The sequence below is a fragment of the Synchiropus splendidus genome, chromosome 4, assembly GCF_027744825.2.
Source record: "Synchiropus splendidus isolate RoL2022-P1 chromosome 4, RoL_Sspl_1.0, whole genome shotgun sequence".
Lineage (NCBI taxonomy): Eukaryota > Metazoa > Chordata > Actinopteri > Syngnathiformes > Callionymidae > Synchiropus > Synchiropus splendidus.
The window spans coordinates 13,268,081-13,403,292 of record NC_071337.1 but is presented as its reverse complement, the minus strand read 5'-3'; the positions used below and the strand labels follow the sequence as shown (position 1 = coordinate 13,403,292).

Sequence of the window (135,212 nt, the reverse complement as noted above, 5' to 3'; positions counted from 1 at the left end):
GGTTCTCTGATCCTCCGTGTAGTGAAGCGAGCAACATTCGAACCTGTCCAGACCTGCGCCAGTCTCTGCCATCTGATAGGCCGGGAGCAACGGTGACATCTCCGGTGTGTGACTGTGCTCACTGGAGTTCAGTTTTAGCATTCAGGTTGCTGATTTGCCCTCTCACGCTCAGACATGTTCGTGCCCTCAGGCTCAGATGAGTTTTTCAAGAAGGTTCTGATGCATATCACGACGGAGCAGAGCAACCGCTGCCTCTGCTGATAAGCCCGGACTGTTGTTCAAGTGCGGCGCTTAGATTTTCATTGAGGGTTTGAACAGGCGCTAAATAAAACCTCTCTGCTGAACCTGTTTGTCGAGAAGCGCTGGTTGATTTTATTCCCTTACATTTCAGATCAGCTTCCTGGAGTTTCCCACTGCGCCTCCTCTTTAAGTGGTTATTAGACGGCGGGGCTAATAAAGGCTGCCCCTGATCTACTCCTCCTTCTGCGCTTCTCCTCAGCAGCAAACGGCTTCTCACTCGGTGATTCAGACAATCTTCAATTGTTTGTTGACGAGTGCTTTTGTGCCTCCGCTGTATCTCTCCTCACGTCTCTCCTCCTTTCCAAGGGTAGTGTGTGAGTCACATGATGACCTCACCGTGACCCACAGCTGTGTGGTCTTTGGCGATTTGATGACCTAGCGTGGTTGGGGATAGCACAATGGTTCAAGTCTGTGCCAGTGCACAAAAGTGTGGGTGGGAGGTGTGTCTACCTGCCACGGCTGTTTTGTGTGTGACCGTTAAAGTCATCCAACTGTATGTTTTTAACTGGCTCGATGAGTTATAAGTTGCAGAAAGGTCAGATGAAGTGCTCAATTATCGATTACGCATCGAGCTGACGTCGTGCTTTATTGTTTTACACTTGGGTGAAAATGTGTGGGCAGCAGCCAGAGACTTCTCTCTCTCCCCAGAAACTTCCTCCAGCTAACCTGTGGGGGAATGTCAAGTCGTTCAACCGAGAGATATATAGTCTCGCCATCATGGCCTGGGTTTCCCTCCTCACAGTTGGAGCTTACTGGGGGGGAATGGAGGTTCGGTGCCCAAGCCACTTCTATGGCTTATCTGTCTGTGGTCTGTGTGGTTCAACTCCCATCCACGGATGGACTGGGGTGGAACTGCCTTACAGCATTGACCTTCAAAGTTTAAATCTTGTTTCATTGAAAACCGTAGCTTTTACATTTTAAAGGAAGCAAGGTAACGAAAAATTCCCAAATACAGCAGCAATGCGACCGTTCGAATGTTAAAATATCAGCTTTCAGGACAAACGCTCTGTCAAGTCAACATTCAACAAAAAAATGAAATGCAGCATGTGTTATTTCCAACAGTTATTAATCAGAATCAGAAAACTGTATCAATCCCAAGGGAAATTGTGTCAACATAATGAAAGGCATGACCAGGGAAAAGAAAGAAAAACACAGGAGTGTGAGAAAAAAAGCTATTTAAACTAAAGTTCTGTTAGAGTCAGCTATGCACCTCGGCGCACTAATATTAAAGCAAGAATGCATTTATTACAATTACTTTTTTGTTAATGGCAGGTTTGTGAAGATAAATATTTCTGCCTTAGCAATTGTGACATTCAAGTTCTGCGTAGGCAGCCGTGTGGTAGCTCCTTTAGGGGGTTTTACACTAGGGACTCGTTCGGTTCCCCTCATAAGTCCGGGATATGAACACAAAAAACCCGGGTTTTCTTTGTCTTGATCCCACAACTACAGAACCGCCTTCATGAGGAGAACTGCCAGGAGGAAACATGCTGATTTTTCTTACATTAATGAAGATTACCAGACTATTCAATCATCATTTAGACGTCGGGATCTGTATTTCACTGATAAAAAATGCTCAACTCTCAGTAATCTCTGCCACTTCCTTCAACTTACTGTGAGTGTTGCCTTGATAAAGGAAGACTCTCATTAGTATATGTTGTGTATGTTTCCGCTATTTTCGTACAAAATAAACATGGTTAAATATTTTGGTCTTCCAAGAATTACAAATTGCGATCAACATGCTTCCGCTCTAGAGTAGCGTTGGGTGTGGACGTTTGTCGAGTGACGCTACCTGGTGCCTGTCAGAGCTCTCGCGTTGACCACAAGTGACAGACTTTTGGAAGGTCTGTTTAGTGTTCAAGAGTTGGAAATCTCATTGTAGCTGTGCCCATAGAAGAGGTCAGACAAAGGGTACACAAGTGACAATGGTGGTGTCCGAACCTTACTGGATATGGGTTTGATGCATTGCTCACGTAGTAGGCAGACAGGTGTGTTCTGGGAATGATTGTCAAAATGGGTTAAGATGGAGGAGGCTGACTTGCTGTGGCCACTCTTGATTTCGGATGAAGAAAGAAGTATTTCTGTTAAAAGTAACTTGTTTTGTGTTAATTCTGTCGCATTGCTATATTTAAACAAGCCAAGCTGCAAATATGAAGCTTGATGTAGTTACTACTTTACACAAGCAGATCACGGACATCTGTAAGTTCAGTCTGAGCAACATTTGTGACCGTGTTTCAATCAATGTTTGGAGTCATGGAGATTGAAATCCTGGAGACATGGTCAAACGTGGTAGCAGGAGTGTAGAAAAAGAATGTGGGGAATGGCAGTAGAAAAGGCTGCAGCTGTGCTGTCAGTCCCGTTGTAAACAACGACGATGATCCTGTGCCATCACACATGGTGCTTAAGAGATGAGTGAGAGTGTCTCCAGTTGATCAGATACACATCTGTTTAAGTTGCGTATTTCACTGTGGCTGCTACCATGGTAATGACATAATATACAAATTAGGTGACTGAATCTATTTCCATCCCTACAATTGGATCACACTGAAGATTCTTGTATTTTACAGTATGTCTTCATCTCTAACAGTATTCCAGCGACAGCCTTTTAAATTTGTTTTTTTTTTATTTTTAAATCAAAAATTTCACTGAAAATGCTTTGGGTTTCAATGTTGTGAAATTGAAGGTCTTTAAACGTTTTTTTCTAACGTCCTGTTTTCACCGCTCCTCTCTTGGCAGTATGGGGCAGAGTTTCGCCGTTTCTCTGTGGACCGGGTGAAGCCCGGAAAGTTTGAAGAGTTTTACAAACTCATCCTGCATATCCACCGCATCGCCAACATGGAGGTGATGATCGGCTACGCGGACGTCCACGGGGACCTCCTGCCCATCAACAATGACGACAACTTCTGTAAGGCAGTGTCGACTGCTCACCCGCTGCTTAGGATTTTCATTCAGCGACAAGGTCAGTTGAAAGATGGGATTGTTTTATTTCTGACTTCATGATATTCAATGCGTCAAGGTTTAGTCCCTCTTTTATGCCTTTATCTGCAATTGCTAGTTCATGGAGTTTCACTTATAGGAGGCATCATGGCCGATACAGCGCATTGTTCCAGTGCATATTATTGCTCTGTTGCATGATTGTTAGTAGTTCTTTACAGTAGTTTAAAACCTCTCTGTTGCTAACCTGAAACCCAGTCACATGACCTACTCAGCAGTGGAGCTTTTATAATTCAGGACTTGAACAACAGAGACATCAGTGGGAGTCTTGCTGCACGACTGAAGCAGGAGCCTGTAAATCACTGCTGAGTCACTAGGGTCGAAATGATGCTACCTGACATCACTAGTATAAATCAAGGTTCTTCTGTTGGTCAACGGCGTCCTGAAATATCTCTTTTATTTTACTGTCTAACTTCACATCAATTCAGCCATTGATTTATTTTCACAGCTGTTTGGACAGGATTGTTGCCCTCATGATGGTTTAGCGCATTCATTAGAGGGTGTCATGTTTCTCTGTTTGTTGAAGGAGCTTCAGTGTTTTACTGGTGAGCTACTAAAGAAAACAACCTTTATGTGCACTCCACTCAATAGAATATTCATTTAAGTAACTTATTGCTAATGAATATACTTATAGATTCCCTACCTTGGTCTTTTGCTGTCGCGATATAAGCATGTTTGTGACTGCTGGAGTCATATCCTGCCACATTCACTCTTCTAACCTCAATTTTCTCTGCTGACAGAATATTTCCTTCTCCAATTATGTGTCTCTTCCTGCTTCAGGATTGTTTGGTTTAGTCTTGGTGCTGTGTGTATGTGTGTCAGGATGCGCGTATTTTATGATTTTCCACTTGGTTTTTGGCTGAATCTCTCTGGGTCTGTCTGCCCTGGTGAGCCCTGCGTCTCCTCGCAGGCAGATGCACGCACACTCACAGGCGTACACTCGGGCCAGTGCCTTGGCAGCCCCATAGAAATCAGGTCATTGAGCAGAGCCTGTATCCCGGCATACCAGACATTACTGAGAGACAAAAGATCTGCATGAATAGAGGGACTCCTCACTGAGCTCCGTCAGTTGTGTGTTGCTGTGCGGCTGCATGCGAGTGTGTTTGTCCAAGGAGAAGGCTGCGAACGCCTGAATGGGAACCAGGCCCGGACTCCCTCTTGCTCATTGATCCAAAGTTTGGAGTGGGTCTTGACTGCCAGCCAGCCAGCCAGCCACCGAGCATACTAATGAAAGCATGGCCATTCACATCTTTTCATAGCCCCAACCCTGCATGAAATGTCCCCAGCACGGTTGCGTAATGAACATGTACACTCCAGGGTATTGTTTTAATTGTCGGCCGGGGGTCCGGCCACAAAAGATACACACGGTGTGCTAAATTATCTTGTCATAGATTTCCAGCTGGACCCCTGTTTATTATGTTTATGGTGTCCCTTCGGGGTCTGCTGTTTACTCTGTAACCAGGTTGTGACTGCGCTAGAATGAACCCAACCCTGAATTGGAAATTGATTTGCTTTTAACCAGTCTGTTTTTTCTTGTTTATTCATTTGGACTTGCCATACTTTCCCAAACAGAATTTCCCATTGGTGTACTGGTGTTGATGTGACCAATAGTTTGTAATTATTACGTTGATGCTAACAGTGTTTGCTGATGAGATTCTGGCCAGCCCTTCCACCATCATCAGAAGTGCCTTGAAAATCTGGCAACACAATCCTCCACTTCAGTTGTGACGGCACCGACTCCAAGGCTGGCTGACTGACTGGCTGGTGACTAAACCGTAGCGGTTCAGCACAAGTCGAAGTGATTTTGACTTTCTGACCCATGTCTCACATGTTCCTCTACATTTGATCATAAGCATTTAGCAAGTATTTAGCGCCGATTCCGATCATCATCATGGCGACGCTTCAATGAAGTGTGATCCAAAGTCTGCAGTTGGAACTGTCCTTTTAAAGTGTTGGGAGAGCGAGAATAGAATTGCTGTTTGTAAGGAGTGTGCAGCCAAACTATCTAGAGCCTTGTGTTTAAATTATATAATAAAATTGTGTTATGTTTTTTTTATGTTATTATTATTATTATTATTATTTGAAAAGTCAAGTCTGAAATGTAAAAAATTTAATAAAAAATATGCAACGATCAAAACAATGACTTTCTTTGCCAAACATGTTTGTAAATGTGTTTGTAAATTTATGCAATATATAGTCTAACGTAAGCACATTGAACATTCGGTTGTCTGTATTATTCGGCTTCGATGTCAAATTTCCAATTTGGTGCATCGATACTCCCGAGTCAGGGTTTCAATGATCAGTTACACTGACATAAAAATATGTTCTTCTGCACATCCGACATTGGTTTCTTGCCTGGAGCTCACCAACTCTTTCCCCTGTTTCTGGCTTTAATTATATCCATTCCAGAGTTTCATCCCATGTTTTAACACAAATTACAAATAAAGGTTTTGAAACAGACAGCCAGACTTGGATTTACATCTCTTCCCTTTTTGCTGCTTTTTCTGATCTCGGGCCAAGTTGTTTTGTGCTGGCCTGGTTTTCAGTAGCACCGAGTTGAAATGAAGAATTTGACTGTTTCATTAGTGAACTTTTCACATTATGTAATCCTCTTGGTTAAATCAGCCAACGGCCATTTATGTAGCAGCAAGAAGATTAGCAGCACTTGCGTTTCAGACCGTGATTCTTAGGACTTGGGCATGATGCTATTATCCCGATTTTTAATCCTGATACATGGCAGCTACTTTGATTAAAAGTTTGCCTCAAATATTGAAGTTTTGTTTTGGATTAGCTGCTCTGTTGAGCACCTTGATTCTGGGGTGAAGTATTTCATTTATTTTTGCCCACTCCTAACGGTTCTCGTGTTACCTGAGACTAACACAACACCTGAGAGAGTGATACTTGTTGAGAGATGACCGCGATGACTTCCAGGGGCCTTGTGTAGTTTTGTTGTGGTGTAAACACGTACTGACACGGTGATGTGAAAGAATGTGCGATAGATGAGCCCTCATCTGTCTGCCAGTCGTGAACATCACTGCCTTCTATTGTTAGCGCCAGACAAAGAGGTGTGTGTAAAACTGTGTGACCACCTCAAGTGTCATGTCTGTATCAGCCGGTGCCAGAGCAGGTCGTCGGTAACTGAGCTCTTGCTGTCGTTGCGTCTCTGCCGTCAGACCACCCAGATGACAGAAATGTTTGACACAGATTTCGACACTGAGTCAGTCGGGGGTCGCGGGGGGTGGTGGTGAAGTGTATGTGTGACTTGTGCAGCTAGAATAAAATCGCTACAGTGAGCAGCATTGTATTGATCACTCTGGAGGAAACATGAACTCAATTCAAGGTAACTTCTTCAGTATGTTTAATTCTGGTTAGTGAGCGTCTCCAAATTGAGGGAGAGTGATTCTGTGTCTGTGTGACTTATGGCCTGTCAGTAGTGTCCCTCTGCCTCTTGCCCTATAAAGCTGGGAAGTAGTTGCCCAGCTGAAGCTAAGGTGTAAATAGTAACTGAATAATTCTCTGTCTCTTCCCATTTTATGTGTTTTCACCTCATATTTTAACGACTTCCCCATAAAGGATATTGGTGGGAACTGATGTATCAAAGGTGTCGATAAATACCAGATAATCCCATGCGGTTATTTGCTGGATTAATCGCACATCATCCAAGATAAAACAAGAGTCATGTGTCCATCTCTGCTGTAACTCCATGTAATGACAGACTGTCAGCTTTGTTCCTTCTTTTCCGTTACCTGACTCTCACCTTCGGGGCAAACATTACCTTTGTAAAAGTGAAATTGGCTCGGCACGTGCTGCCGTTACCAGACGCCCAACTGAAGGGTGATGCTTGTCTGATCATGTCGGCCCGTCTTGCGTTTGACAGCTTTTAACTTCATGCACTACATTAGTTTTTTGTTTTTTTGGGGATATTCAATTCCTCTTAAAACATTGAGATTTGTTACATTTTAATGAGTATTTGCTACTGTATCTGTAACTATTTATGCCGGTAAAAGAGCTTGAGTTGGGCAAGGTGAGCAGCGCCAGGGCTCGGGCCCTCAGGGCCTTGTTTACTGACTGAACACGTGTGTGTGTGTGTGTGTGTACACCGGTTATATACGTCGCTCCAGTCCAGTCTGGCTTGGTTCATAACAGTAGAAAACAGTGAACAAAATGCTGTGCTACTTGACTAGCTACTTTCTCTCAATGAACTTTATAATGCTCTAAACCATGTGGATTGCTGACATGTCCACAGGTGTATCAAGGACCAGGTCATTTACCCTTCCGCTTGCCCTGGCCTTCATTTGTCCTACCACTGGTTTCGGTAGTTAATTATTTGTAGTCAGCTTCAATGTGGAGGGGAAACCAAGTTGTGTAAGATAAAGAGTGCTACCAGAAAAGCCCAGATGCTGTTTGTGCAACCCGTTTTTAAAGATTGAATATCATTGAATGCAGACTTTGAACTCATTATTGAGCTTTTTTTCTATATATTTTTGCACAGGATACATGAATTATTATTTATTCCTTGGAATTTACATTAGACCCCCTGCCCCCGTGTCAAGAAACAAGACAAATCGACAACAAAGAAACACTTTTTTCCCAACCTACACATCAGTGCAGCTCAGATTGTAAGCCTAAAAATAGCCTGGGAGTGTTTTGAAGAAAGAACAATGGGCTTTTAGGAGTTAAAATATCACATTTTAGAGTGCATATAGACCCATATGGCTATACATTTTTCAAACTAAATTTGTTTGGGGTTTTTACTGGTTGCATTAAATGCCCACATCCTTTTTTTTATTTTTGCACAAAGCATCCAAACTATCTTCGAATGATGTAAACCAAGGGGTAATTTGTGAAACAAGAACTCCATCTGTCCTTTAGTAAGAGGAGGTCCACAGTTTGGTATGTATGGAGATTCTCTGTTGCCGTAGTTAACTACTGCGAGAAAAGTGTTTTTTCACGACGGGCAGCAATGAGTGTGTTTGGTTTGTGGAGGAGTGGGTTGTCATGAACACAGTGGTGTTTTGTACAGGGACACTTGAACGAACGCACAATTGCGAGGGGGATGGGCGAGCCGGTGATGGGAAGAAGTAGGATGAATCAAAAGATTTGTTTTGAAAGGAGACTCTGTGAGAACTAACCCTAAATGTGGCAGGGGGCTTGTTGTCTGGTTGTGGGGAGTGGCGAGGTCATAGCGCATCCCTGTGATACTTTGGCGGCTCTTCTGAAGACAGATGAAATTGAATTCACTTATCACAGTAATGTTCAGTAACAGGAATAAAATGGATCATTGTTTCATTTCTGCTGTTGTTTATTTAAAACTGTATTTGTTTTAGAAGTTATGGTTCAGTTTATGAGTGCAGAAGCAGTTGTTTTTATTTTTCAAGGGAGCATATGTTGAAAAAGTTTCGGACCGGTACTGAATTGGTATTGGTGGGAGTATTAACTCTTAAAATTGAAGAGGGACATCACCAAGTACCGAGTATGTGCTGCAGCATTTAAACTTTATATCACAGACTGTATAAAAGTTGGTTCCCCATAACTGCCATGTTTGTGTGTGGCAGTGGAGGGGCACCACCCAGTAATGTGGGCTTCTATAGACACCAGAAGCAATAGGTGATCGGTTTTTGTGATCAGTAAGAAAATCGTAAGGAAATATTGATACTCTCAAATATCGTCATAATTAATTGTGTGATATTGTACCGGCTACATCAGCATTAAATACATAGATACTTGAATAGGGTGCTGCATTTTTGACATGATTATTACTAACATTTTCTTTTTGTACACTGGATTTATTTTGGCGATTAAGGGGAGCAAAATTTAACTGAAAGTTTGTTGTCATATTGTACTGTGTTATCTGATTTTATTTTCGGCTGAAGGCGGCTAAAGTGCTAAAATGACTCTAATTACAATATATTGTTGAAACAGTATTGCTATGCATCTTATCATCACTCCTGTATCGGGACAGTTATCGTATTACAAGATACCTGAAAATACACAGCTCTACCAATCACATACTTTTTATGGCTATGGGCTGTTTGTGATCGGTACATAATCGATCAAAGCATCATCGCGAAAAAAAGCTATATTGACTTTTAATTTGTGAGATGGTGCTGCTAAAAATGTACTGTGTCATTCATTCTGAACATTTAGCGCTGAAGTATCAATATCGAGGTGTTCCTCGCCTCTCACCCCGTGTAGCTGGGATAGGCTCCTGCCTGACACTCCTCTCTGACACGACTACATATCTGCAGTTTAGTCAAAACAAATTCCTACCATCCAGTAATGACAGTAGGAATGTGGTGGTCATAGTAAGGCAGGGTTCATGCGAGGCTATGTACTGGCACTGATAGCCAATACACAACAACGTAATCCAAGTCAAACACTCAGCTGCTCTGCAAGCTCAGTAACAACAGGGGATGGTAGGGACACTGCTGTGGTCTGCCTTCAGACTAAACCTTCAGCAAAGACAAGAGGCTGAAAGTTTGGATAATACGAAGCAGAAGACGGGCCAAGGCACCATCTGGATTAATATCTCACACGCTGAGTACTGACGTTGGCAATACTCTTGCGCCCCACACCTGTGAAAACCAGACAGCCAGATGTCAACATTAGCGGATCTAGATGCAAGATCTGTCACTGAAGCACAAACACAAAGGGAGAAAAATGTTACAACTGCTCATGCTGAGCTCAGTTGCTGGGGCTTTACCAATATATGTCTTGGATTTGTGCAAGATTCAGACCTTCTTCCTGAGGTTTCTGTCCATGATTTTCAGAACGTGAGCATGACTGTGTGTGTTTGCACTCGGTGCACTCTAAATTAACATGTTCCCTGTCACATGTGTCAACATGCCAGTGCTCAGTCATGGTAGCTGCAGGTTAAAGCTTTGACCCCACCCGAATTCAGTACTCACACACACACACACACACACACACACACACAGTGGAACGACAGACCACAGACCAAAATAATCTGATTTATATGCAGCCCCCTGGATTAAAATAAATCCTCTGATTGGTGTTGATGAATCTGAATGTTCTCATCACAGCTGCCGCCGCCTTTGCCGGGCAGTTTCCGGCTTCTGATCATGAATTTGCGCATTAAATGCTGCGGTAGAGTTCAAGGCATTTCTTCCTCATACCAGCCAGTCTTTTTCAATCATGCAAAACCACTGAATAATTGCACGTCCTTGTTTTATTGTGACTGTTCTTTCAGAAACTGACACAGCACATTCAACAAAGAGGGAAAACTGAAGCCTGATGAGGCCTGTTGAGATCATCTGTATGTATTTCACACTGCAAATGAAGCCACTTTGTTGGGCTTCTCGCTACAACCTGTAACAGAGAAGTATTAGTTGGCTCGAAGTTGTCCATTGAGAACCGGTTTCACTTGGAACATTACCATTAAATGACTTTGTTACTGCGTTCTCATCGGAGTTCTGTAACACTTGACTAAAAATAGAGTTCAGATGTGTACAAGTGTTTTGAAAGTCATAAAATCCTCCACAATAAAACTCGAAGTTTCCGCTTAAAACTATATTTCACATCCAAGACAGCAAGTTCAGCGTTTCTTGCTCACTCACTGTTTTGACTTGATGAATATGTTCTTTTCTTCATAGTACGCATGTATGTCTCTTAGTTACGGACACAGAGCGAGAAAACCACTGCAGACATTGGGGAGTCTTCTTGACAGCAACTAGACAGACCGGCAGTGAGGAAAAAGAAAAGTTAAGTAGCAAGAAGCGGTCAGGTTTAGTTCACCTTCATCCTGTGGCTTCCTTGGCCGTGGTCGTTGTGTATTTAGAGCCAAAGAAAATGAGTTTGGTTTCCCAAGTAAATATGAAAGAACATGTAAGTCTTAAGTACAGTGTATCTTAGAAGACAAAAGCATTCTTTTGAAGGCTTTTTATGGTGCTTTGGAGACAACTTGATGACACATCTGGGTCACATTCAGGGCTAGTGGTATGGGAGTGTTCGCTGCCTTTTAAAAAAATGTCTCATCCTACCCAAGTAATTGTTGAGGCATAGTCACTGTCGGAAATTTCCCACTTGCTGTGTGAGCCTGCAACCATGTGCCAAATAAATCCCACCTCTACAGGGAAAAGTGCCTTCTCTGTAAAACCCTTTTTAGGTCTTGTGTGTGGGCCTGGCAATAAACCCGGTGTGTGGCATTTACTATGGATGTCTTCGGACAATGGTATCCCTAGTTGAAGCGTGATAAAGATGCATGTTGCCTGCCAGGAGAGAGACAGAACAACAGCAGGCATGTCTGATGTGAAATGGCTTTGCTTTGTGTCCCAACTGCTGCTGAACAGCAAGGATGATGCTCTAAATCTTGTCAACTGTTATAGGAAGCACCGTACCAGTACTCAAGGGCAAACACACATCTTTCAACCAGTCTTTCTGCCACTGTACTTTCTAAGTGGGGCCAATTGAGTAGGACAGGTTTCGAAATGGAAGTCTAGTATGTACTTGATAGTTTCCTTAACTAAATGAGGTGGTCTCTTGGCTGGTGTGTGCACTACTCAGTGAAAATTCACAGGCATTTTTTTTCCCCATTGCTTAGGGGTGCAAACTCAAAATCTTAAATCAGACAGTCGAAACAAAATGTACTGGCACTCCATCAACAGGAAATATTAATCTGTTTTGCAATATTGTCTTTCACGTCTTGGAAGCCAAATGTAGTATAAATACCTGGTTTGTTCTCCATCAGTAAACACTTCACATCTTCATAACATGAGAGACCCTCTGCTAGAAGCACAACCTTAACCTGTCAAATTCCCTTCCGTCCACATCAGTTTTTTTCTGTTTTTTGAAGTATCTTGATACTTGATTACTTAATGCCAGAGTAAAAGTCAGAGTTTGCATTCTTCTTTGTTGAAGTGCCAACTCTTGGTTAGTGCTTAAGACCTGCAGCACTGTTGGCCTAACTGGACATGAACTTACTTGCACTCAGTTGTAAATTGATGGTTGTGTAAACAAGCTTTGTAGTCCTTCCTGAAAGATGTCTATGACATGAAGACGAATATGCACTACAATAAGTGGCAGAATTAAACTTTGATATTTCTTTAAGTTGACATACGTCTCTGCTGGTCTATGTGCGCACAAGAGAAACTCCTCTATGGTCCTTCTACTGTTAATGAATCAGTAGTAATGAGTAGTAAGCTATTACCCAATGTAGAGGGGCCATTACAACTACACTTCAAACATCTTTACTCACAAGTCATGTGCTCACTCCTTTGTTTGTGACCACATTTGTGTTACTCTCACTTTTAACAGACTAAGTATTCATGTACAGTTGCAGGTCAGAACCAGAACCTATACCTCTTGACCTGTGACTTTTAGCTCCGCACGTAATTTTACACCTACTGTCAACATGATGGTGTTTGCTAACATGGTTGTGTATCTAAATACAATGGCAGAAAATACACGATGTTGAAAAAAAAGCTGAAATCACGATTTTATTGTTCACTGCGGTATACAGTATATTGCGATATTAACACACTCTAACAAGAATTCCCTCCAGATAGCCATAGAGCAGTGAAAAATGGAAAGAATTAGGTTGATTCTCACAGCAGGATCTCAAACAATATACGTGTGAATCAGTTACCACGGAGATAAGTAGTGGTAGTAGTAATTTCTGACACACTATGTGACCCAAACAACTGCTGCCTGGGAGTGAGTTGTTTATCGAGTTGAAAAGTAACAGCATCTGTGATGTTTCTGTGCAGATATGTGTTATACTTTTTGTCACTGCACTTGTCACTTTCTTTGTCAACTTTTATGCATCGTCCCGTTTGTGCACTGAGCGTGTTGGACCTCTTGTCTGCTACTTAACTGTATCCTCAAAGCAGTCTGTGACTCACTAGAGCAGTTAAAAGCTCTAAATTAGCAAACAAAACATTGGGTGCACTTGTCGGCTCTCTTTGACCCGCACATGTCCCGTAAATCAAAGGATTCGCTCGCATTCACCCTCCTCCCATGTTCGTTAACTCTGTGAAAGGAGCTCCTTTGCTTTAATTAAACTTGCATGGTCTGTTGTGTTTTGGTGAACTTGTATTACTGTTTGTGTTTCCTAAGTCCCTGCTTTCATTTTAGTTTACGACCAGGCTTTGAACTCTGTCCCCCCGCTGCTCCCCTACAATGAAATTTCCAGACACTGTGGGACAGAATGGGTTGTCTGCAACCACAACATTCTTCCTACTGATCGGTTTATTTGTTAAATAAAAAATTGCTTTGGCTACTATAGTCTGGCACATCATTTTGAAACTTCTCGCCTGCGCATTCATTCTTTGTGCTGTCCCCTGAATGTTTGGTTTATCGAGATGTAAAATTAGGTCAACGTAGCAGAGTGCTGGAAGTCTTGTGCGACATGAGGACTATAGCTGGTCCTTCTGGGACAAACAAACAACTTCCTACGCTACCACAGCCACTCCTTCACAGCGTGCAGCTTCAAAGTAAAAAACAGGGTTTCGTTTGTTGCTTTAAAGATGAGGTGTTTCAATTTTTTTGTTGCGCTTATATGGACATTCCAGCACTAAAGCAATCTGTAATGTTTAGGTAAAATCCAAAGCTGAAATACTGAGACTGTGCTGAGCCCCATCAATGCACGTGAAGCACTTAGAGTCCCATTGTAGATGTATCAAAAACAGATTTTCTTTGCAGGATTAAATGAGAAACCTAATTTGTGGTTTAAATCTCCATCTGTATGTGTTTTTTTTCCTCTTTGGAACATGTATCAAATACTTTTGTAAGGCTTCTTTGTTGTAAAGCAAAATTTAAAGCAGGTGTTCTTAAGTTTCTCCGTATATAAGAGTGTAGCCCAAAGCTCAATAATCGATGGCTCTAAGCTCGACAAATGACTGAGAGCTTCACAAGTGCTTTCTTCTTCCCCGACTTAAATCTAGTTTAGAAAGCATAAGGAAGGAATGGATGGAGCTGTAGGGTTCGTGGCGAGCCGTGCATGTGGATGCTGGGTGGATGTTAGTGGCTTTCTGAGGGAGGAGTTGCTGGTTTGTGTTCCTTCTTAATTACAGCCCTGCTGAAGGACAAGGCCAGACTTGCTCTCCTGTGTGTGGAGCTCGCACCAATTCTACTGTTGTGAACAAACAGACCCGAAGGATTACTGAGGAAATGAACATTTGGCTGGATCTTGTCAGAACAAACTGTCTGGGTTTTCGCTGGAGTTAAATAATTCTGTTTTAATACGGTCAGATATCGCTACGATTTTAACTTCATTTTTTTCTAAATGCATTTCTAGATCTTGTGTATAATTACCATCAATTTCTCTTGGAAAGTTGCAGATCGTGAGAAGCGAAAATGTCTAACTTTGCCATGCTTTTGCGAAGCGATATATTTGGATGCCATAATTACATAGGAGGGGCTAGAAGGCTCACCACAGCAAAAATCTTTGGCATCCAACCCAGTGACCACGTGGTTCTCTTGGTGTTCAACATCTATTTTAGCTCCTGTTTATACTCTAGACAAGGAGTCTTCTTTCAGGCATTTCCCACCATTGTCCATCATGACTTTTTATTTGGCGTCTCCATTTAAATATGTATGGAGAGTAGATGAACTATTGATGTCCTTGTCAGACAGCCTAGAGCACATTTGCTTACTGGCAGTCATCGGTATTTCAATAAAAATCTTGAGTTATTAATGAATGACTAGAATGAGGATTGTATGTGGTAGTAATGTTACTAAACAGGTTCCTCACTGAGGAACGTCTTTGGCTTGCTCTTGCTCACTCTTTGGTTCACCGTGAACAGAGAGGGAGCAAATATTGATTCCATGAGTGGATGACAGCTGGTGCAGAACTTCAGTCTTTTAACCCTCAGCCTGTTCCTAAACATTTTGCTGTTGTTATGTTGCAGACATCTCTGGGACTTGCTAAATCTGATGGTGCCTTTATGCTAGGATTTTTTCCTGCAGCGCTGTACCTTTCAGGTTGCCATCTTCACTGTAATACTTGATTGGGAGATTTTTGCTGAAATATATACTCAATTGTGTGCTATTGCCTTGATATTTTCTAAATTAATATTTAATGCATAGATACCTTTGTGACATGTGTTTAATACAATTATTTATTTTCTGTACACCTGAGTTTTTTTGTTGATAAAGGGAGCTGTTCTCTCCTCTGTTGGACTGCGAAATTTGTGGAAAATCTAAAATGATTCTGCGATAGAAATATTGCTGTCGACTTGATAATTGATGGCATTACATAACCATAAAGTTGATATGGCCAAAAGCAGATCCCTATGTAGGTCATGGGGTAAAAACAAAGGAGGCTGTCACGCCCCTCACCCGTCTGGCAATTGTTTAGCCATTATCGGCTCTGGAGCGCTGTGATTGGCCTGACTTGAGTGAGGGGACCTTTAGGATTGGCCGTCATAAATCACCAGAGCCGGTGATGAGCCTGACAGACGGTGGCTCAAACGTCAACACCAACGAATGACCAGCAGATCAGAGTGACACTTGTTTGGTTTTGAAGTCATGGATCTCGTTCTTTCATCTTTTTGTTTGGTAAAACCACTTCTTCCAGAATTACTGTTTGGCACCTGCGACTTGACTGAAGCACACTTTGTTTTAAAAAATAAATCAAATGGAATTTTAAAGGAAATTGGTGAGTGTATGACATACTCAGGGTGTACCCTTTTTTTAAATGTTCCTTGTTATGTGATCATCCCTGAGGCCTCAGACCTTGGGATGATCCTCTTTCTTCGAGAAGCTGACTCACAGGAATAGACAGACTCACCGTGAGAAGACATTGCCCCCTTTCCCACCACCCACTCCCCCTCTTCTCAAACATGTGGCCCACAAGTTGGTGGTTGAATCAGCCCAACTCAGCATTTCAGACTGGGAGAGGAAGGAAATGGAAGGAATGGAGGAGGGGAATAATGGGCCCTGACTCTTGTCCTGATATGAATTGTGTCCCAGAGACTCGTCCAAACAATAGACAGTGGTAATACTCCCACAGATAGATTTCGACTCGGTGTTCAGGACAGATAGAGGAGATGAAGTCAGCCACGAATGGAGCCAGTGGAGCAGGAAAAGAACCTTGTGTGTGTGTGTCACCACGCATACAGGAAATGTTCTGCTACCCTGTGTGGTTGTGAAAGCGGCTGTTGATGTTTCAGGTGTTGGAGAGGATGAGGGGGAGACCTGTCTGAGCTTGCCAAGGATTTACGCACTCGCCATGGAGAAAAGGGGGCCCTCACCTGGAGGCCAGGAAGGGGTGGGAGGGGGGTTCCACTGACCCCTGGGGTTCATGAGGGTGTTGGGTCAGATTTCTGGGCCCAGTGTTTTGATCTCTGTTCACTTTTTAAATGGTGGTGGAAGTGAATGCTTGAACCTGGTGATATACTGTAAGATATTTTTTAATTGGTTGACTTCAAACTTTGATGGCTGAATTGTATTTTCCCAAATTTGAGGCCCTCATATTGTTTTGGTGGTCCTTGATAGCATTTCTAAATTCTATTTCAGTGGTCATATATTAACATCAACCTACTTCAGGAGAAGAAATAAACAGAAATAAAAACATATTTTTATGGTCATTCACAATTCAAAATATGCACATTAATACAAGTCCAGGACACAACTGCACTGCCACAGGAATGGACTTATTCTCCTTCAAACCAGGTCTCTTGAATCGTCACCGATGGCTCAACTTGTCCTGATAAGGTCTTACTGTCTGATGAACCTGCAATTTTGTTGAGGTTGACTGAAACGGAAGCTCCTGGACTCACAACAGATTACGCCTCATTTTTACCTGTTAGCAGAAGGATGATTCTTTATTTTCACATCTTCATCTTGTCTGCTTCCCTTATTGTCTCATTTCCTTATCTGTCTGCTTGAGTCTCTCATCCTCCGGCATTTCTTGGCCCACTGTGTTTATGCTCAGGTTTGCCAGAGACCATAATCTCCTCGTCTGCTTGTTGTCTGTCGCTGCAAGACCATAATAGTTTACAGAGTGGCTGACTCCCAGTGAGGTTAAAGAGGACAAAGACGGAGGATAAAAACAATAGTGCTGAAGACTGTCTGTCTTTTTACGTCACTATTGTACAATGTCTGGTGACAGACAATGTATCCGGATGTTTTGACTTTTGTGGGGGCATCAGGGAAGAAACGGATATATTTGTGGAAGTCCAGGAAAACCAGCACAGTACACTCTTGCTCACCGTGCGTCGGGTTTGGTACATTCTGTCCACAGGACTGCTGGTACTGTGAAAGTATCCAATTCAACTGTTTTGTTTTGGTGGGCAAGCAGTAAAATTGGCGTTGTGACAAGCTGTTGCTTTTTAAGATGAGCTTGAAACTACAATGATCATGGAAAATAGTTTTACAAACATGGCCGCAATATAATGCATGCAGAATTGGCTTGATGGTGTACAGGATGGCCCCGGGGCCAAATCTAGCATCAGTTATGTGGTTTGCAAGGGCTTTGAGTGTCTACGTAAAGTGTGTTCAGTTCATGTCCTCTGAACTGACTCAATCAGAATTTTTTGACTCACAAAGTTAATTTAGGAAATGTATCACCTAAAAGTCTCTGAAATCTTAACATTGTTTGTCAGTTATTTTCTCCCCCCCCTCTGAAGCTATAGCTAAAACTCTGTGTGTGTGTAGTTATGAGGAACGGAGTAAGAACCTCCCTTCCATCTGCTGCCCCACCTAACTCGCTGCACTCGCTTCACTCCCTCCTGCCTACAGAGGCAGTGCTGCACATCTGGGACGACTTAACTGGAGCTGCCCTGTCTGCTTGGTTCTGGTTTGGCCCATGTGCTGGGGCAGGAGGGGAGGGGAGTGACGGGCTTGATATTCACAGCAGGTATTCCACACCCCCATAAAATGCGCACGCACGCATCTGACCACACACTTATTTCACTTACATGAACATGTTGTGCTCAGCTGAAGTGGGCGGGGTCGGCCCGACATCAAAGAGGAGGACACCTGTCAGTTATTATCACAACTTTTCAATCAGCACAACATCCATCTGAGGGTTTTAATGGATCTTACTGCGCCACTTTCCCTTTCCTTGGATGACTAGAACCCAACGTTGCCTCTGGTTTTAATCCAGCCGCCTTTCTGCCGAAGACACGTGTTGTTGATTTAAGCTACACAAAAGTTTCACGACCATCTGGCCTGCAGGTACCAAGCCCAAGAAGCCAGAGCTTTCTCCTGTGCAGCTTAAATATGCTTCAGCGGCTGCAAGACTGGCTTTACATTATGACCTAGCTGGGGGGATTAGGTGTTGGTCTTGACTGGTGTTTCTTGTCCCACTCACCTCAACTCTCTGAGTCGCCATATAACATTCTTATTCAAATCAATTTCCATTAACAGACCAATGATAATATGCACCAGTGTTCGTAGTAATCTCTCGAGTGTTCCATCCAGACTCTGCCTAAACCAGCCCTGAAAGAATGTGAAATATGTGTGCCTGTTTAAAAAAAAGAACCCACCCTTTATTCAGTGTGGATTTTTTTTTAGTTAAATGTTTTTGGCAGCCGTCTGTCTCTGAACAGTCAGATGGAGTTCCCCGCTGTCTGGACTGTGGAAGATGGGGATGTCCAAAAAACAGTATTGGTCACAGCAAATTGATTGTTTCTCACAGAGGGTTGAGAGTCTTTCAGTTTCGCGTGTGTTTTACATTTCGCCTCACATTAGTTCAGTGCCAGCACGTAGTCTCCAGGCAGTGAGCCCACGAGCAATGTTCTGAGTTATGTGATTAGTCCAATGAAATCACCTTTTTTAAGTGTATTTATTTTTTACCCTTCCATCCCAGTGCTGTGGTACCACCCAGCGGCTCCTCCGCCTCTCTGTGGTCACAGTCCTGAATTGCATCAAATTACCCATTTTAGTGTGCAAAAGTTCTCTGGAGTGATTTTGGTCCTTCCTCTCTCTGCTTGCTAAATCAGATTATGCCATTTTGGCCGGTGGTTGAGCGATGTGTCGTCCCTGCTTGTGTGTGTGTGTCGGCTCTTTGGGGCCCAGGAATGAAGCCCACTGCCGCCGCATCCTGTGACCTCATGCTACCACTATTCTCAACTCGCCCAATGTAGTTCATCTCTCCCCCCTCTTCAGTGGTAATGGTCTCCTCTGTCACTAAGCACTGTGTCACGCTCAACTGAAGACCAGGGTGGGGGCTATTGGGGTGTAGGAATGTGACGGACTGTAGCTGGAGACTCCACAGACTTGAGAATGCTCGAGGTCACAGTGTGTGCAAAACTGTAACTATGACACTGTTGCTAACCGAGCAACACAAAGGCTAACCTTGTTGGTTTTTCACTTTGAGGTCAGACTTGGGCATCTTAATATTGGCGCTACATCATACACCAGTGTCAGCAGTTTGACTTGTTTATCCATGATGTTTATGATACCAATGCAAACTTGCTTGCACTGCTTGAACAAAACAATTTTTTATAATATAAGCTACTCCTGATAAACTGTATTCAAATCAGATTTAAATAATTTATGACCAGGGCTCTTGCGAACATATTTTTTCTGTCCCTTTCCTTCCACCCTTTGGTGTGGAACCACTAAATAAGGTGTTAGTTGTGTGTGTTATGCTACGTTAGCATAGCTGACCGAACCAACATGTTGGTGAGGATCGAGTACAAGGTTGCACTGTCACACTGGATTCAAAAATCGACAAAAAGAGCAGAACCTCAAGTGAAGCTTCGCAAAGTGGGAACGAAATATTAGCCTAGCGGCCCTTTATGCTGCTATAGTCAGTTTATTATCTTTCAGAACGATTCACTCCTTGTCACTTCAAATTGAAAAAAAATCTAATTTAACATTGTCTATCATTTCTAACCTATAAAAAAAGCATTAAAACACTCAAGTTCCACAATGCACTGCAACAACTGAAGCTCTAAGAGTTGTCACTATGATTGTTTTTTAGACTGAGTTGTTATGGAAGTAAACCATGCATTGGACATTGTTTCAAAGGCCATGTAAATGGTTTACTAATCTCTTGCAACATGAATTTAAAAGCGATCTACTCTGTACACTGTAAAACACAAAAAGTTGTCTTCTGAACTCCTGTCTGAGGTTGAAAAGGGGGGGCGAATCCCTCGGGGCAGCACCGACATCGTAGCTCTTAGAAGTCTGCTAATGGGGTCTGAACAATGTGACTCTTGAGTTGTAACTAAGTGGATACAATTCCAGTAGGATTTTGGCCTTGTGGCCGCTGCACTGCTTTTACAGCAGGTCATTAATACAGCGGACAGTGGAGGCAGGGTCCAATCAGAGCTCAGGATCATAATATGAGTCTCACCACAAACGGCTGTGAGGAACTAAGATTCCCAATCATTGGTGCTTCAGTACCAAAAGACACGTGTCACGGACATGTTCAGTTCCACTTCACGTGTGTTGTTCCACACATGGAGTGGACCGCCAACACCTCTGCACACATCACCGACCCGAACTGGATGAGCCCGGTCCTGCTATAGGGAACTCCAAACATTCCACCGAGTTCTGTTACGCAATGTTGACTTTTTTACGTCAGTGCTCACTCACACATAGCTGTTTTACCCCTTCATTCCTGGAGCAGCAAACCCATAGGCTTGTAGGTGGTCTGTTTTGACCTTGCCAGTTCAGCTCTAAAGTTTATCGTAAGGTGTTGCTGAACAGAAGTGGAACCTAAAAGCTACTAGTTTATTTCACAGTTTTGTGTTCACTAGAGGGAGGCTTCAGTGCTACAAAGCTATTTGGTTGTTCTCTTTGCTGTGTAAGCATAAGAGCAGCGTGTGGCATTCACAGGCAAGTGAGAACCACACAATAGCCAGGGAGCAGTTCTCTGCTTGGATCTGTTTTGTTTAATTTTCACTGTCAATCATAGTGTGCCTGCACTCAGCTGCATTGCAGAATAATGTTGGTTGTGATATGTTAACGTGAAATAATGCTTTGTTTTTGCCTCATTCTTCATGCATTTCTGTGTGTTCAGTGTAATGAAGCTGGATTCACTGGGCAATCTAAAAAAGTGCAGTGCTTCTTTGGCTCTTTTAGGAATGTGTGTAACCTGAATTGTTTTAATTTTTAGGTTGAATTCATATTATTAAGAGAATTCTCTTCAGTTTTAGTTAGTTATTCATTCCAATTTCTGCCCGTGATCAACTTGTTTCACCGTGCAGGTGGATCCCTTAACATTTAAAAAGCTACAGACAGGTTTTGCTTGTCATACAATTGTATCAGAACTTTCTGCTGCAGACTACACTGAAATAGTTATCTCCCTCCATGTTCTTTGCGAGTGAAAAAATGGCTGTGAAGCAGCTTGTTATCTTGACAAGGTCCTGACATGTGTAAATTAGCCTCTAGGTCAAACCGAGCTTCACGTCTGGGGATGTTAACCAGAGCTACAACCTGCTCAGAGATCCAGCTATTTATCCTCACATTCCTCCAGCATCACGGACACACACACTGAGAAGCTGTCTGTTCACCTTTGACCTTTTACCGCTGACACTCTGCGTGGTGTCGACGCCGAGCCGACATCGCTGCTTCGTTACATGCCTTTTTTTGTCTTCATTGCAAATATGCTGGAGAAATACTCAGGGATGATGTTGCGGTTTTTGACTCATTTTCTTTCTCTCATAAGCAGCAGCTCCCTTTTGACATTCTTCACCACCGAACTATGTTTGCGAGGGCATAATGCTTTTTCCAACCATGTCAGCTTTTTGCTTGGAAGCAGGGTTCTAGTTAAATAACTGAGTATTATATTAAAGTATCGGCTTGTACACTGTGTACTCATTTTCTATTCAGCCTTTATTCCAGAACTTGATCTTTAAATGACACTGAACGATGGAAAATTTGGAGAAACTGCTCTCTTTTTAACAGGCTTCAGTTGTTGTCGCTGCCCAGTCGACCAGGTTTCTGGCAGTGACCCGACAGTCTTTGATCAGCGGGTTCACTTGGGCTTACCCATGATGCACGGCGCAGGATTAGCTTTGTCAGGATCTGTTAAGATAACCTTTGTGTGATCGACTGGAATCTAGCTCGCTGAGTTGTCGGATGAGAAAGCTGGGACTCATGATATTTCATCCTTGTTTGACTCCAGGAGATTAGATTTGATCAGTTCTGGAAAATGCTTCCATCGTACCTTTCAAACTGTGCGTTGGGCTTTGGTTTGCAAAGTAGGGCTGCAGACCACCGGGTTCTCAAGCTAGATTTTAAAAACAACCGTTGTGTATCAGCTCAGTGGGAGGGATCGTGATTTACCTAGAAGCTAAAGTGAATAATCCAGGGCTGTTTAGGGGGATAAGAATGCTTGTATAAGGTGATTTTAACACGTTTGTGAGAAGAATAATGAAGATTAACTACGTTAAATGACAAAATTGTTAATATAAAACAACTTCTTTATTTGTTTTAAGAATTGAACGTTTAAAAACACTTGACAATAATGTTTTCACTGTAGTAATAACTGCTAAATTAATAAGCAAACATTACCCCTGGGAACTTGAGCGATGAACTCTGCCCCAGCTCTGTTTAAAGTTGAAGCTTCAGGAGTCGAGGGATTGTATTTTTTTATGTTAGCTGGGTAAATGCGGCTAGCGCTGACTACTGTAGCGCAAAAGCCACTGCTAATAAGAAATCAACCTACATTAATGCAGGCTCGAGGCCCGGCTAACATCAGTAAACAGTTCAGTACAGGCGAAGAAGTGATGACGCTTTACTAACTTTACTGTAGACAAGTCAGCTGGTGTCTGCTGCTGCTGCTGAAATGAGTTGCTTTCTACCAAGCAAGAACATAAAGTGGTGTTCCAACACTATCAGATCAATTCAGCCTATTCTTTAAAAGCATATTTAGCTTTGAATTGAGAGCCAAAATGTGCTTTTTGTGTAATCTTTTCTAGTTGATCTTGATATGGCACCATTGTGGGAAAGTTTGTTTGACCTCTCAACAGGAAGAAAAAATTCAAACCTTGACTCAAAATCTGGTCTGGGTTCGACCATAGTCCACCCGTACTTTCTGTGCTCTTTCTGTGGTGGCAGTCAGACTTAGTTGGTTCATCTATTTTAGGAGTCTCAGCTCTGTAGAGCAACCCTTGTCTCTCAGGGAGGCAACAGCCAGCTGCATAAAGTCCATGGCTGTCGTAATGAAGGCTGCTTTTTGTGTAATCCCAGAAATACTTGTGAGATGCATCACTGCTGAACACCCTATACCATCTGTAGGAGTTCAACAGACCTGACACGGGCGATAAAAACCACAACACTCCTGCAGTTGACATGGCGACAGTGAACTCCATGAGGTGGTTAACATTCTGCTGATGACCATGATGGAAGGAGGAGCTGGTGAGATATTAAAGCTGACTCAGCATTTAAAAGGCAGCAGCAGTAATGGCAGCCATCCATAGCCCTGCGAGGCTGGAGAGAAGAGTGTCCAGCTGGCTCTGCTCTCAGACTCCCTGTTTGTTTCACTCTGTTCTCTTCCACTTTGAAGCCAGGTCCAAAAATTGCAGTTTGCTCTCGCGCACACACACACACGCACATATAGACGCACACACTCCGAGCCGAAATATCATGAAGCAGGTGTCCCAAAAGGAGCAAGGCCAGTATGACGCACAGTATTGATTGTGGAAGTGGAGCCGGAGCTCCCGGCGAGGGACGGCCACTTCCTGTCCGAGCAAAGACTGCTGTGTCCAGATATCCTGTCGGCCAGAGGGGACTGGCGTTATCTCCTGCACTTTTCCATTGCTCTTACATGTACTGTTCTTGGCCATCTACATTGAGTTACATGTGGCGCTTTATTACATGTGAAATTACAATGTATTCATTTGATTTACATGGGCATTATATTTTCTGTCACTCAGTTATTCCAGTCCGCATGGTCAGACGATACAAATCCCATCAATGCCCTTGTGTGTGTACTTTAATACCCTACCAGCAGGATGCTGATGCGCTGTGTTATGATGCTATTTTTGCCACCTCTATTCCTTAAACCAAGTCTAGTGTCGCTGCAACAAGTGCTACTTTTGACGCGAAATGTATTTCCTACTCAACTCACCTTAACAATAACAATGTATATCTTCACCCATAACAATAAAACATGTTAGCTTATTCGGTTTCTTCAAATAGCGACTTTTTAAGTGTCAGGAAACATTATTATTTATCTGGACGCTCTAACCCTTGTGTCGGTGAAGCTCTTCTCTAAACTCATTACTCTTCGTAGAGAAATGCCATTTGGGAAAGTATACAACTGTGTGTGGTTTAAGCAGGGAGGGTCTCCTCTTCAAGCAAACACAGGAATGTTTCTGCACTGTCAGCATTTGTTGTCAGCAAGTGTTCCCTCACACGGGTTCTGGTTTGTGTGCGACTACTCCTGCTTGTTTTGTATGTGCACCACTGATGGAACTATACATTGTTATCAGATCTGTCTGAGCTCCAATGTACAAATTTCCTATCAACCTCCAGGTCCGATGATGTGTACTAGTATCAGAGCTTCAACCGTTGGGTTAGAGTTAATGTGACCCTGAGTTTGACATGCCTTTTGATTGAGTTTGAACCCTCTTTTTGTGTCAGAAGCTCTGCTTTTTTGGACGTGTTGACTCATTATTTGTTCTGTCTGTTCATATTTTCCAGAAGAGGTGGACTACACCAACTTTGGGGTCAACACCATCACACGTAAGAAGAAAGCTGTGGTCGCGCTGCGCAACAACGACATCAACCGGAAGCGGCCACACATCCGCATCGGTATGCCGCAGGACTTCCGACCCGTCTCGTCCATCATCGACGTGGACATCCTTCCCGAGTCACATCGCCGCGTCCGACTCTACCGCCACGGTTCGGACAAGCCTCTAGGCTTCTACATCAGAGACGGAACCAGCGTGCGGGTCACGCCACACGGGCTCGAGAAAGTCCCCGGTATCTTCATATCCCGGCTGGTTCCGGGAGGATTGGCGGAGAGCACCGGGCTGCTGGCAGTCAACGACGAGGTTCTGGAGGTGAATGGCATTGAGGTGACCGGGAAGACGCTTGACCAGGTCACTGATATGATGATCGCCAACAGTCACAATCTGATCGTGACGGTCAAGCCGGTCAACCAGCGGAATAACGTGGTGCGCAGTAGCAGAATCTCTGGCAGCTCCGGTCAGTCCTCTGACAGCAGTGGCTCAACTGGTTACCCGACCCTGTCGGTGGCCTCCGCAGCGGCAATGTCGTCCAGGATTCACAATTACCAAGACGATCTGGAAAGCGACGAGGATACGGATATCGTGATCGAGAGCAGTCTGAAGCGGCCGTCTCAACGGTCCAACGTTTCCCTGGCATCCACTTCGTCCCGCTTGCAACCGCAGACTCCAGCTTCAGCGCCCCCTCAGCCTCCCAGCCCTCCTACTCGCCCCATTTCGGTCGTCTCCACTGCCTCTTTCCACTCCCAGCACAGTCTCAACGGAGGCTCCAACCACCACCATCAGCACCAGCACAGCAGCCTCAGTTACCAGCTCCACCGAGACCTGAGCCTCCAGCAGCACCTGCACCCCCCGCACCACAGCAGCAACCCGGCTCTCCGTCACAGCAATGGTAGCCTGCACAAAATCCTCAGCTCCCTCAAAACAGACCCACGCCACAGTTTTGCGCTGCCCAGGGGCGGCGTGGAAGAGGACGGAACTGTCATCACACTATAATACACACACAGACTCACCCTCACCGCTGCTCACAGACTTTACAACTGGACAAACCCCAAACTATCCATCTTTTTATCACTGTTTTTAAACTGCTTTATCATGATTCAATGGGACGCTGGCCAAGAGGCACGGACGAACCTTTTTGTAAATACGTTTTGTACCTTTTCAGTCTTAATTTGAGAGATTTGTATGTTTTAAAGTTTGCATCCGAACAAATGTCTATTTTAGCTAAACCCACTGGATCTGGTCTGTGTGTCATCTGTTAATTTAATATTAAATTAAAGATTTAAAGACAGACATTTGTCCAGTAAATCCATTAGCAAGTTATTAGGTGTTTCAAGGAGAAATTTCAAATTATGAAACGAGTTACAAAACGGGCCTCAATTTTAATGTATGAATCTGAGGTCCGGACCTTGTTTTGGGCTCAAACCTGCTGCTTTTAAAGTGATGTTAAACTCTGAAGTATAAATTTAGGAACTACTCAAAATAAAGTGTCATAGCTGATGCGAGTGACCACAAAAAGAGTGTCAGAGTTTGCCAGCTCTTTGGGGGCAGCATTTTCCAGTATCCAAAGTCAAATTCTGCATCATGTCAAATCTGTTTTTATTCCATCATGAAGAACGGCTTCTGTTTTTACATGACAAGTTCATAAGTAAGTAAAATCAGACCCTTCGAATGTGGCAGCAGCAGCATGATCTGTTTTAGTGACCACTTTTATCTTTTTACTGGGACCAATTTGGGGTTTCCTATCACTGATATCAATGAGAACATGTATGTGTCTTCTGTTCTAATAAATGCTGTGTAGAAAATGATTGAAAATAGATTTCAAATCATTGTATCCCTTTCAATAAATTATTCAAGTCTTTCTTCACTTTGTGTCAGTGTTGAATGTCGATGGGGGAAAAAAACTTTAGGGACATTAAATGTGTCAAATGTTCATTATAAACTTTGTAAACTCTGTTTTTGGTGATCAGATATAAACAGTATTACTATGGGGGGAAACAAGTTTAGGTAAGTGGAAAGGATCGATTACTAGACGGGCCTTAAAATGGTAAAAGAAATGTATCACTTTCTCTTGCACTGAGAAATGACCTCCATAATTCTGTTCCAACTTCGATTAATGAAACAGTCATTAAATTCAAAGATTAATCTGAATGTGTTTAAATCTTTATAAAGTGTTAAGACAATCGATGGCAGTTTCTGTATTACAGTTTGCATAATTGCTGTTTGGTTATGTCAAAATTCAGAGGGAATGCTAGGTGACATGGTTGAACACAAGTGACTTAATTCTGAGCCGTGTCATCCAGATTTATCCACCAGGTGAGATTGAAATAGCATTGTAGGATGTTAATGTGATTGTCTTCTTTTGGAAATTATGGGACATCTACACCATCTGTGGTGAGGAGCAGCAGTGCAAGCTCCCACAAGTGAGTTCTGTAATGCTACCACCACTGCCACCTGCTGCACGGCTGTACTCAACAAAGCTGTCGACATTTCAAATGCTAAAAATAGTGTTGAGTTATATTGATAAAAGTAGGGAAATAATATTGGGTAAAAAAAATATATTGTGGATGGAAGTGAGTAGTTGGCCTGAGGTATGTGTTTTAAAATTCTGTTACCACACCAAAGAAGTCTTAGCCTTTATAATGCAATCTAAATGGCTTATAAAAAAATAACAAAACAAATCATGTCATTCATCTCAAAAATGTAACATTCAAAGGATGGCATGTTAATAATATGAATTTTGGTGGGGAAAATATGCTTATTGTGATCAATAAAAGCTGCTCACTACCCCCAAAGTCAGAGTCAACCTTTATTGTCATGAATACTGAACGCACGACGTCCAGTATAAATGAAAGTGCCGTCCTCCCAGCACACAGTTAAGAGGAAATACAATGTAATATACAGACTATTTCGGAATGTTGCATAGGATAGTTAACTTTTAAAAAATAATGTTATTAACGAAAGAAAATATTAGTTGAAAAAATCAAAATGCTGACGTCAGTGAGCAAACAAATCGTGGCTCTGAACAGGCAAATGGAAATTAAAATGAGTTTGACTGCCATCTGCTGGCCAATAACAGAACGACACATGTGCTTCATGAGACCGAACTGCAAGCCGGGGTGAGTTGCATTTAAAAGTAATCTTAACCATGAAAGTGCTTTTAGTTGTAACATAATTCTCTAAAATAATTTAGTATGCAACGACACTTGTTTATTTCAAACGTTACCTTTTTGTAATTGCGGTAGGTCACAAATCGCATCACCAGTCGACAAATATTTTATCATGAGAAATGTTGACGAATGTTTCAGCAAAAACAAAATAAAAAAATGATAACAGAAAAGAACTAGATCGAACGAGACGTGTCTACTGAATTTCCTAGCAACTCTCTGTTTTGTCCCTGACGGCCTCCGTCTTTGAGTCGAATCACGTGATTGAGTCAGTTGACAGGAGAAAACACGACCGTCTCGCGGCCGGACTGGAGACATGGACCATCATCGGGTGGACCGCGTGGGTCTGCTGTCCCCCTTGGAGGAGTCCAGCGCTGAGATCAGCAGGGACAGCGGCATCGTGTCTCAGAGCGCCAGCAGTCTGTCGATGGTCAGTGAGATTCTGAGCAGCGGCTCCGTGTCGCAGAGTCCCAGCTTTGCCGCAGCAGCAGCAGCAGCCAACGGGATCTCGCCAAGTCCGAGTCTCCTTAGCGAGGCGGCGGAGTCCGGGAGAGCGGAGCACCGGGATCCAGAGCTGGACGATGAGGTCCTGAGGACGACGGCCCGCAGCTACTCCTCCTACGTGAGAGCGACCGCCGACGAAGAGGTTGGTGCTGCTACGTGTTGCCATGTCCCGTCTGTGGAAGCTAGCAGTGACCACCACCAAACTCCATTCAAAATGTCCTGAATTTCATCATTTTTCAGCAAGTTGATCGAGCTCCGTGTGGATAAGCTAACCATTGTGTGGAGGATGCGCCTGGTGTATTGTCGGTTAAATACGGGGTCTCTATAAATCAATAAGCTCCTCTAATACGATGAAGATGTTTTCCTTCATATGCACTCATCATTTCTTATGTTATGAATCAGCTCCATCATGGACAGCCAGGCATTGTTTTGCTGGCCACTAACCCGAGCAAGGCATTTAAAGAGAACCATTTTCTGTAAGGCTTGAGGGGCCTGAAAGCCTCAAAATGACTGAAATGGCTCTTGACGTATTGATCGTAGATGTTTGTCTAACCTGAGTCTCTGGCAGATGACGGAGCTCCCCACACTTCCAGACACCTTTCAGCCGAGTGTTGTTGCCAAGACCTGAGCCGAGAGAGACCAAGACCAAACTGTCTTATAGACACACATTTATTTCTTACAGCAAAATAAACCAAAAAAATCAAGAACTGAAAGGCTGTCATGGGACCAATGTAGTATTTTGTTCTGTATTGAGTCATAGTCTCGACCACAACACCATTTCAGCCTCTTGAAATTTGCATCCAATTCTTTAGGTCATGACCCTCTTTAGCTGGAGACGTCAGCAGTGTTGCTCCATTTGTGTCAGCTCACTGCAGAACATCATCCATTCGAGTTAATGTCAGGAACAATGACCTCACACTTGGTAGTTGTTCCTGCTCGCGCCTGCCACCGGCCACGTCGGTGGACGACTAATGGATAAAAGAGAGAAAATCCTGCTGCCCCTAAAGTGCGTCTTCTGGGACCCAGTCATCCGTTTCCTCCAAAAACCACATTCCGATTTAGACGGAGTGGTAATTCCTCCTGATCCCCATTAGCAGCACTTGTTGTGCTGCTGCTAAAATCACAAGATCATATTCAATACATTTCTTTTCCACGCTAAATTCATTTCCTGTTTGTGGATGAAGAATCCGCTCAAAAAGCTTGTGAGCTATTACATCAAGCTCCTTTCTGCTTTTAAACTAAACATGTGACTCACGTGTGGAGCTCCCTCTCCATTTAAAGGAGAATAAAAGTCACGAGTCAGTGATCAAAGTCCCCCCCCCTCCTCCAAAAATCCTACTCATGTGACTTAAGTCTGAGTCTGAAATGAAATGAAATTCATTTTATATCACTGGTCTAGATGTGTTTTGGAATGAAGGCAACATCAAGAGTAAGTGGCGCACATGCTTAGTTTCACCGTCACTAACTGGTGACTGACTGAGCAAACACTAACTCAACATGCATGATTAGAATCTCCTGGTAGAGACAAAACCGGGTATGTTCTCGTCTTGGCACCGTTTATAGAAAGCTTCCTTCATGGAGCAAATTTTCCATTTAAAGACAATGGATTCATTTTGGGATAATGACAAACACTAAAGTACTTCATATCAAAAAAAATGTCTTCAAAGAAGTTCATCTGTCGGTTCCTCCAAGCCCACCACTAGATGTCACTAAATGTAAATTATTACCACGAGTCTCTGTCTGAGCTTTTTTCTTCTTTCCAGGTCCTGTGTCTGGAGAAAAGTTTGGAGGAAATGTTGACCAGAGTAGATGAGTTTGCAGGGATGCTGGATATGGTAACCTCGAAAGCAATTCCGGAGCAATTCCAAGATACTTTACATATATTTATTTTTTTCTTTTATCTCTAGATTCGTAACGACACGTCCCAGATAGTGAACGAAAATCTACCTCAAATCCAGCACAAGTCAAACGAGATGAGGCAAATATACAGACGCATTGATAAGTTAGAGGTGAGTTACTGAACATCTGCGTCACTGTCGGTAGAGTTAATGTTTTATAACACAGTATGAGGTCGTGAAGGAACTGTCATAAGAGTTACAAGTCACATGACCATCAGAGACCAGTCGTATTATTATAACAGAATGCATCGATAATTTCACTATCATGTTCAATGAATAATGTTAATGAATCAGTGACAAATACATAATGTATGAACAAGTATTATTTAGATGTGACTGAAAAGTGAGTAAAATGAAAGTAAAATGTGCCAAAACTGAAAACAATGTTATTATCTAAAAATAAAGTTTAAGGTGGACAAAATCGATTATATGTTACTAGTCTCACTTTTAGATTAGTTAACAATTATTATCCTAAATAAACTACTGATTCATATGTGTATTTGCAGTATGTTCACCAGTAATGCATCATTCTAAATGATTTAGTTGTGTATTGATAGGACTGTGATGCTTTTACCCTGGAATAGTCACAGAAAGTTCACTCTAAACAACACCATAATTACCAAGGGTGTACAGTAAATAAATAAATACAAGTACCGTTGTTTATACATAAGGTCTATAAGCAACTGGTGCAGCACTGCTTTCTGTGACGTAGAAAGGTCAGTGGTGAGTCACATCTTTTATTCACATTAGCGCTGTAATAGCCCTCAAAATGCGCTGTTTTCGCCTCTGAGCCCGAAGTTCCGACACCACAGCCGGTCTCAGCTGCTGCTTCTTGATTCCCGACCTCTTTGGACATCGTCTCTGTTGCCTGAGCTGCGGACATGGAGGCAAACACAGCGCATTTTGACCACTTTAAGGGTAAATCTTAGGGTAAATCCTCTGATTTAATCGATTTGTTCGCCTCCGATGTCATCTGATTTCAGCCTATAAAAGTCCATATATTAGCCGTGCCATTGCGTAAGCCGAAGGGTTCAGACCACGAGAAAAAAGTAGCGGCTTATAGTCCAGAAATTACGGTACTTCGATTGTTACTGGTCAATATGTGTTCCACTATCTAAAGTGTTACTATGTTACTGTTACTTTCATTTAAAATATATACAATTTAGTTCACATTTGAATGAGTGTTAAACACACTTGTGTTAGTATTTTGTTGTTGTATCGTGGCGGCTGTCAACAATGCCGACCTCTGCTACATTTTAGCTTTAATGTTGTTTTATGGTTTTCAAAGAAACACAGCAATTATCCACTAAAAGTGTCTATTTCGTTCAATGGCGCATCCAAACACTTGAGGTGTTCTGTCACCCGTGTTTGTAATGCTTAAGGTGTGTGATGCAATGACATGTGCAGGACTTTGTCAAGATGGTGGGAGCTAACGTCAGCGCCATGGAGGAGCAGCTCACGCAGGCGGAGGGAGAACTGGGGACACTGCCGGGTGCTTTCAAGAAGATGCTTCGCACAATGAGTGTTCCAGGCTTCCTAAATGTGAGCCCTCTGATGTCCTGCTGCTTGTACATGTTTTACATGGGATTCCACCTATGTTCTCGTGTCATCCATTAAACTCTTGAATCTCTGTGGTTTCTCGTCCCTGCTAGAAACCGACCAGCTCCAGAAGGACAACACCGCATCAACGACAGGAGGTCCCCAAAGTTTTCAAGACAGACGATTACTTCCCCTCGCAGCCCGATCAGTGACATCGACCTGAAAGTGGATTCTTTTTTTAGCCTCAGAGGTGACTGTCGAGTCCTTTTACTGCCGTCTGCTGAAGTGAACTGAGATGAATCGATCTGTCCAGTGGCCTCAACAAAGCAATAGCTGCTGTTTTTCAGTACTGGAAATCATATCCCCTGGAGGAGTTTTAGCATTTTTACAAAGCTTTTCTCATGGCTGCAACAAAGCACTGAACTGTAGCTGTTCTGGTTTCTGTTTTTTTTTTTTTTTTTTTTAAGTGCCTAAATTGGTGTCTCAGCTAGTCGTCGTAGCAAGTCAGAACTGCGATCCTGCCAACGAGTCAGTGAGACGGTACAACAGGTAGAGTCCACCAGCTTCTGTTTTGATCTACATTCCTTTTGGAAATGACCTGCACGCTGTTGAATCGCCCTTGAGCAATACCAAACAACCTGCTAAGCATTTATCGTCTTCCATTTCAATATGTATTATTGTATGCCTGATGTGATTTGCTACTTATTTATAGTCACTACTTTTTAACAAGGAAAAAAAAGCACACTGTGTTCGTCCCACAAGTGATTCTTACTTCGGTGAAGTGGCAGAGGGATCTGAAGTTGTGATGTTTGCCGCCACGCCGGGGTGGAACTTGTACACTCACAGCTTTGAGTCACTGTTGGAAGGATTGTTTGCCAAAAATGTTTGAAATAAAATATTTGTTTATAATTATTCATAGGCAGTGATGATGTGTGCTGAACTGCGTGAGCCATTGTGAACGTTTGCAGAGGCTACCATGCGATCACAGGTCTTGAAAACAAACGGCCTCGTTGGAAACAGGAATTGTGATTCAATGCGGACATTCGAGACAGGAAGTGAATCGCTGGATTGTCTTTGTGGAGTCAATTCAGTCAGTGGACCAATCTATTATCATCACATTCATATGTACAACAATAGAATATGCTTTTATTGTCATTATAATATCCAAAATGACAAAATACGACCGTCTCAGAGAGAATAATGAACAAATGTATAAAGGTTTATTCTAAATCTCATATACATTGTAAATGCCTTCCATGACAAATCATGACAATGAATATTACATTGCTTCATTATTATTCTTTACCTTTTGCTGGTCCCCATAAGTTTTAGCCTCAATTTTTGGATTCAAACTTCCAAATAACATCATAAATTAATGTAATTGGTCCTGGTCCTGGTTAAGTTTCGCCATTTGTTTTGGATGGTTCGGTTTAGGGTGAGAGGCTGTGGAAAACGTTACGTCAATGAGCGGTCCTCATAAAACATAAACATTACCTATATGTGTTTGTGAAATCAAACTTCAATCTCAGAAGTTGAAGCCTGGCCAGCGCTGGCGTAGAAGCAGTGCCACCTAATGGTGAGAGGCTGTCATAGCATGGGTCCAAGAATCGATGCATTGTGTTCAAGTGCACTTTAAATTGGATAAAATTAAATTGCTTGCCGGCTCAAGCTCTCCCAGGACAGGTTAAGTCACGTGTGTTGTACTGGAAGTGTTCCAACCGTAGAGACTGGCTAACTGCCAGGATAAATTAAAGGGCAACTTATATACTGATTATAAATCTTAGTATTTTATTATTTCCGTGACGAACCGACCCAGCAGCAACAACAATAACATGAACAATAACAATGTTTTTTATTCTGGCTTGAGCACCAGCCCCTCAGAATTTGCGTCTGATCTGACGAAAGGCAGACAGACGTAATAACGCGCTGGACTCTCGTAACCTCTCGTTCGGCGAGATTTGAGAGAAGGGCGAACTTGATAAAGAAAACAGATCGTCAACATCGTGTAGAGGGACTTGAAACGAACGACCGAGTCAGGAAGTGTGACTTCATACTGTGTACAGCGTTTGCTTTGTCTTATGATCTCGGGAGGACTTGTTTGTTGCATATTTATTTTTAGATCATTTTGCTGGAAGACATATAGTCAAATTAGCCATAATAAAATTAAGATTAGACCCGCAGCGTTAACTGCCTCAACCAGTTATCGGATTAGTTGGCTCTACTGAGAAAAATGAAACTCGTCGAGCGCATCACTTTGTGTCGAGAAGAGAGGGGAACAAAACCTGTTGAGAAATGCTGGGGACAAGGATTATGATGGGGTTTGCTTTAGGTTAGGCTACAATAAAAGCATCTGCGACTTATTACTCTTTTTAAATTCTCAGTACTGACACACAAACAAAGATTTTGTGGATATATATAATTATTATTATTATTATTATTATTATTATTATTTAACACTCACAAAGTAGCATAATTTCAAACTAATTTACACATTTTAAGGCGCAGAATAACAAAGAAGGACCTGAAACGACCTTTGTACATATTTTACATTACTCAAATTGATTTAGAAAACTCGTGAATCAGGTAAATGATAAGCTGAATTACTTTTGAAAAACATAATCCAAAAGGATTTCATTAAACATCGCATCATAAGAATATAAACAATAATGATTAAAATCTTTTTTTGTTTGGCGATTGGCGCATTTTAATATGCGAATAACATTTTTTACAAAACATTTTTCAATAAAATCAAGTAGTAAACTAACTTGTTTTTTAGGATACGTAATATATACGGTAGTTATGAAATTCTTTATGACAGCATTTGAATGTCACATACTTGACTACAGATGGGTAAATAGCCTCAAAGTTCAGGGTACTTTTTTGTGAATCTAGTGAGCGCTGGTAATGTCAATAAGCTCTGCCCTTGAGGGAGCTTGTCGGTTGGATGCGGTGGAGCGGAGGTTATGTACCACCTCTGACAGCCAGGGGCGCTGTGCAGCTCCTTCCCTCCGTCGCTATAAATGAGCGGCGCGGCACAAGATGTTTCACAGGCAGTTTCTCCCTCGCGAATGACGTCCCCGCCTGAAAGATGAATTCTCAGCAGATCCGGGTTCTGAATTTCAGCCTGCAGACCGACATTCAGAACGATTTGGTAAGGTTTATGGGATGTTTATGCTCGCCAGAGTGGAGGCTACGGAACACTGGACGGAATGACGCGTTACCTGTTTAGATCCGTGTGTATCAGACGCTACTGTCACTTCCAGTTTCTCATCTCTAGTCATCGCTAAAGAACGTGGTCTCGCTTCTGTAGAGGGTTGATTTGCGCACCGATGACGTCAAGTAAGAAATATCTAAAAATAACTCATTAATGATCGCAGTTTTAAAACATACAGTGCGGCTTTTAAGTCAATATTTAAATTCATATCGATTCAATTTTAACGCTCGGATTTTTGTCAGTGTTACGTTCGTGTCTTTTGTTGTGGTTGTAACATTGCACTGCGCATGTGCGTGGGGTTTAAAGGGACATGTACACCTGTCATAATTCTCCGATTTTAATGAACTAAATGTCCCTGCGCTCGCATGAACCTAATGTTCTTGCTACAGTGTTTTACCAAACGTCTTATATTCAGCTTGGCAAAGTCATGGAACGTAAAACAACTATACAATTGTCGAGATTTCTCTAAATATTTTTGGCAAATATAGTGGTAAAAATCAGTTTATTTAAGCTTCATTTACATGTTTTTTGCCATCTTATATCTATAAGAATTTGTGTTATTAATAATATACCATAACCGTAATTTGTGGATTCAGTTGTTGTAACTGTGCTTGCTAATATTCCTCTTTGTTTTATCATATGATCATTTCTTATAGAATGGCTTCAAGGAAAAGCATGGTGTCATCTCAAATGGTTCAGAGACAGAAGATGAACCGCTGCTCAGAGAAAACCCCAAGCGCTTTGTGGTCTTTCCCATCCAGTACCCCGACATCTGGAAGATGTACAAGCAGGCTCAGGCCTCCTTCTGGACTGTAGAGGAGGTGAGTGCTGCCTTCAGAGATGGACCTCACGACGGTTATGGTGATGTCGCTGGTGTGGTGTCTCCAGGTGGATCTGTCCAGAGACCTGGTCGACTGGCACCACCTGAAACCTGATGAGAGGCACTTCATCTCTCATGTGCTGGCCTTCTTCGCTGCCAGTGACGGCATTGTCAACGAAAACCTGGTGGGGAATAGTTTTTATTCATTTTACAACGCATCTGATAAACCGCTGAATCTTTTTCTTATAGGAGATGCTCATATCGCACAAACCACTTCCTCCTTCAACAGTTTGTTTGTGCACAGGCAGTTTAACCCAACTATCATAGCAAACATTTTTGTTGTGTTTTACATTTGTATTGTATCCACATCTTTACTATCACTTTTACAAATTTGGATTTATGCTTAATTTTTCTTTATTTTTGGATGTAATATGCTTAAAAATTTGACTCAAACTGACCACATACAGGTGTTGGACAAAATAATGGCTTTTTTAGCTTTAAGGTGTTTCCATTATTTTTTCCCAACCCCTGTACTGCTGTTATGTAGTGGATTCAAGGTGGTGACTGTCATTTCATCTTCCACAAGTTTTACCACTGCACACATTTCCTAAAATGACAACTGCTATTTTTATTTATCAAATTTTCCACCGCCTCATTAGTGCATGTATAATAAAATGCTGAGAAACACAGCTGAGAAATAAAGCGGTTTAACCCCAAAAGAATGGAAACAGCCCTTATCTCAAGAACAGCTTGCCACCTGTGCTGAGCAATGGGCTGCCTTCCAACCCTTGGTTCCTAACGGTTGGCAGCTGGACATTTTTTGAATCGAACAATGTTATTATTGGGGGTGTGTTTACAATACTGTTTATCACATGCAACAGTCCTGGATGGGAGCAGAGACTGAGGCCAAGCACCTGTCTCACATTACAGATGTCCCATCTGGAACATGATTTTTACACGTGAAAAAAGTGTCTCATACAGTCGTCATTGAGTTCACATACTGACAATCGAGCACACCTATAGGAATGATCATTGACGACTGTTATATTTTGTTTATAGACTTGTTGATGGCTAGCAGTGGGATTTTAAAAATCATAGTGAAATCACTATAGTAATAAGCATTTTCAAAAATGAAATGCCATTGTTTATTTGTAAATGTCCAAGAATTACATTTGTTCTTTCTGTTGTTTATATCAGCAGCTCTGCATTTGAACATCTTCTGTTCGATTTGATGGTTTTCCTTATCTTAAAATAATGATTTATTTCCTCCAGAATGTCAGAATAATGGTCCAAAAAATGTAGTTCTTCTGCTCTGGTCTACACCCGTGACCCTAGACTTTAGACTGGTACCACTGGGATCTTTGTCCACCGCTAAAAGCTTTTGTCTTGTGAGGTTTAGTCATGTTTGTGTTGATTTAGTCCATTCAGATGTCAGAGATATTGACTTTGTTTTACTCAATAGGTCCAGCGGTTCTGTCAGGAGGTCCAGATTCCAGAAGCCCGCTCCTTCTACAGCTTCCAGATCTTGATTGAGACGGTTCACTCTGAGATGTACAGCACGCTGATCGACACCTACATCAGGGATCTTGAAGAGAGGTGAGAATGAAAGAACTGACGTGAAGTTCCAAATATGCAAATTACATTTAGTAGAGAGATAAACTAGTTTTAGACTGCATCTGTTCATTCCTATGACCGGTCTCCCTCTTAGTCTCCATTCATTGAATTTTTTTTTAATTCAGCAATTTTCTTTCTTGTTTTCTATTTGTGTTCTTCATTGAATTTATTATTATTTTCAATTACCTTATTGCATTGCACTAGAAGTTGTCTTAATTTGATTATATTAGGTTTCAGAACTTCCACTTCTCTTTTATAAAAAGTTGACATTTGTTCAGTCATTTTTGAGTCGACCATTTTGCTCTCCATTTCAGGGAACATTTATTCAATGCTATTCAAACGATGCCTTGTGTGAAGCGGAAAGCAGACTGGGCCCTTCAGTGGATCAACGACAACCAGTCCACGTTTGGTATGGAAGCACCAGTCTCTGTGGTCAGCCACTCGGAGACCACCTCCGGTGTTGAGAAGACATTCATACCTATATTTCTTGCTCACAGGGGAGAGAATTGTAGCCTTTGCAGCAGTGGAGGGAATCTTCTTCTCTGGCTCATTTGCAGCCATTTACTGGCTGAAGAAACGAGGGCTGATGCCCGGACTCACCTTCTCCAACGAGTTGATCAGCAGGGACGAGGTGAGAAGGTTCAAACATTCCAGGAAATGTTAATGCATCGTTCATAAGGAACAAAAAGCATTTATTATTTATCGCTGGAGAAGTATTCATTGTATTACTCAGTGACTAAAGTCTGAACCACCAAGCATCAAACTAAACATGGCAGATTACTTTTCTCATGGTAAAAGTTTTAGAACAATGAAAAAAGTGTGCTATTGATGCATCACTTTAATGACAGGTTTGGACTAAAATTAAGATGTATTTTTCAAGATGATCTTGTGCTTGTATATTTTTGCTAATTTACTTTTTTGTTTTTATTTCCTTGTTTGTGTTTCTTTTTTATAGAATTGTTTGTGTGTGTGTATAAAAGTGGTCTCAGGTGCCTAATATGTGTGTAATAAAAGCATGTATGTTTTAGTTTGATAAACTGAGTAAACTGTCGGTGGTCCTCCAGGGACTGCACTGCAACTTTGCGTGTCTGCTGTACAGCCACCTGGTGAAGAAGCCATCCACCGACAGAGTGAAGGACATCATCACCAAAGCTGTCAGCATTGAACAGGTCAGTGTCCTTCTCTGGGCCCTTGATGTTTGTAGTTGTGCATTCAATTGTTAAAACGTCTTTCGGCGGCAGGAGTTTTTGACTGAGGCTCTGCCAGTGAAGCTCATCGGGATGAACTGTGATCTGATGAAGCAGTACATCGAGTTTGTGGCTGACCGACTCCTCAACGATCTGGGACTCGATAAGGTATTATGTGATATTAAGTTAAAAAAAAATGTGTTTTCCAAATGAACTTAATATGACTTCAGGGTTGTAAACACAATTATTAAATTATTACTGTATAATTATGTTTAAATATTTTTTTAACTTAAAATAAAACCTCAGATATTGACAGCAGGGATCACATGAACCAGGGGTGCGCTGTTGAGGGGTCGTCCAGAATCCAGATGGACAGAAAAAAAGATGCTTGAATTTGATGGGAAAACGTATAAAAGAAAAAGAAAAAGAAACTCTTGGGTACAGGACAAAAGAAACAAAGTAAGAACGTTCCATGAAAGTATGAAAAAATGTATATATTTATAATCATAATTATATATATATATATATATATATATATATATATATATATATATATATATATATATATATATATATATATATATATATATATATATATATATATATATGTTTTGTTTTGTTTTTTTGGGGGGTTTATTTAAAGAGATTAAATTGTAGCAGTGACACATTTTCAAAAAAAATGTTTTTAATTAATATTAATTATAATAATATAATGATATAATACATATCATTATTTAATTCTGGGGAAACACACACACAGGGAAAAAAATTAATTGTTTGAGAAAGACTTTCAGGAGAAAATGAATATGCAGAATAAAAATAATATAATCAAGTTTATGATGATGAAAAAGAATTATCCAAAATGAAAATAAAATAATGGCAGGGATAAATATGTCTGCAATAATTCGTTAAAATTTTACATTATTAAATTCTTCGTCTTCGTAAAATATAAAATGAAAAGTTTCATTTGTACTCAAACTTGACGCAATGAGTTTTTCAAACCCACTTAATACTGCTAATAACAATAAGCTAGTTTCATTAATAAGAAACGAGTGCCTAGAGAAAATTAAAGATTAATCTTGTATTTGTTTTTTTTTGTTTGTTTGTTTTTTTTAGATTTACCAAGTTGGGAATCCGTTCGACTTCATGGAATCCATCTCTCTGGAGGGCAAGGCCAATTTCTTCGAGAAGCGTGTTGCTGAGTACCAAAAATTTGGAGTCATGTCGAGCACAAGCGGAAGCGAATTCACTCTGGACGCTGACTTCTGAAATGAGCGCTCATTTGACCTGTTTGTGCAATTGCTACTCCCGCGTCTGCCTTACAAACATGTTTCATAAGCCTGAGGTTTTCAACTTCAACACATGGCTTTGTGTTGAAAAAACACTCTTCCAACATTCGCCTCCCACATATAAGGAAGGGTTTTGTCTCAATAATGTACTGTTTCATTCTCATTATGTAGGACAAGGCACATCACGTATTTTAACTTAACTGTCATTTTACATGACATTATTTCAATTTGAAGTATCTGATTGTTTGCTGCTGTTTTGTGGATTCTGAGCTACTGCATGTGTCCAGCTATTAAATATGATCCTGATCAGAAGTCCGTTTGTTTAGTGATTGAATTGAATGTTTTTAATGTTAAAAGCAGCGTTGGCTGGTTTAACTTCCTTCAGCAGTATGTTCCTCTCTAGTCTGGGTGTGACCAGACAAACATCCTGATCATCTAGTTTATTACAGCTAACCTTGTACACCCAAAATGAGAATCACGTTCAGATCCTCTGGCGTAAACTGACCCTTGTCACAGTCCAGGATGAAGCTTGGAAAAGTTTTTTTTTTTTTTTTCTTGTCAAAATATTTATTAAAACCTGAGTGAAAATGTTGCCTTCTGCTTTAGCTTTTATTTCAGATACTGATTTCAGTTCCTGGCCTTATTTAGCACCATATTAAGAAATGCCTGGTTATGCCAAACAGGGACAAGAGAACAGGCAAAAACCGAGCGTGAGTTGTGAATGTCAGTGTTGTTGTACAGCACTGCGCTTCCAACAGACGTTTGGTGTCGAGCTACTGCCTATTTGCAGTGAAGGAAACTTTGGTGGAAAAACCTTTTCAGGTATCATTGAACATATCATAATAAATGAAAGAGTAACAGCCTGCTGCTGACTACACTGAACTCATCTGGTTGTTTGTTTGAATGCTCTATTTTACATCATAAAATCTACACTGTCTTAACTCTGCTGTTATCGATGCTTGTGACTACTGATGTATTTTCTGTTATGGTAATGGGGAATAAAAGTTTGCTGTGAAGGGCGGCTCCTTTTAATCATTAAAAGAGAAGTGAATTTTTTGTTTTCAGGGGGGAAAACTTCTCATCAAAGTGCACCACTTTTTGGAGCAGCAGTGGTATTAAAAAAAGCTGTCCATTTGGTCAACACCAGACCGGACATTGAAACTGGGATCAAGTTGAGGTGGAGAAAAAATAAAATCCATCATTGACCAACTCTCTAGCGGCTTACCATCATTATGAAACGTCCATAATTTTTGATCAATGGCAACAGCTGCTTTTCTGAGTTGCACTGGTCCTCACTCGAGAACAAGACCAACAGCTCCACACATTTCTAAGCATAAACTAAGCTTTGCCTGATAAGAAGCTGGTCTTCACTTAAGAACTCACTGAATAATCGAAAGGGTGATGGTTCAGTTTGGGCTCCACGTCGCAGGAGACGAAGCAAACGCCGTGAGAGAAGAGCGGTGATGCAAATATCAGGTTACCAAATCACCAACACTCCTCCCCACAAAAGCGCCGCGATATATCCTGCCAGTTTATTCTGTCATTAGCAACAATGGCTGGGGACTGGCGAGGTTTTGCTCAGGGACAAGCCGACTGGCTCGCCAGTCGTGTGAGGAATTCCGTTTCATCGATGGAGAGCTACGTGAGGACCCAGTTCGGGCTCGATTTGGGTTTGCAGCACGAGCGGTACCCGCCGTGGCTGCTGTTATTGACGGCCGCCACCGTCGGACTGCTGCTGCTGCTCGGTGTCGCCTTCTGCGGAGCGTCGTGGGTGGGAGTCAAAAAGCGACGGAGCCAGGGCAAATCTGGCGAGTCCAACAAAGCCACGGTGGTAAAAAATGTCAAGCCTCAGGAGCCGAAGAAGAGGAACAGGAAGAAGGCGACGGAAAAGGTTCGCGCTCTTGTGCATTGAAGTCGCTCCGGCTTTTGTTTACATCCGAGGCGACCCACGTCAGTTAGCATAGTTAGCCTTGTTAGCTGCGGCCGAGCTGAAAACAACAACGTCCAATGCACGAAGAGGCTTGGTGCTGAGTGAAAATAACAATAATAAGCCAGTCAAAAAGACCAGCTGCTGTGTATGAAGCCAGTACCCGCGCTAACACAACAACTGCTCCTCTCAAACTAGCCGCGCCGCAATTGTCTTTGCAGTGATATTCAACCTAAATTTTATTTGTCCTACAAACCTGTTCATCCACTCTCAGATCTATTGAACCAGAATTGAAACTATTATTCTGACGCCTGCCTGGTGACAGGCCTCTCACAAAGCCGCTGCTTGTATCAACAGGGAAATCACAGCCACTGTCTCCTACAGAATGTTTATTGAACGGTTCCTCCCGTTTGTGGCTGTCCCAGCTACAGGGTACGAGAGGCAGGGGACACTCTGGACAGGACCCCTGTCCATCACTCTGACCCCACACTTAAATGTATGTATTTGGTCTGTGGGAGGGAAACCCCAGTCAAGCTCATGGACAGTATTTGTGCACAGTCACAGATGTTCCTGTGTGTTTCCTGAAACTGCTGCCGTCCTGCTATGACTATCACCACTGTACTGGAGCGTTCATCTGCGATCATGTGATCTCACTTGCCACCATAGTTTTGACACACCATGCTCAGAGTCTCGTATCACACGTAGTAACTTTGCTCTGTGTGTGTAAATACATACGATCAAACCAATCACACTTCAGAAAACTCATTGTAAAATTCATTCTGCAAAAGTCATTCTGCACCAAACTCTATGAGGAGTGATGATGGAATGATCAGAGGCAAGTTGGTTTTGAACAGTCCACTGCCTTCAATTGGAAGCAAGGTCTGCACAAAGTGGACCTTATTAAGCAGGGCACTTTATACCGATATATCTTCTTCTTTTCCTTTGGGCTTCTCCCTTCAGGGGTGGCCACAGTGGATCATCTTCCTCCATCTCACCCTGTCCTCTGCTTCCTCTTCTCTCAAACCTCAAACCTCATGTCCTCCTTCACCACCTCCATAAATCTCCTCTCTGGCCTTCCTCTCCACCTTCTGCCTGGCAGTTCCAACCTCAACCTCTTCCTACCAATGTACTGTCTCTCTCTCCTCTGTACATGTCCAAACCATCTCCATCTAGCCTCTATGACTTTGTCTCCTAAACACCTGACATGTGCTGTCCCTCTGATATACTGCTTCCTGATCCTATCCATCCTGCTCACTCCCAGAGAGAAGCTCAGCATCTTCATCTCTGCTACCTCCAGCTCTGCCTCCTGTCTTTTCCTCAGTGCCACTGTTTCCAAGCCATACAACATTGCTGGCCTGATCACTGGCATTACACAGATATATAGAGTCTTAAAATTAATGTACATTTTGTTGCTCACGTATAAAATTCTGAGAAAAAAAATATAAAAAGTGTAACTATGCTGAAGTTAGAAAATGTCGTGATTGGAGTTTTCGAATCTTTTTAATGAGCAAATGAAACCTCAAATGAAGGATTCGATAGTGCTCTACCACGCACTAAACATTTATATCAACAGAATGTGGTCGTTTGCCAAGTATATGTTCTACTTTCGTTTTCATTTCATGTGTGGTAGACAGCGCCACCAAATTCTTCATTTGAAGTTCCATTTATTTATGAAAAAGTTCAGATCATAACTGCCAGATGTGACGTCACCACCAGGACACATTCCACAAGGCAACATATTTTGTCTTTACACTACAATGCTGCTTCAAATGGATTTTTTTGCTTGTATATAATTTGTTTTTATATATATTCCCAATGATAATCATAATTATTCGAAGATCTTTTTTCAACTGTGAATCAACATGCTAATACAATTGAAATGTATTATGTGGTATAATTGGTGTGCATATATTTGATGGGCCAAAAATAGTGTTAAAATGGTTACACGCATTAAAAATAATAATTTAGCATTTCAAAATGAGATATATAGCCAAGGTGTTTTCTGTCTTAATAGAATACAGTCATAAAAATGTGTTTAATTCAGAATTCACATTGTAATGAATGTTGTGTTGTGACTTCACAAGGGCCACATAAATACCGGCGGTCCAAGGGCCACGTGTGGTCTGGAATGAAAAGTGTCCAGTGATTGACCTACAGCTAACTATGAAGATGACCACATGCTGCGTCCCAGCAACCAGAACCAAGCCCATTTATTTGCCTTATTTCTGGGTTCCTCACTGACCTTGGCAATAAAGCTAACTCTGATTCTGATCTAGTTATGATGACTGCAACGCTTTAGGCTCAGTATAAGAAAAGTCACCTTTTACTTTTTTAATCATCTGAATGATGATAAGGTGTGAACATGACAAACTTCATCTTTGTTCCTCTCAATGTCGTTTCTGTCAATAGACTGTTTTGATAAAGTCATATGAAGCAAATGCTCATGAATAATCATGCTCAGAGATGAGTCACGTAATATTTCCAAATATGTTCTTCTACTTAAAACCTCATTTAACTGTTTCACTCCAGGTGGAGTTTTATAATCCTGTTTGTACACCTGTCTTCACAGAAAGTTCTTTCAAATGGACAACCAGCGACCATAGCACAGCATCCTGTCAAAGCCCCTGAAGTGGTTTCCAAGAAGCCCCCTCTGACCAGGGCTGCTAAGGTTTGTAAGAGCACCTGCAGTCTCCTGAAACAGCCGCCTTGTGGGTAAACAGACCACAGCGTTTCATGATGTGTGTTGACAAGCGCATTAAAAACTGTCAGGTTGTTATCACATTCATTTGCAACTTCACAATGATGACATTCTGTGGCGTCCATCGTCATCACATTAAGTACATGGTTAAAAAGCTGTCGGCTCTCACTTTATTGGTCTCCTTAGGCAGCAGCACCAAAAGCACCGAAAGCAGCTGCCGCAGCAGCAGCAGCAGCAACGCAGGTGAAAAAGGAGAGCACAAAAACCAAAACTGAAGTCAAACTTGTCCAGCCTGTGTCTACAAACAGTGGGAGATCACACGATGAAGGTAAAGTGAAACCAGCCAAGAGCTGTTTTGGACCTGCTCACTTGTCGTTCATTGTGGCTTGACATCTGCACTGCTGCCGTGTGGTTGTGTTCTCCAGGTGCGTGGGAAACCAAAGTCAGTAGTCGGGAAAGGAGGCAGCAGCGCAGGAAGGACAAGAACTCAGAAACATCTGTCAGTCACGGAGGGGGGGTTCCTGGCAAGATCCTGCCCGAGGCTTCTGTGGCTAAGAACAAAAATAAGAACCCTGCTAACGTCCACTTTGGTAAGAGCAGAGTTGTGTTGTCTCCACTACAGACAGGCTGCAAAAAACTACTGAAGCTGAAATAAAAATACCAAATTGGTGCCCCCTTTGATTTTTTATGAAGTATAGAAAATGTTGTTGCACTGGTTGGCTGAATTTACTGTGCTCAACTGTTTCACAAGTTTCGTGCGAGCTGACCAGTGACACAATTACTGCAATTACCACTGTTTTTAATGAAGTCTGCATAAGGACTGAAGTTAAGGGACATTGTGACACATGGTAACAGTGGACAGGGAACCTCTGTAGTATGCATCCAAATTGTGTGCCACTAAAATGATCTTGTTCTCTTAGTGCCGACCAGCAGAAGAGCTGAGGCTACTGACAACAACGATGGAGGGTGGATTGATGTTTCCTCTAAGGGTTCGGCCCGTGTCGGCCCAACAGAAGGGGCTAAAAGTGGCTCTAACCCTTCGGCTCCAAAGTTCAAGGCTCCGTCTGAAGCACAGGAGAAACCAGGTACAATGTTTGCCGCAAAAGTTAAGGTAATAAAGTGAACTGATAATTGCATTCAAAAATGTTTTGTTTGTTGTCTCCTCCCACAGTGCGGACTGGCACACACGGCATGAAGAAGTCAGACCTCAACCCCGTCTCATTCTCGACGATAAACCCCGCAGGTTAGCTCGCTGCTATGACAAATCTATGGAGTCGACATTAACAGCCGTCGCACTCTTCTCTGTCGTGCCTTAGACTCCAGGACAACTGCAGTGGAGTTTCAGTGGTCAAGCCAGCGAGGCGTTGACGATGACTGGTCGGCACTGAGTGAGTAGATTGATCACCCAAATTGAGGGGCTTGTGGCTTCACTGTTCTTCTACTGTTAGTGAAGAGGTGATATCTGTGAGGGATCATCCATATAATGGCTAGAGCTGGCTGCAAGTGGAAATATGAATACACATTTAAACACATGGCAGTTTTTCTTCTCAACATTTTATGTATAAAATTATTAATACTGATTTACATGACTCACAAAGTAACTGTCTTCGAATTCATAGTTCAACAGTAGGTTTAAAAGTTTCTAAATTTACTTCCAAAAATGAATTTCTTCACGTTTTTCTGTGTAATATAAATCACTGTTTTTGTCAAATTTGCTCCATTGTTTTGGAAATGTGTTTGTTGAGAGGTGCAAGTGATATATATGTGAGTGTTTTACCCTGTTCTGTGTGTGTACGGTGGTGTCTGTGTGTCCTACCTTTACCTATGAAAGAGTACAGTAAATGTAATTATTTACCTCAGATGGAGTGGTTTCCATGGACACCAGCTCAGACTGGAATGCTCCGGCTGAGTATTGGGGGAACTACGAGGACCCTTCAGCGACCAAGATGCCAATGAGTCAACCTGCCACCACCAAGGTGTGATTCTCTCACGCTCTCATTCATCATCAAGTGATTTATTTCTGGATAGAGGAATAGTGTCAAATAAATGAATCATATGACATGTTATTGATTTTATATTCAGATTTTACATTGTAACTGAACCTTTCCCCCTAATCTTCTTTGTCTGTGGTCCGACATTACAACATTTTTCCCCCCAATTCTGGGGCGTCATCCCCCCAATTTTTATTTTTTTCACTACTTGGAATTAAATGAATAGAAATATTTTTTTCATAATGTTGTTGCATCCATAAATAGTAGGAGATGTAACTGTTTTCTTCAAGTGTTATTATAATTCAGGTTTTGCTCGCTTTTTGCATTGGTCTCACTTCAACATCAAAGTTGACCAGACCGTTGCGTCACCAAAAAAGTTCTGGCTCATTTATTTTATAACCTTCTGAATATCTTGCTCATATGTTGAGTAGCCGGTCTGACCACTTCTGTCACCGACCATTGTTGTTTAGGGTGATGGCCAAAGCATGTGAAACGTGTTCGCCAAACCAGTTTGTCATTAAGAAATGACGTGTCTTGCCTTCGTACACTTGAGTTGAAGCAGTGCTGCCCCCATGGGGACAAAATAGCAATGAGCATATTGCCTTTGAAAGTAGCTGTGGAATTGTTGTGCAGGAGGAAGAAAAAGATGCAGCGGCCAAATCAAGGAGGAGAAGAAAGAAGAAGAGGACTGACATGGAGGCTTCACCTGAGGTGAGTGTGGCGGTTATCAAGAGATGAGGTAACACAAGGTTGACAGGGGTAAGGTACAGTAGACTGTGGTTGTCAACCATGTTGAGTTAGAATAAGAAGGTATTGTTTATCATCTTAAACTTGATTCCAGATGTTGAGCACCATGGTCAGTGCAGCACCAAGACCACCTCCAGAGCCTCCAGCTGTGCAGTCCACTCACAGTAAGTTGGGACCACAACGGTTTAGTTCCCAGATATCAAATCGTCATTCATGCATGGTCATCGTTTCTTCTTCTTCAGAGAAGCTGCCTGTTGAGCCACCTCAACCTGCCCTGAAGACAAAGAAGAAGAAGAAGTAGTTCAGAAAGGACACAGCACAGTGCAGGTCCAGAGCAACATTATGCAAACAGTAGATTAACGTGTCACATGCAATAACAAACAGGTCTTTTCTTCTCCTGCTGAACATCACTGACCCATAAAGAAACAGTCAATATCATCTACTTTTATATATCAAACAAATTAATCAGGTCCTGTGGACTGAAAACGTCAATAATTTGCACTATTTTGGGGGTACATGTTCATATTTTTAAAATGGGTTAATTTCTTCTTAAGCCAAGATGTATGTGACCTCCCTAAAATGGTTTGCTATATATTTTTTAAAAACATTTTTTTTATTGTACCACATGTTTCCTCTTTTTAAGGATAGGATGCTTTATTTTGTTTACAGAAAATGTTTTTTAATCCCTCGAACTGCTCTTTAGAACCTTTGCCGGGAGAGTGTACAGGAAATTCACAGAGTGAGGCAGGATTACGTTGTCTTCTTTAAGTTTGGGTCCACTTGTCAGGCAACTTCACGGGTGGAAAAATATTCAGCATGTAGTTCCCAGACTTTGATTCTCAATACTCCCATTAAGCTCTTTTGTCTTATTTCTCACTTGGGTTTAGTGTTTACCTCAGAAAGTAGCAGTCACATTCTGAACTAGATGATACAGTATGAAGTTGAAAATCGCTGTCTTAAAGTCAATATTTCAACACAAATCCCAGCCTAAATTGATTTGTAAAAAGGTCAGGAAGTAGAATAGAGAAGGGGTGAGTGGTGATTTTAGAAGCTGATGTCAAAAAAAATGAAGGTAGAACTATATTTTTGTTAGAGTTCCATAGCTGTAGATTTGTACAGTTATTGCTCCCTATAAATAAGTGGCAGCTTCACTCAATGAAGGAAATGTTATTTATTAATATGCAGCATACTCAAACTTATTGTCTTAAATTGAGTTTTTATTTGTTTGGTGAGTGACAGATGTGTAAACTCTTACTTTGGCAAAAGAAAGAAAACTCTGCTAACCTACCTAAACTATTGCATAAGAGGATTTTACACACATTTAGCTAGTTTACTGGTCATATAAATCCATTCATACTGTCCATATCAACATCCCAGCCTCATTTTGATAGCGAAATTTGAAGCAGCTATATTTATTTTAGACGATGACACTGAATGTACAGACTTAGAATTCTGCATGTATTTACTTCCTTGTGCAGTAGCAGTAACTGGACAGCAGGTGTCACTGTAAGGTTTTGAGCGCTGCGAGACAAACGCATTACGCCGTCGTACCGTCCCAATATTTGCTCACGCTAACCAGTGAACTGCCAAACGTTTGTTTAACAATTATCAGTAACTATCTAAAAATCTTGTGCTTTATTTTCCTCAATCTTGTGTAAAAGTCTGCGCCATATTTCCAGACTTTTAAGGGCTGTTTTCCCACGTGATTCATGCACTGTGCAGAAGACTACTCCACTAGATGTCAACTGATTGTTTTTACTGTTTTATTTCGAATGTGAACTGTAAAATAAATAAAAAATGGAATCAACGTGACTCTAACACAGGCTGTAAAAATGAATTTAATTGTATTAACATGTAGTTGTGTTTATAGTTTTTGGAGAATTTGGAAAATTCCAAGTAATTGTACATTTCTAGCGCGTGATTTTGCTTGCATGATTTTTATATTGGTTTTTAAGTTGGTATCTATTTAAATGGGTAAAAATGTGCCGATCGATAATGTGAAATGTTCCTTTGGCTACCAGAATTGTAAACTTTTTACTGTTAAATTAATAAAGCAAGTGTTTAAAATGTGTCTTCAGAAAAGCTGTGATTCCACTTTTTAGAATCGAGTCTCGTACTCAGCCAATGTCAATATATAACGGTGTAATAATGAACTAAAATGTCTCCTGTGTTGACAAGTCAAACTGATGATGAGAGCATCTGATGCCATTCGGTATTGAACGTTGGAATTGGAGAGTCAAATACTATATTGCATGTCGGTCAGGATCTGTGTCAGCCAGAGATCCAGTGACAAGCTGGTCTTATTGACCCTCGTGGGGTTGAACCACTGGCACAGTCAATGTGCTGCTGTAGTCCCGTGACACGCTTACACCGCCTGACCTCTACCTCCTCCTCATCCCTGCCCATCCCTCCGCTCATGAAGGATTATCAGCTTTTTAATCACCCAAAATCTCTGGCTCTCTCTCGCTCTTCACCTTCATGGCAGAGATAGACATTGTTTTTTATTTATTTAATAGTGGTCATTGTTTCGACCTAAACCCCTTGATCACTTGTCACTTCATTTCATGTTTTATATGTAGATTTAGATCTAGATTTCCCTCAGCACAAGTTGAACTTGAAACTGTATCGGCTCCAAATATTGCATATATTACACGGGATAAATAACTTCTCCACGATAATTAAGTATTAATAAAGTCCACAGCACCAAAATACCTATGAGTTTGAGTCTTCGAAATGACTACAATGGCTCCTCAGAAAAATCTACCAGCCCGGAATTTTATTTAAACTCTCTTCCCTCCTGGGCAGGAAGTCAAATCCCCCCATCTGAACATGGAACCATCCTCCCGCCCTTGACTCTGGCAGACACATTCAGTTAAATAAAACTACAATATAGGGTCCAAAATTCATGTTCTTATATGGAAAAGCTTGTAAAATAACAATAATGATAATAATAATTTCTAACATTGAACATTTTAAATGTATCTATTATGTCAAAGTGAATGATAAATGCATAGTTGCCATGCTTTTCTTTATTAAAATAATCATTGAATTACAAATATTTACTTCAAAATATTTGTATGTCCTCGAATAGCAAGAACTTTGTGAGCCGCTTGTTTACTGTTTGGACGAGATGGAATATTCCCTGAGATTATGCGTTGCCGTCCCGGCGGTCACGTGACTCCGGCCAGATTAACGACGGTGTACTTCTGGACTCTCAATACGGAACCATCGACGCCGGACGACAGACGCTTCCCAGACCCGTTTCTAGCGTAGTTTGACGCCGAACCCGAGCCAGTTTGGACCCCGGCGAGGCTTCATGTGAATAGTGGACCGGGCTAGCAGGTTGATCCATGATGATTTCACCGTGGGACCGGTGGTACTCGACGAGCTGCTGCCTGTGCTGCCATGTCCGGACCGGCACCATTATCCTGGGAATATGGTACATGGTGAGTCCGGCATTTTAGCATCTCCGCCATGAAACACGCCACAACAATGGAGAAAAACAGAATAAAAAACATGAATTGGTGACGTCACGCGCACCGCTACTTCAGCTACCCCAAGCTAATCCTCAATTGTTTCCACTCTCCGCCGTGTAAATGACGACGTCTTCAGTGTAAAAGATGACCGACATAACAAATTCGTTGGTTGAATTGAACCGCATTTCTTCGTTAAACGACGCCAAAAGGGCAGGAGCAGCACATTCCTGCCCTCTTTGTTGCGCCGCAAACATTTGGGATGTTTTGTCCCTCCTTGGCTTGGTTCCGCATTTGACCCGAATTACGCGGTAATTATAGAGTTCCGTTTTTAGAAGGCAGTAGTGCAGGTGGAATGATGGTAATCCCGGTCAATCCCCGACTTCCATGAGCGAGCCACACTCACTTCAGCCGGTCTCCTCCGAGTTCCTCCGGAGGACAGGCGACATACGAGAACTGTGACTTGTTCACTTCATCTGTTTTACTGTCTGGAAACTATTTATTGTCAATGATGAGTATTAAAACACATAACAGATAATAGATTTAACTATTTATATACACATCTTTACTTGACAGTTTGGATGTATGGCCGTTTTACCATGTGATTTCAAACAAACTGAAGTGTGTGGCTAAAGAAATGCAAGTGACTGTTATTAAAGCACCATCATGCCTCACCCTGACATGTTGTTGAACTCTCTCCATTGTGATGGCTGATGGCAGTTGCAAGTTATTCACAAGAGGATCACTGTTTTTATGTATCGTTCGAGTCTGAAATGGTTTTGCTACATTTTGTTTTTACAGTATCTTGCATTTCGTGACGCAGCTTGAATTTTGCCTCTGTCTGTAGTGGTGGAATACTGTAGTGTTGAGCGCAGCGTACACAGACATTGACAACAAGACCTAAGAGGGGGGCTAGATCAAGACCAAGACCAATACTGAGCGGGTGTCTATTAGTCATGTAGACACACATGTTTATTTCTTACTGCGAAAGAAACAGGGGTCATTTTTTCAAAGTAAATCCAGAACTGAAATGCTGTCATTGGAACAAACCAATAGTTGGTCTTGGTCGTTTGCTCTGGTCTCCACGCAATCTTGACGACAACACTAGAATTGTGGATTCATTTATGAGGTTTTATACATATACAGCTACATTTTGCTTTGTTACGTAGACTGCCATATGGATTTTTTTATTTGCTATTTAATACATATGTTATGTGTGTTATGGTATGTGCAGTCCTTTGTTATTCATTTTTTCAATATTATTTTGGTTTACCTATGCTAGATATTTATAGTACTTTATCCCACGGTCTGTGTTTGAGACTCAAGCAGAATGTAGCACAGTAGTACATTACAACACGCTCCAATGTAACTTTTTACTCATTTTACCAGGAGGATCGTTGGCTTTAAACATCCACTGATCTGAGATCTGCATATTCTCACTGAAGTTTCAAGGCACTGCAATGAAAAGCAATGTAGATTTCAAATCTTGAATATTAAAAAGATACAATACAAAAAAAGTTAATGGTTCTACTTTCTGGATTCAAAAGTAACAATGTGATGCGATCTCCACCATTGTTTGTTTTTCTTCTCAGCTCATCAATGCAGTCGTCCTACTCATCTTACTGTCGGCACTCAATGATCCCGTCCAGTACCGGTACCACCTCACCAGTTCGGAGCTCGGAACAGACATCGACGTCATGGATGACGCGAGTGAGTGTGACACCGTTTTTAGTACAGAGAAATACATTTTCTAATACTGATTTTCATTCAGTGTGTAACATAGTCTTTTTAGGTGCTCATGTTTCCTCTCACAGTTCATTGATTAGTGTAGATGTGTCCAGTCCTTCGTGTGTATATTTGTGATTGTGTACACGGGCTCTGTGATAGACTGGTGTTCTGACAAAGACGTTCCTGGTCCATCACTTGCACTGCTTTGCTGAGTTGAACCCCCTCGATCCTAACTGGCTGAGAATGTGTGAGAGAAAAGGATGGATCCAATTTTGAGTGGATAAATGCGACAAATTCTGTGTTCTGTCTGCTGCTGTAAAATCTTCTTTGGCCACATAGCTGCTTTTTTTCCAGAATGCTGCCCTCAGCACACACACAGCTAAGCATGCTGCTGCTGAGAGAACAAGTCAGAGTGCATGTGTATTTTCAGCGCGTGGCCTGCGGCGGCGATCACCATCACAGTCGCCTGTGGAAGGACACAGACCACTGGCCATTCTGATTCAGAGCGACTGCTCTAATTCTCCCTAGAATTATGACGGCCGTCTTGATCGGCTGGGCTTGTTAACGCCTGAGATAAATGTCTCCGGTGTCAGTGCTTGTACCTTACAGTCATGGCCTGTCTCTGCTTTTTTTTGAAAGTCAACGATACATGCAGCACTCTGTTTGCAGCTGTTTGGACTTGTAGACTTGTCAACGTGGGTTTCTGCCTTCATGTTAAGGGTCAAGCGCCATCATTCTCCTGGAATTTATCACAGTGTCAATTCAGCCAGTATCAATGTGCATGTTGCATGCAGACCGTATCCATGGCAACATGCATTTGTTCTTCATACGTGAAATGGAAATTTTGAAATCCTTGTGTCTGTTAATATGCAAGACATAACAGTAGATATATTGGAGCAGTGGACAGGGGTCAACACTAAAACCCAGGGGTCAACAGCAACACCCTAGCATAACCAACATTACACCATTGATCTACCTCTGCTATTCAAAGGTTAACATTGAAATGTGGAGTATTTTTGAATATATGTTCTTAAATTGTGGACACACATTTGTATGAGAATCATTTCTGACATCATATATAAAACATCATCAATTTAGTTGTATCTGACAATAGAATACGGTAATGTTAAAAACAACACACATTTAATTGAATTTAAATGCATTTTTGTGAAATATTGACATGATAATGTTATTTTATAGCAGTCTCTCTCTCTTTTCTTCTTTAGCTCATTCAAAAATGAGTTCATATAAACATGGGGTTAACATGTGAATTAATTGATTCATTGTATTCTTAAATCCTTTGTTGGTTTTATTTATGCTTCTGTTAGTATATGAATAGCTTTTTATTATTATACTTGTTTTCTTCCCCTGCTTCTTCTTGTCAAATTGTCCACTGCGCACAATTTAGTCTGAATCAGGTTAAATCCAACTGAAAACTACACAAACAATGACACACGCGACCACTTGTGCTTCTCCTCTGGACATCAAATAATCTGTGTGAGTCACAGCGCTGAGTGTCTGCAGCGATACTGACAAATGTCTGGTCAATTAGCAGTAATCTGAGATTGCTGTAATGTTTAGCCCCATTTAGCGCTCCTTGCATAACATTTATCCTCGTGCTGATCATGTGTTGTCCAAAACAGATTGGCATCTAAAAATAGCCATTGAATAAGGTACTTTCTTCGGTGCAATCCTTGTGTCCAAAAAAAGACTGAGTTACGTGAGGGATTCCGGTGAAATTACGTGTTCTGGTAATCTATTTTTCTCAAGTTGTTGTTTTGCCTTGCAGATATCTGTATAGCCACCGCTATTTCCCTCCTCATGATTCTTATATGTGGCATGGCAACGTACGGCGCCTACAAGGTAAGGTGCTAAAATGAGCATTCCTATTGTGTCAGAGTCCAATCTGATGTTTTTTTTTTTTTTACTTTGCCTTGCACAGCAACATGCGGCTTGGATCATTCCGTTCTTCTGCTACCAAATCTTCGACTTTGCCCTTAACACTCTGGTGGCCATTAGTGTGGTGGTTTACCCGAACACGGTGCAGGACTACCTGCAGCAGCTGGTGAGGCCACAAGTACATCCAAGCACATGTTTGGCTTCTGAATATAAAACACTGGAATCATTTACCTTGTCAAAGAAATTGTTGATGTGATAGTTGCCTCCAAACATTTGTTCCATCTCCTTCCAGCCAGGAACGTTCCCTTACAAAGAGGACATTATGTCCACCAACAACATGTGCCTAGTCTTCGCAGTCCTGCTCTTCATCGGCTGCATCCTTTCATTCAAGGTGAGATGAGTGATGCGCGTTCACACACACTAATCTCCAAGCTCAATTTAAAGTGAATGTATGTAACCATGAAGGCACAACTTATTTTTATCAGCCTAGTCCAGTAACAGGATGATGTTAAAATGCTCAGTAACAAACGGATCATGAGAGGCAAAGTCAGATTCAGGGGATGGGATTTCTGTGTAAGAGAATGTAACCTCCACCTAAAAAGAGGCGATACAAGCTGGAATACAAAGCAGTGATATGAAGTGGTGATACGAAGAGGCGATACAAAGCGGCGATATGAATAGGCAACACGAAGCACATTTATGAAGAGTGGATACGAAGCAGAGATATGAAGAGTACATACGGAGTTGCTGACCACACAGACTACTAAAATCTGCATTTTTCTGATTTGGATAGGTGTTCTGTTCTTTGAATGAGTACACTGTTTCATGAAGCCTCACCATTCATTCATTAGCTCTCTGTGTTTAGATCCTCACAGCCATGGCTACAGAAACTAACATAACTCGCTCCAGTAAAACAACATACCTGGAACAATCAGACATGGACGTTCTAAAACTACCCGCGTTATATCACACCACACATTGTCAGATAACACACACTGTCAGTGTTTGTCATGTGTTCAACTTTGAGGCTATTTATAAACAAATCCATCATGTGGCAAATGAGCTCACTCACTTTGACACTGAGCCCATTTCATAGGCTGGTCAGCCATATGGCGTCTATAATGAGTAATTTCCCATTTCCATGATCCATCTTCTGCGTGACGTGACTCCACAGTCGGAGAGCAGCAGAGCTTGGAACAACAGGAAACTGATTCCTGTCAAGCTCATTCCCTCTGAATGCATGGTTGATTTTCCAGACGCAGCTTCACTCCAGGGCTGTGGGACGACTTGGGACACAAAGTTGCAGTCGACTGTACAATCGAATCAAGTTGCATCTTCTTCAAGCTCGAATTGGAAACATCCTTCGCAGATAGGCGAAGGCAGAGATCAGGTTTTATGATGCGGACAGAGGAAGAAAACGGAGACACACTCGCCTTGCCCAGGGCAGAGAGCTGTAGTGATGCCACAAACTAGCGCTCTGATAAGATTCTGGACCACTGTCAGTGCTGTAACAACAGATTGGGCCTGTCTGGACCATCATTCATCCTGAGTCCATCTTTAATTTCACTTTATACCCAAAGAAGGGGTTGTGTTCTGACATAAAAATAATGCCGTACTACTGAGGGCTGGCGTCTGCTTGTGCAGTGACACCCTCCTGTTTTCAGTGGACTGTGAAGCTTCTTTTTGTTGACCTCCAAATTTTCGCTGAGAGGATAAAGCTCTTAGTAATTTACAGAAGTCATTTCTCATTTGGTCACTGGACTGTTTTAGAGATATACGTAAACAAGATTAAATTCCCCTAAATTGCTCACTTACATTAGTATATGAAACCTGTAGAGGTGACAGAAAGGTCTGCGCAGTCGCTGCACGTGCAGAAGTTCCAGCTGCAGCCAAAAGCCTCCAGCTGACTGCACTTGGCAAGACGTGCAGGAAACTGGCGCAAAAAGCAAGAGAGCAAGTATGAAAGAGCATAATGCTGTCTAAACTTGGTCCATTTGATGTTTGAGTAGAATGAATTGAGTAACATGAAGGGGCTACTTTGTTCATCGCAGCAGTGGAAATCTTTCCCCGACCCTCTTGATGTAACCAACACGTGTGCAGAGCCGCCTCACACTCGGTGATGATGTGGCTTGACTTGGTGCTTTGTCTGTGGAGCTGGCAGAGGTGTCCACTTAGCACGCTAAGCACAGACTCATAGGCACACAATGAACCTCCTTGTGTCGCAGCCAAGTCAAAAAACAAACCTCAGCTCTAGCGGGACCTTTGAGCCGAACCGCACCACAGCGACAAGGACACATCATCCATAAAGAACATTTGACGTTTAATTATTCGGCTGCACACTTTATCAAGTCGCAATATGATGCACCTCTGCTGTCAACATGCCGGACTGCGATGAACGATGGAGGCTTGTGTAATAATGGAAAGTGTTGTGTGTCTTTGTTCAGGCCTACCTGATTGGCTGCGTGTGGAACTGCTACAGATACGTGAGTGGACGGGGGACGACGGAGGTTCTGGTTTATGTCACCACCAACGACACCATGGTGAGCCCACACATGTGACCCGCAGCGGCGCGGCTCAAGGACAGAGCTGCTACAGCGCTCACATATGTTCAAGTTGAAATCAATCGATGTGCCCTTAAATAAAGGGCGAGGTTAATGGGGAGAGAGCGAGGAATCACTGTAATAGTTTCAGTGTCACGTTTGTCCGACACCTTCCATTTGTGCTTTCATCATGCTTTCCTGTTTTGTTTGTTCCTAACACACTTCTTGCAGTCTTCAGAGGTAGTGACCACTGCAGGTCATGGATTTCAGGAAACCCTGATCGAGATAAAGAAGTCGACAAGCAGAGTCCCCATTAAACCCCATCGAAATAGATAACAGTAATTATTCGGTGCCTGCCTGGTCATGGCCTTATCAGATTTCCGCCGCTCAGAAAAGTGACATTGCAGCACTAGCATGGTCGGGAATCTGTTCGGTTGATCCTGCTTTCCTCTCGACGGTGACTCATGGGATTGCGAGCGGCTTTAACATGGTCACTGTTTCCATTAATCTGCCCGCTATAATCCTGTGATACGCTGATACATGAAATAATCTGTCCTCCCCTCGCCACCATCTCGCTCCTCTTCCATCTTGTTGTCGTCGCCTCGTGTCTGGCTGCGGGTGATGCTTCGCAGCTTTGTCAACAAATGCCCTTGACAAACAACGATTGTGATAGAGCGGCCACCAGGACTTTGAAACGGTTAATCTCATCTTGTGGTTTTAAGGAAACCTATTTGTGATTATATTTCTATTTCCATCGTGTCTTTAACGTTTTGTAATCACCTAGTAGTTTTTCCTTTTGGGATCAATTAAGGGAATTTGATCTGATGGTGTCCAAAAATAGGAATAGTGATGGCTGGTAGGAATTCTAGAAGCAGGTTATTTAGTAGAAACTATCGATTGGGAATCCAGATGAGAATCATGTAACAAAGACCTGGGCAAAGTGCGGCCCGGGGGCAATATGTGACCCTTTGCCTGTGTTTCAGTGGCCACCATGAGGTCAGACTAAAACTAATAAATAAACCCTGTGTCCGTTTTGGCCAGTGCTGGTTCAACTGTAAATACAACATATGAACGACAATGAAATATCTTGTCCTACTTGTAGATGAGTGTGAGACTGAGAGCCAGAGTTGTGCAGCAGCTACAGTCATGAAGAGTGGCCGAGCCAAAAGAGCAGTGTGACTCTCACCTGTGACCAAAAGAACTGTATTGTCAGTACAAACTGTCAAAATGAGTTGTTTTTACAGTGTGTGTGGACTCTCACGCAGAAACTGGGTGAGAGGCTCAGCCATCACAGTTCAAGCTGTCTTGTTTAACTGCTAGTACTTGATGCCTGCACATAAAAATGAGTTACACTAACGTCATGCTGGAGCTTTCATAAGCCAGCAGTTTATGGTGATGGAGTAGCGGCGAGGTAATAGAGTAGCGGTGGATATTTCTGTAAAATTGTGCATTGTTACGTCTGCAAGTTTAAAACTTGTGTCGTAACTTTTAAAGAAAGCTGGAGCTCGCGGCGAATGAGGAAGCATGAGTGAAGTCTTCCGTGTTTTCCCTCTCAGTGAACGCGGCTCTGGATGAATACTGTTTCTATTTTTACCATTTAAAAGCAGCAGTGGGTCTAAATGGACTCAAACATTCAGTGGTTGATCTGCTTTTATAAAAAAAAAAAAAAAATCCATTAAAATGCACGAGTTGCTCTCTTCCCATCAGCTCTCCGCCTCCCCTCCTCCATATATCTCTGTCCGCTGTCCTCTCTTCGTTTGTACTTGTTACGTAATTGTCTGCATGTCCGCTTCATTTCCAATCTTTGCTGTGATGTGCTCGCAGGGCTTCCCTGCCCGCTTCACAATTTCATCCCCTCGGAGCATATTCACCCCCCTGCCCCGGCCCATCCCTGCCTCTATCACCCGGAATTAGCAGCAGTGCTGGTTTTATAACGCTGTTTAGAGCTAAGAGAAAGTGATGGGAATCCAGACTGCAAAGCTGATTGTCTCTTCCAGCATCATTTGACTTGGTCTGAAAGGGCAACAGCAGAAAGTAGCGCCACCAGGACCATTCAGATTCAGACTAACTGCAGCATGTATTCAATTCAATTGAAAAACAGTGATGACCGCAAGTGCAAGGATTTCATCAAAATCTAACAAAACACAATTTACTTATGTGAATTATTATTATTATTATCTGTTATATTATATTACTATATATTACATTACTGTAATCAGATTACATTTGTCTGAGCAGTGGTAATGTCACGCATTACTGTTCAGTAGTCGCATTACTGTTACAACTTACACTCCACCTTGTGACTTGCACTCCACACACAAATGAAACTCAACTTTTCTGCTGGCCGCGAGAGAGCCTGACAGAGGGTCAGGTTTACATGGAGTAGGGGGCGCTAGTATTATCCTATTGTGTGTAGTGCTGATGCAGCATGCAGCATCGTATTCAGCGTCAGATCCTCCCAGGAGCAGAGGCTCATGCAGTGTTCTGAGCAGTGACTGCTGCTTGGTGGAGGTGCTCCAAAAGTGGAGAGTTATAAAACAGAATTCATACAAATCAAAACAAGAAAGATAAATCCCCCCCACCAATGACAAAAACGGAATTTTGGGAAAAAATAAATAATTTTATAGTGTTTAATTTGTATACTTTAAATTATAGTCTTTACATTAAGCGATTGAAACAACCAACAAATTTTACATGAAGAAATGTTGCTTTAATGACCTGAAGAATGACTATATTTCTTATTATTGTTTCCATTAATATTTTATTTAGAATGTAATTTATAAAGAGACCCATTGATGCTGCACTTCAGAAGAAAAGACCAGGTTCTTTGGTCATGATCACTGGACTGAAAAAGTATATGAAAAATAAAAGTATCTAATGGTGATCACATGTAAATACAAACAAAAATACCTTAACCTTACGATAGAAATTGTAATTCTGTTCATTATTTAAAAGATCTCTGCTGCATTACAGTCCTTGCAATTCGAATACGCAGTGGTAAAAAGGAAAACAATATATACTAATATAGGATCTTGTCAATATACAGCCGAATGAACACCACAGTAACAATGCCCTGTTTTCCAGGTTCTGCTGCCACCATACGAGGAAGCGGTGGCCATCCCTCCGAAAGAGCCGCCGCCCCAGTACATGGAGGCGTGAGCGTCGTCCAAACATCCGTCCATCCATCTTCCCACAGCCCCGGACGACGCCCGGAACCTTGTGAAAAGCGAGAAAGTCTTAGCTTGGCCAACTCTAGATTAGATTAGCGCCTCATCGAGCCAGTGTTTGTGCTCCGCCGAGCGCCCCCCTCACTCCCAACCTTTCTTTGTGACATATTGTCGTCCTCTCTTCAAGGACTGAAAGGCTCCTACCCCTCCCCTCCTGGCAGCATCTAAACTCTTGAACACTTTGTCCCTCCTCAGTGGTTCCCTGGAGGAGATGGTGCTGCACTCCGGCCAACAACTGTTAACCCCCAAATACTGTGAATTCCCCCTGTGACCTTGTGTTTAGCTAAAAAAAAAAAAAAAGGATTTGATTATGCAAGAGCACTTTTTTTCCAGAAAAACCCCACTTCGAATGTAATGTTGGGTATTTTTGTATGAATTTTTTTGTATGTAAGAGTGAAAAACAGAGAGAAAAAGATGAGACTACTAGTGACGCATCAACCTGTTATGGAGTTCGTCCTGCAGGGGGCTCTTCAGTCTCGCCAGTGTGTGTCTGAGTTCCATTTAGGCTCAGAAGTCGACACTATCTGGAGTTGAAGTTGGAGTAAATTGGAGATAAAAGTGGGGACTGTAGTGGCCCCATGTTTTAACCACTATGTTAAACTTCAGCAGTGATATTCTGAGTGGAACTCAGCCACGGAGGCCTCTGTGATGAGCAGTAACAAACAGCAGCCCTGCAGGAACAACAACAAGGAGAATTCATTTTCTACCTTTTTCTTGTCTATCCCTGAATTTTTTTTTTAATATGGATGTGTTAGTGTTACTGAGCAGCTGGACTGATGGCAACTAAGATGATGTACAGCTGTTTCCTTTACGTCCACACGACTCCAGTGTAATTAATAAGCACATATCTGTGTGTGTGTGTGTGTGTGAACGCTAGAAAATTTCTGAGCCAGCAAATGATTATTAAAAAGTTTTAAAATCTGGTGGTTAATTTTGAAAACCCTCTCTGCCCTCTCTTCTACAATTCTTTTAGATGCAGCGAATGAGACATGAGCATGGGTATGACATGTCAGCACCAGTATGCTAAATGTACTGCCATCTCTTCAACTTCATAATAGTCCCATAGTGCACTGCAACAGCTCACAATGACGGTTAAATGTAGAAAACAGGCTGAAAATACTTCATGTTGATGTATCAGACCTGGTGTGTGACATCAGTGTAAAATTAATGTGTGTGTGTCCCATATGCACCTTACGTCAGAGATGATGTTTTGCTTCTTCATTTGTTGTGTATTGCTTCAGGTGCAGTTTGGCTTCATGCCATGAACCAGTGTCGCATTTGCTCGGAGGGATTTGGAAACGTTGCTTAGCTTAGCATCAATGAAGTCAACCATTCCTGCGATGATCCACTTTGTCCTTCAATCTATGCAAAAGTGTATCACGACTTAGTAAATCTGGAAGAAGCATTCATCTGTTTGATACTAACAACTGTAGTTGTGACTGCTGCCTCCGAAATCGTCGTCCTTCTGTGAACTATGACCTCCGCTTTTGCAAATCCAACAAAAAGAGGCAGCTTAAGGTCAGGGTTTGTGCCGTGCTAGCTGCGCTTCACCTTGTCATGTGTGACACAAACGTGTGACGGAGACAGGACTGAGTCCGCTGAGTCGGCTCTTTCATCATGTGTCGCCGCGTGAAGCGTTTGTTGGTTTTGCATCAGCTCTTCTTGTCACATCTGCTGAATAAAAGTCAATAAAGAAATGGTGTTAGTGTGACGTCGCTTTGATGGCTGGTGTGACCTTGCTAACATTCTGCTCAACAGCCACACTGTTATCAGCGCCTGGCGAATCCAGCTGTTGACTGAAGGTCACATGATTCACTCACGTCTGAAGCGCAGGTGTGAGGATCAGCGTAGCATAGCAAGTTAGCTTAAAGTGTTAGCATATTTCACGGACTCCTTTGTTGTGAGATGCTCAGGATAGAGGGGCTTTTGTCGAGCTAAGCATTAGCTAGCATGCTATAATAATGATAATAATCAGAACTCAGATTTGATATTAGAAAAATCTGGGCTGTTTTGCCAGAAAATAAACAAACAAGCACAAACTTGTATCTGTGACGCAAGCTTTTAGCAATGAGCTGTCAATAGATTTTACTGACCCATTTCAATTTGGGATTTATGTTTAATTTTAATCTACCTTATTATGGTTATAGTTGGTGGACTATTATCAAGCAAAGAATAAGAGTAGAATCTCACAGCACAGCTGATGTTGCTGGCAGCCCTTTAGTTGTAACATGCGGCTTCGTGAGATGATGCTGTTTGCTAAGCTCATGAGGCGCTTGCAGAGCAAAATTGAAATGCTGAGCAGAGATGTCAGTGTCGAAACGTCAGTAACGAAAATACACACACACACACCAGAAAAAGAACACCATAAGCAGCAGCAGTGGGTCAAGCTTCGACCGTCAGCTGAAATTCTGTGCTGCTGAGATTGGCCTCCGTCTCCCAGGATGAACCAGATGAGGCAGGATTTGTAGGGAATAAATACCTTGAGTCGCACAGCGATGCGCTCACCTACTTTCCACCGCTGGAATCAGACGGTTCAGGAACAAGTAGGTCACGTTCTGTTTAGTGTCTGGTAGAACGCAACAGAACGCAGCTTGACCTGAAAACAGCATGTGATCTAGAGAACTGATGCGTTCACTTGGATGTTTGGCGGACGATCGATTGTGTCCCGTGCTGCAGTGACACTGAGGGATGAATGTCACAAATGGAAGATCAATTCTTCACGCAGGCGATTCTCTGGCTCCCTCATCCACCAGTGGATCATCAATTTCAAAGTCATGGCCCGCAGGCCACATGTAGCTCGTGATAGAAGGTCAGTGAAAGTATGTTAGATGAATGTGGCATGGCATAGGGGAGGATGCAGAGTTCCTAAAGTGGCAGATCTTCGAAGTTGCAGCTGCTTAGCTGATGACTAAGTCATCAATGTTATAGGAAATAAAGAACATCTAATCTAATGCCACAGCATTTGAAAGGAGTTAAAAATATCCCTCCATCTGTTATCCTCCACTCATCCAAGGTCGGGTCGTGGGGGCAGCAGATGAAGCAAAGAGGCTCAGTCTTTCCTCTCCAGAAACTTCCATCAGGTCAACCGATGTTGTGGCTCCACCCCAAGAACATGCTAGAACCAGGGATATCCAGGAACATCCAGGTCACTGAAACTCTTCCAGTGTGTTTCGATCGACTCCGAGCCTCTCGGTTGACTCTCACCCGGTCCACAAGAGAGAGTCCCACCACAGTGTGAGGAAAACCAACTACAGCCACCTGTATACACTGTTCTTTCATTTGTGACCCAAAGCGTGTGAGCAAAGGTGAAGGTTCATCTCCAGCAGTTCTTTTTTGTGACCCATACTGCAGTCAGCCTCATGCTCCCCCTCTGTTCTGGCTGGGAAACATGGTCTCCAACACAGCGGAGCTGATCCTCATCAGAGCTGCATCATTGTTGGTTGCAAGGTTTTCAAAATTTAGATTCAAACTAACGGAAAGGATGCAATTGTCATACATGTATTAAGACATTTTTTCAGGAAGTTATTGTCATAGGAGGGACATCATCGACTCCTCTGTGCCAGTAAATCTGTCATAAATGTTGAGGGGTAGGAGAGAAAAGGCCATTTAAGAGATGACAGGAGGAAACGCATTCATTTTACAGCGTCCCAACTACTATTTGACGTCAGCACCGCTCATGTGCCAGTTCAGGAATGAACTGAGCCAGCAGTTCTGTGCCAAAACATCTGTGGATTTACTGAACAACGTTGGAGTCAAGGCACTCAAAGTCAAAACAGGGGGGAAAAGCAGCCGCACGCTAAAGGCCCAGTCATTAAGATCTAATCTGGTTCTTCCCGGGTCCGAGAGGTCGCCCTGGTTCTGTGTTCCCGCGGCACGTGGAGAGATGAGCGGGGATGATTTCCCTCCATCTAATTGGGAATCAAGAAAACAGCTTAGTGAAGCATCAAGTGGAAAAGTGGGTCAAAGCATGGGTGATGGAAGGGTTTATATCTGTGACCCGGCGGGCGGGGAAGCAGAGGAACAATGAACATTTGAGCTCCGGCATCACACGGCAGGGTTGGTGCCGAGCCTGAAAAACACAGAGGTAACGTGAAGGTCACCTGATGTTGTCAGAGAAAGACGAGACTTTTCGTGAATATTTGGTGGAAGCATGTGACCCTTGAGTGATGGGAATTGAAAAATTGTCTAGTTTTAACAGGCTACAGTACACGATGGAAACATGCAGTGTTTACGTCTCCCTTATCGCTTTGGTTTAGTTGATGTTTTCTGCTCTCAGTGAATGTGATAGCTGCAATAGCTAAACATTTTTGTTAGCTAAACAATTGTTAGTTGCTATTTGTTATTCATGTACCAGCTACTTTTGATGGGACAGCTGATGCCCGAGTCCAAAAGATGAGGAACTTTTCCACAAGACTTTCCACAGGAGGTCGCAGCCATGAGCAGGGGTGAGCACGCACTCTGGAGCGCCCTCCTCACTAGTTAGTGTCGAAGCATATGGTAAAAAACAAAAATGAACAGAGACAAGGGAATGTTTTAATGCCACAGACAGAATTCCACCGAGTGCGAAGAGGACTTACAGAACCTCTAAATCAGCAGCAACCACAGAAACTGACTCCGTGGCTCAGTCCAGCTCTAACATTATTCTGACTGCTCTCCTCACTAAGACTGTGATGGTCCAACAATGCAGCAGGAACTGGCTCACCTTCCTGATCTCTCAGTATGAGAGCTGTAACCTAGAAGTCCATCATCATGGAGGTTCCTAACAGGCCCGTGGTGAGGAGCCTGTTCAAAGGCTGGAAGTGAGGGGTGCCAGAGGGTCTAATCGCATCGAGCACATTGCCGCTTGCTTGGACTCCTGGGGACATCCCGGTCCAGCCAAGAACATGGAGCTGCTGTGAGCTTTTGGAGGCCTTAAGATGAAGGTCCCTTCAGGTCCTTGAGATTAAGGTCACAATGTTTGAGTGTTTGCTGGAATCTACTGACTGGGCACAGACAGATTCTGGAGATTCCCCCAAAGACTGAAAGGCGTGTAGGACTGATGTCTTTGACTGAGAGCGTGCACAACTTCCTGCTGAAGGACTCCACTGTCAGCACTCCTCCGCTGGAAAGAGGCTGATGGTGGGTGGGTTTGTTCCAGCCATAGGTTGGACAAAGGAATTTTGCTTAAGCGTGTGGAGACCAGGTTGTCGCCAGGCTGAACAGCACTCTCCCATTTCCATGCTGGAATTACTACCTTCAGGAACGTAGATGGATTATTTGCTCCCCTGACCTCTGACACCCACTCACCTACTCTCTGACTTCATCAATGTTGAAAAATGTGTTGCTAAAAAGATTTTTCGCAAACTTAAACAGTACAATAATGATTAAAAAATAATAATAATTCTGCTCCACAACATGGGATCAATACCCGCTTGTTTGGAAGTGCTCACTTCAAAACGACCCTAGTCCATGGAATATGCTAGTTACACAGGACTTGCCCAACGTAACTGCCAGGAAACACAACTGTTGAAGCGAGTGTGTGTGAGGGTGAACATTGAGTAAGATGTGGCTTTCAGTCCTGAAACATCGTCGATTCAATTGTCTTGATCTTGTCCCACAATGGGGAGATTTTGGTTGAAATGCAGCTGTCGCAATAACGCTACTGAAACAGGAATGTTAAGTTGCGCTGCAAGATTGTTTGACAGGAGACAAAAAGATTTTCCAAGAATCGGGACATGTTTTCTAGAGGTTGTTAATTTTCCCCATTTTTAACATTTTTTTTGCATAAACCAGTGCAATGTAAAGTATTTCATCATTTTCTGAGACACACCGGCCTCAAAAAGGACTGTTTCACCATCAGGAGAGGAACTGAAGGCACAACTACCTCAGTTTTTAATTGGTCACATGATATAAGTCGCATTTTGGGCGAGAAAAAAAATGAAGTCAGTGAAAATCACTCCTTGGAGCTTTCACAGAGAAAAAAAAAACACTGCTGGATCCATATCCGATAGATATTCAATTATTTCATTTAAACTCCATGTCCACTAGGGCTTTAGTGTCGAGTGGCGTCAGGAGGAATCTTTAATCGCATGTAAAGACGGTGGATGTGAAGCCGATTCTGCTGCGACGTGACATCCAGCATCATCCCGACTGCCGACGTCAGCGTTGCTCAACAGTTCGAAGACTGTAATCAAGTCTGTCTGGTCTGTGATCGACTCGTCCAACACGAGTAGCAGATGACCGCGGTCTCCCTTCAAAGCCTTTAATTCCCATGAAAGCGGCCGGTCCACACTTGATCATGACCCCGGCGCCGCTGCTTCAGCAGACGAGGCTTTATGTAAGTGAGGAGGAACATTCTGGAAGATCACAGTTGCGTAATTTGGACGCGCAGCTGACAAGCCTTGTTGCTGGATCACGAGGGTTTAAGGAGAACTTGGTAATACTGCTGGCACACTGCTTACACAAGCTCCAACCATTGTTGACCATACCAGCTCTTAGCAAAGATGAAACCCCTGCAGTCTCGGCTCCAGAGGGACAGTGCTGACCCCTACTGGACACTGCGCAAACGGACGACAGCTGCATGTTGTTTTAACACCAACTTTATTTATAACAATTCCAGCTCTACTGAGCCTGCTGCTGCTGATCTGGCATGCTCCTGATGATGTCAGAATCGCCTGCGGAGCAGAATAAAAGCACCGAGTCAAACAAGGACTTGGAGGACGCTCGGAGTGAAGTGGTGTTTCAGGGGCGAGGGACTCACCAGGATCAATGATGGCCAGTGTGCACACCCTGAAGTATTTACCGCAGGCTGTTCCCAGCTCGATGTTGTTGCCACTGTAGTGATGGACACCAGTCTTGGCCAACATGGCGTAATACTCCACCTCAGATTTCCTGGACGGACGACATGAAGTTATCATCCAGTGAAAGTGCTAAATAACAAGCTCACAGACATCACACGAATCTACATCTATATTTTGGAAAGAATGTTTCATGTGGCATGTTCTGTTTCTTGGGTTAAAACCAATATCAAGGGAAATATTAGACAACTGTCACCAAAACATTGGTAAAATGAAGGAGCAGGCCTTTGCTCAGACGCTGTTGTAACTCAAATTTAATTTAACCAATGTGATGCTGTTGTTCATCCACTAATCCAAAATCTCCACCAGAAAACACTTGACACCAGTGTAAGAGGGTTACACTGAGCTCAAGCGTAGCAGTGCTTCTGTTGCAGATCTGAGTCCTTCCAGATCAACTTGTGCTCACACATACAGTAGTAAAATGACAAGATAAAATTTTCAGAGTGACATGAAAGTCAAAAAGCCTATGCATATTTATGCCTCATGTAAATGCAGGATTTTGGATATTCACCATCTGAAAATACAAAAAATATTCAATGCAATTTGAAACACCGGCACTATCTTCAATTGTATTTTTTATATATACACAGCATTATGACCGCACATCTGTCCACCCTAAAATCAGGGTGTTAAATGGCTCATGCCTGAATTCAGACCAAAATCTTCATTCCACATTATGTTACCCAACTTACTCCAATATATCCCCCTCCCTGAAAAAAAAGCACATCTACCTTGCTAAATTTGAGTCGAGGCAGGCCCTTAGTTTATACATAATTGTACTAAGATAAATCAGATTATAAAGGAGAATACACATTAATGTAGTGGATCCCTGCACTAAACCAACAATTGTTCAACTAGAGACACCACAAATGTCAATGCTTCTGGTGAAAACTTCCATTTAGCACATGCTAGGATCAGACGAAACGTAAGAGCTGTCAACAATGAAGGTTTGGGCTCATGAAGTTATGCAAAGCACGGAGCAGAGGTGTAGCTCAACATAGAAAAAGCGTGACTCCTAGACATTCACCTGAGGGCAGGACAGTTGTTGGCCAGGATGACCAGCTTGGCTTTCCCCTGACGGATCATCTTCAGAGACTGTTTGTAGCCCAGGACGTACTTTCCACTCTTCATCACCAGCTGAAGTCTGGAGTTGATGGACTCCATCGACTTTTTCTGGAAACATTCACGGTGACATCAGAAACGACGCCTCGACAAGCAGCACTTGCAGCGATCAAAGCGATCAAGTCCAACACATAGTTGACGTAGCTGATACCGCTCTTAGCGTTAGCAGCGCTCAGTTAGTCAGAGCCGATGACATCCATGCTCGCGAAGACCATTGGAAACTAGAACAACCGATCGAATAAAAACGTCTGGAGTAGATTGCCACGAGTCTGTGCCTGGTCCCGAGTCTATAAGCGAGAGGCGGCGAGCAGGCCCCGGCTCTGACCGGACTCCACGTGAAGTAGCTCCGGCCGACAGCGTGTCGAGCAGGCGGTACGCACCGTTTTCTTGGCAGCCACCATGTTTGCGGTTTGCGTCCGGACCAGGCCACCCTGAGAGAGAGAAGACGGTGAAGGGAAGACGGGCGTTAGTGTTTTGGGCCGGAAACGTGCTTTAATGCAGGTGAATTTTGTTCAGAAACACGGAGCGGGACTTACTGGGTTTACTCCAATATGGCCTCGGAGAGAAAGGAAGTCCCGGCGTGCACCGCGCTGCTTTCAGTCGCCCTGATGCGCACAACACTCCTGCGCATGTGATATGTCCGACTCTTAAATTCTAAACGTTTTCATCAATTAAAAGACATTCAGTCATTAGCCATGCAAATTGATGTTATTGTTGATATGTAGATAAGTTGTTTGAAATGTACGTTTCAGTGTTCAGAGCGTGTATATCTGCAAAAAGCTTTTTGGCTCGTTCAATTCAATTATTTTCCATTCATCCATAAATCTGAAGTTATATAGAGATGAAGGTAAATACACATTGTCAGATTGCGCAACGTCTTATTTAGTTCCATTATGGAGAATTACGAGCAACCCTAGTGTAACATTCCGAATGGTGTTGATAATGTACATTGTTGTAATATATATGTGAATTTTATTTTTCAATTCATTGCCTTGTAATATGATATGATTATTATGATCATCCCAAATTTCTGAAATACCTTTGTTTGCTGCAGAAAAAAAGGTCAGTTTAAATGTAATAAAACAAATGACCACATATTATTATTGTTGATGTTGTTGTCATTGTTGTTGTTGTTCAACACAGTAGTTCCCCCAATTATTGCAAGAAAAAACACGGTACACTATAAAGAAAACATTCCTATAGAACAATATTGCCAACGTTTGCAATTGGGTAAAAAAAACAGCAACCGAGAATCTGAGGCCTTTGACAGAAACCTGAATTCTCATCAACGCTTGTAATTCAAGTAGGCGATTCGCGGCATGAACAAGCTGTTGTCACGTTTCTTTTCTTCATGGTCTGCACTGCGATGCTGTGGCTCCTTTGCCCTCACATGACTGTAGTTCCGTACACGGGCGGCAGGTGACGCTCTCCTCTGAAAGTTCACGAGGACTGTGAGTCCTGGCCACTTGGAAACAGCACGAGTCCCAGTAAACATCTCAGGTCAACATTTCACCTGCGCGACACGGTGTTTGGCAACGCGAAACTACAACACAGAAACCAGGGAGCGGTTCCGAAGAACAACAATGGCGCGTAATTACGCACGTAACTGAAGGAATCTATCAACGTGTGGTCTCTGTCTCCAGGGGAGCTTTTGACATCTATGCCCGTCAACTACTCCGGGCTCTGGCGCTCCAAAGTTTCACCTTCCACCTGTAAAAGCCGGTCTGCTGTTGGCCCCGGACAGAATGGGCTGCTCCACTAGCTCCCAAACCTCAGCTGTGGATACAACCAGACCCAGAACCAAACCAGAGGAGAGCAACGGAGCCAGTACCACAGGTGAACGAACCAGAAATATTTTCCCAACATCATCAAAATGCCCTAGTCTTTGGGAGTGTGAAACTTTTTAAATTTAAAGAACATATTCGAAGAATGGGAACTATAAAAATAAAATATTGAGGAAAGCTAGTAATGGAGCATGTAGTTTTCAGTGGTTGACCAATAATGCAGTTTAAATATTTGATTTTTAAGTTCCTCTGAGACATCTTAGTCTTGTTGATTCAAGTTGTGATTTACTATTTCATTATTCACATTACAATTATTAATTATTTGTTTATTTCATGCTGCGCACTTCTAGGGTTGCCTTATCAAAATTTAAGTATATCGATTTCCCCTCCTTGAAAAAGTTGAACTTTCCGTATTTGTCTTGGAACTTTGCGTCCTAAAATTGGTGTCACAGGGAGAGGATGAAGCAGGAGAGGAGATTTGGTGACGGTCTTCAGTTTCAGTAGGAAACCGAGACGCTGCTTTGTCAATGTGGGTCAGCTACTGTATGACTGCGCTACACAGTAGAACACACTTAAAGTTAAATGCGTTCGTCCTCAAAGTTAAAATGTGCCCGGCTAAGTCATTGTGTGTTTAGTAAGTGTAGAACACGGTGATCATATTTATGGAACCATATTTACTGTTTCATTGTCCAGTGGTGTCAAAGCTACTCACAAGTCAAATGAGTGTTGTGGATGTCTGCGTCTGATTCACATATTTGCCTTTTGATTTGTTGTTCATAGTTTGCCCTTATATTTCCTGGTTTTCTTTGGTATATTTCCCAATCACATGGGATAGTCATGAACACAGTAATGTGAGATAGTAAAAATGGCTAAATAAATAAAAAATAATCACTTAAAAAAAGGTTGAAACTAAACCAAATTTTGCAGCCTTCCCAAACGCTTCCTTTTCCATCACATGAAAGTGCTGGTGTCAGTGGAGGTCAGGAGAAGGTGAACTCTGTTTAAAGATTCACTCAGTGGCCACGTGTGGTTTCTCAGTGTTCCTCTCGCCTTTCAATCATTAAGGGGGAAACAGAAAGGTGCTGGAAAGACAAATAAAACAGTGACCTAGAAACACACAACACAACAGTGGCGGTGTCTCCCTGTGGGGTATTTAATTATTCAAAAACTGTCACTGCATAACTGAGCTGATGCCAAAATTATATCAGTTCTGCAATTATCCATTCCATACTAGATGCCATCAACGTTATCTTTTCTTTCCAGCATTAGTAATTCAAAGAGATGCGTCTGTTTATTCATTTGAGTCATTTGAACATTTGAAAACAACATTCACAGCGACTGAATCCATCAACCGAACCACTCGTGCGAATAAAGACGTGAAGTGTTCGTCGAATTATTGCTTTTTAATATATAGTATTTGTAGGAGTGAATTAAATCAAATAAAAACTATGTCTTCTAGTGACAAAAAGGCTAAAATAATGACATATTGACAATCAGGACCAAAGCAGCAAAACGGAAAAAATGTGTACATTTATGTTTATTATGTAGTAATTGTAGTATTTATTTTATTTATTGCAGTTTTATTATATTATTATTATTCCCCCAAATTAAAAAGACGATTGATGAATTTCACTGACGAAGTATCGGTCAAGTGGAACACAAGAGGGCGATGTAATATGTCAAGTGAATTCGTGAGGTATGAAAAAGCGATGGAAGAACAAAATCCTAAAGCAACTCGTGCGTTATGTTATTAAAGGAAAGATTGAAATCTAAACTGAATACAGTCATAATTATGGGCGCATGAGTCAGAACAGAATGAAGTGTCTCCTGTCGGGACAATCGGGAATTTAAAGAGTGAGATGAACTTCAAGTGAAGGATTCGGAGGCACTTTCCACCGACGAGGAAATAGATGTTCAGTGACTACAAACACCGGCATCCACTGCGCCAATCAGACCCGGAAGTAGCATACGACACCGTCAGAAATGCCACTGGAAACGTGTGTAGTAGCGCTCGTGCGTGGTAGCGTGGCCGAGCGGTCTAAGGCGCTGGATTAAGGCTCCAGTCTCTTCGGGGGCGTGGGTTCGAATCCCACCGCTGCCAAACGACTGTTTTTGTGTAAGAATCACTGTATGAATGGAAATGTTCAGCAATGCCAAAGAACGTGGAGATGAACCTGAGCACAATTAAAACCCTCATGAACAAGGCCTTATAAATACAAATGCTCAGGTAACTGTCAACTTTTTACATGTCATAATTAGCAACTACAGAAAACGAACCTCACCAAAACATCACTTGAGGATCAGACTCAAGGAATGAAAACTATTTATCAGAATGTATGGATTTACATTTTACATGTAAAAAGCGACTTGTTCACGCTTCAGTCTCTCAAACGCAGTGCTCACTGAGGACCTCTTGTCCTGTCAGGTGCTGCCAGCGAGAATGGTAAAGTAGCGGAGGACAGTGAAACACTTCCAGATCAGACCCCAGCTGAGGGTGATGGTGCAAAACCAGCAGATGGCGAAGCCCCAGCAGCTCCTCAAGCAAGTGATGAGGCTGCAGCCGTTCCTCCAACAGAGGCTGCGCCACCTGCAGAAGCAACACCAGATCCAGCGCCACCTGCAGAAGCAACACCAGATCTAGCGCCACCTGCAGAAGCAACACCAGATCTAGCGCCATCTACGGGCACAACACCACCTGCAGAAACACCTACTGAAGCTCCAGCAGCAGGTTCCTCAGAGAGCCCTGCTCCACAAGCAGGTTAGTTTTAGTCAAACCTTTCTTTTGGATTCCTACAACTGGAGTTCTCTTTTGGGCCATGGGTTCAAATCCCACTGGTGCCCTTCGATGAGTGATACATAACAGATGTAGCGATTCTTCTTGGCTCAGTTGTGGCGGGCTGATGCTTACGCTCTGGCTAAGTCATATGCTCACTGCCCATGTTTAGTGTGTTTTGGTCGGGTGAAATCTGAGTGGAGGGGGAAACAAGAGCGCACTAACCATGTATAGAACTTCCCCTGCTGATGCACCTCTTGTCTGTGCTTCAATAGAAAGAGGATTGTGTGTCACTGGGGCAAAGTGGACCAGGCAATGTCCATTATTCCAGTCATAGAGGTCATGAATGACACATTATTTTTTATTATATGCAGAGTTTAATCCAGCGGCTCTGTGGAAGACAAAAACTGTTGTGTTACATTGGAAAACTCATTCTGGCTCATTTAAAAGGAAAAGACAAGTTCAGATATAAGCTGCTTGCTTCATTATTTAAACTGGAGATTAGTCAGGAAATTTCTACACAATTTATTTCTACACAATACTTTGAGACTCACAATTTCTTCTGCCCTCATGAGCAGAAGGTTCCGGAGCCCCGGCAGCAACTGAACCCTCCTCACAGGAAGCACCAGGTAGAGTCTTCAGCTTGTCAGAACGTAAACATGAACAGTAGTTTCTGACCCTTCTCTTCCCCTCAGCCACAAATGAATGATCACAGGCCGGACATTCGGAATCATCACCTTGTTGTTGCCAAGATGCAGAACCCAAAACCTGGAATGCTTCCTGTCCTGGTTCTTCAGTCACCACTGTGCCCATCCTCTACTGCAGTGGCTGTGATTTGGTTTCCTTTTGAGTCCCGCTGCTGACCAATGCATTATGAAGCGAAAGACGCTAATCGAACATTCAACAATGTTGCTGGCACAAGTCGTCGTCCCTTTTTAACAAAGCCAATATTTGTAAATCCTGTAATGTGTATTCTGGCCTTCAACTTTGTCATTGCACACAATAAAGCATATATTCAAAGATTATCATGGTAATAATAGTCTTGTCTCCTGATCTGTTTCCCACCAGAAAGTCGACAGCCAGATCTCATTTCTTGTTTTTTGGAGGGTGGGGTTTAGCGTTAGGGACTTAAATATTGAAGAACAAAGGAGCGTAACAACAATTATTTCTAGATATATTATCGGTAGCGTGATCGCCATGAACCAAATGTTTTGTGATGAAAATGAAGAAAGGTAATTTTACACAATTCTACTGTTGATCTGAAGAAGAGCGAATCACAAGTAAATCATTCTGATATAAACTCACAATAGGCGAAAGGGGAGGAGTCTTTCCGATTCTTCATGGAAGAGTAGTAATATCGGTAGCGTGGCCGAGCGGTCTAAGGCGTTGGATTAAGTCTCCTGTCTCTTTGGGGGCGTGGCCGCCGCCAAGTGAGATTTTCTTGACTTCCAACTAAAATCATAAATAATGGTATTGTAAAAAAAATGAAATCCAGTGTTCAACTGAATTTCGCCACTGCTTTCGTGCCATCCCATAGGGGCAGCTGGTGTTACTGATTCCAAAGACAGCTTCCACAACATTTCGCAAAGGCTCCAGTGTCTTTGGGGGCGTGGGTTCGAATCCCACCGCTGCAAATTCTATTCTCATGAAGCTAATCACCAGCTACCCCCTCATTGCCTGGGCCGTCATGAAACATTTTTTTAACAAATGTTTTGTGATGAAAATGAAGAAAGTGACAATTCTGCTGTTGATCTGAAGAGGAGCGAATCACAAGTAAATCATTCTGTTTTGATATAAACTCACAAGCGTTGAAAGGTGAGGGAGCGGAGTCTGTCCAATTCTTTGTGGTAATGGCAGTATATCGGTAGCGTGGCCGAGCGGTCTAAGGCGCTGGATTAAGGCTCCAGTCTCTTCGGGGGCGTGGGTTCGAATCCCACCGCTGCAAATTCTATTCTCATGAAGCTAATCACCAGCTACCCCCTCATTGCCTGGGCCGTCATGAAACATTTTTTTAACAAATGTTTTGTGATGAAAATGAAGAAAGTGACAATTCTGCTGTTGATCTGAAGAGGAGCGAATCACAAGTAAATCATTCTGTTTTGATATAAACTCACAAGCGTTGAAAGGTGAGGGAGCGGAGTCTGTCCAATTCTTTGTGGTAATGGCAGTATATCGGTAGCGTGGCCGAGCGGTCTAAGGCGCTGGATTAAGGCTCCAGTCTCTTAGGAGGCGTGGGTTCGAATCCCACCGCTGCCAAGTGAGATTTTGTTGTGTTCCAACTAGTCTTAAGTAATGGTAATTAAAAAAAATGAAATCCAGATACATGCTGTGTCAACAGACAAGTGTTCTGTTGTGTTTCGCCTCTGCTTTAGTGCCATCCCACAGGGGGAGCTGGTGTTACTGATTCCAAAGACAGCTTCTATAACACGACTAGGCAAATCGATTTGTTCTGCTTAAGTCTACTGAGACCAACACATTATGCCAAAATATAAATGCCTGAAACGTTTTGTGATGAAAATGAACAAAGGTAATTTTACACAATTCTACTGTTGATCTGAAGAGGAGCAAATCTAAAGTAAATCATTGTGTTTTGATATGAACTCACAAGTCAACAACACTCTCACTGGCAACCCAACGTTGGCTCAATGAAAACACCACCTTAACTGGAGAGCGCTACCACATACACGATATTAACTCATGTCATATGGCACAGTTGAACCGTTAAAAAATAAAAACGGAAACGGGTGGCTTTCCTCTCAGGTAACGCTTCCCCCAGTACTGCACACTGAATATCACATGAACAACATGACACACAAAGTAAAGTTATTTTTTGAGGTTTAGCATTAGGGAGTTTAATATTTAAGAACAAAGAAGCGTAACAACAATTATTTCTAAATATGAGGCGAAGTAACCATGGGATAAACAAGGGACCAGATCAACAGGTGAGGAAGGAAGTCTATCCAATTATTGGCGGAAATGTGCCAATATCGGTAGCGTGGCCGAGCGGTCTAAGGCGCTGGATTTAGGCTCCAGTCTCTTTGGAGGCGTGGGTTCGAATCCCACCGCTGCCAAGCGGGTTTTTGATGAGTTCCGACCAAAGTCGTAAATAATGGTACTGTAAAAAATGAAATCCAGATACATGCTGTGTCAACAGACAAGTGTTCTGTTGTGTTTCGCCTCTGCTTTAGTGCCATCCCACAGGGGGAGCTGGTGTTACTGATTCCAAAGACGGCTTCTATACTACGACTAGGCAAATCGATTTTTTTTTTTACACAATTCTACTGTTGATCTGAAGAGGAGCAAATCTAAAGTAAATCATTGTGTTTTGATATGAACTCACAAGTCAACAACACTCTCACTGGCAACCCAGCGTTGGCTCAATGAAAACACCACCTTAACTGGAGAGCGCTACCACATACACGATATTACCTCATGTCATACGGCATAGTTGAACTGTTAAGTTATTTTTATGCATTATCATCCTGCCATGAATGAGTAAATACCATATTGCTTAACTTCTGACGACGAGAGCTCCGTACAGTAATGAATGTGTCCGCCTCCCTTGACGTAACATGTCGCTTTACCACTTTGTTGCGTCATCTGCTCGCTCCTGATTGGTCAAATTATGTAGCATCTTAGAGAGCAGGGATTGGTGGCGAATGTTGAAAAAGGAGAAATGCAATTGGCCAACACTCCAACATTGTCAGGCACCAGTACCCTTGGGGTTGTGGGTTCGAATCCCGCTGCTGCCAGTTGTCATTATTTAAATACAGTGGTGCCTCAGTTTTGGAATGTCTCGGAATTCTAACAAAAATTTCTAGATTTTTTTTGCTTTGGATTTCGAACGTAAATCCAGAACTCAAACGCCCCAGAAATAAGCCGGAAAAAACATAACGTGTGCGGACCGATCAGCTGACCCACGACGCGCTTTGTTATTGTGTACAACACAGCCTCTGTCTGCAGACGTGTCCCGTTAGCTCCATTTAGTGACTGTTTTTTCTTCATATTGAGGTGTAAAATCTTTCCTGTCTCCGCACTGGACCGTGGTAGAGTGTCACAGGAGAGGTGCTCGCTCTCCACACCTCCGAGGCTGGAGCGCGCACTCCAGGGTTTGATGTCCTGTTGTGGGCTGGAGCTGGGACAGGGATGTGGCGCGTCTCGGACAGAGCGTTACTTGGTTTATGACTTTGTCACAGCCAAACTGCACATAAGCGCACATTCACAGCTGGACACGCACCGGGCACCTCTTCACTTCTGGAGAGACGTCACTCACTCGGCAACCCCTCCCACATGCAGCGGCCACACACATAGAGGAACAGCGCACCTGCAGCAGACACTCTACATTCACTCCTACAAAAGCCTATTTTAAGGCTTGGAATGCATTGTTTGTTTTTCCATTCATTGTAATGGGAAAAATCCATTCAGATTTCTAACACTTGAGATTTCGAACAATTCACTTCTCGAACGGCCGTCTGGAACGGATTGTGGTCGAGAACTGAGGCACTTCAGAGTATTGGTAGGTGTAGCGTTGAAAGGTGAGGGAGCGGAGTCTGTCCAATTCTTTGTGGTAGTGGCAGTATATCGGTAGCGTGGCCGAGCGGTCTAAGGCGCTGGATTAAGGCTCCAGTCTCTTCGGGGGCGTGGGTTCGAGTCCCACCGCTGCCAAGTGAGATTTCGTTGAGTTCCAACTAATGTCATAAATAATGGTAATGTTGTGGGCACTTGGGACGTGTGGCCTCTCACCCAGAGGTATGATGAGGGTATATATGGAGGCTGTGTGGGGAAATGTGTTGGAAGTTTGTGTCCAGAAGAAGAATAAACAACCAGAGAATCCTGGCCGTTTTGTCCTGCCACAGTACTGTAAAAAAATGAAATCCAGTGTTCAATTGAGTTTCGCCACTGCTTTCGTGCCATCCCATAGGGGCAGCTGGTGTTACTGATTCCAAAGACAGCTTCCACAACATTTCGCAAAGGCTCCAGTGTCTTTGGGGGCGTGGGTTCGAATCCCACCGCTGCCAATTCTATTCTCAAGAAGCTAATCACCAGCTACCCCCTCATTGCCTGGGCCGTCATGAAACATTTTTTTAACAAATGTTTTGTGATGAAAATGAAGAAAGTGACAATTCTGCTGTTGATCTGAAGAGGAGCGAATCACAAGTAAATCATTCTGTTTTGATATAAACTCACAAACGTTGAAAGGTGAGGGAGCGGAGTCTGTCCAATTCTTTGTGGTAATGGCAGTATATCGGTAGCGTGGCCGAGCGGTCTAAGGCGCTGGATTAAGGCTCCAGTCTCTTCGGGGGCGTGGGTTCGAATCCCACCGCTGCCAGGTGAGATTTTGTTGTGTTCCAACTAGTCTTAAGTAATGGTAATTTAAAAAAAGAAATCCAGATACATACTGTGTGTACAGACAAGTGTTCTGTTGTGTTTCGCCTCTGCTTTAGTGCCATCCCACAGGGGGAGCTGGTGTTACTGATTCCAAAGACAGCTTCTATACCACGACTAGGCAAATCGATTTGTTCTGCTTAAGTGTACTGAGACCAACACATTATGCCAAAATATAAATGCCTGAAACGTTTTGTGATGAAAATGAAGAAAGGTAATTTTACACAATTCTACTGTTGATCTGAAGAGGGGCAAATCTAAAGTAAATCATTGTGTTTTGATATGAACTCACAAGTCAACAACACTCTCACTGGCAACCCAGCGTTGGCTCAATGAAAACACCACCTTAACTGGAGAGCGCTACCACATACACGATATTAACTCATGTCATATGGCACAGTTGAACTGTTAAAAAATAAAAACAGAAACGGGTGGCTTTCCTCTCAGGTAACGCTTCCCCCAGTACTACACACTGAATATCACATGAACAACATGACACACAAAGTAAAGTCATTTTTTGAGGTTTAGCATTAGGGAGTTTAATATTTATGAACAAAGAAGCGTAACAACAATTATTTCTAAATATGAGGCGAAGTAACCATGGGATAAACAAGGGACCAGATCAACAGGTGAGGAAGGGGGTCTATCCAATTATTGGCGGAGATGCGCCAATGTCGGTAGCGTGGCCGAGCGGTCTAAGGCGCTGGATTTAGGCTCCAGTCTTTTAGGAGGCGTGGGTTCGAATCCCACCGCTGCCAAGCGGGTTTTTGATGAGTTCCGACCAAAGTCGTAAATAAAGTTACTGTAAAAAATGAAATCCAGATACATGCTGTGTCAACAGACAAGTGTTCTGTTGTGTTTCGCCTCTGCTTTAGTGCCATCCCACAGGGGGAGCTGGTGTTACTGATTCCAAAGACAGCTTCTATACCACGACGAGGCAAATCGATTTGTTCTGCTTAAGTGTACTGAGACCAACACATTATGCCAAAATATAAATGCCTGAAACGTTTTGTGATGAAAATGAAGAAAGGTAATTTTACACAATTTTACTGTTGATCTGAAGAGGAGCAAATCTAAAGTAAATCATTGTGTTTTGATATGAACTCACAAGTCAACAACACTCTCACTGGCAACCCAACGTTGGCTCAATGAAAACACCACCTTAACTGGAGAGCGCTACCACATACACGATATTACCTCATGTCATACGGCATAGTTGAACTGTTAAGTTATTTTTATGCATTATCATCCTGCCATGAATGAGTAAATACCATATTGCTTAACTTTTGACGACGAGAGCTCCGTACAGTAATGAATGTGTCCGCCTCCCTTGACGTAACATGTCGCTTTACCACTTTGTTGCGTCCTCTGCTCGCTCCTGATTGGTCAAATTATGTAGCAGCTTAGAGAGCAGAGACAGCGATTGGTGGCGGATGTTGAAAAAGGAGAAATGCAATTGGCCAACACTCCAACATTGTCAGGCACCAGTACCCTTGGGGTCGTGGGTTCGAATCCCGCTGCTGCCAGTGGTCATTATTTAAATACAGTGGTGCCTCAGTTTTGGAACGTCTCGGAATTCTAACAAAAATTTCGAGATTTTTTTTGCTTTGGATTTCGAACGTAAATCCAGAACTCAAACGCCCCCGAAATAAGCCGGAAAAAACATAACGTGCGCGGACCGATCAGCTGACCCATGACGCGCTTTGTTATTGTGTACAACACAGCCTCTGTATGCAGACGTGTCCCGTTAGCTACATTTAGTGACTGTTTTTTCTTCATATTGAGGTGTAAAACCTTTTCTGTCTCTGCACTGGACCGTGGTAGAGTGTCACAGGAGAGGTGCTCGCTCTCCACACCTCCGAGGCTGGAGCGCGCACTCCAGGGTTTGATGTCCTGTTGTGGGCTGGAGCTGGGACAGGGATGTGGCGCGTCTCAGACAGAGCGTTACTTGGTTTATGACTTTGTCACAGCCAAACTGCACAGAAGCGCACATTCAGAGCTGGACACGCACCGGGCACCTCTTCACTTCTGGAGAGACGTCGCTCACTCTGCAACCCCTCCCACATGCAGCGGCCACACACATAGAGGAACAGCGCACCTGCAGCAGACACTCTACATTCACTCCTACAAAAGCCTATTTTAAGGCTTGGAATGCATTGTTTGTTTTTCCATTCATTGTAATGGGAAAAATCGATTCAGATTTCTAACACTTGAGATTTCGAACAATTCACTTCTCGAACGGCCGTCTGGAACGGATTGTGGTCGAGAACTGAGGCACTTCAGAGTATTGGTAGGTGTAGCGTTGAAAGGTGAGGGAGCGGAGTCTGTCCAATTCTTTGTGGTTGTGGCAGTATATCGGTAGCGTGGCCGAGCGGTCTAAGGCGCTGGATTAAGGCTCCAGTCTCTTCGGGGGCGTGGGTTCGAATCCCACCGCTGCCAAGTGAGATTTTGTTGAGTTCCAACTAATGTCATAAATAATGGTAATGTTGTGGGCACTTGGGACGTGTGGCCTCTCACCCAGAGGTATGATGAGGGTATATATGGAGGCTGTGTGGGGAAATGTGTTGGAAGTTTGTGTCCAGAAGAAGAATAAACAACCAGAGAATCCTGGCCGTTTTGTCCTGCCACAGTACTGTAAAAAAATGAAATCCAGTGTTCAATTGAGTTTCGCCACTGCTTTCGTGCCATCCCATAGGGGCAGCTGGTGTTACTGATTCCAAAGACAGCTTCCACAACATTTCGCAAAGGCTCCAGTGTCTTTGGGGGCGTGGGTTCGAATCCCACCGCTGCCAATTCTATTCTCAAGAAGCTAATCACCAGCTACCCCCTCATTGCCTGGGCCGTCATGAAACATTTTTTTAACAAATGTTTTGTGATGAAAATGAAGAAAGTGACAATTCTGCTGTTGATCTGAAGAGGAGCGAATCACAAGTAAATCATTCTGTTTTGATATAAACTCACAAACGTTGAAAGGTGAGGGAGCGGAGTCTGTCCAATTCTTTGTGGTAATGGCAGTATATCGGTAGCGTGGCCGAGCGGTCTAAGGCGCTGGATTAAGGCTCCAGTCTCTTCGGGGGCGTGGGTTCGAATCCCACCGCTGCCAGGTGAGATTTTGTTGTGTTCCAACTAGTCTTAAGTAATGGTAATTTAAAAAAAGAAATCCAGATACATACTGTGTGTACAGACAAGTGTTCTGTTGTGTTTCGCCTCTGCTTTAGTGCCATCCCACAGGGGGAGCTGGTGTTACTGATTCCAAAGACAGCTTCTATACCACGACTAGGCAAATCGATTTGTTCTGCTTAAGTGTACTGAGACCAACACATTATGCCAAAATATAAATGCCTGAAACGTTTTGTGATGAAAATGAAGAAAGGTAATTTTACACAATTCTACTGTTGATCTGAAGAGGGGCAAATCTAAAGTAAATCATTGTGTTTTGATATGAACTCACAAGTCAACAACACTCTCACTGGCAACCCAGCGTTGGCTCAATGAAAACACCACCTTAACTGGAGAGCGCTACCACATACACGATATTAACTCATGTCATATGGCACAGTTGAACTGTTAAAAAATAAAAACAGAAACGGGTGGCTTTCCTCTCAGGTAACGCTTCCCCCAGTACTACACACTGAATATCACATGAACAACATGACACACAAAGTAAAGTCATTTTTTGAGGTTTAGCATTAGGGAGTTTAATATTTATGAACAAAGAAGCGTAACAACAATTATTTCTAAATATGAGGCGAAGTAACCATGGGATAAACAAGGGACCAGATCAACAGGTGAGGAAGGGGGTCTATCCAATTATTGGCGGAGATGCGCCAATGTCGGTAGCGTGGCCGAGCGGTCTAAGGCGCTGGATTTAGGCTCCAGTCTCTTAGGAGGCGTGGGTTCGAATCCCACCGCTGCCAAGCGGGTTTTTGATGAGTTCCGACCAAAGTCGTAAATAAAGTTACTGTAAAAAATGAAATCCAGATACATGCTGTGTCAACAGACAAGTGTTCTGTTGTGTTTCGCCTCTGCTTTAGTGCCATCCCACAGGGGGAGCTGGTGTTACTGATTCCAAAGACAGCTTCTATACCACGACGAGGCAAATCGATTTGTTCTGCTTAAGTGTACTGAGACCAACACATTATGCCAAAATATAAATGCCTGAAACGTTTTGTGATGAAAATGAAGAAAGGTAATTTTACACAATTTTACTGTTGATCTGAAGAGGAGCAAATCTAAAGTAAATCATTGTGTTTTGATATGAACTCACAAGTCAACAACACTCTCACTGGCAACCCAACGTTGGCTCAATGAAAACACCACCTTAACTGGAGAGCGCTACCACATACACGATATTACCTCATGTCATACGGCATAGTTGAACTGTTAAGTTATTTTTATGCATTATCATCCTGCCATGAATGAGTAAATACCATATTGCTTAACTTTTGACGACGAGAGCTCCGTACAGTAATGAATGTGTCCGCCTCCCTTGACGTAACATGTCGCTTTACCACTTTGTTGCGTCATCTGCTCGCTCCTGATTGGTCAAATTATGTAGCAGCTTAGAGAGCAGAGACAGCGATTGGTGGCGGATGTTGAAAAAGGAGAAATGCAATTGGCCAACACTCCAACATTGTCAGGCACCAGTACCCTTGGGGTCGTGGGTTCGAATCCCGCTGCTGCCAGTGGTCATTATTTAAATACAGTGGTGCCTCAGTTTTGGAACGTCTCGGAATTCTAACAAAAATTTCGAGATTTTTTTTGCTTTGGATTTCGAACGTAAATCCAGAACTCAAACGCCCCCGAAATAAGCCGGAAAAAACATAACGTGCGCGGACCGATCAGCTGACCCATGACGCGCTTTGTTATTGTGTACAACACAGCCTCTGTATGCAGACGTGTCCCGTTAGCTACATTTAGTGACTGTTTTTTCTTCATATTGAGGTGTAAAACCTTTTCTGTCTCTGCACTGGACCGTGGTAGAGTGTCACAGGAGAGGTGCTCGCTCTCCACACCTCCGAGGCTGGAGCGCGCACTCCAGGGTTTGATGTCCTGTTGTGGGCTGGAGCTGGGACAGGGATGTGGCGCGTCTCAGACAGAGCGTTACTTGGTTTATGACTTTGTCACAGCCAAACTGCACAGAAGCGCACATTCAGAGCTGGACACGCACCGGGCACCTCTTCACTTCTGGAGAGACGTCGCTCACTCTGCAACCCCTCCCACATGCAGCGGCCACACACATAGACGAATAGCGCACCTGCAGCAGACACTCTACATTCACTCCTACAAAAGCCTATTTTAAGGCTTGGAATGCATTGTTTGTTTTTCCATTCATTGTAATGGGAAAAATCGATTCAGATTTCTAACACTTGAGATTTCGAACAATTCACTTCTCGAACGGCCGTCTGGAACGGATTGTGGTCGAGAACTGAGGCACTTCAGAGTATTGGTAGGTGTAGCGTTGAAAGGTGAGGGAGCGGAGTCTGTCCAATTCTTTGTGGTTGTGGCAGTATATTGGTAGCGTGGCCGAGCGGTCTAAGGCGCTGGATTAAGGCTCTAGTCTCTTCGGGGGCGTGGGTTCGAATCCCACCGCTGCCAAGTGAGATTTTGTTGAGTTCCAACTAATGTCATAAATAATGGTAATGTTGTGGGCACTTGGGACGTGTGGCCTCTCACCCAGAGGTATGATGAGGGTATATATGGAGGCTGTGTGGGGAAATGTGTTGGAAGTTTGTGTCCAGAAGAAGAATAAACAACCAGAGAATCCTGGCCGTTTTGTCCTGCCACAGTACTGTAAAAAAATGAAATCCAGTGTTCAATTGAGTTTCGCCACTGCTTTCGTGCCATCCCATAGGGGCAGCTGGTGTTACTGATTCCAAAGACAGCTTCCACAACATTTCGCAAAGGCTCCAGTGTCTTTGGGGGCGTGGGTTCGAATCCCACCGCTGCCAATTCTATTCTCAAGAAGCTAATCACCAGCTACCCCCTCATTGCCTGGGCCGTCATGAAACATTTTTTTAACAAATGTTTTGTGATGAAAATGAAGAAAGTGACAATTCTGCTGTTGATCTGAAGAGGAGCGAATCACAAGTAAATCATTCTGTTTTGATATAAACTCACAAACGTTGAAAGGTGAGGGAGCGGAGTCTGTCCAATTCTTTGTGGTAATGGCAGTATATCGGTAGCGTGGCCGAGCGGTCTAAGGCGCTGGATTAAGGCTCCAGTCTCTTCGGGGGCGTGGGTTCGAATCCCACCGCTGCCAGGTGAGATTTTGTTGTGTTCCAACTAGTCTTAAGTAATGGTAATTTAAAAAAAGAAATCCAGATACATACTGTGTGTACAGACAAGTGTTCTGTTGTGTTTTGATATGAACTCACAAGTCAACAACACTCTCACTGGCAACCCAGCGTTGGCTCAATGAAAACACCACCTTAACTGGAGAGCGCTACCACATACACGATATTAACTCATGTCATATGGCACAGTTGAACCGTTAAAAAATAAAAACGGAAACGGGTGGCTTTCCTCTCAGGTAACGCTTCCCCCAGTACTACACACTGAATATCACATGAACAACATGACACACAAAGTAAAGTCATTTTTTGAGGTTTAGCATTAGGGAGTTTAATATTTAAGAACAAAGAAGCGTAACAACAATTATTTCTAAATATGAGGCGAAGTAACCATGGGATAAACAAGGGACCAGATCAACAGGTGAGGAAGGGGGTCTATCCAATTATTGGCGGAGTTGCGCCAATGTCGGTAGCGTGGCCGAGCGGTCTAAGGCGCTGGATTTAGGCTCCAGTCTCTTAGGAGGCGTGGGTTCGAATCCCACCGCTGCCAAGCGGGTTTTTGATGAGTTCCGACCAAAGTCGTAAATAAAGTTACTGTAAAAAATGAAATCCAGATACATGCTGTGTCAACAGACAAGTGTTCTGTTGTGTTTCGCCTCTGCTTTAGTGCCATCCCACAGGGGGAGCTGGTGTTACTGATTCCAAAGACAGCTTCTATACCACGACGAGGCAAATCGATTTGTTCTGCTTAAGTGTACTGAGACCAACACATTATGCCAAAATATAAATGCCTGAAACGTTTTGTGATGAAAATGAAGAAAGGTAATTTTACACAATTTTACTGTTGATCTGAAGAGGAGCAAATCTAAAGTAAATCATTGTGTTTTGATATGAACTCACAAGTCAACAACACTCTCACTGGCAACCCAACGTTGGCTCAATGAAAACACCACCTTAACTGGAGAGCGCTACCACATACACGATATTACCTCATGTCATACGGCATAGTTGAACTGTTAAGTTATTTTTATGCATTATCATCCTGCCATGAATGAGTAAATACCATATTGCTTAACTTTTGACGACGAGAGCTCCGTACAGTAATGAATGTGTCCGCCTCCCTTGACGTAACATGTCGCTTTACCACTTTGTTGCGTCCTCTGCTCGCTCCTGATTGGTCAAATTATGTAGCAGCTTAGAGAGCAGAGACAGCGATTGGTGGCGGATGTTGAAAAAGGAGAAATGCAATTGGCCAACACTCCAACATTGTCAGGCACCAGTACCCTTGGGGTCGTGGGTTCGAATCCCGCTGCTGCCAGTGGTCATTATTTAAATACAGTGGTGCCTCAGTTTTGGAACGTCTCGGAATTCTAACAAAAATTTCGAGATTTTTTTTGCTTTGGATTTCGAACGTAAATCCAGAACTCAAACGCCCCCGAAATAAGCCGGAAAAAACATAACGTGCGCGGACCGATCAGCTGACCCATGACGCGCTTTGTTATTGTGTACAACACAGCCTCTGTCTGCAGACGTGTCCCGTTAGCTCCATTTAGTGACTGTTTTTTCTTCATATTGAGGTGTAAAACCTTTTCTGTCTCTGCACTGGACCGTGGTAGAGTGTCACAGGAGAGGTGCTCGCTCTCCACACCTCCGAGGCTGGAGCGCGCACTCCAGGGTTTGATGTCCTGTTGTGGGCTGGAGCTGGGACAGGGATGTGGCGCGTCTCAGACAGAGCGTTACTTGGTTTATGACTTTGTCACAGCCAAACTGCACAGAAGCGCACATTCAGAGCTGGACACGCACCGGGCACCTCTTCACTTCTGGAGAGACGTCGCTCACTCTGCAACCCCTCCCACATGCAGCGGCCACACACATAGAGGAACAGCGCACCTGCAGCAGACACTCTACATTCACTCCTACAAAAGCCTATTTTAAGGCTTGGAATGCATTGTTTGTTTTTCCATTCATTGTAATGGGAAAAATCGATTCAGATTTCTAACACTTGAGATTTCGAACAATTCACTTCTCGAACGGCCGTCTGGAACGGATTGTGGTCGAGAACTGAGGCACTTCAGAGTATTGGTAGGTGTAGCGTTGAAAGGTGAGGGAGCGGAGTCTGTCCAATTCTTTGTGGTTGTGGCAGTATATCGGTAGCGTGGCCGAGCGGTCTAAGGCGCTGGATTAAGGCTCCAGTCTCTTCGGGGGCGTGGGTTCGAATCCCACCGCTGCCAAGTGAGATTTTGTTGAGTTCCAACTAATGTCATAAATAATGGTAATGTTGTGGGCACTTGGGACGTGTGGCCTCTCACCCAGAGGTATGATGAGGGTATATATGGAGGCTGTGTGGGGAAATGTGTTGGAAGTTTGTGTCCAGAAGAAGAATAAACATCACGTTCCTAACCAGAGAATCCTGGCCGTTTTGTCCTGCCACAGTACTGTAAAAAAATGAAATCCAGTGTTCAATTGAGTTTCGCCACTGCTTTCGTGCCATCCCATAGGGGCAGCTGGTGTTACTGATTCCAAAGACAGCTTCCACAACATTTCGCAAAGGCTCCAGTGTCTTTGGGGGCGTGGGTTCGAATCCCACCGCTGCAAATTCTATTCTCAAGAAGCTAATCACCAGCTACCCCCTCATTGCCTGGGCCGTCATGAAACATTTTTTTAACAAATGTTTTGTGATGAAAATGAAGAAAGTGACAATTCTGCTGTTGATCTGAAGAGGAGCGAATCACAAGTAAATCATTCTGTTTTGATATAAACTCACAAACGTTGAAAGGTGAGGGAGCGGAGTCTGTCCAATTCTTTGTGGTAATGGCAGTATATCGGTAGCGTGGCCGAGCGGTCTAAGGCGCTGGATTAAGGCTCCAGTCTCTTCGGGGGCGTGGGTTCGAATCCCACCGCTGCAAATTCTATTCTAAAGAAGCTAATCACCAGCTACCCCCTCATTGCCTGGGCCGTCATGAAACCTTTTTTTAACAAATGTTTTGTGATGAAAATGAAGAAAGTGACAATTCTGATGTCAGCTCTTTGTGGTAATGGCAGTATATCGGTAGCGTGGCCGAGCGGTCTAAGGCGCTGGATTAAGGCTCCAGTCTCTTCGGTGGCGTGGGTTCGAATCCCACCGCTGCCAGGTGAGATTTTGTTGTGTTCCAACTAGTCTTAAGTAATGGTAATTTAAAAAAAGAAATCCAGATACATACTGTGTGTACAGACAAGTGTTCTGTTGTGTTTCGCCTCTGCTTTAGTGCCATCCCACAGGGGGAGCTGGTGTTACTGATTCCAAAGACAGCTTCTATACCAGGACGAGGCAAATCGATTTGTTCTGCTTAAGTGTGCTGAGACCAACACATTATGCCAAAATATAAATGCCTGAAACGCTTTGTGATGAAAATGAAGAAAGATCTTTTTACACAATTCTACTGTTGATCTGAAGAGGGGCAAATCTAAAGTAAATCATTCTGTTTTGATATGAACTCACAAGTCAACAGCACTCTCACTGGCAACCCAACGTTGGCTCAATGAAAACACCACCTTAACTGGAGAGCGCTACCACATACACAATATTAACTCATGTCATATGGCACAGTTGAACCGTTAAAAAATAAAAACGGAAACGGGTGGCTTTCCTCTCAGGTAACGCTTCCCCCAGTACTACACACTGAATATCACATGAACAACATGACACACAAAGTAAAGTTATTTTTTGAGGTTTAGCATTAGGGAGTTTAATATTTAAGAACAAAGAAGCGTAACAACAATTATTTCTAAATATGAGGCGAAGTAACCATGGGATAAACAAGGGACCAGATCAACAGGTGAGGAAGGAGGTCTATCCAATTATTGGCGGAGATGCGCCAATATCGGTAGCGTGGCCGAGCGGTCTAAGGCGCTGGATTTAGGCTCCAGTCTCTTTGGAGGCGTGGGTTCGAATCCCACCGCTGCCAAGCCAGTTTTTGATGAATTCCAACCAGTCGTAAATAATGGTACTGTGAAAAATGAAATCCAGATACATGCTGTGTCAACAGACAAGTGTTCTGTTGTGTTTCGCCTCTGCTTTAGTGCCATCCCACAGGGGGAGCTGGTGTTACTGATTCCAAAGACAGCTTCTATACCACGACGAGGCAAATCGATTTGTTCTGCTTAAGTGTACTGAGACCAACACATTATGCCAAAATATAAATGCCTGAAACGTTTTGTGATGAAAATGAAGAAAGGTAATTTTACACAATTTTACTGTTGATCTGAAGAGGAGCAAATCTAAAGTAAATCATTGTGTTTTGATATGAACTCACAAGTCAACAACACTCTCACTGGCAACCCAGCGTTGGCTCAATGAAAACACCACCTTATCTTGACAGCGTTACCACATAAGTGATATTAACTCATTTCATACGGCATAGTTGAACTGTTAAGTTATTTTTATGCATTATCATCCTGCCATGAATGAGTAAATACCATATTGCTTAACTTCTGACGACGAGAGCTCCGTACAGTAATGAATGTGTCCGCCTCCCTTGACGTAACATGTCGCTTTACCACTTTGTTGCGTCATCTGCTCGCTCCTGATTGGTCAAATTATGTAGCAGCTTAGAGAGCAGAGACAGCGATTGGTGGCGAATGTTGAAAAAGGAGAAATGCAATTGGCCAACACTCCAACATTGTCAGGCACCAGTACCCTTGGGGTTGTGGGTTCGAATCCCGCTGCTGCCAGTTGTCATTATTTAAATACAGTGGTGCCTCAGTTTTGGAATGTCTCGGAATTCTAACAAAAATTTCTAGATTTTTTTTGCTTTGGATTTCGAACGTAAATCCAGAACTCAAACTCCCCCGAAATAAGCCGGAAAAAACATAACGTGCGCGGACCGATCAGCTGACCCACGACGCGCTTTGTTATTGTGGACAACACAGCCTCTGTCTGCAGACGTGTCCCGTTAGCTCCATTTAGTGACTGTTTTTTCTTCATATTGAGGTGTAAAACCTTTCCTGTCTCCGCACTGGACCGTGGTAGAGTGCCACAGGGGAGGTGCTCGCTCTCCACACCTCCGAGGCTGGAGTGCTCACTCCAGGATTTGATGTCCTGTTGTGGGCTGGAGCTGGGACAGGGATGTGGCGCGTCTCAGACAGAGCGTTACTTGGTTTATGACTTTGTCACAGCCGAACTGCACAGAAGCGCACATTCAGAGCTGGACACGCACCGGGCACCTCTTCACTTCTGGAGAGACGTCACTCACTCGGCAACCCCTCCCACATGCAGCGGCCACACACATCGAGGAACAGCGCACCTGCAGCAGACACTCTGCATTCACTCCTACAAAAGCCTATTTTAAGGCTTGGAATGCATTGTGTCTTTTTCCATTCATTGTAATGGGAAAAATCGATTCAGATTTCTAACACTTGAGATTTCGAACAATTCACTTCTCGAACGGCCGTCTGGAACGGATTGTGGTCGAGAACTGAGGCACTTCAGAGTATTGGTAGCGTGGCCGAGCGGTCTAAGGCGCTGGATTAAGGCTCCAGTCTCTTCGGGGGCATGGGTCCGAATCCCACCGCTGCCAGGTGGGATTTTGTTGAGTTCCAACTAAAGTCTTCAGTCATGTTAATTTAAAAAAAAGAAATCCAGATACATGCTGTGTCAACAGACAAGTGTTCTGTTGTGTTTCGCCTCTGAGTTTGTGCCATCCCACAGGGGGAGCTGGTCTTACTGATTCCAAAGACAGCTTCTAAAACACTAATATTTCTCTACGGCTCCAGTCTCTTCAGCTGGGTGGGTTCGAGTCTCACCGCTGCCAGGAGAGTTTTTGGTGCACCACCTTCGTAGATTGGTGGTGCAATCCCGTAGCGATTAGTTCCCTCCCAGCACGGCCAAAGAAAAAAACAAGACCACACGCTTGGCAGGCTTAATCGTCTGTTCTTGTCCCGTTCATGGAAATGCCAGTATATTGGTAGCGTGGCCGAGCGGTCTAAGGCGCTGGATTAAGGCTCCAGTCTCTTTGGGGGCGTGGGTTCGAATCCCACCGCTGGCAAGTGTGATTTTGATGAGTTCCAACTGAAGTCATAAATAATGGTACTGTAAAAAATGAAATTCAGTGTTCAATTGAATTTCGCCACTGCTTTCATGCCATCCCATAGGGGCAGCTGGTGTTACTGATTCCAAAGACAGCTTCCACAACATTTCGCAAAGGCTCCAGTGTCTTTGGGGGCGTGGGTTCGAATCCCACCGCTGCAAATTCTATTCTCAAGAAGCTAATCACCAGCTACCCCCTCATTGCCTGGGCCGTCATGAAACATTTTTTTAACAAATGTTTTGTGATGAAAATGTGACAATTCTGCTGTTGATCTGAAGAGGAGCGAATCACAAGTAAATCATTCTGTTTTGATATAAACTCACAAACGTTGAAAGGTGAGGGAGCGGAGTCTGTCCAATTCTTTGTGGTAATGGCAGTATATCGGTAGCGTGGCCGAGCGGTCTAAGGCGCTGGATTAAGGCTCCAGTCTCTTCGGGGGCGTGGGTTCGAATCCCACCGCTGCCAGGTGAGATTTTGTTGTGTTCCAACTAGTCTTAAGTAATGGTAATTTAAAAAAAGAAATCCAGATACATACTGTGTGTACAGACAAGTGTTCTGTTGTGTTTCGCCTCTGCTTTAGTGCCATCCCACAGGGGGAGCTGGTGTTACTGATTCCAAAGACAGCTTCTATACCAGGACGAGGCTAATCGATTTGTTCTGCTTAAGTGTACTGAGACCAACACATTATGCCAAAATATAAATGCCTGAAACGTTTTGTGATGAAAATGAAGAAAGATCTTTTTACACAATTCTACTGTTGATCTGAAGAGGAGCAAATCTAAAGTAAATCATTGTGTTTTGATATGAACTCACAAGTCAACAACACTCTCACTGGCAACCCAACGTTGGCTCAATGAAAACACCACCTTAACTGGAGAGCGCTACCACATACACAATATTAACTCATGTCATATGGCACAGTTGAACCGTTAAAAAATAAAAACGGAAACGGGTGGCTTTCCTCTCAGGTAACACTTCCCCCAGTACTACACACTGAATATCACATGAACAACATGACACACAAAGTAAAGTTATTGTTATGCATTGTCATCCTGCCATGAATGAGTATATACTCACCATATTGTTGAAAACATAAAATTGTGTTGCGCTTAACTTCTGACGACAAGAGCTCAATTCGGTAATGAATGTCTCTGCCTCCCTTGACATAACATGTTGCTTTCACGCTTTGTCACATGTTCTGCTCCCTCCTGATTGGTCAAACTTCCTCGCTCCTGGGGCGTGGGTTCGAATCCCACTGCTGCCAACTGTAATTATTTAAAAGCACTTGTCTCGTGTGTCTGTTTCACATAGATGGACCTTGACAGTGTTAACCAGGTGTGTACTGGGTTGCAACTATTTCTAACACAGTACTTCAAGACTAACACTGAAATAACGTTTTCTGCCCTCATGAGCAGAAGGTTCCGGAGCCCCGGCAGCAACTGAACCCTCCTCACAGGAAGCACCAGGTAGAGTCTTCAGCTTGTCAGAACGTAAACATGAACAGTAGTTTCTGACCCTTTTCTTCCCTCAGCCACAAATGAATGATCACAGGCCGGACATTCGGAATCATCACCTTGTTGTTGCCAAGATGCAGAACCCAAAACCTGGAGTGCTTCCTGTCCTGGTTCTTCAGTCACCACTGTGCCCATCCTCTACTGCAGTGGCTGTGATTTGGTTTCCTTTTGAGTCCCGCTGCTGACCAATGCATTATGAAGCGAAAGACGCTAATCGAACATTCAACAATGTTGCTGGCACAAGTCGTCGTCCCTTTTTAACAAAGCCAATATTTGTAAATCCTGTAATGTGTATTCTGGCCTTCAACTTTGTCATTGCACACAATAAAGCATATATTCAAAGATTATCATGGTAATAATAGTCTTGTCTCCTGATCTGTTTCCCACCAGAAAGTCGACAGCCAGATCTCATTTCTTGTTTTTTGGAGGGTGGGGTTTAGCGTTAGGGACTTTAATATTGAAGAACAAAGGAGCGTAACAACAATTATTTCTAAATATATTATCGGTAGCGTGATCGCCATGAACCTTTTTTTTAACAAATGTTTTGTGATGAAAATGAAGAAAGGTAATTTTAGAATAGACTAAACATCACGTTCCTAACCAGAGAATCCTGGCCGTTTTGTCCTGCCACAGTACTGTGAAAAAATGAAATCCAGTGTTCAACTGAATTCGTGCCATCCCATAGGGGCAGCTGGTGTTACTGATTCCAAAGACAGCTTCCACAACATTTCGCAAAGGCTCCAGTGTCTTTGGGGGCGTGGGTTCGAATCCCACCGCTGCCAATTCTATTCTCAAGAAGCTAATCACCAGCTACCCCCTCATTGCCTGGGCCATCATGAAACATTTTTTTAACAAATGTTTTGTGATGAAAATGAAGAAAGTGACAATTCTGCTGTTGATCTGAAGAGGAGCGAATCACAAGTAAATCATTCTGTTTTGATATAAACTCACAAGCGTTGAAAGGTGAGGGAGCGGAGTCTGTCCAATTCTTTGTGGTAATGGCAGTATATCGGTAGCGTGGCCGAGCGGTCTAAGGCGCTCGATTTAGGCTCCAGTCTATTCGGGGGCGTTTTGATATGAAGTCACAAGTCAACAACACTCTCACTGGCAACCCAGCGTTGGCTCAATGAAAACACCACCTTATCTTGACAGCGTTACCACATAAGTGATATTAACTCATGTCATACGGCATAGTTGAACTGTTAAGTTATTTTTATGCATTATCATCCTGCCATGAATGAGTAAATGCCATGTTGCTTAACTTCTGACGACGAGAGCTCCGTACAGTAATGAATGTGTCCGCCTCCCTTGACGTAAGATGTCGCTTTACCACTTTGTTGCGTCCTCTGCTCGCTCCTGATTGGTCAAATTATGTAGCAGCTTAGAGAGCAGGGACAGCGATTGGTGGCGGATGTTGAAAAAGGAGAAATGCAATTGGCCACGAACAGCGCACCTGCAGCAGACACTCTGCATTCACTCCTACAAAAGCCTATTTTAAGGCTTGGAACGCATTATTTCTTTTTCCATACATTGTAATGGGAAAAGTCGATTCAGATTTCGAACACTTCAGATTTCGAACAATTCACTTCTCGAACGGCCGTCTGGAACGGATTGTGGTCAAGAACTGAGGTACCTCGGCATATCGGTAGCGTGGCCGAGCGGTCTATCTATCTATCTACTAACAGCAGGTATGACTGACCTTGTATCTCAAAGATTTTGGCTACTATTTTCAGCCATGGCAGCTCTGGAACCTGATGTGGTATGAGAGGTTCAGCTTGTTGTTTAGACTAAAACTGTTGGCACTGTGCACACTTCTCCACCATTGTCTCTATGTCTCGTGCCATAACTAAGGTCTTTCTTGCTCTGGCCTTTGTGCACTGCACTCCTTGTTGGGCAAGTTGCAGTTTCTTCAGAATTCCGCTCCTGAAACCCTCTGGTATTATGATTTCGTCTCCGATCATGACAATGTCATCCTCCATGCGGATGTTGTGCCTCACTGGCCAGTAGCTGCGTAGCTTCCTGTCTTTTTCCTCGGCCAACCTTTCACATGTTTTTCACACACAGCTTGTCACACGCTGTCTGCTGCTGTTCAATCGGGTGAGCATTTCCTGACTGAGAGCATCTGTGGCTTCCAGAGCATAGACAACTCTTTCGTCAATGGGGTTTTCACTGATGTGGTGACTGTTCCCACTTATTGCTTGAAAGTGTAAACTTGTGTTTGCCTGGTGTGTATGTTACATTCAGATCATACCGCTGCATCTGAAGAAGCATCCCTTGTAAGTCTTTCAGTCTCTCTCTTAGTGAGGACGGAGTCTATCCAATTCTGCGTGGAAAGATAATATATCGGTAGCGTGGCCGAGCGGTCTAAGGCGCTGGATTAAGGCTCCAGTCTCTTCGGGGGCGTGGGTTCGAATCCCACCGCTGCCAAGTGAGATTTTGATGACTTCCAACTGAAGACATAAATAATTGTACAGTAAAAAATGAAATCCAGATGCATACTGTATGTACAGACAAGGGTTCAGTTGAGTTTCGACATACTGAAATATCTTCGCGAGGCGATTAATAACTCACACAGACATCAACAATCTCTGACAGGAGGCCATGTCCATGCAATGTCAAATTTTCATGGTATCAACAATGCAACCTATCAATCACCCTCCAGGGGGCAGCACTGAGGTAAGCGGACTTGCATTGGTTTGTGAAGAAGGGCAAGCTGAATGACGTATCATCAGTGTTTTTAATGTTTTTGGAACACGGAAGTTTAAAAAGCAAAGGGTTTTAGTGTGGAAAACGTGAGACATCTGACTCGAGGAGGCGACACCTCCAGCAGCAGAGTGGAACCAAACTCAGCAGACTACAGCTTGTTGGAGATCGGGGCGGCTAGTCAGGAATCGGACAACGGACCCACCACTGCAACTGCCTCTATTTCCACCAGGCCACCCTGAAGGGACAAGAAGGAACCAGAGAACTCAGTCTTCTCATGATCTTTGTGCGAGACAAAACACAAATGAGTCACTCACTCTGGGAAGAGCAGCCACTTGGTAGGCAGCGCGGGCCGGGAAGTTGCTGCTGAAAACTGTTTATTTTTTTGTGTCAGAATTAACCAAAACATTCTGCTGAAGTTATTACCAACGACGAAAGATCATTTTAAATAGTTTGCTGTTGATCTGAAGAGGAGGGAATCAAAAGCAAATCATCACAACAGCGTTTCCCTCCATTTTTCACAACAAACAGAGGTAATGGAAGCTGCGGTGACGGGTGTAAGTGGACACCAGGATGCAGACACACAGATGTAACACAACCTCTCTTTTCGACAACGAAACCCCATGTACTAAGGACGGCTCAGCCCATAACTCCAGATGAAACTTTCCCTGACTCTGGCAGAACAGTCAGTGCTGTAACAGGACTGGAAGCGACAGAGCATTTGGAACACAAGAGCACTCACATGTCTTGTACACTTCATTCACGCTGTTGAAGTCGTTAATGTCAGCCAACAGCACCGTCGTCTTCACCACTGAAACAAGGCTTCACCTCAGTCAGGCAGGTTCGGATGCAAGCAAACCAATGTTTCTCTCACCGTTACTGTAGTTGCAGCCAGCAGCTTTGAGGATTTCCCCCATGTTAATGAGAGCCTGCAAATGAACATCCAATTCTAACAATGACGGGGTAATCTTGGTCATCTAACTGAGCAAAGTGGTGCTTACTGTTGTCCGGATATTGAGAAACACCTTTTAATAGTGTATTGACAATTTCTTCAGATTTAATGAATGAAACTGTGTAAAACTCTGAAGACAAACTAAGTGGCGTCCCATATGAAATGTATAAAGGAAAAGAAGACAAAAACAGGCTGTGTGACATTAATGAACATCTTTTTTTTTGGCTTGTAAAAAAAAACTGTGCACTGTGCAACTTGGCCACGAGAGGAGGCTGCGTGCCACAGTCATGTGGCATGCAGGGTGTTTTGTGATGCGCTCACCTGCTTGGCCTGAGCCTGCACACCTCCATCAACCAGCTGACCAGAGGCGACATCCAGACCGAGCTGACCAGAGATGTACATGGTTCTGTCGACCACCACCGCCTGGCTGGGCATGAGAATAAAGAGAAGAGATGATGATTTAAAATGGTACTAGATGAAGTGAGAGATTGAACATATGAAAAGCTGGACTTGTCCTAAAGTGTTATTATTATTTACTGATATAAGAAATAACAGGAATGAACCATCTTCTGTTTGGTTGTAATTAGGGATGGGCGATAACATATCGTACACGATATACCGCCAAACACAATCTGTGATGACAATTCTGCATCTCACGATAAATTCCATAAACACGTGATACACTCCCAGCTTTGGACTTGCACACGTGGATATGACGAGACTGTGATGGCGCGCCACGCTCTCCAGCTCCGCGGCGTGTGACAGCTGTGGAAAGTGTGGTGGACTTTGGTTCACGATCGTAGTTTAAAACTTATTTATAATAAAGGGAACCTTTAATAATGACACTTGTCGACTCTGAGTGTTTGGATCCCTGATCCATATTTTATTAGATGGAGTGGTCCTCATAGGTTCTCTGATGCGGTCGTCTGCCTTTGTTCACATATCAACACATGCAGGTCTCCAACTCTGCTGGCGCCTCGGCGAGACACATTGGTGAAAATAGTTGGATATTGGACGGACATCCGAAGCCCACTTCCGAACACCACTGAACCGAAATAAATGATTGACTTACAACAGATACAATTTATAATTTAATCTTTCAGGGCCATGATTGTGTGGACATTGAGATCAGTCTAGATTCAGGTAAATGTGGTTGCTCTAAATAATGATTTATGAGGTGAGCTCACTTAAAAAAAAAGTGAATGCAAAATAATGTTTGTGCACTATGGTGAAAAATATGTTTTGTCTACTTAATCCCTTAGCAGGACAATAACTGTCATTAGACATAAATTGCATGACCACGATGTAAATATATATTATTTTTATTATTGATGATTACTTCATAGACTAGGCAAGGTTACGTGACTCCGCCCCTAAAATCTGATTGGTCAGCTCAAGACTCTCCCCTAGTTGCTCCAAAAAAATCCTCCATGGACCTTCCTCTTGTGTTTACTGTCAGTTACCACCCATCCACTGCTTGTTTCTCAACTCTTGGGTACTACAAAACTACTGGTTGCAGTGATTTTGGCAGGGATCTCTGGTCTGTTTTTTTTGTCAGTATACCCTACCATTAACAAAGTTAGAAATGGTAACACAAACCTGAAGGCAAGCTGGTAAATAAATCAAAGGTTTGTCACCAGGCTATCACAGCGCTTCTGTAGATTTCAGGCATCACAGGCTGCCCACATTTGTACGTCATCCTTCCCTGTATGACTGAGCATCTAAGGGGCCTTTCCCTTGGAAACAGAAAAGATGTCAATCACTGTCACCTCTGGACCTCGGTGGCTCCCACACATCCCTGATTATGCAATCTTGCTCGGGTAGCTATGAATCTCATGACTCTTGAAAACTCTGAACTGTATTTAATGGCTCTTGTACCAGTGAGTCATGTGATTCCAGGGGTCTTGAACACATTTGAACATGAGCATGTTGACAGTTGTAGTGCAACAGATCTCTGCTTTTTTTTTTAGACTAGAAAGTAAGCAGAAGCAGCTCCACAGCAAATGTGTCTGCAGGATGACACCCCACATCTTCCTCCTCAGACACCAACTGTTCCGCATGGCTACGCCTCTGTTTCCACTTCCTCATTTTCAGCAAAAATACCCAGGTCAGAACCAGGATCATTGTAAAGCCGCGAGTCATCTTGGTTGATATTTGACGTGGACTTTAGAGGTTTGTTTTTGAGCAGGGGTGCAGGAAAACAAGGCAAACTGAGGAGCCCCTGTGGGTCACATGATTCAGAGATGAGCTGGCTGTCAACGTGTTCGCTGGCATTGCACTTCTGATTTCAGTTCCAATATTGGCTTTGTAATCTCATTTATATAACATCACAAAGGTCGTTGTTTCAACCACATAACTTTACTGTTAAGTCAAAAAAGATTTCTCTTCATTACTTTGCAGCATTATTTTGCAGAACATTGGTTCCTGATCAATTCAGATGGAATGAACACAAACAACTTAAGTATTTAAAATACAACCCCAACACGAGAGAAAGGTTAAGCACAATGTGAAGAAAGAAAAGGCAAATGTTTCCCTTGCCTTGAATTTACCTGTATATCCCCTGCCTGACCGGGGCTTTGGGCGTGTAAGTGATCTGTCGACGGAGAGCAGCCATTTCGATGTGAAGACACCAAAGTGACCCGAGTCACTTGCTGCAGCGAAGGTTAAACTCTGACCGTTAAATCAGGTCCATGGTCCACTAAAACCCGCCTCTGAGTAAATACCACTCGTCTTCCTTGCTCCCTCCATTCACCAACATCTGTACCTGTACTCCTACCTGTATGGGCCGATGGCCCCAGGAGCTGCGCTAGTGTTGATGATCTTTCTCTGGAGCGCAGACATCTTCGCCAACTTGTTTCAGCTTCACAACAGCTGGTAGTCAAGCGCCGCGTGCTCCTGTGTAGTGGGGCAGTAAGTACCGTAATGTGTCACAACAGGCGCACTATACTTTCTTCACCGCGAGCTCTCGAAAGTTGAGAAACGTTTTCCACATCAAGTGATTTGCTTTCCTCGAAATGAATCAGTGAATGCGCAGTCACAACCTGCTGAGCGCTACACCACGAAGCCGAACATTTAATGAGACGTTTATAATGATATTTACGGTATAATGTGTGATTGAGTTGAACCACGTGATTAGCACCAAAGAAGTTTTGTTAGAAAAAAAGAAATATTACGTGTATTGTCTTACAATTACCATTTACAAAATGACTCCACTTGTAGCGTGTACTGATTTTTTCCTGAAATTTGGATAGAATACTCAACTTAAAATTCACAGTTAGATTTACTTTGATCATTGTCATTTTTAAGCGAATTGCTTAACTATATTTTATGACATCGCATACAACCGTCCAAAACAAAAAATTGCCAGGTTAAAAGTAACTTTTATTAAGTGATTCACAATATAAAGTATAACAAGCAAAAATAAATTAACTGGTTTAAATATGAAGAAGAACATTCGTCTCTTAATGCTCAACCATTAACAATATTATTACTGAATTGAATATGTCAATGGAAGAATGACATGAGTGGGTATAACTACAATGGCAGATTTGCAACTTCAACATGTCATTATAGCAATGAGTTGGAAATCTGGGATGTAAATTTGTTCTAATACCTGTACATTTTCTTAAGCGGAAAAAAAGTCTTAAACATGCATAATCCAAAATACACAAAAGAACCACCACGGCAAGGCGAAATCTAACCAGCCATGTCAGCATCAACAACAGAAATGTCACACAGAGAAATAAAGATATTAAATAAATAATAACAGCTTCAGTTTGTAAGGCACAAACTGAAGCCTTCACAGGAACATGCAAAGTTGAACAAGCTACAAGGGGAACCAGTGATGTAATGGAGGATCGACTTTGATTAACTAAGAATGCCAACACCAGGAATTGTGTTGTTTACATGAGCACAAGTAAATGCACAATAGTAAACACTGGTGCTTCTTTCGCATCAGTTTCTGGCATGTATGCTACGAGAGCCAGGGCTGTTTGCTAGTTCCATCTGAGCTTTGGTGACAATCGTGAACAGAACAGTTGCGATTGCATGAGCACAGGTAGCTGCAAGATGTAGCGCCATGTGTTAGCGCTTCCATCCAGCGAGCTGAAGAGCACAAGCATCTGGACTTCTGATATCACTACTCACAAACTGAGTCACAGACTTGAGAGGATGAGGCTGCTTGCACACCAAATGGAACGCCACCGCAAGTACATCCACCGAAGCAGCTGCATCATTAACACCAGTAAGACTCCTTATTTGCTTGAATGTCATCATTCCAACAATGCTTTAGGTCTTTTCAAGGTCATGCTACAAGCATGTTGTATCATGTGAAAACAACTGCTTCAGCAGTAGCAGCTCACACATTCACATGTGTAAATGTAGCACACGTTACTAAAAACATTGTCACACAAAAGCATTCAGCTGTACACCCCCCCCACCTAGCACTCCCTTTCTGTCGAGTCACACTTGGCTCATTTTCAGAGTCAAACTTCACTGCTCCTCATGGTAGCACAGTTGAAAACAAAGCTTCTGTCAATGAGTGAAAAGAATACAAGCTTAAAAAAAGCACTTCCTAGCTTTGAATGCGCAGCTTGTGTAAAAGAATCCTGCTACATTCATGTGTAACAGTCAACATTGCATGTGTTTGGAATCAAGGAATTTTTTTTATAAGTTGAAACATCCCTCATTAATACATGGAGATATCGATAGTGGACCCCCTACAATATGTCTCAGACTAAACCACTTAAAAGAGTGGGTTCCACACTCAAAAAATCTGGATGATCCAACTCTTAAAATGAATGTCAGAACGATTTGGAATGTTTGTTTACTGAATGTTGGATCAATATGTACAGAGTGAGACTAGAACAGAACCTGGAGGAGCGAGGAAGGTTGATGTTCATGATTGTGAGTAAACAGTCCACTGGGAGATACTGAGACCATGTGGTTGTTGCTCTTTATCAAAGCTAGTATAAATATTTTAAGGCATTCTCAGAGTCAACAGCATTCTCATGATTGTCTTTGGTCTTGGCTGCTTTTGCCGCAGACTAGTTCACTTATATACATGGTCTGCTTCAATCCTCTCAGTGTTCAGACTCCTGGCTGGTCTGGATCGAAAAATGCTTGTTTCCTTGTCATCTGAGGACTGGCAGAGGCGGATCCGCTGAGGAAGAACATTCACAATTTGACTTGAGAATCGTATATGTAATCGGCTTTTGTGCAGGAAAGGCGAGATCAAAGCCTCTGAAGCATAGTTTGCTTAGGAACCTGATTTTGGAACGTGGAGAGGAGAGGGTTAAAGGTGACACAGCTTCAGAAGTTCTGCTGCCGTCGCTTCTTGGCATCCATTGCGTCCAGGATGGGCTGGCGCTTGGCTGTGTACCGCTGCCGCAGCTCTTCGATCTCCCGCTCCATCATGGGGTCTAAAGCACTCAAGCGCATCTGGAGCTCCTCAAAATCCAGGTTTTTTAACTGGAAGGCAAAAATAGAAACATCCACGTTGTTTACATTGGCGGCAGATACAGAGCATGTGGCTTTCATGACCTTTAAGCTAAATAACCAGTTATTATAGTCCTATTCTTGGTAAACCACAATCTTGCTTCAAGGAATCAGTCAGACTTAAACATCTTTGGAAAACAAGAGGTACACAGAGTGGATCTCTTTAGAAAAGGTACTCACAAAGTCAAAGTCTCCATCTTGGGGAACCTTCCAGTTGTCAGGGAAGATGTTCTTGGATTGGATGCGGTAGCCGGGCTGCTCCTGGGGCTGGTTGTGGTTGTAGTTCTCATGCAGCTGAGCTGCTTTGTTGGAGTCCTGCTTGTCAAAGTAGTCCATAAAAGAAGGACGAATGGGGAGCTGCGGAGTGGCGTGTCCTGTAGAGGAAGACCCTCATTAAATAACTGGATCAACCCCCAATGGGTTTTGGTTGTGCTTACTCCTCATAGAACCCTGGTCCTCCTCCTCATCTTCTTCATCGCTGTTAATGACCATCGTCCCCAGGTCAGACTCCAGCATGGTGCTGCCATGTTCGATCATGGTCTGTGCGCCGTCACTCATGGTGCTGTTAGCTCTCATTGTACCGGCACCCTCGGAACCAGACTTCACCATGGTGTGGGAATCAACCTCCGTCTCCTCCTCCTGCAACATCCCAGACAAACAGCTCAAAGACATTTGTTTTGGGCATTCTTGATGCCGTCATTTGAGGAAAATCTACCGAATTGTCATCCTCCTCCTCCAACTCTCTCTGCTGCTCCTGCTGTCGCTTCGCTTTCATCTCCATCGCTTCAGTGATCAGGTCTCTCAGGATTGTGACAGGCTTAGCCTGGCAGATGAATGGATGCTGGAGGGAAACAAGAGCAACAGTGTTTCACCACAGTTAACTAACAACAAAGCAGCCATGTGCACTGAAAGGGGAGTGTCTCATGCCTGTCTTCTCACCTGTAAAAGCTGTGTGGCTGTCGCTCGCTGCTCAGGATTCTTCACCAAACACTTTTTTACAAAATCAGTGAAATCATCTGACCACAGTTCTGGCTTCCTGAATGTTGGCGGTGGGTTTGTGGGGATCATGAAGATTGCCTTATAGAGAGAGAATATTGAATGAATATTTGAAGCCTCAGCTGCAACTAACCCTTGTGAAATATTCCCTAAATCCACTCACTCTCATGGGATGAATGTCTGCGTATGGTGGCTTGCCCTCTGCCATTTCTATGGAGGTGATACCTAGAGACCAGATGTCTGCCACACAATTGTAGCCGATCTCCTGGATCACCTCTGGGGCCATCCAAAAGGGCGTGCCAATCACAGTGTTTCTCTTTGCCATGGTGTCCTTCGGAGCAGATGAACAGTTAGTTTATTCTTAGCTGAAACTAAATGCAAACATTTTATTTTACCGTTAACTGTCCTGCCACGCCAAAGTCAGCCAGCTTGGCGTGTCCCTCTGTATTAAGGAGGATGTTGCCGGCTTTGATGTCCCGATGGATCTTCCTCATGAAGTGGAGGTACTCCAGACCCTTCAGTGTCGACTTGAGAATTGTGGCGATCTCATCTTCTGTCAGCTGAAGGACAGTATTGTTTGTTTTTTTTTACAATCTAAGCTGATAAAAAATAATAGCACGCAAGGCATTAAAATACTTATTTTATTTTACCCCCTTGAAGATAGAAGCCTTGTAAAAAAATCTAACCCAAAAGCCCCCCAAAAAGGATGTCTAACCCAAAAAATGATACTTGAATACAACACAACTCAGGCTATAGCCGTGCATAAACACCTACAGTTTTGTTGCGAAGGCGAATGATGTCGGAGACAGAGCCAGCTCCACAGTACTCCATGACAATCCAGAGGTCAGTATTCTTGAAGTAGCTCCCGTAGTACTTTACAACATATGGGCTGTTTGGGGAAAAAAAAAAAAAAGAGTAGTTCATTGAAAGGTGCAAACAGTTAGGTGAGCTACCTGTCAATACTGACAGGTCTCAGAACAGAGAAAAAATACCAAGCTTTTCTTTTCTAACCTGTCGCACTGTTGCATTATTGAAATCTCTTTGATGATCTCCTGCAGATCTGATTCCACTGGAACCTGCTTGATGGCCACAACTTGGCCAGACTCCTTGTGGATGGCTTTAAACACGCTGCCATAGGAGCTACATTCAAAAAAAGGAAACAGAATCCGCTAGTTTATACACAATACTCAAAAGCTGGACATGGAAATTCAATGTCTCTTAGAGAGGCTGTTACAAAACTGTACCATTGTGGAAATGAAAGTAGCTCATATCTCCTTACCCTTCACCGAGTTTCTCCAAAACATCGAACACTTCCTCTGGTTGCTTGGTCAAGCTGTCCTCACTCAGCTTCTTCAGCTTGCTAAAAGATTAGTTACACCAGGTTGATGCAAATAAATTGGTAGATAAAAGAACGAGTTTTTAAATCAAGCTTTTCTAAATAAATGCGTCGTAACGACGGGGAATCGATAGTAGAGTTAACACCACAGACAAATTAACGTTGCTATCACGAGATTGTGTCGTTTAGCATTATATTCCTGACAACATTATTGTCATTGTTTTTCCCCAACGAGGGGTTCCGAACTACATGAAAAAGTTCACGTACGGTAGTTACTTTTTACGGCTCATTAAACGCATGATATTGGCCTATCGACTATTTAAAGTGATTTGAGACAGCTGATCAAACGAATGGAAAAGTTAATAAAATTAGCATTAGCTACACTGCAACTGCCAGTGCTACATTAGCAAACAAGCAAGCAACAAAACAACGCCTTCGCTGGCAGGAAAATAAGAACCGACCTCTTCGGCGCAGAGGATTCCATGCTGAATTTCCTCCAATAGCAAAAGTTCAATTGGATATTGGTTAGTTGTACTTGTTTGAGAACGGAAGTTGAAATGTGAACATTGCCAGCGCTCTGAAGGCAGGGCCAGATGAGTCCGCGACGGGTCAGGTGACAGAGGCACACTTGTGCAGTCGCCCCCTGCTGGATTGGAGCGGAACTAACAGAGGAACAAAAAAACAATCTAACTGTACGTATCTCTTATTTAAAAAAAGAAAATTCCAAACAACAAACGCACCAATTTTTCAATTTTAATGTTACTAGTATGTTAATCTGTGGCATTGTTTTACTGAAACAAATGATGAATGATGAACTATGAAGACGTTCTGGCCAATCACAACCCACGTTACTCAAACGACGTGAGGGAAACACTGCGCATGCGCTGTAACACATGGAAGATAGCCCTACCAGCTAACTCGCAAAGCGCGGTGAGGTGGTTTTCAATAGTACATTTACACACCGAAAATTTATTAATAGTACAAAATATACCTGCGTTGATGTTTTTAACTTTCCTGTGATTGCGATACTATAGCTTACGTCCAGTCGTATTCGCCAGCATCTTCTGTAAACAGTGTTCCGTGTCGTGTTCCAGAAACAGATATGGAGCAACAGAAAGACGTTCAACCACCAAAGCAGATGCCCATGATCTACATTTGTGGAGGTATAGTTCTGCTTTAAGCCATGTCACAAGCTTTGACTGTAAATATGCGACCGAGGGTTAACGTATTGACACATCTGCATCTTGTACACGTCCCCATATCTATGTTGTCTCGTATGGCTTCAACAAAATAGCTCGGTTTTTTTTTACATTAATCAGATTGTCTATTTTAATATTGTAGAATTCAGAGACACTAGAGAGCCTTGGTCAGTACGGTGAGGTCTGATATTAAATTGAAAGTTAAAGGTCTAATTGGTAATATAATATTAGTCCATTCAGAAGGCTTTATAAAAGACAGTGTGAAGGTTTATTAAAGTATTACAAGTGACGAGCTTGCGTTCATAATTCCTGTTTGCTCGTTCATAAATAACAAATAAACGATGTCTAACCCAATTTAATATAATTTCCAGAACTTAATCTTGTTATAATGACTGAATGTGTTTTGTCCACCACTTAAAATACTTTTAAAACCGTCGACTAAGTTGTCATACATTGTTATAAACATTCAGAGCGTCTTCTATAAAGCTCTTAAATGCATTACGATGTCTTATTAATGTACTAATATTGTGTTTAAGATGAATCCTCTCGGTGTGGCCCGAAGTTCTAATCTTATGCATTTTTTGTTAACTGAGGGGGTCATTAACATCATGGTTAATGCAATTGGTAAAACTTACGACTCATTTATCTTTTTTCAGAATGCCATGCAGAAAATGAAATCAAGGCTCGAGATCCAATCCGATGCAGAGAATGTGGCTACAGGATCATGTACAAGAAGAGAACAAAGAGATGTATCCTTTTAGAATGTTTTACTCCATTTCCTCTAACTTGGCTGGTGTTTGTGTTTTTCTGTCGCTGATAAACTAGTCACCTCTATTTGTGCCAAACCTCTACCCCAGAGAGTTTCAGCAGTTTGTAAAGAACAGACCCTCAGACTGTTGAATTTGTGAACAGCCTTTATTTTATTTTATTGTATTTTATTTTATTCTGTCAGCACTTTATTCCAAAACACTTTCCGAGTTGGTGGGCTCCCCACTGACCATGGCAATAAATTTGATTCTGATTCGGATTCAGATTCTGATAATTGATAAACATGGGCCAGTTGATGCTGTTTTTATTGCTGCTCACTATATGTGTGATGGTGCAGCGTTCCAATGACTGACAACACGTCTTCTCCAATCTGCTACACAGCATAAGGCATAAAAGCAATACTATTCATGCAGAGGACTATGGCATGGTATGGTTTGTAATTTCCCTTGTTTCCCCAGACATTCCTTAACTTTTGGGATCACAGTGGTGGTGTTCGACGCCCGATGAAAATGGAGAATGCATGTTTTTCTGTTCTCATGTTGTGTAAATAAATTCTTTTGATAGTTTCAAATGTTTTTTTGCTAATTATTGTGTTATCAATAATTAACTTTAATAATGTTTGAGTCAGCAGTGGACTTAAAAAGAAGAGTCTTAAAACCATCCTGAAACCAGAACCCAATTCCTCAGACCTGCCTTTTCATGAGCCAAATTTTCAGTCAATTCATATGAAAGGAAAAAGTGGGTGTGCACTGCATTCTATTGAGTATCACAGCAACAGGAAGTTAAGCCAGTGATAAAAATTCTAGTCAGTGACGAATCCACTTGAGTTATTGAATGCAAGGACTTTCCTCTGGTGTCCACGTGAATCTTAAATTCCCTAAAAATGAATTGTCTTTATCTGGCATACATTTCTTGTTAGAAAGATGTGTGTGGCATCATGTCATTTAAACTGAGCTACAAGAAGTGAAAGTGTGATGTTGGTTTAAATTCTGTGGAAAGGAAACGTTCCAAAACTAGTTTTAGTAAGGCTGTGCGAATTGTAAATGTAAAAGAAATAAATGGATGTCGAGGGGAGGTCATAAATAAAAGATGGAGCGTTTCTTATGTCACGTGTCAGTGGTGAATTGTAGCAATTTACTGTCTGACGTCAATTATTTCAATTAAATGTATTATTTCTATTCAGTGTCATGTCGTTAGAATATATCAGTCATTGACTGCTATGTAAATATTTGCTTTTTATTTTTGAGTTCGTGTCATTGAGGTAATCGCCGGGGTTTCCTGGCGGCAGCCTCCTCATAAGTACGTATTGATCACGTGCCCCGGTGGGCGTGTTCTAACATCATCCCAGTCAGGAAGACGCTGCAGTGGTGTTTGCGGGAGGCTGGAGGAGGGACAGCCTCGATGGGGAACACGCAGGAGAAGCCTCCAGTGAGCGGGGGAGGCGGGATAACAAAACCGGACCGCACCACTGCAGGGACCGCGAACACCACCAGGGACCGAAATAGCCCTGGAAATCCCCATCTGGAGCCTGAAAAAGGACTCACCAATGGCACCCGGAGCCCGGAGGAGGGAAGCGCAGCGGACACAAGTTATCTGGACGCTCCCGCTGGAGCCCTCCCCCCACACCTGGCGCGTCTGAAGAACGAGGGGAACCACCTCTTTAAACACGGCCAGTTTGGGGAGGCTTTACTAAAGTACAGCCAGGCCATCGACGGGTGCGCTGAAGCAGGTGAGGCTCGTTTCCTGCTCTATGACAGAGCTCATATGACATGAGGTCTTTTCTGTATTCTTTTGAAGTGAGCAATCGCAAGTCTGATTTGATAAATAAGCAAAGGATTTTATGCAATGATGTGTTTACTGACTCTGATTAAACAACCTCATGGTTTCTAGGCAAATGTTGATCCTTTTCCAAAGCTGCCCTCTAGAAATTTGTCTGTGTGATGTGGGCGAGGCAAGTTTGTTTATTTATTACCTTTGCTCAACAGTCAATGCAGTTTACAGAGGTAGTGGAATCAATTGAAGGCATCATTATTCCCTCTCTTAAGAACCAGCAGTCCTCCCCTGCCACTTTGCATGGGATGTGAGAGCAGGTCGATCCATGTGTTCTTGAACCCATGTTCAGTATCAGAATCTCCTTCAGCGAATCAAAGGGAGTAAAAAATATAATTTTGTAAGCCATAATCATGTTTGATCTATCAAAATGTTGATAACATTAATATATTTTGCATAAGAGCTTAAACTGTTGCAGTGCATTGTGGGATTTAAAGCACAAGGGCCACTTGTAAAGGTGAAACTTATGTTAGAGCCATTGACATTCGGTCCAAATCGTGACAGTGGCATAAGGAAAATACTTAATGACAAAATGAAGGTCGGCGTGGCCTTGCAACACAAATACACCGTGTCATCATGGAGCCAACAGGAAGTTAAGCAGTTTTACGTACTGAAGATCCACAATTCAGGTGCCTATGATGATAGAAAGCAGAAGCAAGTTTGCTACATCTGACTTTACCAACCAAGTAGCTTGTATCAGTATATTAGTGTCATTTATATTACAGCTTATTTTATAAGGATGTTGAGTTGGTTTTGAATGACTCAAAACAGCATCTAACAGAGACAAACATTAGAGTGCAAGGAGAGAAATAGAAGCCGGAGGTGAAAACTGCCGTTTAGAGAGTAGAATGATTCACACTTTAATCAGTTTGCCTTAGTTTATTGCGCTAAACTGTGGAGTCCTGGCGGGCTACTTGAAAATGCTGCCGTCATCCCTGTGCAGCAGAAAAGCAGAAGCAGTAAAGTGAACCACCAGTGTTTGTCTCATGTGTGCTGTCTCTCCTCACCACAGATGTCGACAGCACTGAGGATCTGTGCATCCTCTACTCCAACAGAGCTGCATGTTACCTGAAGGATGGGAACAGCACCGACTGCATCGAGGACTGTACTAAGTAGGAGGCCGGGATCTACTGGAGATAAATATTGTAGCTCCCCTGAGAAGGTGTGAAATTGTGATGCTGATCCTTGCAGGGCCTTGGAGCTCCAGCCGTTCTCATTGAAGCCGCTGCTGCGTAGAGCCATGGCCTATGAGTCACTGGAGCGTTACAGAAAGGCTTACGTGGATTATAAAACTGTCCTGCAGATCGACACCGGGGTGCAGGCGGCTCATGACAGCGTCCACAGGTCAGACTCTACTGAGTGGTGTTACCTTTGCATCTTACCTCACTCATAAACTATAAGGAAAGACCTATAAATATACACTAAACTAGTTGTTTTCTGAAATTCTAATCTTTGTATTTGCCATTGGTTGTTCATCAGCATGAAATTATTAATTATTATTAATTAAACAAAACAAAAACAAGCCAAATAATCAGTCAGTGAGTTGAATATGTCTAGGGCTGCTCTTTGGTTTCCTGTTTTCTTGATTTCCAAAACATTTTATCCTCTCTACTGTTTATCTTTAAATTGAATTCTAGCATCCAAGGAGAGGAATATTCATGCTGGAAAACACTCAGGGAGCATCCTTCTTAAACATGTTGGCAGGGAAGTGTGCAATGGGCTGCATCTGATTTGACTTTCACTTAGAGAGCGACGTGCCACAAACTACTTAAAAGGACACAGTGATCCGAAGGGAAGCCGGTTGTCCTCACACTTCTAAAAAACTATTTTGCAATAACGGTCATCCAAATGTGAAAATAAGATAAACAGAGATGGACTTATGTTGCACACTGTTCTAAACTGTGACTGTTTGCACACATTGAAGGTAAACATACTGACATAAACAATATTTTCAAAATTGGAGTGTTTGTTCACCTGCAGGTGCATGACCTCCACTGGTCAAACATGTCCAAAAGAATAAACACACACGCACAGAAGGCTCTCCATATATGTATCATCAAAGCTGAAATTAGAAACAATATATACAGCTAAAACACAGTGAAGTGGAAACAACCTTTTTGAATTGAGAATAAACATGGCGCCATGTTACGTAAATGGAATTTTTTTTAAGTTGCATGTCACGGTATTTTAAACATATGAGGGACAGTGAAGTCCAGCTGAAAGTACATTCTCAATATTTTACCTTAAAATAGCTTTTTAATGGACCAATTGCTACAATAATAACTGAATACAGGAAAAGTATTATTTTTGTTCTCACTGTTGTAAAAACCTATGAAACTAAACAAGACGGCTGAAACATACATTAAGGAGGCTAGAAATTTGAACAAAGAGTACTGCAATACAATATTTATAGTAACTGCAGGAGTTTCTCTTCATGTTGTCATCCTGAACTCTTTCCTGCTGGTGGTATTAGTGAATGACTGTGTGTTTCCAGGATCACTAAGATGCTAATAGAGCAGGACGGCCCCGAGTGGAGGGAGAAGCTTCCAGTGATTCCCGTCGTCCCGCTGTCCGTCCAGCAGAAACACAGAGAGAAACCGGTCAGCGCTGAGGTGGTTCAGGCCCGAGCTGCAAAGGCTGCACTGGACGAAGGTCAGCTTTTTTTAGGAAAAAAAACATTGACCTGCAATTTTTTTTCTGTGATTCTTCTGATTCATTATGAGCCCACAAACAGAGAACACAAAAAATCCCATAAATGTCAGTAAACAACTGTCCAATGTGGCGTCACGTGACACAGAGAGCGTCAGTCCAAAAGCCACAGCACAGCACAGGACTGGGATGTCTACTCATCTATCTTTGAATAGCCAGAATCCTTGTGACGACCATATGCTTTTGTGGGGACATTTTTCTTGTCCCCACAAGGTTAAGCCTCGATTTGACTTGAAAATAACAAGGTCATTATAATCAGGTTTAAGTTTGGTTAAGGGTCCTATTTCAGGTTAGCCATTGGTTTCGGATGGAAAGCATAATGTCAATGTGCCGTCCCACAAACCTGTGCGTGTGTGCACCTGGTTGATTCTTTCTAGTGGGGACCAATTCTTGACAAAACACCTCCTTGTGAGGATCTGATGCCTTTGCAGGGACCATTTGACCGAATGCCACAAATCCAAGCTTGAATTTGAAGATGGTTTGGTTCAGAATCCTGGTTAAGGTTTTGGATGTCTAGGCTTCGGGTGAGAGGCTGGGGAAGGCATTATGGCAATGAGTGGTCCCCACAAAGATAGAAGAACCCTAGGTGTGCGTGTGTCGGGACAGAACATGAATAATGGAGAAGGAAAGGTGATCCATGTACTATGTCATTGTAATGGAACAATACTGGTCATGTTTCCTGGACCCAGCTGATACAAGGAGCCTCAGCTGAACTTATTGATACATTAGGTGTGGCCTCAATTAATGGTTCCTTATTATGGTCCTCCCTCTGTATTTCTGGGTCCTTCATACGATCCGCTTCCTTGTACTTAAACTGCATTATCTTTTCCCAGCCAGAAGAAAAGAAGCTCGCTTTACTTTGTTGAAGCAGGATGGGAACGATCTGGTGAAGAAAGGCCTTTTTGAGGAGGCACTGGTGAAGTACAGTGAATGTCTCACCATCAAACCGGATGAATGTTCACTCTACACCAACAGGTTGGTGAAGATACTGTCTTACAAGTACACGATCTTCAGATGTTTTAAGGGGCCTGTGCTTTGTGAAACTGACCTTTCCTTGGTTTTTGGGCCGTTATATTGGGTCTCAGCATGTTTGAAATCTCAATATATATATATATATATATATATATATACACACACACACACACATGGCTTACACTGTGTAGCCGTTTACTCTTGTGGACAAGATTGGGATTTAAATTAGCCTCTCGAAAGAATCAACTACGATACTTATTCCTTCAGAGTTTCAAAGCAAAAAATATAATCAAAATCAGATGTGTTGGAGAAAATGTTTGCAGCTTAATCCCAACCATACACATATCTTTTGGAACTGTCCCGACATTCAGACATTTTGGCAAAATGTTCACATGGTATTATGCAAAGCCTTTTCTGGAAATGTACTATACCTTGGCTATCTTGAAGAATCTGTTCATAATTCAGACTCATGTCTTTTTTGGTAGCTGGAAAGAAGGCTTTCATATACATGTAATACAATAATTGAATTGAATTGAAGCTCATATGTGCATCAACAATAAAAAATATCAGTTAAAATGAGCCTCTCATCTTTCAGGGCTATATGTCTCCTGAAGCTGAATAGATATGCGGAGGCCAAACAGGACTGTGACTCTGCACTCCAGCTGGAGCCAAGCAACAAAAAGGCCTTCTACAGACGAGCGCTAGCTTACAAGGGTTTACAGGTAATGGCCCGGAACAAGATCACGGGTGAGCTCAGTGGATGTTAATGTGATTATTGACTTACTGGTTAATCGCTCCGTCTCTGGCAGGACTACCTCTCCGCCAGCGGTGACCTTCAGGAGGTACTGCAGCTAGATCCCAATGTCAGAGAGGCCGAGCAGGAGCTGGAGGTGGTGACACGTCTGCTGAGACAGAGCCTACTGGACGGGACAGCACACACAGCCACGGTGAGAGTCGGGAACACAAAAATCAACACAAAAACAGATGTACAGATCTCAATGAAACGTTTTAATACGAATGAATTGTGGTGTTCTGGATCACCATCTGGATCAAAGAATTTCTTTAAAGTTTCCTTCACAATCTGCAGTGCTGAGCTGCAGCGCCAGCTCAAACTCATGGCAGGTCCCATCACACTGCCACCTGCTGTCCGGCTGAGCTCATTGCTCTCAATGATATTTGAAATGCTGGAATAAAGCACTGTGTAAAACTTAAGTGAATTGAGTCCAATTAAAGTGGGTAAAAAGAAATGGTGTAAATGAATGGCTTTGTGGAGGTCTCTACTCTCTTTATGCTCTTTAAGGTTTTGTGCTCTTTAAGGTTTTATTCTCCACAATGTAAAATAGCTTCAATCCAATGCTCTATTAGCACAAAAGCAAGCACAAAAAGCCACATCTAACAATGCCATCAAAATAAATAGTGACCTCAGTCCCCTACTAGCTGATCAGATGAGTATAATTTTATTATATCAACATTTCTATTTAAACAAAATCAAAAATAATTGCACCAAAAAGGTTGTTTCTTTTTAAAACAAAATTAAATAAGCCAAACCATTGGCCAGTACTGTGTTTTATTTATAAGTATTTTTGCTATTAAATTGATCCATGTGATTACTTTCAGTGGCACAGAACCCCACAGAATATCTGCTTCATTCACTCATGCTGTCGTATCTTTCCTTTGTTGAGATTTTTTTTGTGTGGCACATTTGAGTTCCTTGACTTCGTTGGGTTGGGGACAACCATGTTGTTGTGTGGTGACTGAAATGTTGACTGTTGATCAGCTGTGAGGACGCTATTTCGAAACATGTTTATGTCTTTGTAAGGTATTCACTCCAAAAACACAAGCTGCTTTTCTATGGTGCTGGAAAACTCCCTTCATGTTGTTGTCTTTTGTTTCGACCAGCAGATGTGATTTAGAAGCCGAGGATTCACATCTGGCGCTGTAGCAACCCTGGAGCCATCTGCAGCAGTTTAAATGGAAACTGGTGCCCAGTCCTGGAAAGACCTGTGTCAGCTTCTTCAAGTGCGCACCAGAACCTTACTCACCAGGCAGCTTTGAGTTTAAAGTGTCATGACCTGATGACCTGCTTGCACAATGAAGCTTCTGCGCGAAGGACAGTGTCATGCAGCGTTGATATGACGGGGAGAAGAGTGCCTTAGAGATTTATACTGCTCATGAACGGTTTCTTAATGAACAGATTTCTGTAATGCATGTTTGCAACGCAGGTTTGAGCATGATTAAATGCATTTACACTGACTGCTGATTGTACTGTTCCAGCCTTCACATCTTCTGTTGGTTTCCTTCTGGCATGCCATTCTTGAATGTATAGACTAGCAGTTGGAATTGTCTGAGTGTTCATATTTAAAGACAATGGCATCACGGTTGAACATTTGAAAACAGTTGAAAGTTTTGAAAAACAGTTTTATTTGTATGAAAATATTCTGTTGTGATTATCATCAGTCGGAACTACTACAGCTGGAAGTCTCAGGTTTAGTGATGTTTCATCTAATGTGCACTTAGCTTATCACAAAGTAGTAATAGATCGATGGACTTTCAGGAACTAAGGTTTCCGTGGTGATGATGCAGGTTTGAGAATCTGAGATTGGGCTTTGCATAGTTTACTACCCAATAAATTATTATGCCGAGCTATATTTTTGTCACATAAATGACTAGTAATTTTTTATTAAATATGTAACACAGTTCCGCTTGGTCAAAACTTATTACTTATTACATATTATTGATTGGGTTTTTTTTGTAAATGAACTTGCATGCTGGTATGAAAATAACATGAATGCAAATATGTGTGTAATATACAGAGAGAATGCTTAGTCATGCTTTGCTTTTTTTAAATAATATTTAAAATGTTTTTTGCATTTTTCCTTCTAATCCCACAAAAGTGCCTCTATGTTATCTTCACATTTTCTACTCGTAATTCACGACCAAAATATCCATGACTTAAAATATGGAAGAGCTTTCGTTTTCGGTCATTAGGGCTCTGTTTGCTTGCGTGTTGGTTTGTACACATACGATAACTCCAAAATGGACTGACATATTTCAAGGGGTGATTGGAAATGGGCTAACCCATGGTGTTGGTCGGCTCCTTTGGACTGGTGACCATAGTAAAGTCCAAATAGATGAAAGGCATCTCCATTCACCAGACGTTCTGACTTAACAAAACACAGGATACAATCAAATCACTGCAACATGCCAACTGTCAATTGACACTGGTGACAAAATGTGGCTCTACCTGTTCTGAAAACTTTCTTAGCCTGTTCTTCCTCGCCTGTGTCCACATGCACATTTTAAAATATGTATACAAAAATAAGTCATTATTTCCTTCTTCAGTCCTTTTCATTTTTATTTATTAAAATCTTAGTCATACTTACATCATCACTTTATCCTCAATATATTTATTTTTAACCTTTTTTTTTTTTTTTTTTTTTTAAGAAAAAAGATCTAATTTTTTTCATAAATTCCTTTGACAGCCATGACAGACTGACATGGACCAGACTTAAAAAAAAGCTTCTTTGCTCCTTCTTTTCATTATAGCTAAATTATGAAATCCTTACATAGTTGTGACTCTATTTCCTTGTAATTAATCATTTATCTTCTGCCCCAGAATGCAACTTAATACGAGTGATGATTCCAGAGTCAAATATGAATGAGACACTTCTCATTCTTATGTGTGTTGTCGTATTGTGTCTACTATAACAACTTTGTTATCACCAGCCATCTCTCAGTTCTCACATCCCAGTTTCACCTGCGACTTGCAAGGGCTCGTTTTTCTCTTGCAACAGGATCTTCTCCAGAGCTTCCCTGTGCGCTTCTTACTAGAATTGCAAAGAGCTGAATCGCAGCCATCTTTTCCACAGCAGTGAGTGGACAGACACCGGCACAGGTCTGTATCGCTGTTGGTCATCACACTTCCACTGCTGACACTGGATTCATCTGAACTGCAGATGGAGCTGGAGTGTCTCAGCGTCTTCACACATGCATCCAGGCTGTACTGCCTGTGGGGCACAGTGTATTCAAAACAGAAATGAACACAATAAAAATTCCCTTTCACAACACATATCATCTCAACTCATCATCCTGACATTAGTTATTGTGTGATCAGCAACTTCCGACATCCACCGATTTTAAAAAACCCCGACCTTTCAACAGGATTGCATCTCTCTTCTGTTCCCTTTAAACCAGTCCTGGGCAAAGTGCAGCCCTCTTGAGGTACTATACAACTGATATGTGGTAATCTCCTTTTTTAACTATTACTTGTTCAACCGTAAATGTAACTACATAAATGTAGTAAATCTTTTTTTTCTTTTCATTTGCCGTTTTGGCGTAGCTCAAATTAAAGCTCTACTCTTGCATTTCACAACAAACCCAAGCCTCTTCTTCTGGGGTTTTGTCGAAGGTCTCACCTTTCCAGAGCAGCGTCGCCATCATGAGACCCTGCCGTGGCTGGAGTGCTCACATTGTCGACTGTGGTGGAGTCTCTGCTCAGCTCACATGGTTTCATCTTAACATCTGCCTTCACCTGCATCCTGTGTAGCAGAGAAGACGCGTGTTTGTAGCTTCTATACAAGTGTTTGCCAGCTGGGAGCATGAAAAAAAAACGCAGCTGACACTACTATAAATAGTTTTGTGACCTGCTGTAGTGACCCTTCGAACCAGCTCCAGACTTGCTGTTCCCAGCTGCAGTGGTGGTGTTCTCAAGTGTGAGTGAGTGATGGAAGGAACTCGCCCCACAACAGTCCATGTGACCCCCACCTATACTGGTGCTGAGGCCCGCGGGTCCGAAGACACTTGTTCCGTGGTGCAGATTAGGAATATAAGGCTGAGCTTCTGCTGCTAAAATCAAATACAAATCATCCACTGAATACCTAACATTTACCGTACTGGTTGAAATGTTAACAGTGCCATTTTATTTCATTTCATTTCATACTTGTGTAAATAACAACTACAGTGTATATTCGAAGGTCGGAAGTTGCTCACCTGCCACGGCGGCTCTGAAGACAGTGTTCTCATTGTCCCCGTCAAATCTAATCTTGACGCCTTTGCTGCTGACAGTGGGCACCCGAAAAACACCGGTCCTGAAAAGTGAGACCGGGATGACTCCGTAGACGTACACCAGCAAGATGGGAACACCGGCAGCTGCCCGACAAACACAGAGGTGGTTGAGAATTTGCGCTATATTTGTCCTTCACTGAAATACAAGTCAAATACAAAGCCTTTGGAGGTTGCTCAGGAAACAGCACACAAAACAACAAAAACAGGAATCTTCACCATAGCTATAGTCTCCAACAATAATAAAATTGTTGCCCAAATCATTTTCTGATGTAATAAGAGTTCAATAAATCACTGTGCAAACCCTCGCTCTGGTTCACTCCTCAGCAAACACATCCCTGAAACTGAGTGCGATCTCTTTTTTCAGCATCAATCTTCTTCTTCTTTGTCTTCTGACTTCTCCCTTCAGGGGTGGCCACAGTGAATCATCTTCCTCCATCTCACCCTGTCCTCTGCTTCTTCTTCTCTCAAACCTACAAACCTCATATCCTCCTTCACCACATCCATAAATCTCCTCTTTGGCCTTCCTCTCCACCTTCTGCCTGGCAGTTCCAACCTCAACATCTTCCTCCCAATGTACTGGCTCTCTCTCCTCTGTACATGTCCAAACCATCTCCATCTAGCCTCTCTGACTTTGTCTCACCTGAGCACGCTGTCCCCCTGATGTATTGCTTCTTGATCCTATCCACCCTGCTCACTCCCAGAGAGAAGCTCAGCATCTTCATCTCTGCTACCTCCAGCTCTGCCTCCTGTCTTTTCCTCAGTGCCAATGTTTCCAAACCATACAACATTGCTGGCCTGACCACATGCACAAATATCAAATATCATCTTGTTTTCTGCTTCCTGGGCCCATCTGAACCCTTTTTTAATCACACCAACCGTTCAGGCATCATTGAGCTGAGAAGCCCTCTGACTCTTGAACACTGAGGCGGAGCTACACAGGGGTAAATCTGCTCAGTGCTCGGTAGGTCGTAGTGCAGTAAGTGCTGGGGAGTACTGTAATGACAGGTGTGTTTCTCTTCTTTCAGATGAATTTTCTGCATAGGATATGCCTTCAAGGAGTTAGGATCATTTAAATATGTGTATGTCAAATCATGTAGGCAGCAACTCTTGCCATCAGGGATTAAAGAATCACAGATCAGGGGCCACAAATACTTGACTTCACAAATGACTTCTGCCCCGGGGGTCACCTAATGAGGACCTGGCGTTTACGGAACCTGGTTATTCAATATTTTACCTGATTGTAAAAATGAGTTTAAAAATTACGAGGTGGAGAAGTGAAAACATTTGGGAGCAAGAGAATGACTGAGTGTGAGATGTCTGAGATGACAGATGTTTGCTGATGCTCTGAGACATCTGATCCCATAATAGATTTACATTTTTGAAAGGCGAGGAGAAACAATATATATAGGCAAAGTGTATCTAAGGTAAAATAAGAAACATACCAACAGTCAGAACAGCGATGACAGGTGACGCCACAAAAGAAAGCGAAACTCCTCCTGCTATTATTACGTTCTTCTTACATTTGGAGATTTCCTTACACCTGTAGTAACCGATGACCTGGAGTGAAACGCAACAATGAGCAATAAGTTCACACTAGGCAGATTGTGGCATGGGAAGTCACCTCACCTTTCTGCCCACATAGATGGGGATGCCGACGATTATTGAAGGGATCGCCAGGCTGGCGAACAGAGTGATGGCCACAGGGGCGCCCAGCAACGTGCTGAGCAGAGAGAGGATCTTCTTCTTTTGGCTCCAGGGCTTCTTTCCCCAGAAGGTGCAGCCTGATGGACTGCAATGTGTATATATTTTAGTGGTGAGAATTTAACAAGTTAATTACAATGAATTAATTACAAAAATGTGTTAAAAATTTTAATTTAATTTAATTTAAGACACCAGGGAACCTTAGTAAGTGCACAATTTCCTGGTCCACTGATCACACTGATGCACAAGACACGTCGCAGCTAGGATGATAACAACAACAACAACAACAAACATGGAGGAATCCATCGCAACACAATGGCTAGGGTTTCCACCACTATGAATGTAGTGGAAATTCTTATAAAATTGAAATTCTTATACAAATATTTTCAAGACATCAAAAGAGCTTTAGTTTAAATAAGGTGATATAAAAACTTGAATATAGCCACCATCGTGATTTATTGTTCTGTTTTCAAACTGATGCAAAATAAATAACATTTTGTTGTTCAAATGTATGTATGGGTCCATCATTTGATTCAGTAATATACCAAATTCATTCAAATAGAAAAATGTGGCAAATATTCTCATACCATTAAACTGCAAATTAATATATATTTTTTTAAATTGAATCCCACCCCTTATATTTTTCTGTCCCCTTAGACTGAAATCTGTGCTGCCATCATGCTAACACCATTGATACCAGATTTTTGTTTTTGGGCTGTTTTTATACTCAAATGTTTGTTTGTTTGTTTGTTTTAAAAATAAACATTTTGAGTGTGAAAGCCGAGGTCTTACCTGAGGTAGTGAAGGTCAGAGATCTCCCTCATGCAAAGCCAACAAAACTCACAACCACACAAAACACAGACCATGTGGTTGCAGCCCCAATCATCCGTCTTGTTGATGAAGGCAGAACAGCGGGGGCACTGTTTCATTTCATCACCTGGGAGACCGGGCCGGACGGAAGTCACGTTCACTCTCAGTACAGGAAAGCCATAGTTCATCAATTCCATATCAACTTGCCTTCGCTCTCGTGGCTGCTCAGCGAAGAGAGCAAGTTTCTCAACTCGAAGTTCTGCACTCCCTCCTGCCGGGCCGCGTCACACGTCTTGTCTGGATGCCACAGTTGTTTGCAGTGGTAGCAGAACTCAGTGCCGCAGCCACTGCGGCCGCATGTGATTTTGGGACAGCTGGCGCAGCCATTAGCGATGACTGCAAATCTGGAATTAGAAGGGGAAGTCAGTGAATTAAAATCTGTGAAGTACTTTTAAATGCTTTTTTTAAATGTTTATATATTTAGAGTTCTCACCCACAGTCAGGGGCCGGGCACCAGCGACAGTCGGGCTCAGCTGCTAAAAACCTTCTCATCATAAACTCCTCGTACTTCCCAGTGAGGTCCGGGTCCTCTAGGATGATCCTGATGTCCTGAGGGTTCAAACACTCAAAGCACTCGGGACATTTGATGTTGATCCGGGACTCTAAGATCTCGATGCGCAGGTACTCTCTCAGGCAGTCCAGGCAGGAACGATGCGGGCAGGTCACAAGCTCTGGGAAGTGTTCACGCTTCTGCCGAACCAGGCACAGAGGACACTGGAGAAATTCTTCCGAGGAACTCGAGGACTCCTCAGGAGAGTGGCTGTGGGTTTTCTCAAGAGCACACTCTGAGCTGACGCAGTCTTCACTGGGGTCACTCTGATTCCGGGATTTACGTCTCGGAATGCGGTCAGTCCACCAGGATTGAACAAATGCGTTGATGGACAGACGCTGCTTTTTAGGGACTTTTGGAGCAGAGGAGCTGTTGATGGAAGAGGTGGATGTGCTACGGTCTGATTCTGTGCTGCACTGGCTGTTCATCACATCAGGTGAGGACTGAAGAGAGCTGCGTCCAGCTGCAGCCACCTCAGCAGACGACCGAGGGAACAGAAGAGGCGAGGTGGAAGGACAACAGCTTTGGTGGAGGGATCCAGAGGGTTGCGGTGAGGTCCGCAGGACATGTGAGGTTTGCCATTGAGGGTGGGCACCAGAGCTTTTGAAGCTGGTCCTTTTGTTTGCAGGAGGTTTATCTAGGTCTAACAGGTGGAGGAATCTACAAAGACAAGGCATGGATGAGATCACTTCCAGATTTTAGCAGATCAATAAAGATGTAGCTGTGACGTATGAATGAGAAACTTTCACCAAACACTATTGCAATATACTTATTTAATCAATATAATTCTACATCTTTTTTTTAGCATTTCAAATCTCATTGATTGTAATGAGCTCAAAGGGGCAGCAAGTGGCAGTATTTGTATAACTCAAACAGTAAGCCAAAAGAAGAAAGCAGGTCTCATAGAGAGCGAAGACTGCAGATAGTGAACACCACCAAACGGTAAGAATGTGCTCTCAGCCTCATGATCAACAATTCCTTAACATTTTATTTAAAGCTGCAGATTTGTTTGAAGTTAGTTTGAGGGCAGAGGGGCAGCAAACGCAAAGCCTCCTGCTGTGAGTCCAGCTCTAACCCAAACCAACCTACCCAGGCACATTACGGAAAGTCTTGGCCATCACTGGGCCCGAAGACATCTTTTGACTTCGTCTTGCGCCTCCCTGTCCATTGAAGAGTCATTAATCCTCTGAATGAATTAATGCCAGTTATCAATACCACACTGTGTTTTTGTGCGCTGGAATACTTGATCGTGCTTTACCAGGAGGCGGGCTGTCAAAAATATCAGGTGGTCTGTGGGAGGACTTTGACATTGTAATGTAACGTTCTCGTGGGATAGACGGCTAATGGAAGTGGATCACACATGCGCTTATATGAGATGTTCACTCCATGGATCAAAGAACCATTTGCGCCATGATGGACTTCAAAAAATGAAGGATTAAAAGGATTAAAGTCACAGACTCATCCAACATGCAGTTGCCTTTGATCTGTGGCTACTCTGTAGTGTTAACATGACATGTTTATGTGTTGATCAGCACCTACAACCTGACTGGGTTACTACCTCATCTGCACTCAACTGGAAGGTATTTTAAAGTATAATAACCAAACAAGGTTTCTGGTGCAACTCGTTCATGAGAGCCTAAAAAACTCCTTCCCTCCTGGGCATTTCCCCACCATGTTGCTGCAACATCCTTTTGATGACTTTCCAAACAGTTGCTATGGCTTCTATAATTTCTGCTTTTTGTAACTTGCTTTCGTATTATTATTATTATTGTTGTTGTTGTTGTTATTATTATTATTATTATTATTATTATTATTAGTAGTAGTAGTAGTAGTATTCTATATATCATATCTAATTACTTCAATGCACTGTGTAAATTAATTTCTTAATAATAATATTAATAATACTATAAAATAATAATAAAATAAAATTATCATGATTATTAATTATTATTCGGAAATTAATAATTTCTGAAGAATAATATACCTGAATAATAATCCTACACTTCCATAGTAATAATATACAGTTAAATACAATTATTATTATTAGTAGTAGTATTAATAAATTAATTTACCCAGGGAAATGACTGCCAAGACTCTTGGCAAACGAAAATCCTCTCTTTACCGGATACTCTTGGGCCAAGAGTATCCGGTAAAGAGAGGATTTTCGTGGAAATTACTCGCGAAGTAAACGGTCAGTCAAGGTACAATGAAACTTCCGTTTATGCATTTCACAATAAAACACTCATTTTAAAGCTCTAAACAGTAAAGTAGATTAAATATATATGTAATACATATAGTATATTCAGTAAAAATACTATTTCTGCACACCGATAAATTTCATTCTGATAACTGATATTTCACTGTAGGGCGCCCTCATGTTGTTGTACAAGTTGAAATTGTTGGAATTAGCATCCGTCAACATGAAAGTATTAATTCAGATTTCGTTTTCTGTTGTTTTGTGTTTCATGCCTGTCTATTTTTACCATTAAAAAATAAAAGTTGAATTTTTAATTTCTGTTCATTGGTTTTGTTTTTTGAAAGAGCACAGGACCTCACTAATCGGAGGTTTCCTGTCTGCACATGCGCAGACGACGCCTCGTCAGACGTCAACTCCAGGGACAGACACCTAACGGCAGCTCGCTAGCTTCTGAAAGTAAAACAAAAGCGTAACCAGTCTCACTTAAGTAATGAGGTAGATAGTCGCATTTTCGGTCGCTCCTCCTGTACATACACCGCACTGTCACTACCTCGGAGAAAATGGAGCGGGAGTTTCAAGACATTGAGTCGGAAGACCGGTGGCAAAAACTCTACCTAGTAAGTGTGTTAGCGGAGTTAGCATGTTGCTAACGCGTGACTTCATTTACAAACAGTCCATCACCATGCGAATTCGGTTAAAGTAATCTTATTATAATATGAAGTTAGTTCCATGTTTTGGGTGTGAGACACCGTCCAAGACTGCAAATCAATCTGCACCCCAGCTACTTATTAAGTCTGGGCGAAATCAGGCTGTTTGTTTTTATAACGTTGATTAGTCCGTTAAAAGTTAACGCTTCCGCAGGGTTCAAGTAAATGACGTCAGCCTCCAACGTAGTCACGTGATTGTATGAAAAATATAAACATTTGAAGGATGCAATTCCAAAATCAAGTCTCCAGGGTCCTAGTTTCACCGTTCTCTTTTCAGCGGACTGACGGCTCGCCGCTACTCCACTGTATAAATAAAGCGCGTTTTACTAGAATAATAAATGTTTAAAGCTATTGTATTGACGCAGCTTTCGAAGATTTTGTGCTTTCAACCCAAACATTGCAACCATCATTTGTCTTCCTCATTTTATTTGTTATAATAGCTCCACTGTTCCGCAAAAAGATGTGTGAGATAATTTTGGCATGTGCAATTCCCAATTACTGTCTGTCATCTCCAGGAAATAAGGGCTAAATCTTACGAATGCCCCTATAAAGTGGCAAAATATCCAGATAATCGAATCCGCAACAGATACAGAGATGTCAGTCCATGTGAGTATGCGTTTTTATACAGTCTATATTGCTGAAAGTTTTAGATTGTACCAGTTTGTTCAGTGTTTTTCTTGTGTAGTTGATCACAGCCGGGTGAAGCTGAAAGGCACAGACAATGACTACATTAATGCCAGTCTGGTGGTGGTGGAGGAAGCCCAGCGACGTTACATTCTGACTCAGGTAATGTCTCAAGTTGGTGACATTTGATCTTGAAATACATAGTCTGAGACAGTGAAGTACAATAATAGCCAGCCAATATCAAACATTTGCTATCTTAAAAAATGTTGTGCATGCAGTAAATCTCGTCATAAACCAAAGCCAGAGTCAATAATAAATTTGTGGCATGATGTTTACCGTTTTTGCTCTTTGTTTACATGGTAAACTCATAACACCAAAGTTCTCTATTACAAAGTGCACTGTGTTTAAGTCAAATATATTATATAAATAGATTACATAAATCAAGAGATATTATGTATGATTACCACCGCTGAAATTGAGGTGTGTTTTATGTTCTTCACAGGGTCCGCTGAGCAATACATGTGGACACTTTTGGCTCATGATTTGGGAACAAAAGACGAAAGCCGTCATCATGCTTAATCGGGTGATCGAGAAAGGCTCGGTAAGCTGTATTTTTGAGTTTTGTATGTTTAAAATGTCATAAAGAGAAGCATGTATTTTGCTGTGGAGACAATTGTGTATTTCTGTGGTGTAGTGTGGTGTTGTGGTAACGGAACTGCTGTGTTAAAGACAGATGTAACAGTCGATTGTTGCATCTTTGCTTCAGTGAGTACTGAAGATAATATTTAATAAGATTTACAAGTTCAGCAGTAGCCAGTAAAAAACACTAATGTCAATTGCTTCAGAAATTTATGGAACTACTACTTCATTTTCCTATGGGACAAATGAAGGGTATCTATCTATTTATCAGTCAATGCAAAAAACTTCTCATTCAGAAATGGTGCCTTCGCTCTGTTGTCCATCAGATATGGCTAATAATAATGTGTTTGTACTGTTTCCTTGGTGTCATTTTGTTTTCATGACGTGAAGCTGAAGCTAGATTTGAATCAGCAATTGAGTTGCTACTTACTTGTCGATTGAATCATTGTGTTTCAGGAAAAGTGTGCGCAGTACTGGCCCATGTCAGAGGAAAGTGAAATGACGTTTGGTGAAACAAATTTCCTGGTCAGGTTGTTATCAGAAGATAAGAAGTCTTACTACACCACCAGAGTGCTAGAGCTGAACAATGTCAAGGTTGGCTGCTTTTTTATTAATTAAATGAGAGAAATGACGATGAACCTTTCATCCACTCTTAGTACTGTTACAAAGTTGGTGTTAATCTCTGCGATTTGTGCAAGGGTCATTTTAGGTGGTGCATTGCTTCCTGTTCACTGACACATTGTCACTTTGGTTTGCCCTTCAGACAGGAGAGAAAAGAGAAATCTACCATTTTCATTACACCACGTGGCCTGACTTTGGCGTCCCTGAATCGCCAGCCTCCTTCCTAAACTTCCTTTACAAGGTGCGCGAGTCGGGTGCCCTGGGACTGGATCAAGGTCCAGCTGTGGTTCACTGCAGTGCTGGAATCGGACGCTCCGGGACATTTTCCTTAGTGGACACTTGTCTTGTCCTGGTAAGCTCCTTTGTTAATCTATTTATCATAGGCATTGCCCGGACACTACATCGAGGTATCCAGATGGAAATATATTAAGAACTTCTAACCTTCATCCTCGCACTCCTACTAAGTACAAACTTATGTAGTGCAGCGGCTGTGTACATACCTAGTTCCAACATATTTTCCAGGCCACCAGGTCACCTGAGTCATCTTGTTACATGTGACCGCTTTCAGAATGATGAGAATGCAGTTAAAAAAAAACCCATTTTGAATCAAAATTGCTATTACATACAATATATTTGATCCAAATGTCAGCCACCAGGCAGTTGCTCAATCTCACTCTAATGCTCTCCACAGCTGGACAAGAGGAAGGAGCCCGTGTCTGTGGACATCAAGAGTGTCCTCCTGGACATGAGGAAGTACCGTATGGGTCTAATCCAGACTCCAGACCAGCTGCGTTTCTCCTACATGGCTGTTCTGGAAGGAGCCAAGTGCATTGTTGGAGACGCGTCTGTACAGGTAGAGGAGCAATTGTCCGGTGTATACACTGTGATGCATGGTACTCATTGGCTTTTACAACCCGTAAAACCCGTCATATTTAACCCTGTATACACACAATTCATTACTTTGTTGTACAGTGTATATTTAAAGATTTTTATTGAGATCATTTCTCACTATTATGTGTCCTCTCATAACCTTCTCTCAATTTATGACATTAATAAGTCACTTATAACTCACAATTATGAGGCCAAGTATAATATAATATAATATAATATAATGTAATATAATATAATATATGTAAAACTGTAAGTGACATCATGTTGGAAAAAACCCTTGTGTATGCTGATATGTTGATGTTGCCTGAAATAGATGTTTTCATAAAACACATATTGTCCTCTAAAATGGGATGACTGTGGGATTGCATCTTGTAGAATCAGTGGCAGGAGTTATCCCAAGACCAGGAGTCCACGTCAGACTGTCCTCAGACAAAGTGTCCCACCGACAGACTGAACGGCAGCTCACATGAAGCCCAGTCAGATGACAGGAAACCAGATGCGCGGAAGTCCGACCATGAGCAGGACAGCAGCTCCACACAGTCAGTCAACACCGGACGCTCAAAAAAAATTCGAAAGTTACACTCAGCGATTAAAGAAAAAAATGTATTTTCAACGCAGCAAGCGACGACGAGAAGACAGCTCCTTGTCGGGCAAGTCACCTCAGAGCAGACCCAGGACCAGCGACCCGGAGCGGAAGAGAAAAAGGTAATGATCGGTTGAGTGTTGAAGCTGAGTGACATCGCAGCAGCTCACCATTCTAAGACGTGGACAAACACTGACCGGTCTTTATCTTGTGGTTCTTCTTGGACAGTTTGGGCTGCATTTGCTGCACGTGAGCTGTCCAGCTGTTGACCTTTCCCCCACTCCCACACCCTTTTTTAAGAGCAACCTCAACCTTGAAGAGCAAGTTTAGTGGAGGAAGTGTAGCTTTAAAAAAATCCTTCCGTGACATTAAGGTGTGAGCTGAGTGGGTGTAGCTTGCTGTGTTCTTACTTTCTTGAAGTGGTGTGGTTGTGCGTTTTTGGGCTATTACGTCACTCACCAATGCACTTTTGTGTCATGTTTCGCTTTTGCCACTGTTTAGTATAAACACGACATCACCGTCCTCCAAAAACAATGCGTCAGAGCAGGCCGTCAAACTAGATCCGATCAGACTCCTCTCCAGCTGTTTATGCTTTCATACCATTTGCACAGCACCATATCTGGATTAAAAAAAATCTAAATTCTTCATGATGTACTGAACCATATCCTCGGCAGAAGTTGGGTACGTTTTCACTTATTTTTTTCTGTTTGCTATTGCAAAACCTTTCTGTTAAATCTATCTGAATTTTGAAATCATAAAAAAAAGGATTTTGGCCTCTTGGCGTCGGCAGTCAGTATCATCCAAGCAACTCACAAACAATAAATAAAGAGAGAAAAATGTGGAAGACGCAATACTGAGCTATGCATCGCTTTTAAGAGCTGAAGTTGTAACGCCTCCTCTTGTGCTTTCAAAACTGCATCTCTTCTGTGTTCCAGTCCGCCGTGGTCTTTACCTGTGACTGGTGTGTCCCAGTAGCTTCTATCACTCGGTGTCAACCCAGGTCGCTTCTTATTTTGTGACACTGACTGATCGATGTGGCCTCTCTGAGCTGTGGTCGACACCCTGGGATGTGAACTGCTCCTCTCAAGGGAGCTGCAGTTTTGGACACCCACCAGGGGCGTCAACAGACTAGGGCCCAGTTAGCAGGAGGAAGTGTGCGGACGTGAAGAGGCACGATCTTTGTGATGAATCGGCACTGAGTTGAAGTGATTTGCAGATCAACAGCATTCTTGCTTGTCTGACACTCTCACCGGGTGAATAATAATTTGCACTTTTACTGGGAATTCTTCACCCTAGTTTGATTCCACAATTCCACAATAATTGATTTTTTTTTAACTTCAATCTCTGATTGCAGGGTGAAAACCAGCGACTGCTAACGTTACAGGACGACTGCTCTGGCAGTGAACGCCACATCTGCAGGGAACACCAGCTCCCCCCACCCCCCCTCACTTTCACCTGTTTACAGCCGATTATCAGGAGATCACAAACACCAGCGTTCGCCTGCTGCAGCAGCTCCTACTTCTGGACTCATATGTTATCGCTTTGATTTGAATGCAGCTTTTGAAGAAGAGCACTAGTTTCACTGGAGGCAGAATCCAGACGATTTTTAATCGTACTCCGACTCTTTGTTACAATGAGTTGAAGCAGAGCCTAAACAATCTAGGAAGGGAATTTGAGTCGAGACGCTTTCCAAAGTAGTTTACTCATCTGCAAGTAAACAGTAAAATAGCATGATTAGAAACTATTAACATAAAACACATTCTGTTTTTTTAAAATATAGAATGTCTTTTTTTTCACATGGAATTTGCAGAAGAAGGCTGTTACTTGGGAAATTAAAACACAGCACAACTATTTCTTTACGCATCATTTAAATCAGCAATCGGATTCAGTGATTTTTTTTTTTAATAAACATCTTGTGGGCAGAGGGAAATTACATTATTATTATTATTTAATCTATAAATTGTCAACTACAACTGCCAAGTGTTTTCTGGTGAAGGATTGTCTCACACCTGAAAACGTGACTCCATGCCGGGGTTTTGCTCTTCAGTGAAAACAGTTTGCCTCTGTAGCTTTGTCTTCATACATATTGCAGTAAGACTGGACGTCACCAATGAATTCTTTTTTTATTTGTATTTTTAAAAATATTTTTTTCCACAACAGAAACTGTCTCTATTTTTCTATAAGAGATTACTTGAAATAATTTATTCCCGATGCTGGAGAGGGTCCAGAGATGTGCCCTCTCCCCAATGAGGGAAATATTTCCGTGATGTACATACACTTTTTTTTATGTGTGTAAAATGAAATGACATATTTTGCTTGTTTAAAAAAGTTTGCTACAGCTGATTTTCTGACTTTTTCTGATGAAATAAATACGTCTTAAGTCTCTGTGTTTTTATATGGAAATAAAGCCTAAGGTCAGCCTATGAGTCTAGCAGCTTTTCAACCCCAATGAAAACATTTCATCTGAAATAATGCCGCTTCCATGCAGTTTTTGTTTGAATCAGAAATGTATTATTCAACGCTTAATCCAGCTCAATTTAATATCCAACTATGTGTGGTAAAAATAGAGGCTTGTCTAAAAAAGTGCTGGTGGAATTCCGCTTCCGAACAGAAGACTCCAGGAAGGTGGGATCTTCCACTTGTTTGCATTTTCATTCTGGAACAAAAAAACCAAAATACATATCAAGAGTATTCAAAAAAATAGCTTCAAGCCAAATGTCCACTCACAGGAGAGTCAAGCAAGTGAAGCCAGTCATTGAGGTGGTTGATGAGGGTAAAAGCGTCCGGGATGTTGTCGCCCTCTGAGCAGAAGATCAGCAGCACAGCAAGTGGCACGTCCTCACTACAGCTGAAACAACATGGTCCCATTACTATTGGCTTATAGCAATTCACAAAGCATACAACAACTTGATGCTTTGCCAAGAAATTGAACAATTTAACCTGAGGCTCTAAGCCCCTTCATTGAGATTCACCAAACATTACAGGGAGGGTTCGCGCCACCACGATCACACAAGCTGCACCACTATTGTCTCCACCTGTCAGTGAAAAGCCCCTTGGTGAATCCTCCTCCTGGAATGTGAAGTTGTGGCTCTGTGTCGGCATCCTGTATTCCCGGGAAGCTCTTGACACGCTCCATCTCCCTCCAGCCAAGCTCCTTCAGAGCTTCTGCACAAAGCTTCTGGAGAGCAGGTGTGACCAGGTACCTGAGCGGGGTGCTGAGAGACACGCACATAAACCCATGTGCATCAAATTGAGCAACTTGCCGGTAGAGTTCTTCTGAACTACCAACCCCTGCAACTGTCCGTCATCTCTCTGGTAGGCATGGCTGCTGGACAGCACCACAGTCCTGGAGAACCCACTATCTTTGATCCAAGACAAAAGCAGCTGGCGGAACTTTTTTGATTTCTTCTGCAATTAAAATGTGTCTTTAACTGAATTGCAAATTTCACTCTGCAAGAGATTCAAAATGGCACCCAGACTTCAGTCTTTTATTCATGAACATGCATTTTTTAAGGATGATTTAAAGGAGACCAGTCTTGGGACGGATGTGAAGACGTTGTACACCAAGTCATAGCATAAACACGTTCTCATATGGAGAATAAACCTGGTGAAAATTATGTAAGGAAGGACTGTAAACTATCACACACGCAGGAGAATAGCGACTTACTTGTACAACTGGAGCTCTGATTTGAAGAACGACAAGCTTCAGTTCGTCAACTGTGTACACTATTCAAGAGAGAAACACATCAGCTCACATGTCAAGATCTACTGCCCTATTGACAGTTGCCAATCCAAACTGTCATGTTACCCACAATCTTAACCTTTTTGTGGTTGTTGTCTTACCTTCTGCAGCTGTGTGAAGCTCCTCTTTGTCTTCTTTACTGCTTGCGTAGGGGTTGTTCCCAGCCATGGGGATGAGACAGTCTGTGTGGAAGTAACCTACTCTTTTCATGTTCAGTGTCGACACGAGCAGATCCACAGCCAGTTGGCCCACGTTACCAACAGCCACGGCGGGCTACAGTGTAGGAAAACACAGATTGGCAAAGTACAACACAAGTAGTATCAATGAAGGAATGAATCAAAGCTCGCTAAGAGAACTTGTAATGCATTCATAATTACTTATACCCTCTTAACAAGAATTGATTTTAAAAGATGGAATTCAGAACCGATATCCTGCACAGATTTCATATTTTCAACCAGGGGTTCAAGCTATCATGACTCAGCAGATTGTTTGTCATTAAAATGTACCATTAAACCCAATGTATACAGCGTAACACATTATCTATTGTTAAGGAAATGCATGTCAAAGCGGTACGTGAAATTGTGCCTCACCTTAGTCGTCAGTTCAGTTTACAACTCACAGGCTCAGGCTACATGCTAACCATGAAGTGGCTAAACTGATACCTTTGTTGTTAGAAATCCACGAGGATAAGAATCTCACCATGACAAGGGTTAGACCTTGGAAACAGACAGGCGAATCCTCTGAGGAGATGAACATTTTGCTGAGTGTTCTTCTGATACACCGCACAAATCTCAAAACCGAAAGTTTGGTGTTTACATGCTCGCGCGGGGAGCGAGGTCCTGCGACGTTCAGGAATAGTACCTTATTATGATGCCTGAATTAAATGTCAATTTTAACTTTAAAATATGTTAAGATCTATGTCAACTGTCTTTTTAGTCATGACTGCATATTCAATTTCATATGCTTATTAAGACTGACTATCCAAAGGCACGTAAAAGGCACCGTGTCACTTCCAAAATGTTAATGTCTGTAACTAAAGTGTTTTAGAATTGTTGAAGAGCAATCCAAAAGAAATGTCGCAAATCCAGTTAGTTTAACAAGTCAGTTTGGGCCTAATAAGTGTAAGTTGAAATTAAACTTTTCAACTGTCATTTCCAGTTTAATGGGTAAAATTCTTGAGTTATATATATATATATATACACAATACAATATGAACGTTGATTTTTTTAAATTGTTTTTTTTTATTCACACAATCACCCAGACAAATAAATTTTAAATGAAATAAGATAAAAGTGGAATCAGCAGTTTATTTTTTTTTCAAATTCCGAGCACCATTGTGTTATCATATGCAACTAAACATTAGTGATGTGTTCAAAATGTGCAACTGCTGTTGAGACTTCCCAGTGACTTTCTGTCAGCAGCAAATGGTGAGAAAATATCAAATATTTAAAAACACCAGTGGAATATTTAGCAGCTCCATTTTTTGTAAACCAGACCCATCATCAGCTCTTGACTTCATTCGGGACAGGACGACCTTCCACCGCTGCCAAAGCATTGTCCACCATCTTCTCCACCATCTTCTTAATTGTGCTGTAGGTGTTGGTGCCAACATGGGGTGTGATAATGATATTCGGGAGGCCAAGCAAAGGATGATCCCTTCAAACAATATGGAGAACAAGTGTTGACCTCTTTATAGATATCGTAATGACAGTCGTGACAGTGGCATATCTAGTTTACTGACAAGACCTTGGGAGTGGTTCAGGATAAGTCACATCTAATGCGGCAGCGAGAATCGTCCCCGACTGGAGCGCTTCCAATAAAGCGTCCTGGTCCACGACATGACCTGAGACAAGAGAATCAAGGACAATACAGATTTATATGTTTGAAGCTGATGTGACAAATGGTCTGTGTTCACCTCTGCTGATGTTGACCAGTGTGGCAGTGGGTTTCATCAGGGCCAGCTCCCTGTAGCTGATGAGTCCAGTGGTTTCTTTGGTCAGATTGACCGCCAGCATGACAAAGTCTGACCTCCTGAGTAGGTCATCCATGTTCTCGCAGTAGGTCGCACCAACCTCCTGCTCATCTTCAACACTCCTGAACAGAGCAAGTCAGGAAATACATATAAATAATTCAGCAAGACTCAAAAGAGCACAGCAGAGTAGAAACACAGTAGATAACTCAAGCTTGACCAACACAGCTTGACTTACTTTCTCCTCCTGTTGTGATATAGTATCTCCATGTTGAACCCTTTGCTCCTCTTTGCAATTTCTTGTCCAATTTGACCCATTCCAATGATGCCGAGGGTCGAGCCTGTGACTTCAACTCCCATTGGATACTGGATTTTGCAGGCGATTTTAGGATCCACCGCTATCTTGTGACCTGAGAACATTTTTGCTTATTCATTTAAAAAGAAATGTTCTAAAAATAAAACATAAAGAAAAAAAAATGATTGTGAAGAAGATCCCACGATTTTCTTCACAATGCAAATGATGTCAAGTCTTCAATTAAAATTGTTGTTTAACAAGTTCAACAAAACAAATTGTAAATAATAACAACTACATTACATTTAAACATTTTTTTTCATGTTTATATACAGCTGCACCAACTCACTGGTTGGGCTTGTATGGCAATAAACAACAACAACAAAATAGTTAAAAAAAATCTAATAACACAGACCTTATTTCAAGATACAGTATCTTTCAATAATAGGACTAAAAGTATACATTTAATTATTGTCCACTATGATTGAAAGATTAAAATGCTTTTCAACGAATAGTTTGACACAGCTGGGGCCATTTGGTGCAAGAATGGATGGTACCTTCTACAATCCTCCGAGCTGAAGCCAACATCAAGGCCATGGCAATGTCGGCAGTTGCATTGCTGACCACTCCAGGTGTGTTGGTCACCGTTAGGCCGCGTTTGTTGAGGTACGCCACATCTAGGTGGTTCACGCCTGCTCCTCCATTGGCGACCACCTTCAGAGCAGGAAGCATGTCGAGGAGAGCCGGCTCCATGGCTGGAAGCTGGTCCCACAGAAACACACCCTGGATTTTTGGGCCGTACATCTGGGGGTCGCGAAGGAATTCTTCATGAGAGAGAATATGAAAATGTTTTTTCATGACATCCCTCAGTTCCTTGAAGAGACCCAGATCACCGGCTGTGGAGAACAGAGCCCAGGGTTTGTCCTCTGCTATCATCTGAGAAAGAAGTCCACAAATACACAAATGAAATACTTTAAAACTTGGGAAAAAAAGGCTGACGGAATGCTTACTATACATCTTCATTTTAAAATAGCCGGAAGTGATACATGACATGGCAAAGTGTCAACGACAGCAGCAGAACTTGGGTGACAAGTTTAAATTTCCAACTTTTTTCTATGTTAATATACAGTCAAACACGGCGGCATTGAGCGCCTGCCCCATTAATTCCTACAAGAAATATGTCGCAACACATAGCCAAAAAATAAACAAATATATAATATCCGTACAATTTCACATCAAAGATTTCAGCCCTTAAAGTCAAAGGTTGCCAGTCACAGGGCACATACACCCTTTAACACACACATACCTAAGCGCAAGTTAAGTGTGACATGCTCAGTAATAAAGAGTTGAAAATGTTTTGTTAATGTGTTTTCCATTTATTCTGTCGTGATTTTTTTCAAGTTCAACAGATCAAATTTTATTTGTTACAAAATTATAACAACTTCTTTATATGTAAACTATTTTTTGTGTTTATATACAGCTGCACCAACTCACTGGTTCAGCTTGTATGGCAATAAACAATAAAGTTCAAAAAAACAAAACGTATCCAACAGTAAATAGGAAGTCGCAATCTCCGCTAATTGATGGTCACAGCTGGAGCTAACTTCAGTACTTGTTCATAGATACAAACTAACAATATCGATGTGCATTAAAATCGAATACACAAAATCAATTACACATTGATGAAAATATCAAAGTCAAGAACACATCGATTAAAATATGGTAAACGTAGCCATACCGCAAAGGTTGAACAGTCGAAACATCAACAATAAGCACCGACTTCCTGAACAGGACTGAATACTGTACTTAAATTAAAAAAAAAAACCAAAACCTGCGAGTATGACTCACTCTAAGGCGCATGCGTGAAACGCTATGCCTTGTGGGTATCTTCGTATGTGCTCGTTGAAGAAACATGGTCAATGTAAGGATTGGTTTCGTCGACTATTTCTTCATTTTGTGTATATTAGGCAAACGGTACTTAAATAACAGTCCAGGTCTAACTGTCACTGTATAGTCATAGGTATAGTCTTAAGACCATATCACAGTCATTTGATGTCTTCGCGAGATAAATAAGGCGGTTTACCTTTGCTGCGCTCTCATGAACCGGATGTCGACCTATAGTTTCAAATTAAAACTCTGGAGAATATTCAATCTGACGGCGTCAAATCAGATCTGCTTTTGGGGTTGATCGAACGCGAAAATATCATTGTGGACTGCGTAATTTGTCAGATCAACAGGCCAGGAAATGGGCCCACACTGGTGGCATTGTCAAATGTGCCTTGAAATCCACGATGAAAAACCAACTCATGAATATAATAGCTCTGTCGTTCAACTATCCCCGCATCGTGACGACTCTCAGATGAGACCTGCAAACCACTGTAAACACAGGGTCAAAGTCCAACCAGCATAGTTACACTCCAATCCAGCTTTAAGACTCACCCGCTCTTCACCTATGTTTCTGCTGAGAAAGTCTTTCAGTAAAGAAAATGATGCCGGCTAATATGATTTTGCAAAACTTACTATAAAGTAAAGAATATTGTAAATAAGTGACTATTATGTGTAAAGTTGTGCTTCATGCTTTAGACACGTAATGATAATAATTACATTATCAATTTAGTTTTACTCACAGCGGTACATTTGGATATAAAACAATTGCCTGTGATCAGTAATAATTTATATATCAAAGATATATCAAGATAAGAATGCAAGCATCAGAATGAAAATGGTGCTTATATCTAAAAGATTTAAAAAAGACTACTCTTTTGGATTCTGTGAACACTATTACTGATTACACTAAATATATGTTCCTTGGGATTAAACAACTTTCATTTTGCGGTGTAATTACCTACAGGTGTTGCTTCCCTTTCTTAAAGCATGTACCTGTAAGGGTTTCTGCAGAGTTGCAGATGTCCACATGGTGTTCAGAAGCTTCTTTGTCAGAACAGGAACGCTCCACAGACTTCTCACACACTGGACAGAGAGTCGGCGTATTCTGGTTAAAAGTCGAAAACATCATCGACAAACATCATTCCAAGTTCATTTTAAAAAGCCAGCCTGCCATTCAACTGCTTATTCCGCCTTTATAACTCACCATATTTATAAATATTAAAAATCCGAGGCTACATGATCTTGAATGAATATTGCTAAAGTGTGAGCAACAGGTGTAAGAACATCAGTCAGTCACTTACATCATTATCTGCTCCTGCTTCTGTGAGATCAAGTAAGGTTCAGCAAGGTCCTCAGGCTGGATCACTCCTCTCAATGCAGCGTGGGGTTCTGCTGGCTGCAGCCCATAGCTCATAGATATTGCACAAGACTCAGTGTCCAATGGTCAAACACCCGACTGCACTTCACAGAAGACAGCGTTGATGCCAGTCGTGGTTTGTTTTCATAAGATAGCAGATAGCATTAACCTCAGGTGTTTACATTTGTTGCTGACATTAAGATGAATATTAAAGTGCAATTTATGGTTTTGAGTTTAACTGTTTGTGAGACTTGACTGTCTAATATCATCGGAAACATCGTAAAAATAATAGCTTTGGTAGGAGTAGTAGTAGATGTAGTTGTCATGTGTAGCATTTGTTGTGGGAGTAATAGTAGTAGTTCTCAGCTGAAAAGAATGAGAATATTGTTATTCCAACATAAATATATCCTTTATGTTCCAC

The 135,212-nt window shown here is 42.5% G+C and overlaps 15 protein-coding genes and 21 non-coding genes across 48 annotated transcripts in view; 30 read left to right on the top strand and 6 right to left on the bottom strand.

Annotated features, from left to right (window-relative positions):
- pard6gb (par-6 family cell polarity regulator gamma b) overlaps positions 1–26,753 on the top strand; it is a 29,205-nt gene extending 2,452 nt beyond the window's left edge. Inside the window, exons 2-3 of one of the 2 annotated variants that reach the window (XM_053862402.1) lie at positions 3,034–3,256; positions 24,859–26,753. In XM_053862402.1, the coding sequence (XP_053718377.1) occupies positions 3,034–3,256; positions 24,859–25,898 (1,263 nt within the window). In that variant the 3' untranslated portion in view covers positions 25,899–26,753. Of the gene's footprint in view, positions 1–3,033; positions 3,257–24,855 lie in introns of both variants that reach the window. The other variant, XM_053862401.1, reaches the window with a different exon arrangement.
- A 1,565-nt stretch (positions 26,754–28,318) lies between these two features.
- On the top strand, positions 28,319–32,882 carry bloc1s4 (biogenesis of lysosomal organelles complex-1, subunit 4, cappuccino). Its single transcript, XM_053862695.1, has 5 exons — positions 28,319–28,715; positions 30,337–30,408; positions 30,481–30,582; positions 31,879–32,013; positions 32,124–32,882. Exons 1-5 carry the CDS (start codon positions 28,386–28,388, stop codon positions 32,220–32,222), a joined length of 738 nt encoding a protein of 245 aa, XP_053718670.1. The 5' UTR covers positions 28,319–28,385; the 3' UTR covers positions 32,223–32,882.
- A 2,130-nt stretch (positions 32,883–35,012) lies between these two features.
- Positions 35,013–41,162, top strand: rrm2b (ribonucleotide reductase M2 b). The gene is made up of 9 exons (XM_053862555.1): positions 35,013–35,161; positions 35,881–36,045; positions 36,113–36,229; positions 37,507–37,640; positions 37,973–38,067; positions 38,156–38,289; positions 38,723–38,827; positions 38,900–39,013; positions 39,962–41,162. Exons 1-9 carry the CDS (start codon positions 35,099–35,101, stop codon positions 40,112–40,114), a joined length of 1,080 nt encoding a protein of 359 aa, XP_053718530.1. The 5' UTR covers positions 35,013–35,098; the 3' UTR covers positions 40,115–41,162.
- Positions 41,163–41,642: 480 nt separating this feature from the next.
- Positions 41,643–49,564, top strand: mtdha (metadherin a). The gene is made up of 11 exons (XM_053862630.1): positions 41,643–42,025; positions 44,631–44,729; positions 44,946–45,087; positions 45,185–45,349; positions 45,680–45,844; positions 45,931–46,002; positions 46,076–46,147; positions 46,620–46,735; positions 47,384–47,461; positions 47,592–47,661; positions 47,740–49,564. The coding sequence occupies exons 1-11, from the start codon at positions 41,687–41,689 to the stop codon at positions 47,796–47,798; spliced, it is 1,377 nt and encodes a 458-aa protein (XP_053718605.1). The 5' UTR covers positions 41,643–41,686; the 3' UTR covers positions 47,799–49,564.
- Positions 49,565–50,674: 1,110 nt separating this feature from the next.
- laptm4b (lysosomal protein transmembrane 4 beta) lies at positions 50,675–62,062 on the top strand. The gene is made up of 7 exons (XM_053863833.1): positions 50,675–50,943; positions 52,563–52,680; positions 54,488–54,561; positions 54,641–54,763; positions 54,890–54,988; positions 57,042–57,137; positions 60,222–62,062. Exons 1-7 carry the CDS (start codon positions 50,848–50,850, stop codon positions 60,294–60,296), a joined length of 681 nt encoding a protein of 226 aa, XP_053719808.1. The 5' UTR covers positions 50,675–50,847; the 3' UTR covers positions 60,297–62,062.
- Positions 62,063–66,926: 4,864 nt separating this feature from the next.
- rpl30 (ribosomal protein L30) lies at positions 66,927–68,941 on the bottom strand. Its single transcript, XM_053862952.1, has 5 exons — positions 68,859–68,941; positions 68,703–68,753; positions 68,228–68,373; positions 67,104–67,234; positions 66,927–67,017 (listed from the first exon to the last, which is right to left on the bottom strand). Exons 2-5 carry the CDS (start codon positions 68,721–68,723, stop codon positions 66,965–66,967), a joined length of 351 nt encoding a protein of 116 aa, XP_053718927.1. The 5' UTR covers positions 68,724–68,753; positions 68,859–68,941; the 3' UTR covers positions 66,927–66,964.
- An 873-nt stretch (positions 68,942–69,814) lies between these two features.
- On the top strand, positions 69,815–73,851 carry si:dkey-284p5.3 (uncharacterized protein LOC557830 homolog). Its single transcript, XM_053863814.1, has 4 exons — positions 69,815–70,158; positions 72,532–72,864; positions 73,458–73,508; positions 73,575–73,851. Exons 1-4 carry the CDS (start codon positions 70,068–70,070, stop codon positions 73,586–73,588), a joined length of 489 nt encoding a protein of 162 aa, XP_053719789.1. The 5' UTR covers positions 69,815–70,067; the 3' UTR covers positions 73,589–73,851.
- On the top strand, positions 72,126–72,207 carry trnal-aag (transfer RNA leucine (anticodon AAG)). Its single transcript has one exon. It is a non-coding gene; the product is annotated as a tRNA-Leu (tRNA).
- An 891-nt stretch (positions 73,852–74,742) lies between the features above and the next one.
- Positions 74,743–74,824, top strand: trnal-aag (transfer RNA leucine (anticodon AAG)). The gene has a single exon. It is a non-coding gene; the product is annotated as a tRNA-Leu (tRNA).
- Positions 74,825–75,053: 229 nt separating this feature from the next.
- trnal-aag (transfer RNA leucine (anticodon AAG)) lies at positions 75,054–75,135 on the top strand. The gene has a single exon. It is a non-coding gene; the product is annotated as a tRNA-Leu (tRNA).
- Positions 75,136–75,868: 733 nt separating this feature from the next.
- trnal-uag (transfer RNA leucine (anticodon UAG)) lies at positions 75,869–75,950 on the top strand. The gene has a single exon. It is a non-coding gene; the product is annotated as a tRNA-Leu (tRNA).
- Positions 75,951–77,462: 1,512 nt separating this feature from the next.
- trnal-aag (transfer RNA leucine (anticodon AAG)) lies at positions 77,463–77,544 on the top strand. The gene has a single exon. It is a non-coding gene; the product is annotated as a tRNA-Leu (tRNA).
- Positions 77,545–78,126: 582 nt separating this feature from the next.
- trnal-aag (transfer RNA leucine (anticodon AAG)) lies at positions 78,127–78,208 on the top strand. Its single transcript has one exon. It is a non-coding gene; the product is annotated as a tRNA-Leu (tRNA).
- Positions 78,209–78,940: 732 nt separating this feature from the next.
- trnal-uag (transfer RNA leucine (anticodon UAG)) lies at positions 78,941–79,022 on the top strand. The gene has a single exon. It is a non-coding gene; the product is annotated as a tRNA-Leu (tRNA).
- Positions 79,023–80,621: 1,599 nt separating this feature from the next.
- trnal-aag (transfer RNA leucine (anticodon AAG)) lies at positions 80,622–80,703 on the top strand. The gene has a single exon. It is a non-coding gene; the product is annotated as a tRNA-Leu (tRNA).
- A 582-nt stretch (positions 80,704–81,285) lies between these two features.
- On the top strand, positions 81,286–81,367 carry trnal-aag (transfer RNA leucine (anticodon AAG)). The gene has a single exon. It is a non-coding gene; the product is annotated as a tRNA-Leu (tRNA).
- A 732-nt stretch (positions 81,368–82,099) lies between these two features.
- On the top strand, positions 82,100–82,181 carry trnal-uag (transfer RNA leucine (anticodon UAG)). Its single transcript has one exon. It is a non-coding gene; the product is annotated as a tRNA-Leu (tRNA).
- Positions 82,182–83,780: 1,599 nt separating this feature from the next.
- trnal-aag (transfer RNA leucine (anticodon AAG)) lies at positions 83,781–83,862 on the top strand. The gene has a single exon. It is a non-coding gene; the product is annotated as a tRNA-Leu (tRNA).
- Positions 83,863–84,444: 582 nt separating this feature from the next.
- Positions 84,445–84,526, top strand: trnal-aag (transfer RNA leucine (anticodon AAG)). Its single transcript has one exon. It is a non-coding gene; the product is annotated as a tRNA-Leu (tRNA).
- A 499-nt stretch (positions 84,527–85,025) lies between these two features.
- trnal-uag (transfer RNA leucine (anticodon UAG)) lies at positions 85,026–85,107 on the top strand. Its single transcript has one exon. It is a non-coding gene; the product is annotated as a tRNA-Leu (tRNA).
- A 1,599-nt stretch (positions 85,108–86,706) lies between these two features.
- On the top strand, positions 86,707–86,788 carry trnal-aag (transfer RNA leucine (anticodon AAG)). The gene has a single exon. It is a non-coding gene; the product is annotated as a tRNA-Leu (tRNA).
- A 593-nt stretch (positions 86,789–87,381) lies between these two features.
- trnal-aag (transfer RNA leucine (anticodon AAG)) lies at positions 87,382–87,463 on the top strand. The gene has a single exon. It is a non-coding gene; the product is annotated as a tRNA-Leu (tRNA).
- Positions 87,464–87,605: 142 nt separating this feature from the next.
- trnal-aag (transfer RNA leucine (anticodon AAG)) lies at positions 87,606–87,687 on the top strand. Its single transcript has one exon. It is a non-coding gene; the product is annotated as a tRNA-Leu (tRNA).
- Positions 87,688–88,419: 732 nt separating this feature from the next.
- Positions 88,420–88,501, top strand: trnal-uag (transfer RNA leucine (anticodon UAG)). The gene has a single exon. It is a non-coding gene; the product is annotated as a tRNA-Leu (tRNA).
- Positions 88,502–90,030: 1,529 nt separating this feature from the next.
- Positions 90,031–90,112, top strand: trnal-aag (transfer RNA leucine (anticodon AAG)). The gene has a single exon. It is a non-coding gene; the product is annotated as a tRNA-Leu (tRNA).
- A 386-nt stretch (positions 90,113–90,498) lies between these two features.
- Positions 90,499–90,580, top strand: trnal-aag (transfer RNA leucine (anticodon AAG)). The gene has a single exon. It is a non-coding gene; the product is annotated as a tRNA-Leu (tRNA).
- Positions 90,581–91,005: 425 nt separating this feature from the next.
- On the top strand, positions 91,006–91,087 carry trnal-aag (transfer RNA leucine (anticodon AAG)). Its single transcript has one exon. It is a non-coding gene; the product is annotated as a tRNA-Leu (tRNA).
- A 3,394-nt stretch (positions 91,088–94,481) lies between these two features.
- Positions 94,482–94,563, top strand: trnal-aag (transfer RNA leucine (anticodon AAG)). Its single transcript has one exon. It is a non-coding gene; the product is annotated as a tRNA-Leu (tRNA).
- Positions 94,564–94,861: 298 nt separating this feature from the next.
- rida (reactive intermediate imine deaminase A homolog) lies at positions 94,862–98,706 on the bottom strand. 2 transcript variants are annotated; one of them, XM_053862732.1, is made up of 6 exons: positions 98,568–98,706; positions 96,113–96,218; positions 95,714–95,768; positions 95,582–95,650; positions 95,157–95,212; positions 94,862–95,077 (listed from the first exon to the last, which is right to left on the bottom strand). In XM_053862732.1, exons 1-6 carry the CDS (start codon positions 98,630–98,632, stop codon positions 95,021–95,023), a joined length of 408 nt encoding a protein of 135 aa, XP_053718707.1. In that variant the 5' UTR covers positions 98,633–98,706; the 3' UTR covers positions 94,862–95,020. The 2 variants fall into 2 exon arrangements, with proteins under 2 accessions (XP_053718707.1, XP_053718708.1); XM_053862733.1 differs by lacking the exon at positions 98,568–98,706 and adding an exon at positions 98,341–98,512.
- A 453-nt stretch (positions 98,707–99,159) lies between these two features.
- On the bottom strand, positions 99,160–104,227 carry stk3 (serine/threonine kinase 3 (STE20 homolog, yeast)). Its single transcript, XM_053862126.1, has 12 exons — positions 104,081–104,227; positions 103,563–103,643; positions 103,295–103,423; positions 103,058–103,172; positions 102,679–102,843; positions 102,447–102,614; positions 102,227–102,364; positions 102,003–102,128; positions 101,725–101,926; positions 101,468–101,661; positions 101,057–101,260; positions 99,160–100,952 (listed from the first exon to the last, which is right to left on the bottom strand). The coding sequence occupies exons 1-11, from the start codon at positions 104,101–104,103 to the stop codon at positions 101,102–101,104; spliced, it is 1,500 nt and encodes a 499-aa protein (XP_053718101.1). The 5' UTR covers positions 104,104–104,227; the 3' UTR covers positions 99,160–100,952; positions 101,057–101,101.
- A 243-nt stretch (positions 104,228–104,470) lies between these two features.
- polr2k (RNA polymerase II, I and III subunit K) lies at positions 104,471–106,573 on the top strand. Its single transcript, XM_053862046.1, has 4 exons — positions 104,471–104,549; positions 104,714–104,782; positions 105,475–105,567; positions 106,071–106,573. Exons 2-4 carry the CDS (start codon positions 104,722–104,724, stop codon positions 106,091–106,093), a joined length of 177 nt encoding a protein of 58 aa, XP_053718021.1. The 5' UTR covers positions 104,471–104,549; positions 104,714–104,721; the 3' UTR covers positions 106,094–106,573.
- A 369-nt stretch (positions 106,574–106,942) lies between these two features.
- spag1a (sperm associated antigen 1a) lies at positions 106,943–114,458 on the top strand. 2 transcript variants are annotated; one of them, XR_008414353.1, is made up of 8 exons: positions 106,943–107,315; positions 108,429–108,528; positions 108,608–108,760; positions 109,911–110,068; positions 110,959–111,100; positions 111,693–111,844; positions 111,907–112,044; positions 113,000–114,458. XR_008414353.1 is itself a non-coding variant. In XM_053862040.1 (8 exons), exons 1-8 carry the CDS (start codon positions 106,988–106,990, stop codon positions 113,003–113,005), a joined length of 1,152 nt encoding a protein of 383 aa, XP_053718015.1. In that variant the 5' UTR covers positions 106,943–106,987; the 3' UTR covers positions 113,006–114,457. The 2 variants fall into 2 exon arrangements, 1 of the variants encoding a protein (XP_053718015.1); XM_053862040.1 differs by having other exon boundaries at positions 111,693–111,819; positions 113,000–114,457.
- LOC128757039 (E3 ubiquitin-protein ligase RNF19A-like) lies at positions 111,270–121,408 on the bottom strand. 4 transcript variants are annotated; one of them, XR_008414352.1, is made up of 11 exons: positions 120,372–120,677; positions 119,166–119,942; positions 118,880–119,076; positions 118,655–118,799; positions 117,788–117,950; positions 117,604–117,718; positions 116,087–116,245; positions 115,741–115,942; positions 115,513–115,635; positions 114,342–115,104; positions 111,270–114,261 (listed from the first exon to the last, which is right to left on the bottom strand). XR_008414352.1 is itself a non-coding variant. In XM_053862039.1 (10 exons), the coding sequence occupies exons 2-10, from the start codon at positions 119,708–119,710 to the stop codon at positions 114,831–114,833; spliced, it is 1,923 nt and encodes a 640-aa protein (XP_053718014.1). In that variant the 5' UTR covers positions 119,711–119,942; positions 121,355–121,408; the 3' UTR covers positions 111,270–114,830. The 4 variants fall into 4 exon arrangements, 3 of the variants coding, with proteins under 3 accessions (XP_053718014.1, XP_053718012.1, XP_053718013.1); XM_053862039.1 differs by lacking the exon at positions 120,372–120,677 and adding an exon at positions 121,355–121,408 and having other exon boundaries at positions 111,270–115,104; XM_053862037.1 differs by having other exon boundaries at positions 111,270–115,104.
- ptpn2b (protein tyrosine phosphatase non-receptor type 2b) lies at positions 120,776–127,937 on the top strand. 3 transcript variants are annotated; one of them, XM_053862041.1, is made up of 10 exons: positions 120,776–120,862; positions 122,702–122,792; positions 122,872–122,972; positions 123,313–123,411; positions 123,906–124,043; positions 124,213–124,422; positions 124,762–124,923; positions 125,337–125,500; positions 125,580–125,666; positions 126,899–127,937. In XM_053862041.1, exons 1-10 carry the CDS (start codon positions 120,791–120,793, stop codon positions 126,918–126,920), a joined length of 1,146 nt encoding a protein of 381 aa, XP_053718016.1. In that variant the 5' UTR covers positions 120,776–120,790; the 3' UTR covers positions 126,921–127,937. The 3 variants fall into 3 exon arrangements, with proteins under 3 accessions (XP_053718016.1, XP_053718018.1, XP_053718017.1); XM_053862043.1 differs by lacking the exon at positions 120,776–120,862 and adding an exon at positions 121,884–122,096 and having other exon boundaries at positions 126,899–127,934; XM_053862042.1 differs by lacking the exons at positions 120,776–120,862; positions 126,899–127,937 and adding exons at positions 121,884–122,096; positions 125,773–126,882.
- psmg2 (proteasome (prosome, macropain) assembly chaperone 2) lies at positions 127,007–130,134 on the bottom strand. Its single transcript, XM_053862045.1, has 7 exons — positions 129,986–130,134; positions 129,388–129,559; positions 129,212–129,270; positions 128,834–128,952; positions 128,580–128,759; positions 128,272–128,392; positions 127,007–128,200 (listed from the first exon to the last, which is right to left on the bottom strand). The coding sequence occupies exons 1-7, from the start codon at positions 130,040–130,042 to the stop codon at positions 128,120–128,122; spliced, it is 789 nt and encodes a 262-aa protein (XP_053718020.1). The 5' UTR covers positions 130,043–130,134; the 3' UTR covers positions 127,007–128,119.
- A 405-nt stretch (positions 130,135–130,539) lies between these two features.
- On the bottom strand, positions 130,540–134,809 carry LOC128757759 (probable 2-ketogluconate reductase). Of its 5 annotated transcripts, none has more exons than XM_053863275.1 (7): positions 134,736–134,809; positions 134,428–134,539; positions 132,105–132,483; positions 131,494–131,665; positions 131,202–131,380; positions 131,033–131,129; positions 130,540–130,942 (listed from the first exon to the last, which is right to left on the bottom strand). In XM_053863275.1, exons 1-7 carry the CDS (start codon positions 134,738–134,740, stop codon positions 130,789–130,791), a joined length of 1,098 nt encoding a protein of 365 aa, XP_053719250.1. In that variant the 5' UTR covers positions 134,741–134,809; the 3' UTR covers positions 130,540–130,788. The 5 variants fall into 5 exon arrangements, with proteins under 5 accessions (XP_053719250.1, XP_053719251.1, XP_053719253.1 ...); XM_053863276.1 differs by having other exon boundaries at positions 134,428–134,517; positions 134,736–134,796; XM_053863278.1 differs by lacking the exons at positions 134,428–134,539; positions 134,736–134,809 and adding an exon at positions 133,631–133,781.
- Positions 134,810–135,212: the final 403 nt, after the last annotated feature.

Excerpts from the sequence above, each read along its gene's own strand:
- spag1a (XM_053862040.1), top strand. The coding sequence starts at position 106,988 with ATGGGGAACACGCAGGAGAAGCCTCCAGTGAGCGGGGGAGGCGGGATA. Across the intron at positions 108,529-108,607 it reads TGCATCGAGGACTGTACTAA|GGCCTTGGAGCTCCAGCCGT; the intron begins GTAGGAGGCCGG and ends TGATCCTTGCAG. Across the intron at positions 110,069-110,958 it reads AAAGGCTGCACTGGACGAAG|CCAGAAGAAAAGAAGCTCGC; the intron begins GTCAGCTTTTTT and ends ATCTTTTCCCAG.
- psmg2 (XM_053862045.1), bottom strand. The coding sequence starts at position 130,042 with ATGTTCATCTCCTCAGAGGATTCGCCTGTCTGTTTCCAAGGTCTAACC. Across the intron at positions 128,393-128,579 it reads AAGGGGCTTTTCACTGACAG|CTGTAGTGAGGACGTGCCAC; the intron begins GTGGAGACAATA and ends ATGTTGTTTCAG. Across the intron at positions 128,201-128,271 it reads TTCACTTGCTTGACTCTCCT|AATGAAAATGCAAACAAGTG; the intron begins GTGAGTGGACAT and ends TTTTTGTTCCAG.
- si:dkey-284p5.3 (XM_053863814.1), top strand. The coding sequence starts at position 70,068 with ATGGGCTGCTCCACTAGCTCCCAAACCTCAGCTGTGGATACAACCAGA. Across the intron at positions 70,159-72,531 it reads CAACGGAGCCAGTACCACAG|GTGCTGCCAGCGAGAATGGT; the intron begins GTGAACGAACCA and ends TTGTCCTGTCAG. Across the intron at positions 72,865-73,457 it reads GAGCCCTGCTCCACAAGCAG|AAGGTTCCGGAGCCCCGGCA; the intron begins GTTAGTTTTAGT and ends CCTCATGAGCAG.
- bloc1s4 (XM_053862695.1), top strand. The coding sequence starts at position 28,386 with ATGGACCATCATCGGGTGGACCGCGTGGGTCTGCTGTCCCCCTTGGAG. Across the intron at positions 28,716-30,336 it reads GAGCGACCGCCGACGAAGAG|GTCCTGTGTCTGGAGAAAAG; the intron begins GTTGGTGCTGCT and ends TCTTCTTTCCAG. Across the intron at positions 30,409-30,480 it reads TTGCAGGGATGCTGGATATG|ATTCGTAACGACACGTCCCA; the intron begins GTAACCTCGAAA and ends TTTTATCTCTAG.
- polr2k (XM_053862046.1), top strand. The coding sequence starts at position 104,722 with ATGGAGCAACAGAAAGACGTTCAACCACCAAAGCAGATGCCCATGATC. Across the intron at positions 104,783-105,474 it reads CATGATCTACATTTGTGGAG|AATGCCATGCAGAAAATGAA; the intron begins GTATAGTTCTGC and ends ATCTTTTTTCAG. Across the intron at positions 105,568-106,070 it reads CAAGAAGAGAACAAAGAGAT|TGGTGGTGTTCGACGCCCGA; the intron begins GTATCCTTTTAG and ends TTGGGATCACAG.
- ptpn2b (XM_053862041.1), top strand. The coding sequence starts at position 120,791 with ATGACATGTTTATGTGTTGATCAGCACCTACAACCTGACTGGGTTACT. Across the intron at positions 120,863-122,701 it reads CATCTGCACTCAACTGGAAG|GAAATAAGGGCTAAATCTTA; the intron begins GTATTTTAAAGT and ends TGTCATCTCCAG. Across the intron at positions 124,044-124,212 it reads TAGAGCTGAACAATGTCAAG|ACAGGAGAGAAAAGAGAAAT; the intron begins GTTGGCTGCTTT and ends TTTGCCCTTCAG.
- mtdha (XM_053862630.1), top strand. The coding sequence starts at position 41,687 with ATGGCTGGGGACTGGCGAGGTTTTGCTCAGGGACAAGCCGACTGGCTC. Across the intron at positions 44,730-44,945 it reads CTCTGACCAGGGCTGCTAAG|GCAGCAGCACCAAAAGCACC; the intron begins GTTTGTAAGAGC and ends TGGTCTCCTTAG. Across the intron at positions 45,845-45,930 it reads TGAAGCACAGGAGAAACCAG|TGCGGACTGGCACACACGGC; the intron begins GTACAATGTTTG and ends CTCCTCCCACAG.
- laptm4b (XM_053863833.1), top strand. The coding sequence starts at position 50,848 with ATGATGATTTCACCGTGGGACCGGTGGTACTCGACGAGCTGCTGCCTG. Across the intron at positions 52,681-54,487 it reads CGACGTCATGGATGACGCGA|ATATCTGTATAGCCACCGCT; the intron begins GTGAGTGTGACA and ends TTTGCCTTGCAG. Across the intron at positions 54,764-54,889 it reads AGGACTACCTGCAGCAGCTG|CCAGGAACGTTCCCTTACAA; the intron begins GTGAGGCCACAA and ends ATCTCCTTCCAG.
- rrm2b (XM_053862555.1), top strand. The coding sequence starts at position 35,099 with ATGAATTCTCAGCAGATCCGGGTTCTGAATTTCAGCCTGCAGACCGAC. Across the intron at positions 36,046-36,112 it reads CCTTCTGGACTGTAGAGGAG|GTGGATCTGTCCAGAGACCT; the intron begins GTGAGTGCTGCC and ends TGGTGTCTCCAG. Across the intron at positions 38,068-38,155 it reads CGACAACCAGTCCACGTTTG|GGGAGAGAATTGTAGCCTTT; the intron begins GTATGGAAGCAC and ends TCTTGCTCACAG.
- rida (XM_053862732.1), bottom strand. The coding sequence starts at position 98,632 with ATGTCTGCGCTCCAGAGAAAGATCATCAACACTAGCGCAGCTCCTGGG. Across the intron at positions 96,219-98,567 it reads GGGGCCATCGGCCCATACAG|CCAGGCGGTGGTGGTCGACA; the intron begins GTAGGAGTACAG and ends TCTCATGCCCAG. Across the intron at positions 95,651-95,713 it reads TGGCTGCAACTACAGTAACG|TGGTGAAGACGACGGTGCTG; the intron begins GTGAGAGAAACA and ends GCCTTGTTTCAG.
- stk3 (XM_053862126.1), bottom strand. The coding sequence starts at position 104,103 with ATGGAATCCTCTGCGCCGAAGAG. Across the intron at positions 102,129-102,226 it reads CAGCCACACAGCTTTTACAG|CATCCATTCATCTGCCAGGC; the intron begins GTGAGAAGACAG and ends GTTTCCCTCCAG. Across the intron at positions 101,927-102,002 it reads AGGAGGAGGATGACAATTCG|GAGGAGGAGACGGAGGTTGA; the intron begins GTAGATTTTCCT and ends GGGATGTTGCAG.
- LOC128757759 (XM_053863275.1), bottom strand. Across the intron at positions 132,484-134,427 it reads CTCTGCAGAAACCCTTACAG|ATGATAGCAGAGGACAAACC; the intron begins GTACATGCTTTA and ends CTTCTTTCTCAG. Across the intron at positions 131,130-131,201 it reads ACTGGTCAACATCAGCAGAG|GTCATGTCGTGGACCAGGAC; the intron begins GTGAACACAGAC and ends CTCTTGTCTCAG.
- LOC128757039 (XM_053862037.1), bottom strand. The coding sequence starts at position 120,418 with ATGTCTTCGGGCCCAGTGATGGCCAAGACTTTCCGTAATGTGCCTGG. Across the intron at positions 115,943-116,086 it reads CTTCAGAGCCGCCGTGGCAG|CAGCAGAAGCTCAGCCTTAT; the intron begins GTGAGCAACTTC and ends ATTTGATTTTAG. Across the intron at positions 115,636-115,740 it reads TCGAAGGGTCACTACAGCAG|GATGCAGGTGAAGGCAGATG; the intron begins GTCACAAAACTA and ends TCTGCTACACAG.
- rpl30 (XM_053862952.1), bottom strand. The coding sequence starts at position 68,723 with ATGGTGGCTGCCAAGAAAACG. Across the intron at positions 68,374-68,702 it reads TGGTGGCTGCCAAGAAAACG|AAAAAGTCGATGGAGTCCAT; the intron begins GTGCGTACCGCC and ends GAATGTTTCCAG. Across the intron at positions 67,235-68,227 it reads AACAACTGTCCTGCCCTCAG|GAAATCTGAGGTGGAGTATT; the intron begins GTGAATGTCTAG and ends TCGTCCGTCCAG.